At 37.6% G+C, this 144,179-nt stretch overlaps 4 protein-coding genes and 2 long non-coding RNA genes across 7 annotated transcripts; 3 read left to right on the forward strand and 3 right to left on the reverse strand.

Moving 5' to 3' along the window:
• Positions 1 to 6,323: 6,323 nt before the first annotated feature.
• On the reverse strand, positions 6,324 to 13,147 carry LOC149960454 (basic phospholipase A2 PA-12C-like). The gene is made up of 4 exons (XM_090177584.1): positions 13,059 to 13,147; positions 9,869 to 9,995; positions 7,610 to 7,734; positions 6,324 to 6,499 (listed from the first exon to the last, which is right to left on the reverse strand). The coding sequence occupies exons 1-4, from the start codon at positions 13,126 to 13,128 to the stop codon at positions 6,324 to 6,326; spliced, it is 498 nt and encodes a 165-aa protein (XP_090033710.1). The 5' UTR covers positions 13,129 to 13,147.
• Positions 13,148 to 21,541: 8,394 nt separating this feature from the next.
• Positions 21,542 to 26,566, reverse strand: LOC149960455 (fibroblast growth factor 1-like). Its single transcript, XM_090164504.1, has 3 exons — positions 26,290 to 26,566; positions 24,281 to 24,387; positions 21,542 to 23,319 (listed from the first exon to the last, which is right to left on the reverse strand). Exons 1-3 carry the CDS (start codon positions 26,459 to 26,461, stop codon positions 23,140 to 23,142), a joined length of 459 nt encoding a protein of 152 aa, XP_090020630.1. The 5' UTR covers positions 26,462 to 26,566; the 3' UTR covers positions 21,542 to 23,139.
• A 2,577-nt stretch (positions 26,567 to 29,143) lies between these two features.
• On the reverse strand, positions 29,144 to 49,097 carry LOC149960456 (uncharacterized). Of its 2 annotated transcripts, XM_090164513.1 has the most exons (6): positions 49,014 to 49,097; positions 47,756 to 47,788; positions 40,556 to 40,645; positions 39,035 to 39,345; positions 31,933 to 32,122; positions 29,144 to 29,513 (listed from the first exon to the last, which is right to left on the reverse strand). In XM_090164513.1, the coding sequence occupies exons 3-6, from the start codon at positions 40,623 to 40,625 to the stop codon at positions 29,242 to 29,244; spliced, it is 843 nt and encodes a 280-aa protein (XP_090020639.1). In that variant the 5' UTR covers positions 40,626 to 40,645; positions 47,756 to 47,788; positions 49,014 to 49,097; the 3' UTR covers positions 29,144 to 29,241. The 2 variants fall into 2 exon arrangements, with proteins under 2 accessions (XP_090020639.1, XP_090020644.1); XM_090164518.1 differs by lacking the exon at positions 47,756 to 47,788 and having other exon boundaries at positions 49,014 to 49,093.
• A 242-nt stretch (positions 49,098 to 49,339) lies between these two features.
• Positions 49,340 to 54,119, forward strand: LOC149960457 (uncharacterized). The gene is made up of 3 exons (XR_016478099.1): positions 49,340 to 49,445; positions 50,906 to 51,143; positions 51,282 to 54,119. It is a non-coding gene; the product is annotated as an uncharacterized LOC149960457 (long non-coding RNA).
• A 4,120-nt stretch (positions 54,120 to 58,239) lies between these two features.
• Positions 58,240 to 59,155, forward strand: LOC149960458 (uncharacterized). Its single transcript, XR_016478102.1, has 4 exons — positions 58,240 to 58,310; positions 58,383 to 58,525; positions 58,585 to 58,710; positions 58,775 to 59,155. It is a non-coding gene; the product is annotated as an uncharacterized LOC149960458 (long non-coding RNA).
• A 41,814-nt stretch (positions 59,156 to 100,969) lies between these two features.
• LOC149960459 (uncharacterized) lies at positions 100,970 to 113,295 on the forward strand. The gene is made up of 2 exons (XM_090164528.1): positions 100,970 to 101,527; positions 111,873 to 113,295. The coding sequence occupies exons 1-2, from the start codon at positions 101,066 to 101,068 to the stop codon at positions 113,061 to 113,063; spliced, it is 1,653 nt and encodes a 550-aa protein (XP_090020654.1). The 5' UTR covers positions 100,970 to 101,065; the 3' UTR covers positions 113,064 to 113,295.
• The last annotated feature ends 30,884 nt before the right edge of the window (positions 113,296 to 144,179 follow it).

Here is a 144,179-nt window from a genome sequence, read left to right on the forward strand (position 1 = left end):
TGTTGAAAATGTAATTGAGCGTTTTGCGAAGTCGGGAAATCACAAACTAGAATTTGTGTTATAAATTGTCTTTCACCAAATAAATATATTTCAATAACTTCAAAAATTGTTATGTTTTTTCAAGTATTAGCCCCCCCTCCTATGGATCCGCCCCTGGTCTGGCGATACAAATTTTACTCAGATTTTCAAGGTTCTTCGGGATATAAAAATTGTAAATGGCAAAAGGTGGGTCACGCCAAAAGCCATTTCAACTTCGGTTTAGTTTCCATAGAATTAAAACAAGGAAAAATAGTCTAAATTATTATTTTTTTTTAATGGAAAGAAATTACATCCACTTGAAAGTGAAATAGAAAAACCCGGTGATGCTAACTTCTCACCTTTAAATTTTGACCAAGGATCATTTCGTGTAGGTTTAATTATATTATTATAATTTGAGCGAGATCTCCTTGGTTTTAGCCAATTTTGTTAAGTTGTTATCTATTAAAGAAATGTAGTCTAAGAACTAGAACTTGCTGTGTTACGAAATATTGTTGGCATGGACATCCTCCCAGATCTCCACGAACATATGTTTGATGCTGAAGTTGGAATTGAACATCATCGCATCAGTTTGATTCAGAAAGTTATTAATTTATATTGCAAGCGCTGACTCCAGAAATTATCGAAGGATAAAAATCTAGAAATGAAGGGTCAAGCCATCAGACTTAAATTGTCAAAGCTCATTTTATTTCAAGGACAATAGCTACATACCTTTTGTAGAAACATCAATATTCCATTTACTTTTGTTTACAATTTAGAATTTCAGAATATTCCCATAACAAGCCATAAGGTGGGTTTCTATCGTTACAATGGCTTAAAATCGAAGATTATGCACTTGTTCAGTCAGTTCTATCATATGGAATTTTAGGGTGGGGAGGAACATATAGTGCAATATTAGAACCTCTTGAAGTTATTCAAAGAAAAATAATAAGAATTTGTCTAAGAGCTGACCGTTTAGAATATCGTCATATTTCATATAGTCGATTTAAAGTGTTTTCGGTAAGGCAGTTGTATGTTAAACCAATTTTGGTATATACATATATTGTAAAAGATACTGTAATTCCCCCGAACAAATATAATACTAGAAAATTAAATGCAGGTAATGTTGAAGGTGAGCGAATGTTAAAACAAATTGGACAACAACATGCTCAATCTTTAGGTCCTTACATGTATAACAAACTTCATCCAAATGCAAAAAAGTTACAAAGTGGCTTATCGAAACCAACATTCATGAACTGTATACAAAATTAGAACTAAACTAAACAAAAAAATGTAAAGCGTCATCTCGGTTCAAAGTGAAATTCCTGTTATTAAAATGAATTTATTTAAGTATTAATTAACAAAAAACCCAGCCACGCACAAGCAGACCTTGCTTATGTGGCCTTTGGTTTGATGTATTCCGCAAATTTTTATTTTAGTATTAACATAGAGCATCAATTAATTAATAATAATAATAACCATAACACCTGAATAGTACACGAGTTACTTAAGCCTTTGACAAAATATAATTTCGTCAATTAGAATTTTTTTTATGTTAATTAAAAGATCATCTGCTGCTTTTTATTTGGGTTTCGAAAGAATTAATTACAAATTTTAATTAAAATTTATCTTATTTGAAATTATCACAGTTAAAATATTCGCGAATCACGTCAGAGTACCTAAACCATAACAAACACGAACATCTCTGCTTTCCGAAGCTCCCCTTTTCCCCCAACCAGAGATGCGCGAAACTCTGAGGGAATATTGAAAAAGGGAATGAAGTATCTCTTTTTCCCTCTCTCTATTGAGGGCCGTAACCGGAGAGTTAATTTTCCCCTCTTTCGACGCTCTTCGCGATCTCCCTCTTTCAAAAGAGGGACCCTGTGGAAAATCTACATTCCCCTCCTATTGCTATTTCAGCGCATTTAGGAAGGCGGGAAATACGAATTTCAATTGAATTTTTACAGGAGGAAATAAATACCGTGGATTTTATATCTTTACACGAATATCCAAATCGTTCAAGGTTCCATAAAATTGAGTAAAATTAAATAATATAATATATATTCTTCATTTTTCTGAAATTTTAAATCCTCCATGTCAAATCACAAAATTTCTAAAAACATTCCCATGGCACCAATCCCGATTTTATAGGAGCGTAGCTCCCTACTAGCGACTCAAATGGCGTTATGTCTGTAACGCTGTTTCTCAGAAACTACCCCACCTATTGAAATGAAACTTCGCACACATAAAGAACTAACGACGTAAGTAGCCTCCATGTCCTCACGAAACCCGAATTTAGAAGTTTGAAGTGTATCTAGGAAAATGTGAATTCTCACTGCGAATGATTTATGTTGCTCTCTCAAGAGTAAAGAAAATTGAAGAGCTCTTGATTGACCCTCGATTGTTTTTATAATATTTTGTTATAATTAATAATATAAGATAACGCATTTATTTGGTTTTTTTCATACGAACTGTGTAAAAAAAATACTATCAACACTTTCTCGAATTGACACCAGCAAAAAAAAGACTTTGGAAATAGTTGTAACACTCAACTCCGAATAATTAATTATATTTGTATATTGGTTATGTAATATATAAGGAAATCTGCTAAATGATACAATTAGTTTTGAAATACAAAATCAAGGCAATGGAAATAAAAAGTCTTCAAGCGAAGCACCCGCGGGGAACGTGCTTAAAACGGAGGCGGCGTTGCCCTTCTGAACCGCGATGGCGATGCTTTGCATCAGGTATTCCATAAATCGGGGCTCTCTCGACACTTCAAGAATCTTACGGCCAATAGAGTGTAACAGGGCCAGACTCTCACCGCCAACCGAACCTAGCGTCTCAATGGCAACAAGACACGAGACTTTCGTACTTCTTGTTCTTCCAACCCGATTGTGCCAATCCCCAAAATTATTTTAAGGGGAAGGGGACGGTATATTTATGATAATTTCGCATTACACAGTTAAGTTGACTTCTGTATATGGGGAATATTTAAAACGTTCGATAAACCTTAGTCTAATATGTACTTTGAAAACTTTAAAGGGCGAGCTATATGTCATTATAGTATACTACAGTGCATGAATATTTAACTGTATAGTTCAAATATCAAAGCGATAATTTATAAATAATAAATATTAAAATCTTAAAGGTCATTAGATAATTAAAAACGTTAAAAGAAGAAACTCATGGTTGTAATAAGGAAGATTTAAAATTAAAAAAAAAAACATTATTTTACTTAATTTTATGGAACCTTGAACGATTTGGATATTCATGTAAAGATATAAAATACATGGTATTTATTTCGTCCTGTGAAAAATTCAATTGGAATTCAAATTTAGCGTCGAAAGAAGAAAAAATTCACAGTCACGAGCTTTAGAGACGAGAGAGTCCCTGCATACCCATTTTTAAAAGAGCGACACTTAATTCCCTCTTTGAAAGAGGGGGAGGGAAAGAGGGACACTTCATTCCCTCTTTTGAAAGAGGGAGATCACTAAGAGCGCCGAAAGGGGTGGAAATTCACACTCCGGTTACAGCCCTCCTAGAGAGAGGGAGTGGGACCAAAAATCGTAGTTCTTTTTTCAAGCAATTTGCCTCTTGAGGGAGAGTAGGTCAGTAGAGAGGGCTCACAATTATCCCCATCTCTGCCCCCCACTCCTTTGGCTTCCGACGAACAGCAATCTTTTCCCTATAGAGTTGCTTTCCGAAGCTCCCCTTTTCCTTTCCCCCAATGCGCAACGGACAGCCAACTTTCCTGGCAAGTTTCCACAGTGAGAGCTACGCTCGATTATTTGGGTTCATTGTATGGGTTAAGTAATCACTTGAAGTAGAATGGACGCTCAAGAATTTCTATCGCAGTGTCGACTACACCAGTCGAATTTAGATACTGACGCGTCATTTTCACTATTAGGGAGAGCGAAGTGAAATTGTTCAGAGGATTTGACGATAATAAATAAAAGTCATTTTTAAAGTAATGGCACCAAGTCATCGAGTTTAGGGGTAAGCATATAGACCTTTACCACCAAATCTCCAGCCTACGTCAGTTTAATTTCTTTAACGTCAAATATGCCACGTTACAATCTTATAACTTACGCCGCTAGCGCTCCCAGGTCATGATCCTTTTCGAACGTCATTCGTTCGGACCAATTGTAACCTTTGACCATAGATATAGGAAACGTATATAAAGGTCTAGACAAAATATTTTAAAGGGAGTTAATACGGAGGTGACAGCTAGCAGAAACGCGTAATTTCTGCAGGCTATCCTTATAAGGCGCTATCTATCGGTAAGAAAGCTCGTGCTATCGTCGCGAGATCCATTGTCTCCTGCTTAAAAATTATACTAAAAGTCACCAACCGATGGTGTCTAAAGACTACGGCCTGCGGAAAGGTCAAGCGCTTAGTACTAAAATGCTAAGAGAGCTCGTGCTCTTGGTCACGTGCCTTCCTCGGTGTCTGCTTGGTGTCAATTCCGTATTTTATGTTAGGCTTAGACGCCCCGAAATTTATCTAGACCTTTATATTCATTTCTTATATCTATGCCTTTGACAGGGATCCCGCGCTGGGAGCAATCCAATCACCCACCGTGGGATCGTCCACGGTGTCGCGCACCGTGAAAGGGGGACCCATACATAACTCCCAAAATATTTATGAGAGATGGCGCCAGAGCGACGACCATCATAAATTTTGCGAATGTTCAGCAGAAGTGAACAATACCAAAAAATAAAAATTAATAATTGACAGGGCGATACCAAATATATTTTCGCAATGATAAATGGATAGTGGGATTTCCACGAATCATCTCAAAAATGTAAAACATGGCAAAAGGAATGTATTTGCACAATACAGGCGAACCTTAAAGGGAAAATTCGAAGCAATTTTTAACGTTAATAAAAGGGGGTAGGGGGCGTCGATAAGCCTAAAGTCGGTGCCGCGGATCGGCCTGAAATTAAATTGCATAGGAATATGTTCCAATTAATAAATAATTTTACCCATATAATAGTTTTATAAAGTCGCTGTATAATTAATTTAATCCGGCCCTATGTTTTCTATCTAAATGCATTTCGATAAATCAGCGGGAGCCAGCTATGGTATATTTTTCCAGCGATTAACATCAGCAGTATAGGAAGATGAATACTTATCTCGTAAAAGAAATAATATACACTTCTGCTACTACCATTAATTATTTCTACACTTCTGCTACTACCATTAATTATTTCTACACTTCTGCTACGACCATTAATTACTTCTACACTCTACTACCACCATTAATTATTTCTACACTTCTGCTACCTCCATTAATTTCTTCTACACTTCTGCTACCACCATTAATTATTTCTACACTTCTGCTACCACCATTAATTATTTCTACACTTCTGCTACCACCATTAATTATTTCAACAATTCTGCCACCACCATTAATTATTGCTACACTTCTGCTACCACCATTAATTATTTCTACACTTCTGCTACCACCATTAATTATTTCTACACTTCTGCCTCCACCATTAATTATTTCTACACTTCTGCTACCACCATTAATTATTTCAACACTTCTGCCACCACCATTAATTATTTCAACATTTCTGCCACCATAATTAATTATTCCTACACTTCTGCCAGCACCATTAATTATTTCTACACTTATGCCACCACCATTAATTATTTCTAAACTTCTGCTACCACCATTAATTACTTCTACACTCTACTACCACCATTAATTATTTCTACACTTCTGCTACCACCATTAATTTCTTCTACACTTCTGCTACCACCATTAATTATTTCTACACTTCTGCTACCACCATTAATAATTTCTACACTTCTGCCACCACCATTAATTATTTCTACACTTCTGCTACCACCATTAATTATTTCTACACTTCTGCTACCACCATTAATTATTTCTACACTTCTGCTACCACCATTAATTATTTCAACACTTCTGCCTCCACCATTAATTATTTCTACACTTCTGCTACCACCATTAATTATTTCAACACTTCTGCCACCACCATTAATTATTTCAACACTTCTGCCACCATAATTAATTATTTCTACACTTCTGCCAGCACCATTAATTATTTCTACACTTATGCCACCACCATTAATTATTTCTAAACTTCTGCTACCACCATTAATTATTTCTATACTTCTGCTACCACCATTAATTATTTCTACTAAGTGACAATCTTATGGAATACCATTATAGACTTATGAAAGTATAAAAATGAATTGAACTAGCTTTTTATACAATCTATTGCGTTACATTGTGTTAACCATTTTTAAGATTTTTTAATGATATGCAGTCATTAGAAAAATATTGGCTGGGCAATTGGTGTTTTTCTCAAATTCTCTTTATTGTAGTACTGTTCGTTGTCTCTGAGGCACATGACCAAGTCAGCGTCACATTGACATATCAATCTTTTGCAATCGCACAGTATGTACGCAGGGTTGGGGATTTTTTTAATGATGAATGGTGGATCTCCTATAAACAATTAGAAAAAGTGACGTTTTTACAATAAAATTTTTAATAAAATGTTTGATTTAGTAACGGTGTTCTGACTGGGAACTAACTGTAGCTCTGGTTACGATATTCAAGGTGATACTATAAAGAACTTGACATAATACTTGTAGCTTTGCCCACAGATAATATAGATCTGGTACCCTAGATTCGAGAATAGAGATTTCTGATTGATAGTTTTTTGTAAAAGCGATCGATTAACCACTTATGACACGAGACATCCGGAAAACGGGCTCCATTCAGTGGCGTAACTAGGGGGTGGGGTATCGGGTGCCACATATTTTTTGGCCGTTTTGGGGGTGACACCCGACCGTGAAAAAATTAAAAACTTACACAAACTATAGAAATTCGAAAAAACGTTTTTCCGCGTTTTGACTTGTAAGAGCACACCATGATATCCGACCGGGTGCCACCCATGCTAGCTACACCGCTGGCTCCATTGCCATGGTTGCTGTAGGCCGATATCTCTAGTAGGTTACCACGGAAACTATAGAGATAATGTTATTCTGAGTTCCCCTAAGAAGTGGGTAAACGCTATTTACTACGTGCAAGGCAGTGATTTCAAATCTAGGGTACGATTTTTATATTATATTTACCTAAGGGGTTTAAGGGGGCCGAGACCCCTTCCAGTAAATGATAATTATTTATGGCAACAGGCGTGGGTCTTCCGGGGCTCTTTCGCTGTGAAATTTCTTTAATCAGCCTACCAGAAGTGGATTTTAACCATTTAATTTTTGCTTAATTTTTACAATTATTCATAACTATACAATTTTGGCACAAATAACAGTGAAGAAAATATTCATTGCAGATACCGATCAAAATACCATCTGCCTTTCGCTTTTAAAGATAATACTAAAGGGTTATGATAGTTAGTGTTGAATATGAGTGCAATTAATGTAAATGTCGTCCACAGAGGCAAATAAAAATAGCGCTACGTGAAGAGAGTTTTTGTAGTCAAATGTCCAATGGAGCTGGTTAATGATGTAAGGGTGAACTAGTTTTAATTTACTGAATGCATTGGGTTCATTTGCTTTTAATAAACCGTTGGATTTTTTTAACTGCAATTTAACTTACTGCACATTTGGCAAGTAACATTTCCGGAATTTTCCAAATCCCAAGGGTAGAGAATGAGAAGACCGTGCAAAAAGTAGCATTTCTTATCGATCTGGTCGTAGCAAGCATCGTGTCGCTGACAGCACCTGCAATAACAGAACATCACAGTAACAAGAAATAGTGAAAAGGATGAATATCGAACTGCATTAAGTAATCTGCCCTCAGTTGCCAGAATGGGGGATTAGTCGTTATTATGACGTTGGCCACGCGTCATCGCTCGAAAATTGTGTTGATGGGTTAGGTTATGAAACTTTAAACGTTCAGCGCGAAATTAATTAGTAAATTTTAATGAGCCTCTTTCTTATTAAAGTACAGGTATTTTTCTTTGCCAGTAAAAATATATACGCAATCCCTGAAACGTTTTGTGGGTCGTGTCAACGACAAAGACCTCTCCTCTAATTGGCTTAAAGGGCAACGCAAGTGGCCATGCAGGGGGTAAATTATCTTAGAGATAAAAAGACTGCGCAAGCGCTATCTGCCATAGCCATTCCATCTGTAAAAAAAGTAGAACCATATTTTCCAAATTTATTTTGTATAAATGCGCCTCTTGCGGTTCTTATCCATGCTTTCCGAGGAAAGTGAAGTTTCCAAGGTTACTAACAAATCGTATCCTTTATACAAAAAATAATAATAAAATATACATATTCTGTCGGGGTATAATGATTTGGAAATTGAAAAGGGAGACTGGATATAGGCCCATGTGCGTGAGGTTAGCGGCAGAGATATACCGCGTCCAAGGCCTAATGTTTAAACCTAATTGTAAATATTCAATTGGCAAATAATTTAACATTGTTAAATCGAAAATATCAACATCAAACTCTCGGAAACTAACTCAGTTGTTTTCTCCATAATAAATAAATTATGCTAAACCTAAAATCCTCGGTTCGTTGGTGTTGAGCTGACGAAATCGAAAAATTCGCGAATGAGAGCGAAATTGCGCCGCGTGGCTACACCAACGAGAATATGGTTTTAGCGCTGTATAAAATCCTCTTTGTAAAAACAACTTACGACTTGTAGAAGAAAACAAGCGCCCCCCTACATGGCCACTTGCGTTGCCCTTTAAAAGTTATTACGTATAACACAGACAGGCACCAGCTAGATGGTAGAAAGGTTAAAGATACAGTTCGATATATTACATCGAATATTACGTTAGGAATTTTCTCCCAAGTAACTTCTTGACTAAACTCGGAGGAACGTCGGCGTGAAAGACACACGTGTCCCAATTTTGCATAAAGCGGTAAGAGTAGAAACTCATACAGAGGTTTTCCTCCTCAAATGAAATCAACGGTGCTTCTAGAGGAAAACACATGGAATTCGTTGATCCATCATAAAAAGTCCTAATCTATATTCCATTTATTGCTATTCACGCTTAATGGTTACCTAATAAATGGTATCATGAATGTATTGATTTCAAAAATCAATATCGAGCTCTATCACTACCCTTTCGGCCATTTGGGACTTGGATGGAACAAGGCCTACTGCGCTTTACGTCACCCCTTAAAGGGCAACAGTGGCGTAGCCAGAAATTGGTCAAGGGGAGAGGGGTCGAAGTATGTGAATGTTAAGGGGGTCGAGGAGGGGGAGGGAGTTTAGTACAATCCAAGGTAGACCCAAGGGGGTCTGGACCCGGAAACCCCCCTTGTCTACGCCACTGAAGGGCAACGCAAGTGGCCATGTAGGGGGGCGCTTGGTTTCGAACTATGTTATACAAAATAAATTCGACAAATATGGTTCTGCTTTAGCGCATGCGCAGTCGTTCTTTTTATCTATAAGATAATTTAACCCCGTGAATGGTCACTTGCGTTGCCCTTTTAAACCAATCAGGAGACAGGCGATTGTAATTGCATTGAACCACAGAACGTTGCTAGGAATGCATGATATAACCGGTCAAGAAAATTACGTTCATAGAAAAATACCTCTACAACTACCATATCAGTTGAGAAACATAAATAAGGGTATTTACACTTAACCTATTTTCATTCAATAAAAAAGGTGTGTATGCAATAAAAATTCAAATTTTTCAAAAACGTGTCCCATCCAAACAATTTTTGAGCGGTGGCGGGTCACCAACGTCATAATAACGAAGTGCCTCACGTCATACTACCTAGTGCAGTTCGATATTTATGGTTCAAATTAATACATTCATTATTTTATTTAACATATTTTCTAATCAGCTTCTTAGGTAGCTCCTTCTTAGAGAAATAAGCGAGGATAACCTACGCATCGACCTGGTCCATGGGAGTGCCAGCTCCACCCAATCCGCAATAGTTTCCGTAGCGGGCGTACTCGAAAGGACTGTGCTCGGTCACTTTCAACATCATCGAAGTGAGACTCATCGGGTCACTCACTACAATACAGAAAAATACCATTCAATAATCATTTGCCATAATACAAATGGCCGCTGTATGAGTATTAAACCAAGTTCCTAAATTTGAGCCAGTGATTCTAACAAAATAAACCGTTTTCTTACTTTTGGGGCTTATCAGGACTATGTAGGAATTCTGTCAGAACGGTATAGTAGTTAATGAGAGTTTCTCACAAAGTAAAATAGGGAAATGAAGGGGGGTCGGAAAAGACGTCATCAAAATCGAGGTACTCCAGCGCCGCCGAGTGAGGCGTTTAAAACGTATGTCTACGGGCGAGTAAATCGAAGAGAGATATCACGCCAGACTATAAACCAAATATAAAGTTGCAATTACTATTCCAACTAGTAGGTTATGTAGTCTATAGTGTGGCTAGGTCTCACTAGAAATTTTAATAGGCGCGAAGGTACAGCTGACCAACGTTTGGGTCTTATGCTACTTTTGGTAAAACTGATATACAGCTGAATTTGATGTCCATTCCAATTTATTATTTATAAAGTAAAACAATGGTAAAAGAACCGTTAATTGTAATTTAAAAACGCAGTTCTTCGGCAGAATATGCCTTCGAGGCGGTAACAAAAACAAGACTACTAAATTGAAGAATTTAAAAATGTTTGAACACGCTCAAAATGAACGCGCTAAAAGTAACGAGATATAAAAACACAAAATAAATGGTCAAAAAGAGAATAAGCCAGTTCGATCTATCTTAGGGGTGAAAAGGGATAATGAATCGCAAATGCCCAGATAGTAGTACCGGTTCTTACAGCCGGCTTGATAGATTTTTTGTAAGGCTTTTCTTAGGGCAGATGTTAGATTACCAAATTAAATTGTAAATACTGAATTTAAGAAATGGTTTCGTATAGCGTTGTTGGCTGCAAAAGCAGGTTTGGTTGTTCAAATATAAAATTCCATATATATCTAGCCGCTAGAATAAAAATTTGGGGAAAAATTATGAATAGTAAAAATTTTACCCCCACTGTAAATTCGCGAGTGTGTAGCGAACATTTGGTGACAGGGTTTCCAGGCTTGGATTTCAGTGATCCCGATTGGGTTCCTATGTTAAAATTGCCCGAAAGTATCAAGCTTTCAGAACAAAAATTGCAATTTTCACATCGTAGGAAGATAAGGAATGATAAAAGTACCAAAATTGAGGTAAGCATTAACAATTGTATGCCTTCAAAATGCTTAAATTTTGCGACATTCTTATTAATGCATATTTTTAGTTTCAGGAAGAAAAATATAAGCATTTCTTAAATAAGCTGGTATACAAAAAAGACTTTGTTTCTTTGGGTTTTCATGATTATGTTGGTACACGTGTTAGCGCTAAAGAAACTAGTAAAACTGTGGTGATGGAAACGGGTGAAACATCTGTAGAAATTCCTAGAGAAACTTAATCTGAAGAAAGTGAAATCACGAGTGAAAATGAAATCTCAAAGACTACAGTTAAAGTCTTTATTCAAGAGAAAAAGAAACTAAGTAGTCAAGGGTATTATGACGTAGAAATGGAAAATAGAAATTTACGTCAAGAGATAGCCGAGGCATGGGGAGGGAGAGTTGCCAATAAAACCATAACAAGTGAATAAAATTTAATTTTGTTACTCGATGAGCATGATAATGTGGTTGCTTACAAGGGCATTTTGATTGAAGACTTACTTAAAGAAAAAAATGTATATTAAATTACCCACCTTTTTTAAAAGGTAAAGCCCAATTTTCAGAAAACTAAATTATTGAATTATTGGAAGAATGAAGAAATTTCACATTTTTGATGGAATTATGCCCTTAAAGGGAATATAACCTCTGGTATTTCTGTCGCCCACCGAGGGTTCCAATATTGTCCGCTGCCTCCCTTGGCTTGTGGCGCTGATAATCGCTGATTGTCAAGGGAATAAAGGAAATTGATGGGGTCTTCCATAAAGAACGCGTTGGAGGTTCTATTCCCTTTAACAATCACTAAAATGGCTTGTAGTATTTTCGTAGTTTGCAGCTACATAACTAATATTTATTTATGAACCACGTTTCTAAAATACTTAATCAATTTGTTACTTAAAACATCCTTGATTCTATGAGGGCGAGTGTCATTTGAGTGATTTAAGGACGTGGAAGAAGATAGCGTTGATAGTGTGAACATTATTAAAATTGCGAGTAGCCTGATTGTCGCGGTTGCTTCGTATCTCACGTAAACGGTCAGCTAGGCGACGATCAGTTTCCCCAGTGCAGCCTATGGCGTAAATGACGTTGGAAGTTAAACACGTGTAGGAGCCTTTGATAGTGTAAATGCAAAAATTATAAACACTTGTGAAAAGGTAGAAAAGTCCCAAATGTATAAGAGCCAAAAAAGCTAAACCCTAAAATCATTTAAAGTAATCACAAAACTTACGGGTCACTCGGAATGATAGGCCTTCTAGAATAATTAAAGATTCGAAACTTGGACCAAATAGATCTTTGAGAACAAATAAAGACTCGAAACTTGGACCAAATAGATATTCGAGTCAAAAACGAATTAAAAAGTATTGAAAATAGCCGAAATTTCCAACGGTAGACGGCCTTTATTTACTCTTATCGTTGAGAGTTTACGAAAGATAAATATTGTGTTTCGCCCTATTTGGGGCTCATCAGTACCGTGCAGGGAATCTAACATGCTACTAACAAAAAGAAAAGCTAAGCCCATCCTCCTAGCTACGCCTTATCATTAAAAATTTGAAACTCGTTGCGTAGTAAACGAAAGCCGAATGAACTCATAAATGTGTTTGGTTCGAGTTTCAGTTATTTATTCTCGAAGACCTATTGGTCCGAGCAACTTAATTGTTAAGTTAGTGATTTCTTTTTTTTAGGGTTTAGTTTTTTTGGCCCTTTTACATCATGGACTCGTCTATCTTTTCGCATGTTTTTCATTCTTTGAATTGTAGTCCAATGGTAGTTTTTATGAAATTAACAGCATTATTTGATAATGTAAAACTGTTGTTTTATGAACGTCGAAAGATATTCGGGCTCCCGAAGTAAATAAATGGTTTACGCATCATGCATAAAGTAAAGTAATTAATACTTACACACTTTAGGAACATAGTAAACCACTGCGCAAACGATCAAGATAATAATTTGTTTAACCACAGCATTCATTGTCACCCTTTGTGATTGAAAAATACTTGCAAAGACCGGTTTGAAAGCACTATATTAACCATTTATATCGTTTCGTTACGACAAGAAAGGTTGTGAAATAGAAGATTCATAAAATGACATTCCAATTTGTGACAAGTATATTCGTATGCTTCTGCTCAAGTGTCAATCAATTATTTTTGATTGAGCGACATATTCAACGGCGTTTATTTTTTTGTAGAGGCAGTGTAAAGATTGACACACCAAAGTCAGCAACATCATTCGTCTCCTCGATGGGAGGGAAAATAGTCTTCTGTTGCCGATTGTTATTGAGATTATAACCAACACAATCACTACTGTCAAAACAACGCTACGAACAAGACCCTTCTATTTTTATAGTTAATGCATTTGTTAGAGTGGCGTTCTTATAACATCCGCGAAAGTTTCAAAATGCGCCTTACCTTTGTAAATGGATACAACACCTGCGTTATTAATCTCCGCTAGAAAAGAAAACCGGGAATTTATATCCTGCCCGGCTTAATTAAATATATTAGTACTTAGGGTTTTTTAATTCGTTATCAAATTGCTAGTGTCATTCTGACTTCAAAGCCGTGATTACCAGTATTAATTTACCAGAATTTTGTATTTCAACACTGCCTTCGGCCAGTTAATTAGATTTTGGAAAATGGAAAAATTCTTAATTCTTTAAAAGACCCGGCTGGCTAAAATACTGAAAAGTTACATTGAGTCTATAATGCTGCGTATTTAAACATTTACTTTTTGGAAGATTTTTACTTAGTGTTAAATATAAATTTCAGAAGTATATCTCCTACATAGTTTAGGCAGTGTAATATTAACATTTTACAGATACAGAGGAGAAAATAGGGCTTAGGAAGTGTGTTGAAAAAAATGATTTTGACTTTGTTCTTTTATGTAAATATGTTTTTTTAATAATTGTATATATATACTCACCCTCACGTAATCTAATCAGTTCTACCAAACGTTCGGTGTTTCTGTTTTACCTCATGATCATTTGTTAAAATGATAATTAAATAAATAATACTAATTTTAAGTTTGAGTAAATGTTTTTTTTTCATCTTTACCTGTTGGCGCGTTGGCGCTTTGCTGCTAGATTCAACAGGTTATGGATTGCATCACACTTTCATTGCGCCATGATTCGAGATGATCTAAGTATACCTTTGAGTCAACTGTTCCTGAGTGGCTAAGACTGTATCCTGATAAAATTCCAGTACCTTTTTAAAAATGGAGAGTCTACTACGCCATAAGGTTGTAAAGCTGTCTTCTCCAGCCTCCGGAGAACTGGAGGAGCTGCAAAAGACAGATCGTTGACACTCTTACAATGCGAGATGTGTTCGAGATTGTAACCAGCGATTGCATCGAGCCAGCGATGCCTTCATCTACAGCAGACAAATCGGAGACTACCTCAGATGCAGGAGCCATGAAGAAGTATCGGGTAGCGTTCAATACCGCCCGTACTGTCATTTGGTCATCGTTGTCAGTAAAGGTTCAGAACATGATTACTGATAGTGAGATAAATTACTATAAATCTTCGAGAAGAAATCATCGAATGGTCTACGAAGATTACTCGCTCAGTTGATGAGAGTCTCGAAGTCTCAAGACGTTGATATGGCTACACACATTGCTCAACTACGTACTCTAAGGGCTAATATCCTGACAGCTGCAACGATGGAAAATAACGTTTATTTTGGCGATTGAATTATCATCGCCAGCATTTTTGAGTCGCTCCCTCACGACTAATTAAATTTAATAAAATAGCCAGAAATTCCAACGGTAGACCGGTTTCGTCGTATTTGGGACTCGTCGGCACCGTGCGAGAAATCTGGCTTGCGACTATAACACCGAATAGAGAAACTTAGCCTAAACATTAAAAATTTAACAATTCGGCCCAGGCCGTAATATTAGTTCCACATCAGTGTATTCGAGTGGGCAAACCCATACACCCTTAGTAGACCCAGGTAGGCAAACTAGTACAAAAGCAGTTGAGGCTACGTGATATATAAATTGCCATCCTAAGTTAAAGAGGGGATGCCGCCCACCATCAGGAGACCCGGGTGGGAAAACTGATATAAAAGCTGTTGAGCCCATTTGATGTCCTATTGTTTGATATATAATATACCATCATATGTTAAAGAGTGGGCACCGCCCACCGTCAGGATACGCGGGCGGGCAAACCAATACAAAAGCTGTTGAGGCCATGTGATTTCCTATCGTTAGATATATAAAATTCTACCCTAAGTTGAAAGATTAAAACTTGGGCGCCACCCACACTCAGGATACGTGGGTGGGCAAAGAAATACAAAAGCTGTTGAGGCCACGTGATTTCCTATCGTTTGATATAAAATTTACCATCCTATGGTCCAGTGGCGTAGCCAGGGGGCACAGGGGGCACATGCCCCCCCGAAACGTATGGGCATACGTACAAATATTTTTATTTTTTTACTTTTTTTTCAATGGTGTGCCCCCCCCGAAACACAATCCTGGCTACGCCACTACTATGGTCACATACTTTGCAGCTTAAGGGCCTGTTGCAAAAGCCCTAGTCAAAGTGCTAGCCCATTGAATTTAACATGTGCGATTCTAGCAAAGCAGACTTTTGCAACAGGCCCTAAGTTCGACTGCTTTGGATTTTTTGGTCTCACTCTTTCACGAAGACGCGAGCGTAGACGATTCCAATATTTTACTTTTATTGTTCTATCGAATGAGAACAGCTTGTTTTTTTTCGGTCACTCTCCCTTTAAGGGGGTTGGTCGGAGGGGGCGGAAATTAGTGGAACGCGTGAGGGGGCGGAAAAAAGAGTTCTATCGAATGAGACCAACCCGCCCACCCTCAGGAGACCTGGGTTTAATTCAAACTTCCCGCCAATATATCTGCTCGATGAAATATTCAAACAAAAAAACGTGTCGAAACTTTAAGGCAAAAGCGACATCTCTGGACCAAATATACAAACTATAAATGTGTTCAAGAATAAAAGTTCCAAACTTCCCACCAAACTAACCGCCAAACTAATCCTATTACATTTTTAATTATTTTTCAAACTAATTGCTCAATGAAATATTCAAACAAAGAAACGCGCCGAAACTTTCGGGCAAGAGCGACATCTCTGGACCAACTATACAAACTATAAAAGTGTTCAAGACTAAAAGTTCCAAACTTCCCACCAAACTAATCCTTTTACATTTTTCCTATTACATTTTTAATTCTTTTTCAAACTAATTGCTCGATGAAAAACAAATTAACGGCACTGCGCGTTTGATATAAAAAGTACCATCCTAAGTTAATAGAGTTGACTTTAACGTATTGTTATAATTGTAATTGTGCCCCCTGTTTACCTGGCAGACCTGAAACTGGCCATCGGTAAAAGTTGTATAGCCCCACACTGTAATTTAAACTTCCCGCCACACCCGTGTGGTGTCTCCACTGGGGTTGGGGGGGCAGGCAAAGTTTGAGGTTCACTTGACCTTAAACGCCGTAAATATATGTAAAATAACGCATAAAAAGGAACGACAATTGCGACAACTTAACTAGCCAAATACCACCGCCCTCTACCCGTGTCTCTACTGGGGTTGGAGGGGGAGGCGAAGTTTGAGGTTCACTTGACCTTAAACGCCGTAAATATATGTAAAATAACGCATAAAAAGGAACGACAATTGCGACAACTTAACTAGCCAAATACCACCGCCCTCTACCCGTGTCTCTACTGGGGTCGGAGGGGGAGGCGAAGTTTGAGGTTACTTGATCTTAAACGCCGTAAATGCATGTAAAATAACGCGGAAAAAGGAACGACATTTGCGACAACTTAACTAGACAAATCCCCCCGCGTCGCTAAAAACGACTAGAAGTTCCGAGTGAAGTTTGAGCAGAGCAGCGTGGCTCGGTTGGTAAAGGCGTCGGTATTAGAGATAACGTGGCCAGTGGCTATCTGGGTTCGATTCCTGGCGCCGCCAATAAAATGATTTATATAATTTATTTTTCGCAGCTCCATCTACCGTGTCGTCGCTTTTCCACGCCAAACAAACAAACATAAAACTACAACACTTAACGACATTCCGTCCATAGCAATAGTCCCACTTCGATATATATATATATATCGATGTGGAGCTAAAAATGAGTTGCATAGCAACGAAAAGTCGAATAGGGTGGAGATTAGTATATACGCAATGTACGAGCTATTATTAAATTTTTAAATTTCTTCAAATTTGTTTAGGGTTTAGCTTTATTATCCCTTTTCATAATGGACTAATCTACTTATTCGATAATTTTATCATCCTTTACAATGCAGTCCGTAGGTGGTTCCTTTTAACTTAACATGTCGATAAATTGGAGCGCCTTCTCAGAGACGGAGATGTATTCGAGGAGTCGTCTGGGTTGATCACTCAACGAAATGGCAGATGAGGACTGTTATATATTTTGTAAATATTTATGTACGCTCCCTAATCTTTTGAAAGAACCTTCGTTGTGGTATTATCTCTGGGTTTTGCCAGTTCATCAGCTCTCTTTCCCAGAAATTGCTATCTTAAAAAGTGATCGTGTCGCGAGATTTCGGACGCTATGTGCGCGGTGGACAACTGACCGTTGTGGACTTGTGGTGAATTCTGTAACTATATATTTTTATTTCCATGAAAGCCGAACAAGGCGAATCTTGTAGTAGATGTATATATTTATATTTAGTTTATTTTGGCCTTGTTTCCTATATCATTTAAAAAAAAGGTTGTTTGTAATGTAACAATTTCTTTTTAGTCCAATGTAACACTTTGAATACCCTAATACCATATTAATTATAAAAATTCCCCTAGACAACGCGCAATTATTTTTAAAAATGTTGCAGGACCTCACGTCGTCAAGAAACAACCACAGAAAAAGAACGCAAGAAGAATATATTACAGCTGCAACAAGCATGGATCAAAGGATTGTCTAGAAGCAAGGATACGTGTTGGAGTCGGAGGTAACGGAGGAAGAACTGGTCCGAGTCGTAATAGTGGAGAACTCTTTGCGGCAAACGGCTTAGTTACACACTCAACGGCAGAAACTGCTTGGTATTTTAACTCCGGTGCAACACAACATATCACGAATGATGCCACGAAATTCATCAGGTTCCGGTAGTTCAACTCTACGACGAGTGTCCAGGTCGGCAGTAAAGCTCGTATGTCTGCAGAAGGTGGAGGAAACATCCCAGTCCGATTCTACGTTGGGGAGAAGTTGCGAAGAGAGGTCATTCACAAGGTGTTGCCTTGGGTATTAGCTTCGCTGTTTATGATAATGGTTATTTTTAACAATTGTCTACTATAAGTTCCATATCTCGTGCTATTGGCATTTAAATATAGCGTAAGTTTTTAATTTATCATCAATAAATAACGAAATTTTTTAATCTTTGTACAGTCAAAGATTTAATTTTAATATAATCAAATCATAAGATAATTGTCGCTTAAAATTATGCAGTTATTTTCGGCTTACTCATTTGAATAGCGAGTAAAAGTTAAACATTACAGGAATAAAAGTCGGTTTTTCAAGTTCAACGGTCACCTTGCAACGAAGACAAGCGATAGTTTTGGTAGTCCTTACTACCTTAGGCGAAGAACGGGTTTATGATGAAACCCTCAACTTTATTATCGGACCCCAAGATCTACCCAGGTTATCAACTTTATTGTTTCTTAGTCCTTTTGAGGTTGAGGTAAGTATAAAAGGAAGTTTAATTCATGATTCCTCGCTTATAGCTAGAGCATAGCGCCGCCGATCTAACGCCGCCGTCGCCGATATTATCTTTGGCGCCTAACCGACGTCACCATAAATTTTGACGCCGCCGCCGAAAATCTTTGAGTTTTCCTACCTACCTTTATTTTCTTTTCTTTTAAATACATTTTGGAATTTCTTTTTCCTAAATTTTCAAAAGGAGGCGAAATTGTTTCCCCCTTCGTGCACACGCTGCCGAAAAAAATCAACGCCGCCGAAGATTATTGAAAAATCTCCGAGCCAAATCAAATCGGTGCTATGCTCTACTTACAGTATAAAAGAAACTACTGGGATTTTAACGTTAAGCTAATGACTGGCGAAAAAGTAGATTAGTCCATAATAAAAGGGAAAATATAGCTACATCCTAAACAAATTTGAAGAAATTTAAAAACTTACTAATTACTCGTACCAATAGTACTTCGAGCAAACAAAACACGCGAAACTCGGATCAAATAGGTCTTCTTCTTCTTCCGTTGCTATGCAACGCGTTTTGAAATTTTTAATGTTTAGGCTTAGTTTCTCTTTTCGATTTGACAGTCGCCAGCCAGATTTCCGCACGGTACTGATGAGTTCCAAATAGAACGAAACCGGTCTACCGTTGGAATTTCTGGCTATAATTATTTTTAATTATTACTCGAAGATCTATTTGATCCGAGTTTCGCGTTTTTTGTTTGCTCGAAGTACTATTGGTACGAGTAATTAGTAAGTTTTTAAATTTCTTCAAATTTGTTTAGGATTTAGCTATATTTCCCTTTTATTATGGACTAATCTACTTTTTCGCGTATTTTATCATCCTTCTCACAGTCCATAGGTGGTTTCTTCCAACCTAATGACTGGCGAAACTGGCTTAAGAATCCATCTGGTGGTAAAAATCTGAAACTTATGTACAAATCCCCCAATGCGTGCTATGAGGTAGTATATAGGTGGTAGGGGTGAGGGGGAGGATTAGCTCTTTTTTCTCCACCAAGTAGCGTAGATTCGGTTAAAATACAAATTACTTCGAGCTCTAGCTTGAACCCATTTTATGATTCACATTACTAGGAGCTCGAGCTCGAGCCAGAGCCCGTATTAAAAATTTACGTACTAAGAGCTCAACCTGAAACAGATTTTGATAGTTTTCATATCTGAGGTGAGCCCTATCCCGACACCGATTTGAATACTGTTTTCGTATCTGGGGATGAGCTCGATCTCCATCCAATTCGCGATATTGTTTAACTCTAAGCCCTCCTTCAAAAAGCGTTAGAATCTAGCGTGGCCTAGAACCGTCTGGAATTTGGCCTTAGGGCTGCCTGACCACCTCCGACTGTCTTCCAGGTGTTGAAGTGATGCCGGAATGGAGCTCGAAATAAATTGTATGATTAAACATCGAGCTCAAACTTGAGCCTTTAGTAGTTTTAAAACATAGTGAGACCGAGCTCGAGGCCACCATTCTATTTGTAAGTAACTATAGTGAGCCTGAGCCCGAGATCACAAGTCGAATTGTAATTGTTCCGAGCCCTAGACCACGCGTCGATTTGTAAATATAGTGAGAGCGGGCCCGAGACTGCCGGTATATTTATAACTACAGTGAGTCCGAGCCCGAGACGGTTTGTAGGTTTTAAATCTAATGAGCTCGAGACCTCACATCGGCGGGGAAATTTAGATTGCGAGCTCGAGCCCCGAGGCCCGGCCAATAATTGGTGACACCAAGGAGAGCACGAGACCAACCGTAAGCTTCTATTCGAATTCGGTGAGCTGAGCTCGAGCCCAGCTCTTGGCGTTGACCTATGCTCTAGTGCCGTGATTCGCTGGCGCAATACAAGTCATTTTCGGCTCTCATATTTAATATATTTGGTATGGTATGACTAAGGCTTAGCGTCCATTTTTATTTTACAAATAATAATAATATTTTAGACGGAACAAAAATAAGGAAAAATTTTAAAAACGCACCCACCTATATTTTGTTTATCAACATAAAATTCAGTAATTTTTTAATAAGATAAAAATTAAAACATTGGAGAGCAATTAGCCTTCTGATAGGCTGCTGATGATATAATTGGACACAAAGTATCACCAAGAATGAATTTAATTATACTCATGGGGAATGACTAGGTTTTCCCACTGCACAAAGGGGTAAGAGGAAGCAGCTTCTCCCATATAAAACCAATCAACCCGGTATCTCAATGGTTCCCTAAAACTGACGTCTTCCGACGCTAAACTTTCATGTAAGGAAAAATTTCAATAGGCTTCCGTTTATGCCATGGCATTAGAAATTGTTTTTGAAAACTCAGATTGAAATTTCCTTTACGGGATTTAACATGGGAAAATCACAGTTGTTAGGGTCGCCCCCCCTGTAATTAATTTTTAAATTTAAAAATTAGGATTTTACAGTAAATAACTCAAATGAACCAAATGATTAATAATTTTTTCGAATTTGGGTCATTTTGGGTAAATGGAAGTAGTTTTGGATAAATGTGACTAACATTGAGTAAAAACGAATATACTAAGGAAAATTTGGCTAAATGTGATTAAGGCTAATAAATTAAACAATGTAGGTAAAATTGGATAACTGACCAACAATATGCCTGTATTAAAAGGTGGGTAAAAATGCCAAACCCACCCAGCAAAATTTGAATTTATTTGAAAGACCAATAAGAAACTACATTTTTTGTTACCAGTCGTCTGAAACGCAGATTTTAAACCCAAAACACGGAACAACGCAAGACATGAAATTCGTTTCTATATAAATTAAAATTTCTTAGGGACGTCATTTGGGTGAATTTTTATGAGCTAAAAAGGTTCACGAATTTTTTTAAATACTAACTCAGAATCGGATGATATACAAGTTAGGAACAACCACACACAAGCAGAACGCAATTCGTCAAAAGTCGTCCATTTTTTGTGTAAATTTTTCCTTGGATAGACCTAGGAGTAGCAAAGCACATGAGTGTCAGCTTACAATATTTCTTTTAGGGGAGAGAGGGCAGACCTCTGTTATTGGTCAAATTCCAATGGCACTCTTTCTCTATTCACATTGGTGGTTTTGTTCTTCAGTTTATCTTAATTACCACTCAAAATTATTTTGTAAGTTCTTACTCCGTACAGTAAAAAACGGGTCAGCCCCCGGCGTTTCGAGAAAATTATGTTTTTTCTTCAGCCAAAAACGCTGATGATCTCGGTTTTTTGTTTGTCTCTCCAAAATTTTATATGGCATATTTGCTAGTGATTTTCACGATAATTGAGCAGTGTTTAGCAAATAACAATTGTAATTTAGTATTGACTTAAATTACTTTCCTAATTTGTATAATTGTTTTGGGAAAATTATAGAACAAAACCCGATTAATTAAATTATTGGAAGAGCAATTTTGGCGGTACAAATACTTTGATTGTACCCCCGCTGGAAATCTAGGAGGGTAAATTGTACCCCTGTACCTTCCTATAACGCCGCTACTGCTTTACAGGAATGAGGGGAATTGGGAGCAACGTTAAAATCATATCAACATAGTAAGTTTTCCGACAGTAGAAAAAAAAGTACGTTCTTGGTACTACCCGAAATTTTAATCTGAACCTCTGTATTTTAGAAGAATGATCGAGTTATTGAAACTACCATAAGCAACGTAATAACAATACGTATGACACTTCCTATTGCTTTAATGCTAATTTTCTAACCGAACCTTTTCGGCACGCTCTCAAGCTGTGACTTGGTCTCGCGACTTACCGTTTTGGATGACTATTTTTTGATAACAATTTAAGCCTTATATCGGAGAGCACGTTCTGGATTCGCTAGGGACTTCGGCTTTGTTTCGAAGCGCGCGTGCGAAACACGCGTGATAAGAAACATGAGCTCCTGGAGCTGAGAAAATCTTTTTAATTTTTATCACTTTAGCCTAATATTCCGCCTATCTATCGGAAAACTGATATTTCGGCTTAGCGGAAGTCTCGCATATTTTAATCACTAGAGGGCTCTGTGATGAGAAAACATCTTGAATACGCAATAGCTATGAAAATCAGTTTGGTTGTAAATCTTGTTAATTGTCATACTTATTGTTATTATGTTACTTATGAAACTACCAAATTAAATTTCTTAATTTAATATTTTATTGTTGGACCTTAAGCGAAGAAATCGGACTGAATAAAACAGTAGTGTTTATGTTTCCCAAACTATGATAACCTTCGCTTTTTGTTAATTTTACAAATAAATAACAATAATCATTTGGAGATAAATATTAATGTTTGGCGTGTAGGACCTTTCCGCTTTGTTGTTCTTGTTAGTGAAACCAATGTTAATCATTTGGCCGGTCGAGGAATGAACTGGATAGACTTCATTCCAATTTCCGTGTCATTTCCATTTTTCATTTTCCCGTTTTTCTTGATCGCCAGGTACCCTGAGTTCATTTTCGATTGGTAATGATTCCAGCCATTACTCATGGATTCCAAGAAAACCGTCGCGTCTGATGTGGGAGCGTCCTAGCCAATGGAAATTATTAAATGTTATACTTGTACATTTAGCAGGGTGACCACAGTTTCTATTTTTTCCTATTAACGTCTTTCCTTTTTCTCCTATAATTTCATAAAATTTCCTATAATTCCCTATATTTTTAATCAAACGTCTGAAGAAATGAAAGTAGTTGATATTTTACCTTTAGAAGTCTTCATATTGACCTTGTTTTTAAAGATGCTTATTTCCAACACTGTTTGTCGTTAGTTTTCGACTATTTTTATTGGTTATCAACTTTATTTTGAATGTTATTCCCCCTTTAAATAATTTTGACAACCGTTTTCTCTTATTGTATAATTAATTTTCTTGTATTTCTTCCTTTTTGCACCCAATTTTCTTCCTATATTTTCCTTTTTCCACCCAATTTTCTTCTTAATTTTCCTTTTTCCACTCAATTTTCTTCCTATATTTTCCTTTTTCCACCCAATTTTTTTCATATATTTTCCTTTCCCACCAAATTTTCTCCTATTTCTTCCTTTCTTTACCCAATTTTCTTCCTATATTTTCCTTTTTCCACCCAATTTTCTCCTATTTCCCCCTTTTTTACCCCATTTTCTTCTTAATTTTCCTTTTTCCACCCAATTTTCTTCCTATTTCTTCCTTTCTTTACCCAATTTTCTTCCTATTTCTTCCTTTCTTTACCCAATTTTCTTCCTATTTCTTCCTTTCTTTACCCAATTTTCTTCCTATATTTTCTTTTTCCACCCAATTTTCTTCCTATATATTTTCCTATATTTCACTGATAAATTTCCTATAATTCCTTTAAAGGAATTAAAAATTTTCAGTGGTCACCCTGATTTAGGTGTAAAATCAAAAACAATACAATTCAAACGTATTTATACTGTACATATAATTTATATAATATTTATACATCACCATTACATTTATCTTATGAAATTAAATATAAACAATATCAATGAAGCTAAATACCTCTACGTACACCTTTCCGTGAGCATCCATGGCGATGAACATTTTCGTTTTGATTCCCATAATCCTGACTTCTCCTCCTTTCTCCGAAGAAAGTTCGAACACATCATCTGAAAACGAAGTTGCAACGGCTTATGCTTGTTATTTAAAAGGTCTTTGAGTAGTGTTGTAAGTCTGAAAAGTTTCCGGAAAACGACCGAGGCCTTTTTTCCGGAAAATATAACGTATTTTTCCGAAAAAAAAGTTTTCATTCCATGATTAGTCTAATATTATTTGCCAATTTAAATAAAGCGGCATTTCGCCTCATTTTTTTTCGAATCTAAAAGTAAAACTAAACCCTTAGACTAGCTTTAAACTGATTATTAACAATGTAACGCTATTAATGTTTTGTAGTATGTTTACTGTTATTAGAAATTTTATATCGATAAAAAGTTTAAAAAATTAAAAACCCAAAAAAAGTTATTTATGCTTAAATTTTTTCTTTTTCCGCAAAACTTTCTGGAAATTTTTCGGCATTTTATTTTTCCGTAAATTTAACAACACTATGTTTGAATAACCTTTTGTAAAATAAAATATGGGTTCATGGATTTTGGGTTTAGTGGCTTTAGAACAACATGTTTGCAACTCCTTCTACCCTTAGAGACATCAATAACAACTCGTAGAAAATTACAGTTTTCAGAAAATAAAATTTTATTTCAAAACCACACTTGAAAAGACCACAATTTTGTGGTTTCTTAATTTAAAACATAATAATCAGCTAGACTAATACCCAAGGCACCACCTTAGGCCCAAGTCATCTAGCGACATTTGTTGCCATTATTTCAGGTGGCCAGTTTATACTGCATAGGAGGTTGGTGGAAAGCCCTTCATGCCCAACGAACCAAGAGTTCCCTACACTAACTATTACCTTTAAACTCAACATTTTTTCATGTAAATGGAAAACCCCTTTACCCAGTAGGGAGAGGAACTGCAAAGTCAACGCGGAAGGAGTAGCTCAGAGTGCCCACCCAGCTGGGATCGAACACGAGTTTAGTTCCATTCTCAAAATTGGATCTTTATGACATTTTCGTCAAGTGTTTTCAGTTAAATCAAAAGAGCCCAAAGGTTCATAATCAAAGTAATTATCCAAAAATGGACCGAGGTCTCTTCCCCATCAATTCGGCCTAAGCCCTCCCAGCATGCACTGCGTTTTTGGTAGGGGCCTACGTTTTACCTTACTCTAGCGACGAAAAAGAGAGTTATTTCCAAGGGTGTTGTGAATATTTGATCTTGATTTTATAGAACCAACTTACCAAAGCCGAACAAACCGTTAAAAGTTTGAACTTAGAGGTTTGAATGGCAAAATTTGTAACAATCAAAATCATGTTTTAAAGACGGTATTATATAGTTTAGCCATTGACAGAGTTAGAATTGTTCATAATGAAAAAGTACTGCTGTTATAAAAATTACAAATGTGATTCAATTAATAATTTTAATTTATAAAAGAGAAAAAAACTTGTTAGGCCTTGGTTTTTAGTACAATATTATATAATAGAACAAAATTTCCCTTATTTTTTTTTACTAATTTTGGAAAATTTGATATGTGTGATCATGTTGGTATCCAAAAATATTTAAACTAAAACAATCCATTATAAAAAGAACTAATACAATCCATTATAAAAATAACTAATACAATCGGAAATACAAAATTCATTCTAAACTACTCCAAGCTTCAAAACTAAAGCATGGCGAATATTTACAATTTTATTTCAATAAAAACCCGAATGAGGGCGACACTAAGGCGCCCCTACCGCGGAGCAAAGGATTCTGGGTAACGTTGAGCTTACAGACTTCCCACCCTCTTTTCCCTTCCAGTCAACTTCTCTACTCCAAGTAATAACCAGCTATAGGCTATTACCCAAGGCACCATCTTAGGCCTAAGTCATCGATCGAATTTTAAAGCCATTAGGTCAGGTGGCCGGGTTACAATGCTGTCGTAGATTTATCCTAGTGTATTTAGTAAAGATTCTTACCACAATCGGCACAGTTCTCTAAGGCACCGTAGACTTGAAACAAATGGCTCTGGTCCATCGAAATTGCCAGATTGTACCCCTGGCAGTGCAGCTTCTTGATGGATCCCAGGTGCTCCGGAAACTCGGGGTCGTTGCCGCCGGGAAACACAAAATGTGAATACATAGCCGACATATATATTCTTTATAAATGCGGGTTACATTTTCAACTGTAATTCGATAATTTTTAGCGTTTTACCTGATTACCCAAAATCGGTAAAATACCTAAACATTTATTGTATTTTCAACGCATTTAGCTCGATTTTGAAACCGCGCCTTATACATTGCACAACAGCATTTTCGAAAGTAAGATTAGATAACCAAAGTATACTGTACATAAAAGCAAAACGACGGATGTTATAATCTTATCGTGCTGAAACGTGTAGGAGGGTTGTTGCTCTTACGATTAGCTAAACGATCAGAAGTAACTAATTCATACCTCACGAGAGAAGTATCCATCGAAACTATAAATGAAAAAAAATTCACTTTCGTCGGTTCAACAAACGTGACATTTCAGGCCCCCCCTGGGCTAATAATATCAAGCACCCTTTTTAATATGGCCCAGTCTTCATTGAATACTTAACAATAAGCCTTTCTATAAAGTCATTACGCTTGCCGAACTTAATTTAAAGGTATCGCCTTCGTCGCGAGATACGTAGGAGTTCAGTTCGGTTTTGAAGGTTAGATCTTTAAAACAAGGGCGACTCGGTCTTTTTAAATTCATGTCTTGTTCAACTTTGTTAAAATGTTCCACGCGCTTTTTAATATTTTAGCGTAAAAGGCTCGCGCATTTTTTTTTATTTCAGGGAACACGCGCGAAATCGTTCGAGCCCGTTTACGCTAAAATATTAAAGAGCGCGTGGAACATTTTATCAAGTTGAATAAGACATAAATAGAGTTTATGCTAACGTATATTGGCTATCATAGTGAAACGTCACTTCTACGTCACGAGTGACGCGCCAATGTTTCTTTATAGAAAGGCCTATTAAATTATAAAAAAATATATAAAGGGCCAGACAACACCCCTCCAGAGCGCAGCGCCCTAGGGCCTAGCCCTGCGTAGCCCAATGAGAGAGACAGGCCTTTGTCTTAGGAACTTATTCTTCGAGCGTGATGCGGATTGGGAGCAGCAACGCTATAAAATTCAATCTCTCGAAGTTAAAAAATTTCCTTCTGGGTGATATTTACTTATTTTTAAAACGTATTTTCTAATGTGAAACCTTAGGTATTACGTATTTGTACTGCCCAATATTTTCATCTGTATTTTGAGAAATCAGCGAAAGCGAAAGATATTAGAAGTTTATGAAGATAAATATTTCACTCTGCGAGATAGATAAAAATAATTCCAAATGTAAATAATCTAACTTGTATTGAAAATAAATTACAAATTTAAGGCCCCAGAACAGTTTGTGCCTAATTTCAGGTGGCTCCACATCTCCCATCACGTGACTGCTTCCGATTATAATAATAATAATAATAGTCAGCTAGGCTAATACCCAAGGCACCACCTTAGGCCCAAGTCATCTAGCGACTTACTATGCCTTTAAACAGGTGGCAGGGTTACAATGCGTAGAAGCATGGACACTGTATCTCTAACCGGACGGGAAAGACTGTAGCTTCCACCATACAAAATCACCTGCCGCCGCCGCCACCGTCTCTCTGTAAGGGCGGAGGTTCAAGAATTTTGAAAGTTTCGGGCTGTCAAGGCCATATAATTCGTCAAGTGGTCGACAAAACGTTCCGTTTGAAATGGGGGCTTACATTCTTTCGAATGACCTTGACGGCCCTGCGAATCGAGTACGGCTGACTATTTCAGCTAATTCGAAGTAGGAAGCAAACGGAGAGTGAGGGGGTACCTCTTTTGGGCTGCTTTTCCCTTCCGGTTAGAGATACAGTGTCCATGGTAGAAGGGTGGTGGCAAGCCCTTCATGCCACGCGAGCCAACACTGCTCCCTACACTAACTATTACCGTTAACCTTAACAAGTTCTTATGGAAGGGAAAACTCAACACAGAAGGAGTGAGTAGTTACGAGTTTTCACCCAATGCAACAAGCTGGGATCGAACCCGGCTCCTCTTGTTGCGAGGCGAAAGTGCCAACCACTCTTCCACCCCACCTCATGTATAGTGCCAACCTCAAAAATGAAAAGAGTTCCTGGTCTTTTAGTGTTTCGTATATTCTCACCAGGTTCACACTATCGCTTGAAAAAAGGTTTCATGACGAGTTCCTCCAAATTCCATTTATAAAAACTGGCATTCAAACCGACTTTAACTGGTTTTTAAAGTCTGGTGTGACCGTGGCTTCACAGTCTGGGAGCCTTACCCAGCTTATCTCTTTAAATGTTTCCAAATTAAAATGCCCTTAAAACAGAATTACCTCATAACGTGAAGAATATTTACTTTAATTGAAAAGCCTTTTACAATTTAAAATTCTGTTACAATTGCAAAACATTATCCGTCGCCCGACTCTTTTCCGATTTTTTTTAAATATTGATTTAAATGTTTCATAGCGTTAAAAACATATTTTCGAGTCTGAACTTTTCGGCACTGGTTTCAGATTCTATCATGGAATTTATACAACACTTTATAGTAAAAACCACTTGGTTTTGGCTTTTAGGTGACGCATTAAAATATAACATTAAAAAAATGAAAATATTAAAAAATTAAAATTAAAAGTTTTAATTTAAAAAATGAAATATTTGTATATTTTAATTTTACTAAGTACTGAATTCGACAGAAAATTAATTAATCTTCGTTAAATTTATTTATTAATAAACATATTTAATGGAGTTGAATCGTAATAGGATATCTAATTTACCAAATTAAATCAAATTTCTTAAAATCAAATAACCCTTCTTAAAACTTAATTTAGAAACTTCTGCAATTATTTCAACTTAGCTTTAAAATCAGATTTTACACTAGAGAGCACTGTATAAATACATATCGAAATTAAATTTACCGCAGCATTTCAACTTTTCTCCTTTGTATTTACGAATCTTGAATTTCCGACCGCAATTTTCGCAATTGCTTTCTTCCATTCCATAATCGTACAAATCGGAAGTTTTGTGGACTACGTAGCCAACTCCCAAAGAACCAATGATTCCTCCGCCAACAGAGCCAGCAAGGCTTCCGACAATTGTGCCAATGCCGGGTATTATGGCCGATCCAATGGTAGCTCCTAGAGCGCCACCTACATTTCCAGGAGAAAAGCAAAACTGTTTTAAAAAAATGTAGTACACAGGGAGCCGAGTTTCAAATTTAAATTGACACAGTTTGCTCAGATTAAATTTCCCTAACTTTTCCAGGTTTTCCCTGAAAAACTCTTAAGATTTTATCTGAATTATTTGCGTCAAAATGTTTTATTTTTTTACCTATATTTTAGTAAAATAAATTCTATTTTCTACCGAAATTAAATTCCCTCGCCATTTCCCTGATTTTTTTGACATTTTTAGAATTCCCTGACTTTTCCAGGGTAGCAACCCTGTTATAGAAACTATAGGTTTTTTTTAATATAAGACAATAATAATATAAAAAGGTATGAGCCTAAAAAAGCGCGGATTTTACCCGATATCAACGAGCGCCCGATGTTTAAGCTGACGACGTAAATATAAAATATTTAGAATTTAAGGGCGGAATATAAGTTAAAAATAAGAGTCCCGCGATCGGATAAAATGAGTAAATGATTAATAACGATAGAAAGACCCTAGGTGGCACTGCGACGCTTTTCTCCAAACGTGAAATTAGAAAAGATAGATAATTTTTGTGGTGAATCATGCTGTTTCGGAAAAATATTGCAAAATTATAGTACTTTATAGGAGATTTTATGGAAATACATACAAATCTATACACTTACAAGGAGACGATCTGAGGTGTAACGGACCGATTTAGTTCCAACTCGGGGGTTTGGTAGACCTTTATGTAACTTGAAAAACCCTAAAGGGAAATGTCTCCATAGGTAACCGATTTGCCATGGCAACCAAAAGTGTTTTTTCAACAAAAAACGGAAATGTTTCCATTCAATATAACATGGGAATCTGACCAATCTAAAAATTTTAAGCGATTTCGATTTTTTTCGTTATTTTTTATTTATATTTTCTGTATTTAACATTTTCAAAAATTAATTTTTTTTTAAAAAAATTGGTCAGATTCCCATGTTATTTTCTTATTTTCAATGGGACAATTTCCATTTTGTGTTGTCAAAAACATTTTTGGCTGCCATGCAAAACGGTTGCCCATTGAATAAATTCCCTTTAGAGTTTTTCAAGTAACATGAAGGTCTACGAAACCCCCTAGTTTGAACAAAATTGGTGTGTTACACCTCGGGTGGTCTCCTTGTTAGTTTTGCCTCTACGGCAGCCGCATCGTCAAAAGGTGTTGTCGATGGATTAATTCATGGTTCCACCAAACTATTATGATAAATATCTCAAATATCAATACAAGTTTCCAGAAACCAATTGTTAGAAATATATAAAGTTTATTCCGTACTCAGTTCTAATTCAAGAGCTGTCTTGTGTATAGCATCCTACTTCTTATTCGTTACATCAAAAGTGACATAATTACCCACAAGTGTGACAATTCCAGTACTTTCGTATGCTAAATTTTTAATGAAGGTTCTACTCGTGATCGAACACATAAAAGACTAGTTATTTTTGCCTTTCTGGATCTTTTTTTTAGTCTATAGTATTTTATCGTAGGTAGATGGCGATAGCATCTCCACAGATCGACGAAAATTCAAAAAATACACTTACTTTGACCCATGCTACTTACCCGAGGTGATAATCACCGATTTTGTTGAAACTAACAATTGTAAGTGGGTGTGTAGAACTTATGGTAATACCAAATTTCACTAAGGTAAAAGTTGAAATGGGCATTAGTTTTGCTACGGCAACCGGAAATGTTTTTGACTACACAGTATGTATATTTTTCCATGGAAAATAACATGGGAATCTGCGTACTTCTAAGGGCCCCCTGTAAAAAAATAATGATAGAAATTATAATTAAAATTGTTAATTTTGATCAAATTCAAACAACTTAATTCCATTTTATTAATTTCGATAAAATTCATTTATTATCGTCGATTCGGCGATTAGTTGGCAAATACAACTTTTTTATCTCCATTTTTGCCGATTCTGATCAATTTTTACATATTTTGATCAAATTGACCAAAATGCATCAAAATATCATAAAATTAATTTAATTTGTCAATTTTGATCTATTTTTTTGTTTTCAAATTTTTCAAAGTGCTCAGATTCTCATGTTTTTTTCAATGGGAAAATATACATACTTTGTTGTCAAAATCATTTTCGGTTGCCATGGCGAAACTAATGTCTATTGCAACTTTTACCTTGGTGAAATTTCATGTTAACATAAGGTCTACATACCCACCTAGTTTCAACCAAATCGGTGATTATCACCTCGTATAATTTGGTTTTAGCTTCCTTCCCTCCCCAAGGCATACTTTCCCTTCTCCCCGCCCAACTTGTATTTGGCTCGTAACATTCATTAAGAAATAGGTCCGATTGACACACTTTTGGTTACATGGATTGGGCATCGTTATAGGTAGCATCTAACAATTGTGATGACTGAAATACAAAGAATGTCCATAGTACCTCCCATAGCGCCAGTCCACCCTCCGGCAGATTGGGCAACTGCCTCGACGGAATTACGAGTGGTTCCTTGTTGGACATCGTCGTTAACAGATTTCCCAATAAAAACGCATTCGACGGCCAAAACCACGGGTAAGGCCACTTGGTTTATTTGATTAATCACTTGTGCCGTCTTGGCCGTACCTTGGACCACCTACACAATAATAAAAACACTTTTACGAATCGGTAATTAGGAGGGCGCAGGTATAGAAAGGATTTTTACTATTGTAGTTCAGAGGTGTACTGTGTTTAGTTGTGTACAATATCATTTTAAAGGTCACTACTGTTTTCTTTCAGTATATTTATGTGTAAAACATTTCGAAGGTTGAGATAGGGAATTTCAAGGTTGGGACAGGCATTTATTAAAGATCGAACACTTGAGCACCAGCCACTGCTGGATTTTCTTCCACTAAGCGTGACGATTTGCATTTATTATAGTAAACCATCTACTTAGCAGACGGAATTGTAGCAGTTTATGAGCTCCTCAAGTTGGATGTCCCGTGGCTCTTTGTAAATTGAAAATGATAATTTAAATTTGAAAACTTACAGCTCAGGTGCTTAATAGATCTTAAAAGAAATTGATTTGAAAAAATTCAACGGTTATATTGTATAAATTATCGCGTGCTTGCTCGGAAGGGATAATCTTATTGGCTAAGACAAATGCGGATAAATATTGCTAAGCCCACGTGATTCTATTTTATTATCAGAATAAATAATTACACGTGCGACGAAAAATGGGCGATATCATCGAGATTCACGCGTTTTTAATTTAAAAACCCTTCCTTTTGACGGTTTTTATTTTGGAGTGAATAATTTCTTTTAGCGTCTATTGTTCGAAGCCAAAGTCAGGAAAGGAAACTTGAAACATTTTGGAAATATAATATTTGTGTCAAGTGAGTTGTGAGACCAATATGTCCGGTTTGAATGAGCTCCCCAGTAGCAATTGTCGCCTGCCCGACGGGGCCGATTTTCGGTTGGGCCGACTGTCTGACGGCGACTATTTCTTGGCCAACATACAGTCGGGAAACTACTCTTTTGACTGGTAGTATGTCCGCCGGAATTACAGTCGGAGAAACTATTCTTACCGCAAAGAAATTCCTTTCCGACTAACAATGGGTAGGTATTACGACTCAATATTGCAATGATGATTTGAAAAGTCGGTAAATTGTATTTTTACCGTCTACAAAGAGACCTTTAATGCAACGGTCGGCCGACTGTCGGTAAACAGGCCCGAAACAAGTATATCACCGACAGTTATTTGAACAATCGGTAAGTTGTAATTTTTACCGTCCACAAACTTTGGACTCTTAACCAACTGTATTTCGGCGCCTATGTGCTACTGGGGCTGCTTCTGAGTTCAAATTGCGTTTTCAAAAAATGCCCATTTGGGCACCAATTTTGAAACTTTAAGGCCCTTCCTTAGCCACAAAGTACCGATTTCTGCCACTAGATGGGGACACAGTCGATTATACAGACTAAAGAATCGTACTAAAGAATAGTACGGGACAGATAAATAATGGGCGGATACCCGCCATATGATTGATTGGCATGTTAAGCCGATTACATCCCCCTTGCCAATTGATATATCCCTAGATGACAAAGGACGATAGCGAAAATACATGTAGGATGGATTTTAGTAAAGATTAGAAACAGCGTCCTTTGACACTGAAAGAACAAGTAGGAACACTCTAGAAAAGGCTCGAAGGGGAGTCCTCTCCGGCGATAATACAATATAGAAGGTCATACGGAATTTCCAAGAAGAGAGCATTTTGAGGTTTGTTTAGAGAGTGAAGAAGGGATTAAAATACAAATAAAATATACAAAAATACATTCTTTACTGTTTACAATATTTAGGTTACAAATTTTAGATTTTTTTTAAGTTTACATATAATTTAATTTTAGATTGACATTTAATTTTAGACTTACATTTAATTTTAGACTTACATTTAATTTTAGACTTACATTTAATTTTAGACTTACATTTAATTTTAGACTTACATTTAATTTTAGACTTACATTTAATTTTAGACTTACATTTAATTTTAGACATACATTTAATTTTAGACATACATTTAATTTTAGACTTACATTTAATTTTAGACTTACATTTAATTTTAGACTTACATTTAATTTTAGACTTACATTTAATTTTAGACTTACATTTAATTTTAGACTTACATTTAATTTTAGACTTACATTTAATTTTAGATTTACATTTAATTTTAAATTTACATTTAATTTTAGATTTACATTTAACTTTAGATTTACATTTAATTTTAGACTTATATTTAATTTTAGACTTATATTTAATTTTAGACTTACATTTAATTTTAGACTTACATTTAATTTTAGACATACATTTAATTTTAGACTTACATTTAATTTTAGACTTACATTTAATTTTAGACTTACATTTAATTTTAGATTTACATTTAATTTTAAATTTACATTTAATTTTAGATTTACATTTAACTTTAGATTTACATTTAATTTTAGATTTACATTAAATTTTACATTGGTTTGAAACGAGCAGGAAATTATTCATAACATATCTTGGTCATCTTAATTCACAATGAGCTACTCAATAGCGAGAAAATATCAGTACCAGATATACGAGATACACACTCGACCTAAAATAAACAATTTTATTTCACTTTTTTCTTCTTCCTTTTCTCGATTTTAATTTCCCCTGTTCTTGGGCGATTTTAATGTATGGAGGATCTCGACACTTTTTATGTAAAGGCACTTGAGGATCCATTATTTCCGGTAACATGCAATCCATATAAAATGCCCTCAGTTTTGGCAACATAGTTTGGGTCCAAAATCGTTCGTCTTTCTCTATTTCTTCGACGAATAACTCAGTGTCTTCGTCAACATACAAAACAAAGAAGCATTTGTTTTTCCCAGTAATATTCAATTGACCTTGAGCCTGGAAGTAGTACAGGTGGTTTATTTTCAACTTTAATTTCTCGTTAACCAATTCCAAGCAAAAGCTCCTGTTTTTTTGGGCATGATCTTCGAGTTTTCGCCCTTTGGTGGCATTTCTAGCTGAAGGCGCTGTTTTTATTTCTACAATCGCATCGTTGTTCGTGAAAACCGCGTCGGGGCTAGCACCCAAGAACCCGTTTTGTAAATCCACATATAGGCCGCTCATTCGAGTTAGTACTTCGTTTTCATTCATTTTGAATTCCTTTTTATATTTTTCCTCGAACTTCAGAAGTGATAACGATTCATTTTTTCCCCCATACTCGGTATTAGGGTTGCTAAACCCTTGAGGGTAAAGCAATTGCTTTACCAAAGTATGGCAAGAGGTTTTTGGCAATCGTTTTATTACCTTTCCAAAATTAGACGCTGTAAGTCTATTTTTCTTGTTGTTGTCGTAAACCTGGTTCCCATGCTGACCACGGGACATTATTTCAATGTTGTCCCTCTGCTCCTCGGACACTTGCAAGCTTTGTAAAAGACTGCTTCCTGAATCTCTAAGGTGACCAAGCTCTTCTTCGGTCAAAGGGGGCTGTTCCGCTAGAGGCCCGTAGTCCGTGTCTATTGGTAATGGTTCGGTTCGTTTTCTGGAATATTTTTGACCCGATTTCGAAAACAATCGCTTTGAGGCTAGAAATCTTTGTCTTTCTCCATGTGCCGCTTGAAATACAGCCCGGGACTTCTCCCCGCGAATTTTTTGTATGGAGATCTATGGAAACTTTCGTCCCCTTTTTGGTACGAAAGTCCTGAAATCAGGCATCGCCTGTTGTAACCACCATTCTGTGAATAATTTATTCTTTTTCCAGCGGTGTACTTCGCGACTTTACTCATGAACATTTCAGCACGGTTACTCGTTTCGTTCATGTACAGGCGGTCGGCTTTCAACTTTATCCTGTCAAGTAACACCATTACTTGAGCGTAAAGTCCCGATTGCTTCAGTTTATTAACTAAATTTTGGCCTTTAGCTTTGGTTTCTTCCGTAAGAGGCTTTTCTCCAGTCCGAAATTTGCAAAAGTAAACTCTGCAATTATCGTGAACTCCAAAGACGTGCAAAGGTCCATTAGCTAAGTCTCTTCGTAGATCGTCAGCTGTTCCTTTGTTTTTTGACACGTACGTAATAGCGCTTCTGGCCGCCATGGTCAGTCGGGGAATTAGAGGTCTAAGAGTTTTTCGAGCGTCGCAAGGGTATTTGGTATCAGTCGCAATTTTGTGCAGGTGACCCGTGTAGTTTTTCACGCAGTGGTTGGCGCATTCCAATTTGGTGACCTTTGCTCCGTACGTGACTTCTTTCTTGATTTTGCTATACACGCTCGAGTCGCCATCGGCTATGGAACGGGTGTAACGCAATCCGTGCATTTCTGCACTGCGATTGAAGCATTTGACAATAATATCAGCCTCCATCGCCGACGTTGAAGCAGTCCAATTTTTTAAGCAGACATGATCCTTATCTGGTTCCGCACCCAGTGCGCATTTGTAACAGTATTTGTTACGAGTGTCTTGGTCTAATATCTTCTTAGTTCTATGACCAATAACCACCAACGTCCCAGATTTTGCATTGTAGTTATGGCCGTAAGAACGTTTGCTGTAGCCACCGTCGCAAATGACAGTTACGCACTTCATTATTTTCAATCGCCAAGCGTCTCTCTTACTCTCCAGCTCGTTTCATTTCTAAAATCAACTGGTCTCTCCAAATACCCTCTAGCGATTTCTCGATCTTATTATATTTATTCCAATTTATGGTTGGGATGTTCATCGTGGATAGAATACCAGAAAGTAAGGTATGTCCTGCTCCAGCTGTAACGGTGCCCCAGACTGCATTTGCATTTACTCCGGGCTTCGAATTTCCAGAATACCGTTTTACAGAACGTCCACACGACGATCATTTGAAAATGAAACTACTCCGAAGACCTTCTTTTAGCTCGTCCACCCATTCCAATATACCCATTGTGCAAACACCACTCAATAACAAACTTAATCTCTACGATCCGATAGCCTTCCAGTGTTGACTTTTCAATAATTACTTGGCCATCTTTTGGTTTATCAGTAAAAGCAGACCTACAACCACCACAAATAGAAAAATAGTGGTTATAATAATTATTTGGGCTTAGGAGAGGTTTTTAAAGTCCAGTACATGTATGTGAGAAATATGATTATGGTAAAATAAAATAAAACTTCGTTAAATTTGAACATTTAATATTTTTATAAAAATAAAAAGATGATATTTACAATTAAAGCCTAACCGGTTTCGTGGTTCTTATTTCCTGGTAATATGGAGCTAAGCATCTAGACGTTTATTATAAATATCATCTTTTGATATTTATAGAAAAAATTAAATTTGCAAATTTAACGAAGTTTTATTTTCTTATAATCATATAATTATTATTATAACGTACCAACTAGATACCCCCCCCCCCCGCCAAAAAAATGTATTAAAATAAATAACTTCTACCAACCAGATTTACTTTAGGTATTGATAATAGACAGTTTCAGTAAACCAATTTCTTGGCGGTTACGAGAACGTCTACCAATCTCCAGAACGTTGCAGACGTTCGCGTAAACGCCTATAGAAATGGTACTAGTCTGTAACTTTTGCCTAAATTATACGTGAATGCGTGGTTTTAGATTCCATTAATAATAACGGCGAAAATTTAACATAATTGGTACATAACAGCAAATAAAAATATTATATATTACACAATAAAACGTAAGAAACAATAGTGTTACCTGAATTCCAATTGTCCTAAATCAAACTGGGTTCGTTTGGGAGTCAAATCCAAATTTGGCGCCGAAGTGGACGGCACACACAGATCGTATTCGGGATTCTCCAAATTTGACGCAATGGTCTGCTCCGCGTTGTTCAAAACGGAATAAGAGTGAACTACCGGCGAAAACACGGGCTTCTCAGAGTTATTATAAAGAGCGATAGTAGATTCATCTTCTGCAGATTGAGGGTCAACCTCTGTGTCATCAGATCGATTCGGTACGCAATGAGATTCAACTACTGTATTCTCAACATATTTTTTCTTTAGATCTCTAAGTCTACACGCTTTCGCACGTGTCGTTCTACACCGGATACGAGAACGAGCAATTCTCCTATTACCCATAGATCTAAATACTTGAGAAATTAAAAATTTCAAAAAAATTACAAATAATTTTTGAAATACGCTTTTGTACCGAAAGAGAAAACTAGCCAAATATGTTTCTATGCAGAAAACACCGGACAGAGTGAGGTTGATATTGTCCCCCCTATAATTGAATACTGACGTTCTTGTCGATTTCCCGCTGAGAAGATTATGCCTATTGTTAGTCCCCCCGAGCTGTCAAATTCCTTAGGGGGTCAAATAGCTTGCCCTTCTGCGTGAAAAACTCCGCTCTTCGACGTTTTTGGAACCCTATGTCCCTCTAGCGGTACTAGCTCGAAGCTCTTTGCAATGTTTATTCAATGGAGACCTCGCTTGTCTTGACTCGGAACAGTTAGACGCGAAAACTAATTAACCAAAAATTTTGCGCGATACTTGTAAAAATAGCGCACTTTGCACCGCATATGCTAACGTATTTCTTTTAAGGATGAATTCAAAATAAATGACAGTTTCAAGCGTTTTAGAATAGGGTAAGATCGACCAAAAATTTAACTTTTGACTTTTAACTTAAATATCTTTAAAACTAATTATAATAACGGAAAACGAAATATGTTAGCATCTGGTCAATATTGTTCTTAGTCAGCCAAGACCTTTTACCACCGTTTCAGATGGACGCTTTTCTCTTGTAGTTGTTCCGAGTGTTAGCAAGTCGAGGGAAAAATTAATCAACTTTAAATTAAAATAACAAGTAAACCTTAAGCCCCAGAGAAACAAATGTAGCATATACCTATAGAGTGAACATTTGTTTCTAATATATTTGAAAACTATTTCGCTAAACTATATGAACAAAACGTTATAACGATTTTGGAAAAGCGTGAAATCAGGTTTTTGCTAAGGAAGGGCCTTAAGAAAAAGTCGTGAAGGGAAACTTAAAACACTTGAAATATAATATTTATCTCAAATGGATTGGATAAAATGAACAATATTGTTATCCAATTGCTTACTTGAGTAGAACCATTCGGCATCCATACGTGCGGATCCTTTCGGAGACCCGCGATTTTTGGGTTAATGTTGATATGTTCGTACGGAACCTTCACTCCGTGCGGTTTATCGAAACGAACAATCCAATGTTTGGTTCCCTTATCAAGCACTCTGACCACACTGGATCCTGTCTCCGATGCGCTGTACTTAATAACATATTTGCATCCTTCTACAACATTGAAGATTTTGACTCCTTTAATTAATCCATTCACTGCTTTAAATGTTCTACCGCTAGTCCACGAAGAGTTATCCGGAGAAGCTAACTTCGAGTTAGCTGAAATTGGAGTAAAAGGTCACACCGTTATTGGAATCATAATTCATCATTACTATAACACTATCTGGTCAAGAACCTCAAAGGTCACACCGTTATTGAAATCATAATTTATCATTCATATAACAATATCTGGTCAAGAACCTCAAAGGTCACCCCAATATTGGAATCATAATTCATCTTTCATATAACACTATCTGGTCAAGAACCTCAAAGGTCACACCGTTATTGGAATCATAATTCATCTTTCATATAACACTATCTGGTCAAGAACCTCAAAGGTCACACCGTTATTGGAATCATAATTCATCTTTCATATAACACTATCTGGTCAAGAACCTCAAAGGTCACACCGTTATTGGAATCATAATTCATCTTTCATATAACACTATCTGGTCAAGAACCTCAGAGGTCACACCGTTATTGGAATCATAATTCATCTTTCATATAACACTATCTGGTTCAGAACTTCAAAGGTCACACCGTTAGGGGAATTATAATTCATTCATATAACACTGCCATGTCAAGAAACTCAAAGGTGAAACCGTTATTGGAATCATAATTCATCATTCATATAACACTTTCTGGTCAAGAACCTCAAAGGTCACACCAATATTGGAATCCTTATTGAGTATTCATATAACACCATGTTTTCAAGAACCCCAATCAAAATTTAGCATTTATACAAGGTGTTTTTTTGGTCGCACCAGTGATTTTTATGAAACTACTTAAGGTAGAAATTAAAAAAAATTATGACTAAGTAAATACACCGACATTGATTGGTGAAATCTCATCGTTTTCGGAAAATATTTTCACGCTTTTAGAAAAATTAGTTTTTCACCACTAACATTGTGCTAGATCAATTTGGTCACTTGAGAATTGGTAAAGCATCATCTGAAACTACGAAAACCTTTGGTTCGACGGAAAATGACCTACTTTTCACTTGAAAAATTGACTAGTTGGGCAATTTAATTACCCATCAATATTTAAAATTTCTACTTTATGTAGTTTTTGTAAAAAAATACTTGTCAGAACCAAATAAAACACCCTGTATAATACTATATTTTCAATAATCTCTGGGAATGGGGATTACCAAAATGAATGATAAAACATATTTCGTGGAGTCACACGATAGATGTTGCCAATCAGGACGATAACACCTACCTAAAAAGAGGGTATGTTTACGGAGTACGGACAACATTTATTTACTAACCTTCACCCGTCTGTAAATCTGGGAAAGCGATTTTCTTCAAATGACCGTATAACTGTTGAAAAACGTCCATGGTAAACGTGGCAGAGAAATCTGAAGATAAATATATTTCAAATGCAAAATGGAAAATTATGAGACCACTATTGAGGCAAACGAGTATGGGTCCGCGTTGGGACAAATCCTGGTTTTAATTTAAATTCATTTTTCCAAAATAGTTTTATGCAACTATAGAAAGAGGGCGGGTAATTGTAATGGTCAACAAGTGAGAAATGACTGAAACTTGACCTTCGTTGCTAGGGTTCTACTCCATTTACGTCTACATGTTTAGTCTGCCTTAATTAAACCCTAAATTTGAGTACGAAATTACTAAAATTCTGAGCGTGGAATCAACATAATTCTTTTTGAAAATATTCATTTTCAATTATATTTTAAAAGCAGTCTTTGGTTTACGCCATTTATTAAAGCATGGTTTAAACCATGGCCAGCTTTGATCTCTCGCGCTATAGAGGCCAACCCATCCGTTGAAGTTTCTATGTTAACCTACGAGCAAAAATATCAGTATGGTTTGAGTACCCTAGCGGAATATTATTTTTTTAGAGTAGTTTTGGCATTGAAGTATGAGTGCAGCGCCACGCTCGTTATAGGCTTGTTCACGGAATTTCGGCGAATGGGTTGGCCGCTATAGCGCGAGATCACAGTTGGCCGTGTTTAAACCAACCAACCTTATTATTTGTCTAGACCAAAAACACATTTCAAGTGGAAAAGACCAAATGTACTCTTTGATGTTAGTAGTTTATACGAGCCTTAAAGCACCACCTGTATTATGAAAAGGACCCTATTATTAGAGATGGCCATTAATCTATCCGATTCTTCGAAAAACTCGACTTTACTGGTGCCATCTATTTATGGTAAGAATGCATTCATTCGACCTTAATTTGTTTCCATGTAATCATTTTGTGAATCAAGTTATTGGTGTAGTTAAAGGGCCTTAGAATGAAGAGAAATACGTTACAATTTCACAGTTTTAACAAATAAAACGATAAATAGATAACTGAATACTAAATGAAACTAAATTCTCAATTTTGTATTTTTTCTACCATCAGAACGTATTTGATCATTTAATGAAACAGAAAAATTCGGATTAATCGACGAATAATTACGGAACTTATTTTAACGTAAGACATTTTAACATCCGCCATTTTGCAAAAGTAGGAAATTTCAAATTCATCGGCGAATAATTTCGGCGGTTATAGCATGGACTCTTAAATTTAGAGTCCATGGTTATATAGCATTATGAGATATTGATATCCGCCTTTTATTCGGTCAGATACAGGGTTGCCACAAAATGTTCAGATTCAAATTCCCTGACTATTCCCTGTTTTTCCTGAGCATTTTAAGAGATTTTACCTGACTTATTAAGGCCAAAATTTTTCCTTTATATTTTACTTTTTTCAGAAGTTAATAAATTTAGATGGACTTATATTTCAGTAAAAAGGTTATTGCAATGTTGAAAAAATTAGCCAAACAATCAAGGAAATAAATGATAATCGTGGAATTTGTCATAGATCTAGAGTTAAATTACCTTCAAAAAGTGCCAAGATAAAATTGAATTCCCTGACTTTTCCCTGAATTTTTACCAATTCTTAAAATTCCCAGACATTTCCCTGTTTTCCCTGACGTGTGGCAACCCTGGATAATGTAATGTAGAAAATTTAACATAAATCGGCGAATCATTTCGGAAGTTATCGCATCGTAAGATATATTTAATTTCATATTCCGCCCTATTTCAAAACGGCGTCGGATTTCTATGAGTATCTATAGTACTAATTCATTCCGGCAGATTATGTAACGTAGAAAATCTCAGATTAATGGCATACCAAATACCGAACTTATCGCACCATGATTTATATATTTATACCCGCCATTTTATAAAACGTCGCCGTATTTTTATCGAAATCTAAAAGGCGGTTTATATCGTTCAGATAAGGTAATGTAGAAATTTTCAGATTTATCGGCGAAAATATATGGCAGTTATCACAGCATAAGTTTTACAATGAAATATTTTGTATTATACTTAAAATCACGCCGTATTTATTCAATTTAGCTCGTGTTCACCCAAAATAGTTTTTATTCACTCTAATTAGTGCAAAGTAATCCAAAAATGTAAAAATTACTTTTTTCATTAAAAAACTAAATATTTTTTTATGTTTTGCATAGAATTAGAATTAGCAAAAGTAAATAGGGGGAGAAAGTCTGGCACTTGGGTCCAACCGCACGACGTCTTATTTGAGGGGTAAAACTTTTGGGCTTCGGAAATGACTTCCCCCTCGCCTCTTTACAGGGACAAAAAGGTATCGGTTGTACTCCGCCACGATGAAAAATAGTTATCTATAAAATACGTGAATATTAAACTTTTGCTTTCGATAATTTGGTTAATTTAGTTCCTAAATAAAGTAGATATATGATAGAAACTAAAATGCGACATTTTAATAATAATAACATGACCTTTGAAAAGAAATAAATCGTAACTAGAATAACGCTCACTTAAATCGTGGAGAGCGTGACGCCATCTAAGAGCAGAGATCGGGACTAATTGGTATATCTACGATGTTAAGGCCTAACAATTTGCAAGTTTAACTGAAATAATAGCTATAGCTACGAGCTTTTTTTGTTTATTTTACAATTGATATAGTAATTATTGATTAAAATCAACCATTATCGAAGGAAATAATGGTCAGCATTGGACAGAGAGACTATTGGAAATCGCGAGGCGGTAACATGGTTGCCAGGGAATAAAATTCCAAATTTTCATCTTGTGTGCGGACCGGAATACCACAAATGCACTACTTCGCGCGTAATGTGCTATCCTTATTGGTTAGAAATATAACGTGATCACTAGTTCTTTAAAAAGGGTGTCAAGCATGGTGGAAGGTAAAATCTGAAGGCAGTCATAGTCTTTCTCCCTCTATTTACTTTTGGAATTAGTCATTTTCCCATGTTATTTTACGTAGAATTTTTTCATATTAAGTTGTCAGAAACATTTTTAGTTGCCATGGCAAAACGGAAGCCTAGCGTAAGTTTTCGTTTTAGCTTTTTACATGCTAAATCTATGTCTAACAATCCCCCAAGTTTGAACAAAATTGGTGAGAACCACCTTGGGTCGTCTCATCGTTAGGCCGTAGACGTAAGGAGAGAGTAGGCTTGTGCATGCCCTAAAAAGTGCTTTGTCATAGGCATAGAAATAGAAATGAGACTAGAACCAATGCGCTATCCGGTGATCTCAAGGAAAACGGGCAAGCTAGAAGGCTGCCATGAGAGTGGAATCGCTACTAATACACGCAGGAGTGCGCCATATATTAAAACCAATTGAAGCTTTAAATTTTTTTTAATAGATGGCGTGCTCAAAAAATACTGGCGATTCCACTCTCATGGCCTTATAACTCGTACATCTCAGTACAATCTATTCGTGCTAAGGCTGTGCGAATAGTCGGTTTTGGGAACCATCGGTCGGATCGAATTTCGAAAATGACCGAATAATTGGACCAAATTTCGTGACGTTCAAAAATTCAGACCAAATTAATTTTTTATCATATTATTCTATCAAATACCAAATTTTAGTTTGAAAAAAGTTTTTAGTGTATTAAAGTATTTAAAGGGAGCAGTATTACCGTTGCGTATGATTTAGTAGGTTTTACCAAGCTTAGAAAATACGTCGCTTCTGCCTTTCGCTAATATCGCTAATGAGTAAAACGATTAAAATACAGCTTCAGAAAATAAGACACTTCTCGATTTTTTTCCCACAAACAACCTCACGTCAGTAGCAGCTTACCTAATACTCTAGTATCTACCCACTACCTAGTAGTAGCTGCCGTTTGACCTTTCTTTAGTTAAATTATCTTAAGAGTTCCAACTAGTCTAGATCACCAATCCCAAAATGGTTTCTTCCACTCTATAGTGTATAAATCTACTTCATAGTTATCTTGTGCCCATATAATTCATTCCTGTATACAAAAGTCAAGATAACTTGCAAATTTAAATATTGTTTGCTTCGTCACTCGTGACCTTCGGTTGCATGGCTCTAGGTTTTTTGTTTACTAACTTAGTGCCCTCTGGTGGTAAAACTTTTATGCAAATACCAAATCTATAACTATAAGCATGCGTAACGGTATATTCCCATTCGATCGAAATCCCATTCGACCGAATTCAATATGTTTCCGAAATATAGCCCAAAAGGCGGATTCGGTTCATTGGGACCTTTTGTTTTGTTTTTTACTTCTGCCCCGAAATATAGCAGGGTACGCAAAAAACGTTATACCTAAACAAAATTGCTACAGGTGTACTAACGGTAAGGTTAGGTTAGGTTAGGTTAGGTTAGGTTAGTCTCTCACTTCCCTAGGGTGGCGCGCTTTTATAAATATATTTATGATTTGAACTTTTTATTTATATCAAGAATACAATAATAACTAGATTTATTTACCGTTTTGTTTAAGCGAAACAAATAATCATTCTTAATGTACAAAAAACCCCCTTTGTGAGCTATTTTCTCCATTTTAGCTAACTGGCTCCAATAAGACTATCAACACTTATTTATATAAGAAGTAAACCTTTTTAAAAAACGTCTCATAAAAACGAAATTTGATGTAGGCCTACTATAAAAAATAATATAAACGTGCAAAATTGGGCTGTAAACCGCACAATTGGGGTATTTTCGATCGATTGGGACTCAATGTTAAATCGTTTTCGAACGAATGGGATTTCGGTCGAATGGGATCAAAGCATATGTAACATAATTACTTATGAGTATGCCACTGTACCTTTATTCCATTCGAAAAAATCATCACTAACGGTTTGTTTCACCACGAACCAGTAAAAAAGTGGACTACCTTAGATTTTAACCTTTTTATTCATCCTAGTAATTTTGGGAGTTACACTATTGGCTACTAACATATGTAGCTAATGGGAAACCTCTAAATTGCGAAGGGATTTTAGTCAGCTCAATGTCTCTTTATTGAAATTTATAAACTTACTCGGTTTGTGCAGACTGAAGTTAAAAAATGAAAAGTTTAGTAAAATAAAAGGTTGGGGAAAATGACCAATACGGTTCGGTTCGAAAATGGAACAAGTCGTCGAAGTGGGATATTCCACCAGCGTTATAAAAACCCATACCAAGCCTAGAAAAGTTAGGTCTAGGCTTAAAAGAATCTGAAAAGAATCCAAACTTGTAGATGCCCCAGAAAAGCTCAACCTGAATTTAAGCTATTTTTGCCAATAAACCAGCTTTTTAATTAGACAATGCAAATTTATTTTGGAATCTGAGTCTCCGAAAACTTCATTAATTTGCATAATAATTGCATTAACAGCACCTGACAGTATATTGTAGTTCATTTTAGCTCCTAAGCCTTGGTTGTTCTCACCGGTTTGTTTACTAAAATAATGGCCGTCGGTTTATCAGACCAAAGATAATCTAGACTACATGTACGTACCCTAGATTGGAAATGCGGCGAGTTTCCTACGGGCTCCCGTCTAACCACGCGGTTCCCTAGTTGCGGGGGGGCAAAGTAATAGCGAGGGGGTAAAAAGTCTGAAAAATTCAGTTCGGTTCAGTTTTAAATCTCGTAAAAATCGGGACTGGAGGACGAGGCCCGAGGTTTGGACCAAGTTTGATTTGAAGCGTAAATTTTCTTTATTTTACTAATTGGAATTTTATTTTACCAAGGTGTCAACTAAATACGGGAAAATCTTGTCAATTCAAGAGTTGTAATAACTATCACAAATCATCTTTAATTATAAGTTGGGTTAAATTGAAATTGTAGCGAAGTTTATTAATAACGTTGGTGCCTTCAATTGTAAATATGGACAACTAAGCCTAATGTAATGCTTCATTTGTCATCATTTTTTATTGGATTTGCCTTAATTAGAGATCGGCGTTTGAATAAGAAATTATCCAATTATTTATTTTTATTCATAACCGCAAATTATCCAAAAAATATACGAAAAAATCGATTATTTTTGTATGTTAAATCGTTGTTTATTTCTATAAAATGTTCATAAAAAACAGTTAACCAAACGTTTTATGGTTCATCGAAATTTTGCCGGTTAATTTATTCGTTCCGCCGACCTCTAGCCTTAATTTTTTTTAAGCAAAGCTGTTTAAAAAGAATAAAAATATAGAAAAACATTTGAAATTATGCATTTAAAACTTATTTATACAAAAGGTAAATTAGGAGATTCAATCTCTTCATTGGGCAAATATATTAATTTTGAAGCATTTTTTAAAGTTTACCCCTGAGATTATATTTAAAACAAACAATTTATGACTACATCGATGATAATTAAAATTGTAGTACTACCCATTCGGCTTTTTAGATTTGGGTAGTTTATTTTGACAATAAGCGTGATCCCTTTTTAGCCCGAGGCCCGAACGAGGACCATATATTGAAGCAGACGAACCCGCTGAAACTTTTCAGACTAAACTTCCACCCCCACCTCTCCCACTAGGGAATCGCATGAGACAACGCATTTCGCGTACGTTTCTACCCCCTGATCAGACGTAGAGCTAATTGTGCGACGGCATAATCAGCATTTGAGATTCGATGACATCAAATATGACGTCAAATATTACGTAGGGTACGGATGACGCAATATCTGTGAAACAAACCGTTAGTGAAGAAATAGAACTAGTGGCATACTTATGAGTAATTATGTTACATAAGCTAGAAGTCTTAAAGTTTGTCCTTTTATTTATTTGTATGTCATGTTCCTAAAAACTCGAGAACGGTTTAACTCAATGTTCAGGGCCTGATTTACAACTAAACCCGCCTAATACCAAATACCTGACATGGTTATTAATCTAATTCAATTTTATTTTTATTTTACTCGACTTGGACTTTTGACTCTTTGCTTCCCTTATCTATTTATCCGGCTGGTCTCGGCTTTTAAATTTTTTTTCGACTTATACCCCTTTGCTTCCCTTATCAAATTTCCGGATGGTTCCGAACTTCCGACTTGCACCTCTTTACTTCCCTTATCTATTTTTCGGATCTATTTTTTTAATTGTCGCGTGGTAATGGGGCACATACGTTTTTACTTAGTCGACTGTCCGATTGGCTGTTACACGAAAGAACGCCGTATATTTACAGAAAGTCAATACGAATTTACCAAGAACTATAACAATTATTATATTTTGCACTTTCAATCACTCACATATTTCGTGTATCCGACTTTACTTCAAGTTGACTGAAATATAAAGTTATACATCTTTACAAAATCTGGATAAATTTACGACATTGTCCGTCCATGCGTAAATTTGCATTTTTATTTAGAGATTTTCTCTGGAAATACGACATATTTCGAGATTTTGGTACGTTTTGGATGAGGTAGGACTAATGACGAATTAGATTTAACGGCAAGATATTACTAAATTTTTAAAAACTGTGCATACCGAAAATGTGTTTTTTTATGGCGAATTCAATTCGCTAGATACTAGGTAGGATTTCACTAGATACGATGTCCGTAGGTGGTTTTAATATATGCACGGTATGCACCCAGGAGGCGGGGAAACTCCTGAGTGTGGGATCGATTAATCTTTCAGTCGCTCTCCCTTGTTTAATTCGCACCACAAGCGACTATACTAGGTACTGTCGTCTAGGTAGCGTTATAGATGGCACAGCTAAATGGTACCTTTTCCAAAATGTTACTATTTACATTTAGTTCCTTGTTTTTATTTTGATGTTCAGTAAATGCATTTATTATACTTTAGTATATATAGTACAGTTTAACCATTTGGTGTAGCCATTTAGTTCCCACCACCAGTCCTGCGGTATCCATTATATTTACGGAGGTGAATCGACGATGTCAGTAGACGGCCGTGGTCGGAGTTAAGGGAAATACATACAGTCTTGAAATTTTTAATCAAATTTAAAAAATACTTGCGGCGGGTTTTTTGAATATTTTTTTAACTCCCCATGGTCTAATTAGACAGAATGAAGTTCCCCCCGTTGGCGTGGCCGTTACACATATCTCGCCCTGATTAATCAGTTATTGTGTTTGTGCTGGTGTCTAAGGCCTCGGGTCGACACCGATGTGTGTGTATCGCAAAAAAAAAAGACAGAATGAAGTATTTTTTTTTGGGGGGGGGGGGTTAGGTTTTTATTTTTGCCTTCGGTTTGTCCAAATTTCACTGGGGTTTGTGTTGTTGTGCGTTCTACTGGTTCTCTTCAACTCAATTTTTCTTATATTAAATTTAGTAATATCTTGCCGTTAAATCTATTCCGCCATCAGTCCTACCTCATCCAACACCTACAAAGATCTTGAAATATGTCGGTATTTTCCGTGGTAAAAATTGCTGGCAAGTAACAATTTTACATTTATCCTATCTTTCTAAATAATAAACTGCCGTTAAAACTTTTTGCATTACTGTAATCCTAGACCAATAACAAACCAAAAAAAAAAACAAAAGTACCTGTTGTTAAAAAATCCCAAGTAAACTAATAGGTGTTTAATAACTACTCAACTTTTACGAAATGTGTCGCCAATCCGTTCCTCGAAACTCAAGAAAAGCAACTTACCAGAGTCCATTCGGCAAAATCTCAAATTGTCGGAAAAATAAAATATAGAGTACAGTAGGATACTCGATGCAGCTAAAAATAATTTTAGACCAAACTAAATCCAAATTAGTTTAAATTTGTCTTTACACAATAGAAACGAAATAGAAAAATCACGTTTTCAATGAGAAAAACCTTAATATAATTTAAAATATCCAAAAAAACTACTTTTAGACCGAAAAAGGGCGAAAAACCAATAATTTGCAAGAAACATAAATAGAAGGCAGTGCAGTTCCAGTCGGATTAAGAAAGGCGCGAACAATATCAATTGAATTTTTTCGAATCTTGGAGTGAGTATATCAAATCTATTTGTAAATTACGAAAATAATACTACAATTAACGATCTATCTAAAGATACCTTCTATAGAAATAAGCCTTATAACGGCGGAGACACTACCAAAGAATAAAGGAGTTAAATCTGTTTCGCGTTTTTCGCCTTTAATTTTCTCAAATATGATATAAATTTACGTAGTTTATAGAAGACTTCACGATCTATCGAAATATATCACGTATAGACGTGTACCTCTTTTACGGGATAAATTTTGAATTAATTAATATTACCAAAGTATAATGGCGTTTACTATGTTTGGCATTAATTTTCTTAAATATGACACGGTCAAACTAATTTAAATTTACGTAGTTTATAGAAGACTTCACGATCTATTGAAATAGACCACGTATAGACGTGTACCTCTTTTAGGGGATAAATTATTAATTAATTAATATTACCAAAGAATAATGGCGTTTACTATGTTTCGCCTTTAATTTTCTTAAATATGACACGGTCAAACTAATTTAAATTTACGTAGTTTATAGAAGACTTCACGATCTATCGAAATAGACCACGTATAGACGTGTACCTCTTTTAGGGGATAAATTATGAATTAATTAATATTACCAAAGAATAATGGCGTTTACTATGTTTCGCGTATTTCGCCTTTAATTTTCTCAAATAGGATATGGTCAAACTAATTTAAATTTACGTAGTTTATAGAACACGACAAGGGGACATATCCTTCTGTTTCCGGCAATTTTTATCCCTCGTTTCCGCCCCCCCCCCCCCCTCTGGGAGTCTAGTAGGCTCGGGCACTTGGGCATGGGGGTTAAAAGGGGAAACAAACATGATATGTTTTTTTGGTATATATACCCCTTCCCAAAATGTATCTTTGTCACTTTTGATTGATTAATTTCGTTGAGTTTCTCTTTTGCGTTACTTCAGATTTATTTGAGCAATTTTTGGCAATTTTGTTTTCAGCTTTTTTTAGTTTGAAGTTTTAGATTTCGGTTTGTTTAGGTGTTAGTTTTAGAGTGATTGGGACCAAAATTGGAAGAATGTAAGTTATTCATTTTTGAACTACATGTATGGTATGGGTATAGTTTTGAAAAAAAAAACGCTTATTAATTTACATGCTTACTGCATCCGTGTTTATTCCTCAATATTTTAAAAGTAGTATAAATATACAATTGTTATGAAAAATCACAACTATTCGAGTAGTTTTCTAGTTTAAGTTGTGTTTTGAAATTATAGTTTACTCAGTAAACTATAATTTCTATTACAGATTTAGCTACTGCATATATATGTTCATTCATGCTGTAAACCTTACTGCATGAATGAACATTAATATGCTAAATCTATAATAATTAATGATAATAATCAATAATAATAATGATCAACAATAATGACGGGCAATATGATTATTGTTAATAATTATTAATAAATAAAAAATATATATTCTTCGCATTTTTTAAGGGATGTTAACTTTAAAATCGGGTCCGTATGGACTAGAGCTCGAGTGGTTGACGACATCATGGGTAACGAAACCACACTGGCACTATGGAGCGCTACTCGAGATAAGAAATTGTCCCCAAAGCTTTGTACCACTAATCCTCAGCACATTGGATGGGCGGAATTCGTAGTAACTACGTAAATGTTGAAAACAGCGAGGGTGCCTTTTTCTGTTACCAAAGAATTTACCAAAATTTTATAAGTACGTATTAATTTCAATGAAAGTAGTGAAATTCGTGAATACGTTTAAAATACTAAATACTTAATTTTAAGGCATTTTAATGACATTTTTTCAAACCTCTTTAATTTTAATGAAATTTATTTTAAATCTATCTCTCAGGCAAGGCTTGCTACAACATACTTTTCCCGAATTGCTCGGATGAGATAGCGAGGAAAAGGGCAATTGTCCATCAGCACGATGGATCAGTTTCAAAAAGAGCCAAACCAACGGGAATTTTGCCATTATTGAATAACAAAAAAGGAGACCTGTTGCTCGTTAAACCAAGATTGATTCAAGACGAAAATTTATGTCTATATTACTACAAGCTATTGGATAAAGAAATTGCTGATGGCGTTTTCTTTTCCTGGAAAAAGAAGTCACTTATTTCGCAGGCAGAATGGCACAAGTAAAAAGATCGGGACAGTGACAAAACATTCCGCGAAAACAAGTCGCTTATGGCAACGATGGTCTCACTTATAGTTTTTCGGGCAACACTTTTCCCGCTAAGCCGTGGCTCCCGGTCCTTGAAGACCTATGCGGAATAGTGTCGCGGATAGCGAAATGGAATTTTAACTTCGTGCTCGTCAATCGATACAAAGACGGACAAGGTTTCATTGGCGAGCACCAAGACGACGAACCCGATTTGTAACCAACGGCACCAATCGCGTCGATTTCTCTTGGGGGGAAAAAATAAAATTTGTTTTACGCCACCGAGACCTAAGAAATAAGAGACTGACGAAGTTAAAACCAAAAAGCTTAGATTTAGAACATGGTTCACTATTGTTGATGAACAATCCAACAAATACCTTAATACCAAAATCAAATGTTCCTGGAGCAAGAATTAATCTTACATTTAGAAACATTATCAAAACAAAAAAGAGCAAATGATTTTTTAAAACTACTAAAATTTACCGACCGATCAAAGACTTTGTAGCGGGCTAGGTTTAACTTCGAAGAATCTATAACTATAATGCTTAAAGTTTGTCCTTTTATTCGTTTATTTATTTATTTATTTATTTATTTATTTATTTGTATGTCATGTTCCTAAAAACTCGAGAACGGTTAGCTCTAGAGCTTTGAAATTTTAACTCAATGTTCAGGGCCTGATTTCCAACTAAACGCGCTTAATTCCAAATACCTGACATGGTTATTAATCTAATTCAATTTTCAGTTTTATTTTACTCGGCTTTGGACTTTCACCTCTCAGCTGGAGTTTTTGACGGAAAGGGCTTCTCTTAGTCACCCATAGGGGAGCGTCCATAATTTACGTGAGGGGTTTAGGGTAGGGAGGGGGTCGAGCTGAATCTCACCCAATCTCACGTGGAGGAGAAGGGGGGTTTCGGCAAGAAACAGTGTAAAATTGTGATAAAACTGGGTAAAATTGTGATAAAACTGGGTAAAATTAAGTAAAACATGATTATCCACTGAAATATGCCTAATCCTACACATTAACACCTTTGCGCCTAAATAAATTCAACGCAATCAAACGCAGATTAAAGGCGGATTCACATATAGCCTTCGCGCGCGAGATTTCGCTGGCAAATCACGTCGCGTGACTTGAATAGAATGGAAGTCATGGCGCATGGGCGCGTGCGCGAAAATTCGCTTGCGAACCGTATGTGTGTTTGGGACTTAACGTATTTACACTAAAAATACGAATTTTGAAAAATCTCACGTGATATTAGGGGGGGCTGTTTAAAAATGTCGCGCATTTAGTGAAAATTTTACTACTTTGTTGTTTATAGTCTTTCTTTAGTACCATTGATTCGGAAATATAACGCTGTCAAAATTATATTGTCAAAAAGTAAAAATATGTATAATTTAAACGCATGTATATGTATATGAATATTATTTGCTCATAATTTAGAATTAGTAAAAGGAATTCAAATGATTTTTCAGTCGGTCATTGGAATTTAAAGTCGGAATAGCTCTCCCAATTAACGTAGTGTCTAATACAATTCCGACATCTACTATCCCAGTTGAAGACTCTACAGGGGAGGGAGGAGGACGAGTCAAATCTCAGGACATCTCACTAAGGGGGGAGGGGTCGAAAAATCGCCAAAATCGCCTCACGTAATTAATGGACACTCCCTAGGCTCTACATTGACTGACAGGTAGATGGGGTCGAATTTGGGGGCTCTTCAACGGACTCAACACAAGTCATTTGGAAATTAAAACTCGAGAATTGTTAGCTCTCCCAAAACTACTTAGGAAGAATCATCAGAAGGAAATAAAAATACGAAGTTTTCTGAAGACGGTTTTGTTATGGTACCGTACTTTTATTACGTACAAATCAAAAATACCCCGGGCGAAGCCGGGTAATAAAGCTAGTAATATATAATTGTGACATGACCAAGCAATCCCACGCTACAACCTAATATAGATCCGGGTTCACGTCTGGCTTTCACTATTGGGGCCAACGTTAAACTAAATATTAAAACTAAAACTTTGTCTAGGGGTATGATTTGGATTAAATACTAGAAGGGATTAAAATGTTGCCAACTAAAACCTTTAATATTAACACGCTTATAAAATATAACACAACACTAACTAAAACTACGGTGCACCTAGATAATTGTACACTTCAACGACAATCCGGGAGTGAAAACCAAAACGACTTTTTCAAATAACCGTCGTTCCAGACCGACTTTAAAACGATATTTATATTTTATTTAAAAACACGAGATGCTTCAAATTCTCCGCGTGTTTTATCGAATGAGCGAATAGATTTAAATTAACAAATTGGCTAACGAATTTTGTTGGCACGTGCCCAATAGAATATAGTCCGAAACTTTTATAATGCTGGCAACGTTTTATTTACAATGATTTGAAGTTTCGAAAGGGGGCTAAAAGGAGTAACGGGAAACGTGAACGCCAGAATTTAATGGAATTATACCACAGTCGAGCGGGGATCGGAACTCGCTGCGCAGACAAGCACCAAATACCCCAACCACAACCTCTGAGCGACCAGCGCCCAGAAATATAGATTTCAACGACCACGGAATTCCGGATGGCAGATATTATTAAATAAAAAACTAAAATAATTAGGAACATTTTGAAATAAACCAGAATTTCACGTTACAACTTAAAGAATTAAATTTATTTCACTGAATAAACCAATATTTTTTAAGAGAAAATCAAATTAAACTATATTACTATAGGGAGCGGAAATGATATTACACTTTACAATCATAAGCCTTTAGACTGAATCCTACAAATAAGTCTATACAAATAAAATTCTTTGTTTGTTGTTCTTTATGCACGTTCAAGATAATTGTCCGATTCACACGAAATTTAGCCTACGACCGCAAGACCGAAACGGCTGAGTTTCGCGGTGAAATTAGGAATTATAAATTTGATTTACCTGTATAACTGATAACTCAAAAAAGTAAAACTGTTCAATTCATTGTATTGAAAATCCATGTGAAGAAAAACCTTTTGTAAAGTATCGTTTAATTGATTTGCAATAATTTATCATTTTATTGTGAATTGTTTGTGTAAAAAGATTTGGTAGCTAATATTAGGAAAATATTAGGGGGAGTTTTACCTTTTAAATCTTTTTACAGAACCTATATTTGGATTATTTACATTAGGTACTAAAATTAAAATTACAAACTTAAACTAAAATTTATAATAAACCATAACCCTATAAAAATTTAAATATAACCTAAAATCCCCCCCCCCCTTTATAAGCGTAGGCCCCCATGTATTTGATGGCAACAGCTCCGTACCTGTTTTTTAAATATCTCTTCATCAATTCTTGTAGCAATCATTTAACAATACTGTTTAAAAAAAAATAAATTCAGCACTTAATGGTACGTAAGACGGGTACATTGTGTGTGGTACGGAGAGCAATGTTTAGACATTTTGAAAAAAGCACCAATTATGTCCCGCAAATATTTAGTTATAACTCGGAAACTATTTATCCTACGGACTTGGTTTCATTCGATTCGGTACTTAACAATACGTATGTATGGTCGGTCATGGCCAAAATTTTGATATAACCTTTCAATATTTAGTCATAGCTCCGAAACTATTAGTCCAAGCGACCCGCGGTGGATCACATTCGACTCAGCGTTAAACCATACTACAGAAACGATACTTAACTCGACCCGTGTCTAAATTTAATTTTTTTTATTTTTTAGCATAATAGAGAAAAAACCACGAAATTTATTAAAAATTCAGTCATACCTCAGAAACGGTTCATCCGACGTCCCTGTGTATAGCGAGCCTTGGAGGTTGTGAACTGTCGCTGAAGATTTTGCAATCCGGGGAGATCAGGATCAGAGTAAGATGCACGCAGAAATTTGATGGGACTAACGATGCTACCGTAGGCCGACATAATATCACGAAGCTCAGAGTTCTCAAAGTAGGAGGGCATCAACTACGCTTATACCGGATTCAGACTATCATGAAACTAGGCTCTCTCTCTCTCGTGCAAGTTCACGAATCTCTGAGCGCCGTGGCAGTAGCGCTGCCAGGATTTTTTTCCGGGTCGGCACCATTTAATTTTAACTCCCCCTATATGTTTTTAATTTAAGTTACATGATTTTTTAAGCGTTTGCAAGTTTTTAAGACCAACCGTTTAAAATAATTATTCTTTAAATAAGCCTTTCAAATAATTCGATATATCACAATTAATCGACAATGTGGCCAGACTAGAAACTTAGAAAGTGATCACACTATGTCTTAGCTTTTTGTTGGGGATAATTTTTCGTTTTCTTGAAGCTAAACGTTCGATGTTTCGATCCGGTACAAGGATAACAACCGCCAACTTTGAAGCTTCTTCCCAAATTGCGTCGAATCGTTCGGAGTTCCTAATTTCGTCTAAAGTAGTTGCAGTAGCTGAGCAAATGGCAACGGCTTTCATATACACAGCTTTCGAACTTTGTAAGTATCCCAACAGCGAATTTGTAACACCTGAAACTTCATCCAACGCAACAATCAAAATTAAGTTGTTAAAATTCTGTAATTGAGAAATATTTCCTCGACATTCAGCTGGTTCCTCAGGTTTACCTTTCTCAATCGAATTTTTTAATGCTAGAACAACAGAATTGAACTTATTTCTGCCGTTTCTATTCTAACTCTAACACTTGATACTCGTCCGCTCATTACACTAGCCCAATCGTTCGTTTGTGCAACGCAATTTCCAATTAATAAATCGCTTTGCGTTAGAAAGGTTTATAATATCTAAGCTGATGTTTTGCGAACAAACCTTATGTGTACCCTAAAAATCTCTCTAAGACGCCTATTTCTTCTCTAGTATACCGAACGCAAACACTTAATTGCTCTCCACCCGCATTTTCACTAGTTTCAAAGTCAAATTGTTTTTTCTAGTTAAACTAGCATATTAATAGAACTTTGCATATATTTGGCATTGTTGGGCATACTCTCGTACTTGGTCTTTAAATCAGGACATTTCCTTTTCAATAGTTCTAAAATTTCAACGAAATTCCCTCTATTTTCATTTTTGTCGTCTGACCTATGTCCCCGAAGCGCGAGATCTTGTTGGGCGCGTAATAAAACAATTTCCACGTGAGTAGCTAACACCACTCTATTTCGAATAACGTCCAGTTTATGGTGGTCATCAACCCGAGCCGCTATTGTGCCGCGGGATTTCGATTCCAAATAGTCTAGGTGCTTTTTGTAGAATTGTTGGTGCAACGATTTAGGCGAAGTAAAATGTTCTTCAAAATGTTTGGCCATATTTATCCAATCAATAAAAGCTGTATTTCTACCACTGATAAAATGCCGGCAACAAAAACAATAATCTTTATATTTCGCTACAAAGTACTCAAGCATTGGGTAGTTGGCTTACCACAAGGAATTAAAGCCTCGATTTTTACCACCAATCAAAGTTTTGGGAAAGGAAGTGAGCGTAGGTTGAGCAGGCAAACAATCTTTATCGAAACTAGTGTTGTAAGTCGGAAAAGGTTCCGAAAAATGACCGAGGCATTTCTCCCGGAAAATTTTCAGTATTTTACCGCAATAAATAAAACAGTTTTCATTTCATGGTTAGTCTAATATATTGTTTGCACATTGAAATAAAGCGGCATTTTCGCCTCATTTTTTCGAATCTAAAAGTAAAATTAACCTCTAGACTAGTTTAAACTGATTAACAATGTAACACTATTAATATTTTGTAGTATGTTTACTGATATTAGATATTTTATATCGATAAAAAGTTAAAAACATTAAAAACCCTTTATTTTTTCGATTTGCAGAAAATTTTCCTCATTTTACTTTTCGATAAAAAGCCAAATTAATTTTTAAAATCAGCTAATAGACGCTAAAAGAAATTATTCACTCCAAAATAAAAACCGTCAAAAGGAAGGGTTTTTAAATTAAAAACGCGTGAATCTCGATGATATCGCCCATTTTTTCGTCGCACGTGTAATTATTTATTCTGATAATAAAATAGAATCACGTGGGCTTAGCAATATTTATCCGCATTTGTCTTAGCCAATAAGATTATCCCTTCCGAGCAAGCACGCGCCAATTTACACAATATAACCGTTGAATTTTTCAAATCAATTTCTTTTAAGATCTATAGCTTTGAGTTTGAAAAAGTATGATCTACTAATAGCCTTGTAAAAGCCTTTTTGAAAAGAGTAAATACTAATAGCCTTTAAAAAGGCTGTTTAAAATATTATCTAATAATAGCCTTGAAACAGGATTTTTGAAAAGAGTAAATACTAAAAGCCTTTTAAAAGGTTGTTTAAAAAATTATCTACTAATAGCCTTGAAAAAGTAGTAGCGTTAAAAAGGCTTTCGGAGACTTGAAATAGAGAACTGTTTACTTCTCGTGAAAAAATCTAAATGAAGACTTAACAAAAATGACGATAGAGGTCCGATGATTCAAGGAAGTCAGCCTCGCAAGCTCCATGTTGCAATATAAAACCAGTATGTAGAAGTACAACCCGTGCCCCCCTCCCCGAACAGTTATTAAATTCACTTTTGTTCTCTATGACCATGACAGGGGTATCTTTCCAGGGAAAAAATTAAATAAAATAGCCAGAAATTCCAACGGTAGACCGGTTTCGTTCTATTTGGAACTCATCAGTACCGTGCGGGAAATCTGGCTGGCGACTGTCAAATCTAAAGGAGAAACTAAGCCTAAACATTAAACCTATTGGGTACGAGTTAGTAGTAAGTTTTTTAATTTCTTCAAATTTGTTTAGGATTTAGCTATATTATTCCTTTTAATTAATTTCGAGAAAGAGGCTTATGCTCAAGTTCTTTCACTTTCTCAAATTTTGCGGACAGTTTTGGTAATATTTGTGATAATTGGAGGTACGACCTTTCTACTTGTAAATTAAATCAGCAATTTCATTCGGGTGATTATTATTCAAATCACATTGGATGTAAGGGCATAGAGCAATTTTTGGCCACAAGTGGATTTCAATGATTTTTAAAATTGCAGGAGAATCCCGGAGATAGGGTACAGCTCTCTCTATGAATGTTGTTACTATAGCCATTAACATGATAAAGCTTTGCTGGGGATACCTCAGGTTTCCTCTGTCAGATAATTTTATCAATCCAACTAATGGTGAGTCAGAATTAGGCTGTGATACGTTTTTAAGGCACAATTTGCAAAAATGTTTTTCTTCTAGGATTTGTACTACACAACCAGCCAAGTATGCGATACTTGCTAGCCGTAAGGTGCATCTCTGTGTATCTGGGTACTCATCCAAAGCATTTAGTATGTCAGTAACTTCAGATGGTAACGTAACTTCATTGCCGTTAAAAATAGTTGAAAATTCATCGAGTCGAGTATCAATCATGATCTGTGAAGTTGTCTTGGGGAACGTTAGATGTTTTAGGTTTTGTTAATGATATATAGTGCCTCTCTTAAGGATGGATTCCAAACTGAATATAGTGGCTCTTGCATCCAGCATGTCATTCCCTCCCGCCATTTGCCTGAGAATGCTGAAAAACATTTCAATAGCATCGCTCGTTAAATTTCTTGTTAAGACAAATTGGAAACCAGATTTAAGGAGGTATGACACGCAAGATATTGTAAACAATGAAGTTATTCTAATAGATTCATATGTTTCCTTTGTCAATATTTTCTTCTCGCAGTCGGTTTGAACTTTTTCTAGATATTGAGGAAAATCATTTTCTAGCCGAGCCAGTCTCTCGTCATTAACAGAGAAGAATGGACACTTGTTCTGATTTCTGGACCTGGATCCAAGACTCATAGTGGCTACATTGTGAATGTCATACCACTTTTGAATAACTTTCATATAAGTGATAGTTGGACCCGCTGTTTTAAACTTTTGCGCTTGTGGATGACTTCCTTGGTAGTTCATTAGGTATTCCAAAGGAGTTGAAAATATATCTATAGCTCGCCTTACACCAATGAACTGGTTTGATGTTTTCGTCTTTTTGAAGCTCGTAAGTCCATTTAACGTACTTAACCGAAACATCTTCAGAGCCTTCTTCACTATCAGTTTCTAGGAATCGGGTTTTGACATTCTTCATTACGTGGCTAGCATCAAAACTAAGATTAAAGACTCTGCTTTTGTCCACAGGGTGTGGAACTGTTGGTATTAGGGTGGAGCGAGGACCATTACCAAGCAATCGCATCATGGCGCAATTTGTTTTGTGTTTGTCTGTCATTAATCTAATGACAAAGAAACCACAAGCTTCTATTTCTTGGATAACTAAAATGGTTAACTTGTGGAGCTCTACACCTGTATGTTGCTTTGAAAAATAATAAGCAGCTGGTATGCTAAATGGCATTGACATCCCACTCATCAGGAAACATAACAACTGATTTGCAATTACTAGGACTGTTGGTTTTTTAGGCTGTGGTTCATCACTTGCGCTAGCAACAACAACAGTGATGTTCCGTGCAGTGTATTTCAAGCCAAAGATCCGGTCTAACTTTTTATCATAAATCGCTTGGGGCTTGATGGACATTTCATCAATAATTACTGACACGAATCTATCTTTAGGATCAAGTCTCCCAGCTTCAAGTCTCCCAGCTTCAAGTCTGAGTCGTTCTTTGATGACTGTTGTCACACCTGTTTCTCCATTGATACCACCTACAAATCTCTTCAGTGTTCTCTTGGAAGGTAAGGAAAGGATTCCATTTTTCCTGGGGTAGTTATACCCTTTAGGAGAAGAAAAATTCCACAGAGCACACTGTCTCACTGCAGCTTCATTCCATGTAGGACGCTTTTTTTATAGTTGCAAACTATGTTCAGCAAGAAAATAGCCTCGTCATTTTCGTCATCAGCATCAGCCATCAGTTGTTGAACCTACTTTACTGGAGGGTTATTAAATGCATGAAGTTGGGTCCGAAGTGAGTCAATTATTTCTTGCAGATCTGGAATTTTTGGTTTTGGCGCCAGACTTTGCTCCTAAAGGTGTTAATGATTCTTTTTATCTGTAGATAACGTTCAGCAGTTGGCTGATTTCGTAAAATGGCATATGTCGGAACTGTTTTTTTCAGTTTCAACTTCATTATTTCCGAAGGGCTCAGATAGTGAAAGTTCATTTGAACTAGAAATATTGGGAATAAGTCTTGCATCTTGTAGAGTTGAAGTTGATGCTCCCTTTAAGATCTTTGATGGTGGAGCCTTATAGATTTCTTTCTGTAACATTCCTGGTAACTTCCTCGTCTTGTTGCATGTATTTTGGATAATCAGGAAATAAGTTGGAAATGCACCTTTCTTTAATTTGCGGATCTTTAGATCTTCATAGTAATCAATTTCCTAAAAATGTACACTATAAACAAATCTTTTGCGTGATGCGTAAGCTTCATTGACCCCAAAATCTTTTCTAGATATGTTCTTAGTCCATAATTTGCATAAATTTTCATCAACTGGAAACTGATGAAATGATATATTGATATTCTTCTTAGATTCACAGAATGGAACGCAACAAATTTTTGTGGTGGGCATTTTTGCATATTAAAAATAAGCAATATTTTAAAACTAAAGTTTGAGAAATGTGAACTTAATTTAAAGAATAATAAAGCTATTTATAATAATAATATGAATAATATTGTGGTTATTTATTTAAAATTCTGATAAAATAAATGTGAATACTGGTTTGAAAACTGAAAACCTTGAAACCAATATAAGCATATTACTTTAATTAAATAAATGTTTTAAATGAAAACTTATTGGATAAAGATCAAATCATAAGTTCTATATAACAAACTTTCCAGAAGTTTTTGAAAAACAATGCAAAAAGGATTAACTAGTTGAATTTACCGCCATAGAAAACTATTAAATATCCCGCTGATTTTTTACATTTAAGGGAGGGGGCTCGGACAGCGCTCCTAGTGTTAAAACAAGTCGGCCCAGGCCGTAATATTAGTTCCACATCAGTGTATTCGAGTGGGCAACCCATACACCCTTAGTAGACACAGGTAGGCAAACTAATACAAAAACTGTGCCACTACTATGCTGATGATCTAGTCTGCTGTATCCCGGTTTCAGTTACCATCACCGTAATACGTATCCTGTCAACAGTTCCCGTTAGTAACCATGGATAGTCTTTTTCGTCAAGACGTCGAAAAACTATCAGGTCCAGAGAATTGGAGGAGTTGGAAAAGACAAATCGTCGACATTCTAACCGTACGAGACGTATACGAGATCCTTACTGGCGAATGGATTGAACCTACGGAACCGGTACCTGGAGCAACAGCAGCAGAGAAGTCCGAATACACTTCAAACAAGAAGAAATACAGAGTGGCATTCAGTACAGTCCGTGGCATCATCTGGTCAACCTTATCCAAAAAGGTCCAAAACATGATCACAAATTGCGAGACACCAAAGGAGATGTGGGACAAACTACTTGAAATTTTCGAGCAGAAGTCGTCCAACCGTCTGCGTAAGCTTCTGGCGCAAATTATGCGAACTACGAAGTCACCAGACGTCGACATGGCCACCCACATTGCCCAGATGTGTTCTCTCTGGACAACGGCACAGACAGAGAAGAACGTAACATTCGACGACTGCATACTGATTGCCTGCATCTTCGAGTCTCTACCTCAGGATGAGTATCGAGAATTCGGTATGCTCTGGGACACGCTGGCAACCGAAAAACAGACGGTCGCAGAGTTAGAACGTTTATTGATTGGCCGTGCAACTCGAGAAGGTGACTCTTTCAGAGATTCCTCTGGTCTGATGGCGAAACGCAATGCCGGAGGTCATCGCAGTCACTCATCAAACGAGACGAAAGGCATGGGACGTAAGCCAAAATGCACCAATTGCCGAAAGTTTGGTCACATAGCAGAAGACTGCCGAGGACAAAGGAAAACTCCTAGAAGGACGAGCGTTGACGAAAGTAATCGCAGCAGCATTGGGGGTCTGGTCGCAGCAAACGGTCTCGTTGCTTGCTCATCGTCTGAAGCAGCATGGTACTTTGACTCTGGTGCTACACAGCATATTACGAACGACGCCACAAAGTTCCTAAACTTCCGCAAGTTCGCTACTCCAGCGACTCTTCAGATTGGAAACAAGACGCAGATGACAGTGGATGGTGAAGGAGACATAAGGATTCAGTTCCGGATCGGAAAGAAACTCTATCAAGAGGTAGTCCACAATGTCTGGCACATCCATGACTTTGCCTGCAATGTTTTCTCGCTAAAAAGCGCAATGAAGAGAAACAAGAATCTAGAGTTCAAGGTCACAGCAAATTCTTGCGGTCTCTATGAAGTTGTCGGAGGCAAAAGGAACCTTTGTGTACCTGGCAAGGTCGAGAGTCTGTATCGTCTGGATATTAAAGTCATGCAGCCATCATGCTCCGCTCACATCGCAGCATATCCGAGAAATGACCGGAAAGCAGATCTCCAAGTCTGGCATGAACGCATGGGTCATCAGGATAAACGGCATGTAGCAGCGACGTTACGGAGACTCGGATACGAAGTTTTAAATCAGACGTCTGACAAGCTCTGTGAAGGGTGCATCTACGGCAAGATGACTAGGCACAGTTTCGGCACTCGTTTGGAGAAGGCTACGAAACCAGGTGAAAGGATCCATTCAGATCTCTGGGGACCATCACCAACACCGTCCATGAAAGGGAAGAAATACTACCTCCTATTCAAAGACGAGTATTCCAGTGTTCGAGCCGTATATTTCCTAACGAAGAAATCCGAAGTTGTCAACTGTTTCAAAGAATTCCTTGCCTTTTGCCGAACCCGCAATCACAAAGTACAAGAGCTGGTCACGGACAATGGGACTGAATATGTCAATGAAGAGTTCCGTCAATGGACGTCTCAAGAAGGGTTACATCACCGCAAGTCCATGCCATACACGCCCGAACAGAACGGGGTCGCTGAACGAGAAAATCGTACGATTATGGAGTCTGTAAGGGCCATGTTGCATTCCAGATCGGACTTACCACCGAAACTCTGGGCTGAAGCGGTGAACACGGCCGTCTATATCCTGAACCGAACAGCACCTACATGCATTGCTGGGAAGACACCGTTCGAATTGTGGACAGGGAAGACAAACCCATCGATCCAGCATCTGCGTGTCTTTGGCACTGAGTGCTTTGTCCACATACCAAAAGAGAAGCGAAAGAAGCTGTCTCGGAAGGCGTATAAAGGTTTCCTGGTTGGCTATGAAGACAATGCAGACGGATATCGAGTTTATGTTCCAGAGCTGGACGACATACTAAGATCTCGAGATGTCAAATTCAATCCCGAGACGTGCGTTCCTGATTCCTGGATTCCTGTCTCTGGGGAGTCCTCCAGCCAGGGCGAGCAATCGACCGACGATTTCGTTTGCGTAAACCAGCCTACCAGAGCCACCAACTCATCAAAAGACGGACCAGCCAGAGCCACTAATGCACCATCGGGCATGCCAACCAGAGCTGCCGACTACTCAAACGACGAGACAACCAAATCCGTCGAAGCGTCGGAAGACGTGGCTACCGGACATAATGAGGCAACAGTGTCTCTTCCTGACAATATCCGGGACAATCAACCTGAGAAGAGCGGTCCAGTCCTTAGAGATCGTTCAACACTAAGGAAAGTCCAACCATGTCAGAGCTGCCAGCTAGCAAATAAAGCATTCCTCATCTGCGACGTGTTACCGCAAACGGCACGAGAAGCACGTTCAAGCAACGAATCCGCCGAGTGGGAGAAAGCGATGGTAGATGAACTTTCGGCAATGAAAAGACACGACGTCTACGAAATGGTTGATCCTCCACCTGGTCGCAAGATAATCGGAAATCGTTGGGTCTTTCGTACAAAGAATGATGAAGATGGGACGATCGTCAAGCACAAAGCCCGACTCGTAGCTAAAGGCTTTACGCAACGAGAGGGTGTCGATTACGACGAGACTTTCGCTCCGGTCGCTCGATTCGAGACTCTACGAATATTCTTCAGCCTAGTCGCCCAGAAAAAACTTCATCTACGGCAATTCGACGTGAAGACGGCTTTTCTGCATGGCAAGCTATCTGAAGAAATATACCTACGTCAACCCGAAGGTTTCAACGATGGCAGCGGACAAGTCTGGAAGTTACGGAAAAGTCTTTATGGTCTCAAGCAATCCCCACGGTGTTGGAATGAACGAGTCGACAAGTCCTTACGTGACCATGGTTTCAAAAACGCTGATGGAGACCGATGCCTGTACATGCTGTCCACCAACGCCATTTTCTTGGTTCTCGTCCTCTACGTCGATGATGGTCTTATTGCTGGAAATACTACCGAAGCTGTAGACGACTTCCTTTCCAACTTCAGTGATGAATTTGAAAGCGTCAACCTATCTTGGGCTGAAAATTGATACGTTGAAAGACGGGTCTATATTTCTACACCAGAGCGCCTATGTCGAAAAAATCCTGGAGAGGTTTAACATGCAGAACTGCAAACCAGTAAAAACTCCCACCAGCAGTCCAGACACTACCGATCAGAGCAGAGAGTTTTTCGAGTCAACGACCGTATATGCCTCAGCCATCGGAAGTCTCAGATACGCAGCCACAGGAACACGACCTGATATAGAGTACGCTGTCAATCGAGCGTCACAAGCTATGGCCAACCCCACAGTCGTCGACTGGAACTGGGTGAAAAGGATCTTTCGATATCTTAGAGGGACCTCTACACTTGGTCTCCTATTCAAGGCAGGCGATTCTATGACAACAAATCCTTACAGCGACTCTGACTACGCCGGCTGTGAAAAAACGAGACGTTCAACATCTGGAATCGTATGCTTAATTGGTTCAACTCCAGTTACATGGGCGAGTAGAAAGCAACAATCCGTTGCCCTATCAACCACAGAGGCTGAACTAGTAGCTGCCACTGAAGCGGTGAAAGATGTCGTTTGGATTGAACGAATCAAGTCTTTCCTGGGTCTCAACGTAGACGATGATGTACCCGTGCTCCGAGTCGACAATGCAGGGGCCATTAAACTCATCAGAAATCCTGAGTTCCATCGCCGAACGAAACATATCAGTATTCGTCAGTACTACATTCGTGAACTGGTCGAAGAGGGCGTCATCGACGTTATGTACGTCCCGAGTGAAGAACAGCTGGCCGACATTTTCACTAAGCCACTACCTAAAGAAGTCTTCAACAGCCACCGTCAGAATCTCAGTTTACGGCAGTACGAGAAAGTCGTCAACGAGGGCGAGTGTTGAAGATAAAAAGCGTTATCGGCTTTTCCCGTTTAGTTTTTTTAATAGGTTAAAAAATGTTTATTGTAAATAAGATATATTTTTAATCACTAATCTTATCTTACTATTTTTTAACCTTAAGTGTATATATATTCGCTTACAGCGTTTATTATTGCCGTCACTCCTAATATGTCGTTCATCTTGTAAAGTACTCATTCTTAATAAACGTTTGTTTTTTTAAATCACTATGTTATGATTTCTTACTAGTTTCATTAGTTAGTTAGTGTAGGGTAGCTCTGCTGATTAACATTGGATTTAAAACTCCAATACTACGTGATTTCTTATCGTTTGATATATAAATTGCCATTCTAAGTTAAAGAGTGGGTGCCGCCCACCCTCAGGATACCCGGGTGGGCAAATCAATACAAAAGCTGTTGAGGACATGTGAGTTCCTATCATTTGATATATAATTTACCATCCTATGTTAAAGAGTGGCCACCGCCCACCCTCAGGATACCCGGGTGGGCAAACTAATACAAAAGCTGTTCAGGCCATGTGATTTTATATTATCTCGGTGATTAAATGTTTTAAATAATTAAACCTGATTTTTGCGGTTATTGCTACCCTTGTCAGGTGTTTTTTATAATTTTGATGTTTACGATGAATAAAATATAGTTTTTCATTTGTTAAGTTTATCGTTTTCCTTCAATACACATATAACATTGGCGACGTCGTGAGCTACAAACTGAAAGAACTTTAATGTTTATTTATTTATTTATTTAAATAAGAAAATAAGTATCTCGGTGTGGGGCTTTTAGAGCATTTATAAGTACATATGGGGAAGAGGGCATTTAAAATTTTCGAGCTCGTTTATTCGCGTACTCACTTTCGAGAGAGGTATCTTAAGCGAGTGTGCCCACCTACCACTGCTCACCACCCGAACATTTAAAATTTTCGAGCTCGTTTTTTCGAGTACTCACTTTCGAGCGAGGCATCTTAAGCGAGTGTGCCCACCTACCACAGCCCACCACCCGAACATTTAAAATTTACGAGCTCGTTTATTCGAGTACTCACTTTCGAGCGAGGCATCTTAAGCGAGTGTGCCCACCACCCACCACCCACCACCCGACGCGAAGTTTGAGGTTCACTTGACCTTAAATTCCGAAAATATACGTAAAATAAGGCGCAAAAACGGACGAGAATTTCGACAACTTAACTAGCCAACTCCCCTCGCGCCGCTAAAACTGACGAGAATACAGTAGAAGTTCCGAACAAATTTTGGGAAGCTTCCAGTGGCCGAGAGCGTAAAGGCGTCATTCATCGGAGTTTTTGACTGCGAGTTCGGATCCCGGTTTCGCCAAAGCTGCAAATTATTTTCGCAGCGCCATCTGCCGTGTCGTTGCTTTCCACACCAAACAAACAAACACACAAACACACAGACACACACACACAAACACACACACAAACACACACACAAACACACACACAACACTTAAAGACAATCCGTCCATAGCAATAGTCCCACTTCGATATATATATATCTCGATGTGGAACTAAAAAGGTATTCGCGGAAATACATAGGAGAGGAAATCTTTGCCTGGGCCGCGATGAGCGCGAAGCAGATCTCGAGACGGCCGTGGCTGGGTTGAGTGGCTTGCGTCAAAGGTGGGACAATTAAAAATATCAGAATTTCAGAAAACAAATATTATAAAATTATATTTTCTTACAAAATCGGAGGAGTAATATGTTAGTATCTAGGCACATAAATATTTGGCACCCCTTGGCATTGTCCAACCGGTTGGTCAGCTTTGTAGGGGCAAGCCAAGTACTTGGACCGTGGGGCTTTATCAGAGTTTTGGCGCCTACTCTACTTAATGGTTAATACGCCGCTGCATAAGAATCATAAGTTTTATAATTATTAGTTTTTTTAGAACTCGTTACAATGAATGTTTTCCGTTGTAGTGATTGTAAATCTTACGCCGCGATACTTAATGGACAGGATGATTGAGATAATTATCCATATTTGACTTCAATACTCGACGTAGTTAACATGTCGTTCAGATTGTACTTATTAAGACCACTAGGGCGTCTCTCTCTCTTCCCTCTCCTCTCCTCCCCTCTCCTCCCCTCTCCTCTCCGCTCCGCTCGCGTGTATGGGCGCTGGGCAAAAAGGACCATTACTCGCAAATAGACGTTATAACAAGTCGGCCCAGGCCGTAATATTAGTTCCAGATCGGTGTATTCGGGTGGGCAAACCCATACACCCTTAGTAGACACAGGTAGGCAAACTAATACAAAATCTGTGATTTCTTATCATTTGATATATAAATTGCCATCCTAAGTTAAAGAGTGGATGCCGCCCACCATCTGGGTCACAAAGAGGAAACACTTTTATTAGCCCCATACTGGCGACGGATTTGTTATAGGAAATAGGAAATCAGTTAAAGAAGCGTCAGTGCGATGATTTCATCGCAATTTTTAGGGCGTTTAACAATTTTCGTGGGGTACGATATTGTACTATTCGGTGACTCTCTCTTTAAGGGGGCTGGTTGGAGGCATAGCTGAACGGGCTCGTGAGCCCCGCGAGCCCGCATGTTAATTGTTTATAGGAAGGGCTCGGCTCGGGCTCGCGTTACGTCTATGGATGTGTGAGACGAGTCCGTTCATCTATGGTTGGAGGGGGCGGATATTAAGGGCACTGCGTGCGCGTCAAAGAGTTCTATCGAATGAAACCTACTTGTTTTTTTCGGTCACTCCCTTTAAGGGGGTCGGTCGGAGGGGGCGGAAATTAACGACACTGCGTGCGCGTCAAAGAGTTCTATAAAATGAAACCAACTGTTTTTTTTCGGTTACTCACCCTTTAAGGGGGTTGGTCGGAGGGGGCGGAAATTAACGACACTGCGTGCGCGTCAAAGAGTTCAATCGAATGAGACCAACTTTTTTTCCAGTCACTCTCCCTTTAAGGGGGTTGGTCGCAGGGGCCGAAAATGAACGGCACGCGTGAGGGGGTGGAAAAAAGAGTTCTATCGAATAAGACCAGCCCACCCGGGTTTAATTCAAACTTCCCGACAAACTAAATGCTGGATGACATATGCAAACAAAAAACGCGCGGAAACTTTTGGACAAGAGCGACATCTCTGGACCAACTATTATTATTATTTGTTTATTGTGCAAAGAAGAAAAATGGTTACAAAAATTATTACAAAAATTTAAACTGAGCACAACACGTCTCCCCTTACCTAACAACTAACTATTTGGGATGCAACGGATAATCGGAACCGGAACCGGAACCGAGAAGAACCGAGTAAATTCTAGGAACCAGAACCGAAACCGGAACCGATAATATAAAAATTTTATAACCGTATCCGGAACCGGAACCGATATTTGTAAAAAAATGATAACCGAAACCGGAACCGGAACCGAGTTTTTCATTGTTTTAAACGGTTTTTAAACGGTTCTATAACTTTATTTACCAACATTAAGCGCAAGTTGAAATTTAGTAATTAAACTTCCTAATTTACTATTAGTTTTCCATATAAGCTCATCTTTATCCTATCTCAGATAACTTTATGCGGGTTTCTACGTTACTGTCAACTGACACAACCTTACGTATTCTCAATTGAAAATGGGCTTGTCCTCCAAATGTTTGGTAAAAAACTGGCATAATCCGGAGATCCGCCATAGTTTTAGTTTTATTTTCTTAAGTCGGAAAACTCGACACAATTTCACAAATGTAGCCATCGCCACAAAAAATATTTGTCGTCTACTGCTACTAGTGTGCCTTCCGAGCAATTATTTAGTGGGGCAATGGGCATGCATAATTTTCGATCCCCCTCGCAACCGACTCAGTGGAGAAGAAGCGGAAAAGCCAGTGGCGTAAATAACGCCCCGGCAGACTCCGCAATGGGGGGGGGGGGGGGGGGCTCCCATCGAGGGGCTCCCATCGAGGGGCCCCCAAATTGCCTATGGGACTGTGTACAGTCGAACCGCGCGAGGCCTCGTCTAGTTTTTACTTGCTTCAAATATTTCTTTATGTTTCAACAGGCGCGCCCAAAACTTTATAAATACAACCACAATAACCGTCGCATAAATAACCAAGCAACGTACATAATGAAAGTAACGTGCTGAAGTTTGAAAAGTATCGAGACACGTGTTTTATAGCAGATCGTTAAACCTTGTAAATTAATAACTAAGTTGTGTTTCTGAATTTAAAGTTTTTAAGGTAAGGCTAATTCGTTTGCATAATATAATCGCCGGCCTGGGTAGTTTTTGTCTAGAAAATCTAAAATTTCAACTTACGCATTTGCTTCCATTTCACAAATGACAATGCTTATTGAACGAAATAATATGGACTCCATTTAGAACGATATACTCAATTGAAATCAAAACGAGTCATAGAAATCCCGTCTTTATATTTTTCAATGAAATGAGGCATGGGCGTAGGAACCAGGGGGGCAATGCCCCTCCCTAGAATTTTGCTGGGAGGGGCAACTAATGTTATTGCCCCTTCAACTTTTTGTCAGTTGAAATCTTCAAATGCTCAAATTCTCAATTTAAAAGCATATAAAGCTTAAAGAAGCTCAACTGTGTCTTTTCCCGCCAATTTACATAGTAGTCAAACAGTAACACATAAATTCGGTGAAGCTACACTCCTTTAAAAATTCAAAACCATTCTCATTTTATTATTGTGGATTTGTGTATCTTAAATTAATAAACGACTCTAAAGACTAAAATACACTTCGTATGATAACTGTTGTTACTGTTAATGCCTTTATGACATTCGCGACCGATTACTCACTCTACATCCGGGGCTAAGCTCTTAGACCCCCGTTTCGTTTCTCTTTGCCTGAAATGAGGAGCGGAAGGGAAGGCAATGTCTCCCCAAACCTTGAAAGTACATCATTTCCCCCCCCCTCCATCATGAATCGATGAAGCCGTGGGAATTTTCAAACAGAAGATTTCATTTTTACCCTACTTTATTGAATAAACAAATACCGCGCTAACATGAGTTCCCTACGAGAGAACAGTAGCAATAATTTTTTTAAATTATTTTACATTAAGTCATCTAGATCGTGATTCTGGTCGGACTTGGGAGTCTGAACTCCAGACTTGCAAGATCTACCAGAACCTTTCTTTTTAATGCTCCAGACGCTGATTGCCGTGATTCATCTTAATCGTTTCACTTAGGGCTTAAAGCCATTTTTAAGCGTTTTATATATTTAACACTCAAGTACGTGTTAAATCTAATTGTAGAAGGCGATACATGTTAGCCCTCACTCTAGATGGCGACAATCGCGACTCGGCCTTAATGATTATAAGGGACCCCAAAAACAGTTTCACGGGAGGACCCCGAACCCATAGCTACGTCACTGAGAAAGCTACTATTTTTAAAATATAATTTATCAAAAACAAATTTTATATTCTAAATAAATAAATGTGTTGGATTTTATTTCTCTTGAACTTCATTTGAATTGCTTGTGTATTTAACTTTAATAAATACTAAACACACTGGAACCGTATAGGAACCGGAACCGATCGGTTCTAAATTTTGAGAACCGGAACCGAAACCGGATCCGATAAATTAAAATTTTGAGAACCGGAACCGGAACCGGAACCGATAAAGCAAAAATTTAAGAACCGGAACCGGATCCGGAACCGAGATAGTCCAAAAAAGTGGAACCGTTGCATCCCTACTAACTATAAAAGTGTTCAAGGCTAAGAGTTCAAGCATGAAATTCGAGGAGAACGGCGTGGCTCACTTGAAAAATGCGTCGGCTTTGGAAACCGCGCGGTTAGAAATCTCGGTTCGAATCCCGGTGTCGCCAATTTTAGAAATTATTTTTCGAAGCTCCAATAACCGTGTAGTCGCTGACGCTTACGCGAAACAAACAAACAACACTTAACGACATTCCGTCCATAGCAATAGTGTCACTTTGATATATATATATATATATATATATATATATATATATATATATATATATATATATATATATATATATATATATATATATATATATATATATATATATCGATGTGGAACTAAAAAGGAGGGGAATTTTTAACCCTCGCTTCTTCTTCAAAATCTAAGACTAGCTAGGAAGGGAACTCCGGATTGGTTAATAGTTTCGCATGCGCAAAGACTGTTTTTCGTTTAACGACGAAATATATTCTGCAGTATTTTTCGAAATTTGAACGACTGTATTCAATTTTTGTACGTGCTCACCAAGGAAATATTTTATTTGTTTGTAGCTATTTTTGACTGTACTTTCAATAAAAAAATATTGAAAGTTAATACGTTAAATTCTAAAATAATATAAATGTCGAGATTTAAAGTTGGTGAGTATTGTTGAAAAACGCGTTTGAATTTAAATTAGAATAAAATTATTAATAGTTTAGACTTAAATTTTAGTATTACTAGTGCAATTGAAATGATTGAAATTAATTGTTGTATGTTTATGTGTTTAAAAATAAATGTTAAAAAGCAGGAATTGATACCTCTACTTGAAATCGCGGCAGATTTTCGTCTCGAAGTGGCTGATGGTTTTTTGACGTAACTATGTTAACTTAACAAGCAACTATGTGAGAGGTTTATGACCACTAGCGCAGTTCCCATTTGCGCGGTTTCCGAAAAGCGCAGTGTCCAAAAAGCGCGGTTCCCATTTGCGCAGTTCCCAATAGCGCGGTTTCCTGTTTGCGCACTTTCCCGAAAGCGTGGGGCCACAAGTGGTTTTCCAGCGCCACAGTTTCCAATTAAAATATGATTTTCGTAAGCCCTATCTCAACAAATGGGTTGAAAACACCTAACCTAACTTACAGTGCCTACGCGCCTGCGGCGCGCCCGGCTAACCTAACCTAACCTAAAGGTTGGAATTTCCTTTAAATTTCCTTTGGTTTATTTTCATTAATTTGTATATACATATACTTAATAATCGAGACCGCGCTATTGGGAACTGCGCTTTTGGAGTTAGAGTGTTTTTCCCATACGCGAAACGGCAGGATAAGCATTCCAAGTAGAGCGATGGATTCCCGGAAAAAGAAGTAATTCATTATGCATTGCTATAAATAATAAATTTTAATGTATTTGTGAAAAGCCCAATATCCGTTCTTTTGTATCGCATTTCGAAATCATTGTAACCAGCTAGAGATGAAAATTGGCGACGTAGAATCCGGTGGTTACAGTATGGAAAGTTTCTGGGAATAACCCGAAAATACCCCATCGGACTCTGCGTGCACTTATAATCCTGCCAAAGAAAATATTCTTTGATCCTGCCCAGCTTGAGATCCCGACCCTTCCCCCCTTTCGTGGGGACTCATTAAATAGGGTCCACTGTCCGAAGGCGGACCAGATAAACTAAAACTTCAACGGGTAAAGACCCAAATAGTCCAGTCAACGAATGCTCAAAAAATGGTATAGAGGGAGATTTTGGGAACACAATTTTTGACTTGGTAACTTTGTTTGGACTATTTAGGAGGTGAACATATCAAAAGTCCCCGCCCGTAGCCCTTGAGCCGGGGGGGGAGGAGGGGGTTTGAAGGTCCCATTTTTCGGTGTTTCGCGTATATCTCGGAAACTATGCGTCCTAGCGACATGGTCACTCTATACACAATGGAAGCTGATTAAATTTGCTACAGGTTTTAATGGGTCACGTTGTTTGATATCTTGTATAGTTTTCGAGATATCCGCTCTTAAAGTCTGTAATTTCGAAAAAAAAAACATTTTTGCCTGACATTTTTTGCTCTTTTTGACCGGATAACCCTTCAACGATGCAACCAAAAAATATTCCGGTCATAGGGTTGTAGAGCATTAAATTCACTTCAATAATATATATTAATTTACTATTTTATCTATTTTAATTAGCATTTTTGTTAGACATCCAGTTTTCAAATCGTTATCGCCCAAAAATGTTGGTAGGACTGGAAAATCACCATCTTTCGACGCCATATAATCTATAACTATAGTCTTAAAGTTTGCCGGGCTTTCACCTAGTTCAGTAAATTGGGGTTTAGAAAACGGAAACAACATGCACTTTACTTTAAATATGCAAATTAAATTCTTTTTAAATAGTAAATAGTAATTTTTTTAAATTGCAAACGTTTAATAGTGCAAAATATCACATATTTGTTTTCTTTGATTTTTATAAGATGTAATTATGATAAAGCGTTTTTGTACACAATATTTGTAGTTTCTCCGTACGGAGTAAGTATGTACAGGTTATTTTCAGCTCTAACTCTTGAGCACGCCACATAAAGCTGACCATGGGAAAAGCATGGGTTTTCTAAATTAATTCCCGCACCTTGAGCTTTATTAATTGTTATTGCGAAGCTAAGATTGATTGGAAATTGCAGGCGTTTAAAATCAAATGGCAATCGGTTGGTATTATGGGTATGCGTGGAATGAATACGGCCGGGACAAAGGTGCCTGCTTGACAGAGATAGAGAGGGAGGGGGGAGAGGGCTGTGAAAAGAGAATGAACGCCAGCGAAAAGGGTCGAAGCATGGACACTGTCCATCGTCGAAGGTCGTGCCATGTAGCAGCTAAGTGAGGCAATAGGCGTAAATTTGGTCTTAACCAACTTGTTAAAATGGGAACACAAAATCTCGTGACTACCATATCACAGCCAACCTCGATTCGGTAACTCGTGTTCATAGTTGCCCGTGCGACGATAAATAAAAAAAATATTCCTTCCAGATACTGCAGACAGCTAATTAACTTACAACCTTCTATTACAAAATAATTTAAATAATAATAATAACTATATAATTTAGATGAATCGATCCAAATTTAAACTATTATTAGCAAAATAAAATTAATAATAGTTCGTATTTCTTAGGATAGATGACGCTGCAGTTCTCCACAAAATCACGTGACTACCATCTTTTCAGCCCGCCTGGACTTTATAGTTTCGCCTAAACTCCCGTGTCTCTTGACAGCGCGAGGTCAGGGCATTCTGTCTTGCGGTTCCGTGGTCAAAAACTACGAAGGTTAGCCATCTCAAGACGCCCCTAAAAATGACGACAGGGGCCACAATTCCACAGGCCAAATTTCGTGCGAATAGGACAATTATCTTGGGCGTGCATAGAAGGTAACAAACCAATATATATATATATATATATATATATATATATATATATATATATATATATTTATTTGTATGTCATGTTCCTAAAAACTCGAGAACGGTTAGCTCTACAGCTTTGAAATTTTAACTCAATGGATTGTTCAGGGCCTGATTTCCAACTAAACGCGACTAATTCCAAATAACTCACATGGTTATTAATCTAATTCAATTTTACTCATAATTCAATTTTATTTTACTCGACTTTGGACGACCCCTTTGCTTCCCTTATATCCTCTCTTTAGTTCCTTGCGCCCGTCCCGACCTTTAACGGGTTAGTGTTAAATTCGTAGAAGGGGAGTTAGTTTGAAAGAAAGGGACTTCGTAGAAAGGGAGGTTTAGTTGGGATTTTCAAGTACAGGACGTGTTGCGTTTTTGCTACAGCGTTTAACTTTCTTACGTACAAATCAGATCTAATTCATTAAAAGCTAGTAAATAATAAAATAATACATCATTGGAAGGTAAATAATCTAATTTTTAATTAATTTAAATTGTTTTTAGCTGTTTTATTGAAGATTTATTGTATCTAACATAAATAATAGACGGCGATCGCTACGATAATGCGTCTCATAGTTTTAAAGGGCAACGCGAGTGAGCTAGCATTTGTGTGAATATGTATGCAAAGTGCAAAATTTACGGTAAACTCTGCGTGGTCTCGCCAGTACCGAGTGGGGGTGTAGGGGGTTAAAAAGCACGTTGCTTTTTCTTTTTTTGGCCACAGAGCTTGCGTTGCCCTTTAATAGACAAGGAGCGTTTCGGCTAGCATTTTGTGACATGGTTAGGTTATTTTTACACAAAAAATAAATTGTTTTTGTGCTTTACTGCTAGTTATAACCTAATTGGGCACTCATTTGTTTGTTTTTGTCATAGTTGGTTTTGTTTGTTTCAGTGGGACGTTTTGGTATCACATTTAACGATGTCGTGAGTGTTGTGTCGTCAGAATGACGGAAAAATCAGCCAACTAGCCAATGTGACTTCACTTCTCGACACTATCCCAATGCCTTATAGACACTCATATATGCACAAACATGGTCATAGCGACATATTTTCCCGTTTAAATAGGTCTAGATCTTCTTTAATTAAGTGTGAGGAACCTGGTCAGCGGGCCCACAAGTATATATTCTAAAATGAGTATCTGTGCTATTTAGACGTCCAGTACTCACTATGTGTACATAATGGTGCATATTTCAGCCAATACGTTGACTGGGAATGGTGAGAAATTGAAAGATTCATTAGTCGACAGTTGTCGCAAAACTTAAGATTTCACGCTCAACACTGATATTGCTTTAACATTGGAAGGAAAATAGATAAAATAGTAAAATAATATAAATTATTGAAGTGAATTTAATGCTTTACAACCCTATGGCCGGCATGTATTTTTTTGGGTGCATCGTTGAAGGGTTATCCGGTCAAAAAGAGCAAAAAATGTGAGGCAAAATGTTTTTTTCCAAAATTACAGACTTTAAGAGCGGATATCTCGAACACTATACAAGATATCAAAACACGTGACTGAGTAAGACCTGTAGCAAATTTAATCAGCTTTCATTGTGTATAGAGTGACCATGTCGCTAGGACGCATAGTTTCCGAGATATAAGCGAAACACCGAAAAATGGGACCCCCGGCTCAAGGGCTACGGGCGGGGACTTTTGATATGTTCACCTCCTAAATAGTCCAAACAAAGTTACCAAATCAAAAATTGTGTTCCCAAAATCTCCCTCTATACCATTTTTTGAGCATTCGTTGACTGGACTATTTGGGTCTGGATATATCACTTGAAATAAAACCTAACCAGCAAATGGCTTTTGCGACAGCAGCGCCCCTTCGACGAAGTTAGCGGATAATTTCCAAAACTCCCGTAACACGTATCTTTCTACAAGGCCGAACCCGTAACAAACCCTTAGCAAATGCACGCGGGACTATATAGTTATACAGGGTCTTTTTTTTGCTCGGAAAAGTGTTTTTTTTCAAAAACTATTTATAGTACCGATTTAAAATTTGGAAGGTCAATTCTCTATACCGGCGGACATCAGTTTGAGAAATTTGAGCGTTTTCGGTAATGTTTTTCACCAATTTTGAAAAATTATTTTTCGACCACTAGGTGCGAGATAAAAAATTTCTATTATAAAGTTGTAGGCCGTCATCGAAAACCCTTAAAAATTGTTCACTCGACGAAAAACAACTTATTTATCAGTGAAAATTCGAGCTTGAAAAATTTACAAGTTGGTGAAGCCAAATTACGATTGTTTGAAACGATAATTGAAAAGGGAACAAGTTTAATACAAACGTAGTAGAGTTTTCACACTTGAAAAAATGTACACGTTTGGTTTTTAAATGCAGATATTTTATTCACATAAATTTTTACAAAACATTTTCAATAATATCACCATTGGCTGCAACACAGGTTTGTGCGCGGACAATTAAGTTCTCAAACGCTTTCTCTGCCATTTCTGGTGTGACGTCTCGGCAAACACTGATTATTCGTCTAATGAGTTCCTCCCTAGTTTCAATGGGCGTGGCGTATACCTTTGCTTTAACGAATCCCCAGAGAAAATAATCCAGCGGTGTTAGGTCAGGTGACCTTGCTGGCCAATGCACTGGACCATTTCTCCCTATCCACCTTTCAGGAAACTCGTTGTTGAGGTGCTCAGTTACTTGCCGGGAAAAATGCGGAGGGGCGCCATCTTGCTGAAACCACAACTGACGTCTTTCAGCCAATGGAAGGTCGTCGATTGCGTCACTCAGTTCGTTCTGTAGAAAATGTAAATACCTTTGGCCGTTGAGGTTCGTCGGCAGGAAAAAGGGACCAATCAAACGGTTTCCAACAAGTCCAACCCAAACATTGACCCGTTCAAATTGAACCTGGTGATGATATTCAAAACCCCAATGTGGGTTGATGTCAGACCAAAGATGGCTGTTTTGATGATTAAAGGGCCCATCTCTAGAAAATGACGCTTCGTCGGAGAACAAAACATGGCGCAAAAATTGTCTATCTTCTTGGACAGCATTTAGTAACCAGTTGCTAAATTCATAACGTCTTTGATGGTCTCCGTCAATTAGTCCTTGGTGGAGCGTAGCTCTGTATGGGTGATAGCGATTCTTACGAAGAATTTTCCACACACGATTTGCAGAACAACCCAAATCAGCAGCGGCGTTAGCGCAACTGTGACGAGGATATGCCACAAAGTACGCGAGTACATTGTTCTCGAAGTCTAAATACGGTTGACCCAATCCGCGAAACCTAGGTTGCAAGTTACCAAATTGATTGAAATCGTGAATTGCTCGTCTTACTGTATTTACAGATGGTGCTCCATTTGGATGTCTTTCTGCGAAGATTTCAGTCACTCTTCTAAGGTTTTGCGCTGCTTCTCCATAGTAAATGGCAACTATCTCGGTACGCTCAGCTACTGCATAACGAGGCATTGTTCGAAATATTATCAAACACTGATAATAATCTCCCAAAGTTTTCCTTTAAATACCCAATGCATGTTTAGGATTGACCTATAGCCTCGTGTTTTTTAAATCCGGTCGTTTTTTTAACCAAAGTTTCAACTGGATTAGGTAATTCGGTTTCAATTATCGTTTCAAACAATCGTAATTTGGCTTCACTAACTTGTAAATTTTTCAAGCTCGAATTTTCACTGAAAAATAAATTGTTTTTCGTCGAGTGAACAATTTTTAAGGGTTTTCGATGACGGCCTACAACTTTATAATAGAAATTTTTTATCTCGCACCTAGTGGTCGAAAAATAATTTTTCAAAATTGGTGAAAAACATTACCGAAAACGCTCAAATTTCTCAAACTGATGTCCCCCGGTATAGAGAATTGACCTTCCAAATTTGAAATCGGTACTATAAATAGTTTTTGAAAAAAAAAACACTTTTCCCAGCAAAAAAAAAGACCCTGTATATCCAGGTAGGAACTTCTATTATTTATCCAAGGCGTTATCTCTAGGTGTATCAGTTTTTTGTTGCGGAGATTCTGAAGAAGATTTATTTAAAAAAAACTAAAATATTAGTAAACTTGCCAAAACCCAAAATATGTTTCACAGAACATCGCAATTTCATCGTGTCATCGTTCACGTACCACGAAATAGGATTTTCAAAACTATAGAGGTAGACGGCAGTTGTCCATGTACGGGGTAAATGCCAGTTTGGGTGATCTGTACAGATGCGCTTCGAAATAATTCGGCGAAAGTATTTACGCGGTTACCGACTTTGCCGATGTGTTTTTGCTTTTAGTTTTCTATCGGGAAAATTATTACGCTGAAGAAATGAGGAAACTAATTGTTTACTTTATTTTATTATATATTTCGGCGATAACGTTTACTTCGTATATGTTCATTTCAATGAAAGGTAAATCATGTTTGGCATTTTTTTGGAGATCCATGTTGTTAATTCTTTTATTTAGCAAGCTTTATTTCACATAAATAACAAGTTGGCAAGCCAAAATATACCTCTCCTCGGAAGTTTTGTCCCTAGGGGTATTAATTTCTCTAGACGATCCTTAAAGATATTTCCGCATTTCAAAGTTATTTACTAAAAACTTAATCCCGGTTCAATCCCGCCCGGTATAAAATTTTATTTCATTTAAAATAATTGAGACGAAACGACCAATTTTAATTTATTCAGAATATCATAAGTTAAGTAGTTACAACAATACACAATTGGATTAAACCCTTTTTACAGAACAAGTTTATCAGTTAAATATAATACGAAGCAAATTTTAATGAAAGAAATATCTACAGAGGGTATTATAACGACCGTTCGCTTTTTGGTTTATAATTTTAACGGAATCGGGCCGATTTTAATTAAACGATAGTTTATCGAAATTTTGTTAACAGAATATTCCCTAAGGCCGCGCGGTAAATTTACGAGAATAATTTCCCGTCGCCGTTATATCGAAAATTTATTTGATTCGGGATTGCCAGAACTGTAATGTTGTGGGCGAGTGATTAGAAAATAAAATGGAAACCAGAATTATGCAAAATTATAAATGTTTATTTTTATTCAGAACAGTCTATGGAACGTTCTAGATTTAACTTTCATCAATAACCCAACAATATATATCCCTTCTACGGAATTGTACAGAACTGGTACTCAAGTGTCTAAGACTAGATTTGTCTTAGTTCATCGTGATTGAAAAATAAACCAAAACACACTTACACTTAAGTAAATATCATAAATTATACTGAGTAATTTTAACTAAATTCAAACTACCTAATTATAAACTCTGTCTTAATTAACAGCTGAGAGCTGAGAGCTACTAATTACTTCCAATCTACTTAATTACCCTCACAAGTTGAATTGATAATTTCAAGGGTATAATAAGGTTATTCCAATTCAAAAAATAATAACAATCAATTTTATCTTACAGCTGACTTGAGTAAGTTCACAATTACTTTAACACTTTCAGTCTTAAACACGCACTGTTCATACACTGAAGTCCATTCACTCACGTTCCAAACGCGAAACACAATTTAATTTTTTTCTTGACCGAAGACTGAACATACTAATTAAAACCGCAAAGTTACCTCGTAACTTTTGACCGACACCAGGACCCCGTCCTGTAGTAGTTCGTGTGACAGCCAAGAACTAAGAAAGACTAAATCTTCTATATTGACGGCAACGGCCTTATATACTGTTATTTTGAGTTTTTTTTACCCGTCGAGATTTGACTAAAATTCGAAAAATTTAAGATATTATATTTTTTACCCGGTTTGATTGATAGCTCTCCACACGGTGGTGCTATATTATTACTTTGATATAGTTTCCGTGGGAGTTTTGAATAATTATCCTTTTTCTAAGCGATATTAAAAGGTAACAATGAACTGCTTTTTGTGTTTTATCGAAATTTTGTTAAGAATTTAACAAAAATTTAAAACAAAACAAAAAACCGTACCAAAGAATAAGCAAACAAAGTTCAATAAACAATATATACAGATATTGTATTAATCCGTTTAGTAAAAAAAACCCGCCTTATCATAATTGTTCCTTTACTTGAATATTTTCCCTAAGGAAGTCAATGGCTCGGCGGTGAACTATCCGCATTGTTTCAATGCGACCCGAGTTCAAATCCTGATCACGATAAATTTTTACATTAAAATACTAAAATATTTAATTAAATATAAGATTAATATAATCTATAAATATTTCATTAAATATAAGATTAATATAATCTATAAATATTTCATTAAATATAAGATTAATATAATCTATAAATATTTCATTAAATATAAGATTAATATAATCTATACATATTTCATTAAATATAAGATTAATATAATCTATAAATATTTCATTAAATATAAGATTAATATAATCTATAAATATTTCATTAAATATAAGATTAATATAATCTATAAATATTTCATTAAATATAAGATTAATATAATCTATACATATTTCATTAAATATAAGATTAATATAATCTATAAATATTTCATTAAATATAAGATTAATATAATCTATAAATATTTCATTAAATATAAGATTAATATAATCTATAAATATTTCATTAAATATAAGATTAATATAATCTATAAATATTTCATTAAATATAAGATTAATATAATCTATAAATATTTCATTAAATATAAGATTAATATAATTTATAAATATTTAATTAAATATAAGATTAATATAATTTATAAATATTTAATTAAATATAAGATTAATATAATTTATAAATATTTAATTAAATATAAGATTAATATAATTTATAAATATTTAATTAAATATAAGATTAATATAATTTATAAATATTTAATTAAATATAAGATTAATTTAGTTTATAACAAGTTGGCAAGCCAAAATATACCTCTCCTCGGAAGTATGGTCCCTAGTGGTATTAATTTCTCGATACGACCCCCAAAGATATCTCCGCAATTCAGAGTTATTTACGAAAAACGTATTCTCGGTTCAAACCCTGCCCGGTATAAAATTTCAATTTTAATTTAAATAATTGAGACGAAACAATCGAGTTTAATTTATTCAGAATATTATAAATTAAGTAGTTACAACAGCGAGTTAGATTCACTAAAACAATGCACAATTGAATTTAACCCTTTTTACAGTACATGTTTATCAGTAGAATATAATACTAAGCAAATTTTAATGAAAGAAACATCTACAGATGGTATTTGTATTTTTCTCGCTTACGAAATACTTGCCGCATCTTTAACGCTCATTTTATTTCAACTTCCAGTTGACTTTGTGACACATACCGCATGAAAAAGACCAATGCCGTCCAATTTCTAATATCATATAATGACTCGCACACCCAAGAAATCATTGACTGCGTTAGAAATCGTAGATATCCAAATATCCACACCAAATATATTTACAAGAAGCAAAAACCTTACCATCAACAAAGCACAGAGAGCCACTTGACTAACCGCCAGCCCTTAAAGCAATTAACGTTAAATTATCTTCTTTGAATTACCACAACTATATATAGGTCGTTAAGAATACCCGTAAATAAATAACAAAAAAAAACTAACAAAGTGGACCACCCACAGGGTCTACCCTTTAACCCTCTAATCTCGGCTGACTGCGCTAAAACAAGATTTAACCTTTAAAAAAAACCAGATTAGGCCTTCATAAATTCATTAATAAAAAAAGACTTTATTACCTATTATGCTTACGATGACTGTCTTAATTTCAGTGAACCTAAGCAGCCATCGGTGGTTCTGTGGTAGAGCGCTCGACTGCCAAGCCGAATGGTCTGGGTTCGAAACCTGGGTGGCGCATTTGTTTTTAATCAATAGAGAAACGCTAAATTAGACTTTCTTCGATGCAATAATTTCAATTTCAATTCTATTTCAATTAAACCAAAATTTCGTTCTCTATTAAATACGCTTCCGATAAAGCTGAAGGTGTAATTTTCAATAAGGCGTAACAAGTGTCGGTGGTTCTGTGGTTGAACGTCCGCCTGTCAATCAGGAGGTCTCGGGTTCAAATCCCGCCCGATGCGATCGCAAATTGATACTAAGACGAATACCGTGTACAACTGGTGGAAACCCTGCCATTGGACGTTGAGAGGTAGCATTACACTCAGCACTCGGTCCGTCCCAAAGAAGAAGTTGGAGAGAAAACGCCCATATAAACACAACAGACTCAACATGCACAACCATCAGAACACAAACACAACAAATTCAACACTCACAACCTACGCATAAACATTACAAAAACGTAATACACCAAACCGTCACGACGGTGAGCGAAAAAACACCATCCAAACCAAACCGCAAATGCATCCGTTAACGCTCACCGTCACACGGTGGTTTTGCCAACCCTTTGAGAAACTGCGTGCGCAATGATTACACTTTGCACCGAAAATGCGAACGCGTTCGCAGGCCTGACAGACCCACAGACCCACACGGTCGTTTTATAACCCCTCCTAGGGGACTTTGTACCCTCGGAGAGGTAAAAATTTAAAATGATGTAGAATAAATTATAGTACCTAACGTTATAACTTTGTAAAGGACATTCGCCAAAGCTGTTTTTTAGAAAAAGACCGTAAATTAACAAGCGTTGGTGGCTGAGTGGTTAGAGTACATCTCTTGCACGAGGCAAACCCGGGTTCGATTCCCGGCCGGCGCCAAAAAATCGCAAATTGGTACTAAGACGAATACCGTGTACAACTGGTGAAAACCCTGCCATTGGACGTTGAGAGGTTGCATAACACTCAGCACTCGTTCCGTCCCAAAGGCGTCAAGAAGAAGTTTTAGAGAAAACGCCCATACAAACACAACAGACCCAACATCCACAACCTTCATAACTCAACAAACTCAACACCCACAACCATCACAACACGAACTCAACATTCACAACCTACACATAAACATTACAATAACGAAATATCCAATCAAACTGAATTAAAACTGTCGCGACGGTGAGCGTTGACGAAAAAAAACCAACCAAACCCAACCCAACCGCAAAGCAATCCGTTAACTTTGTCCCCTCGGAGAGGTAAAATGGTAATCGAAGACTAAACAAGGAAACAAAAATATTTTTTTTGGTAATATAAACCGTGTACCCGTGTGTAGTAGGTGCTGGTTTTCTCAGATTGTTTATTGTTATTAGTTCGTGTAATTTAATAATTTTAACAATATTTTTGGAAAGACTACTGAAATTAAATACTATTATAAATAATTATCAGTGAAAAATACAGCAATTTCAAATTTCTCAGTTATTTTTTTTGTAACAAGAAGGGAGCTTAAAATGAATTAAAATGACAAGATAATGAATTCGAGGAATTTAGTAATTAGTTTACCACAACCTTCAGCACTCGGTCCGTCCCAAATGTCAACAAATAGAGGTTTAATTAAACTAATTGCAAATTTTTATTTACTCATTTGTTTTTGGTTTTTTATCTCAATTCCCACGTTTTCGCAAATTCATCGTACCCCGGAAATCGCATTTCGATGCTGCTTGGTTTTGCGCTTGTTGCAGCCCACTTACAGAGGCTAGTAGGCCACACTTTGAAGCTCTCTGGCGCTCTTTTAACTCATCGTAGGAAAATGAATAAAAAAAAAACAGGCATACTTCTCAACTCACCCCCTACAATTGTTTAAAATATTTGCATAACCTTTTGAAGAATTATTTTAATCAAGGTATAGAATCCAAACTTTTTGATTGTGATGCATATAATAAAGATAAACTAATTATTGTATATAAATGAAAAGTTGACAGAGAAACGCACTCTCCTCCTGCAAATAATGATGCAGCTGTTATAAAAGTACTGGTGATTACAACCTTTCGGAGTGGTTCGACTTTTTTCGGTGAAATACTTCAGAGCCACCCCGATTCTTTCTACTTCTTTGAGCCTCTCGCCCACCTGAAATATGATGGACGCAAAATAGCCACCAGTGATGAGTTTCCTGTCAGCGTCGTGGTACGCTTCCTCAAAGACATCCTAGAATGCAACTTGCTTCCTTGGGCGGGTCAATTCCAAAATCTACTGACATGGAAAAGAATTATCAACGCTTATCCTGTTTCGGCTGAATATCTCTGCTCGCTCAATTCCACCGAACCACAAAGCGGCTGCTTCGATTTGAAAAAGGCAGTCGAAATTTGTTCTCGCTCTAAACTCCGCATCGCCAAAGTGACGAGAACAACCTTAACAGATTGCGCGTTGCCATTGCTGCGGGAAGAAGCGGATCTGAAACTGATTTATTTGATCCGCGATCCCAGAGGAGTATTTAATTCCAGGTCACACGCTGAAATCCGTAGATGGTGCACACAGATCGAAATCTGCAATTCCCAACAGTTGCATTGCGACCTCATCGCTAAAGACCTTCGCATGAGCCAATTTTTGCAAAACTATTACAAAGACCGTTTCGCGTTGGTAAAGTACGAAGAACTGTCGTGTCGGCCAGAATTTACCACCCTCCTCATTTTCCGCTTTCTGGGTTACTCCGGTATGTCGGAATCGACAAGAAAATTCATCGTGCGCAGTACAAACTCAAATACCATTTCCGAGAGAGAAAAGCAAAGCAATTTGCTCTACGGTTACACCACAAGTCGGGTTTCGACGCGAGTTGCGTTCGCGTGGAAAACTAATTTAAGCGCGAAGAACATTTCCGATATTGAGGGAAACTGCGATTATGTGTTTAAAGGGATGTACGCCAAGATAAGTGAGATTCAGAGCGACAACTGCGACTGTTCGGGTATTTTAGAAGATAGTCCCTTTTGCTATAAAATTGACAAAGGAACCCCTCAAACCATTCTGCAACTTTTAAATACATAGAAATATTAATTTAGGCAATTTCAATATTTTATCGATACGTTTCGATATTCCATCTTTGTGCCATTTTATAACTAATAAATGCGATTTTCAAAATCACGATATTATACCATTTTCATGTGATTTGCGAATACATACATTTTCTCGTAAGATTGTTACATTTATAGTTTTTCATAATTTCCAAACGCACCAGTAAGGAAGGGCATTGTCAAACTCAGGATAGTTTACCTTTTCAAAAGTCTGGTTTTTCAAACAATTTTCAAAATTATTACACTTTAAATCATAACAAAATTCCATCATATTTTATCGGTGAAACCATTTTTCCAAAAAACTATTTAATCTAGAAAATTTAAATTTGTAGGGTATGTTAATTTATTAAATTTAATTTAATAATCGTCTGAAATTTCACGGTTTGGAAAAATTTATTTTTTCGCCGGTAGGCGGAAGGCAAATATTTTCAAATGGAAAGTTCTTCAGCATACGCTAAAACCAACAAATAAAGTTAGTTCGTTCGAAATTGACCTATTTTTCAATTCAATAAGATTTGGGGTCATGAAACAAAAACCAGTCGGTACTACCTAGAAGTATTGTTTTCGGAGAGATGCACAAAAATATTTTAAATGTATATCTGTTCTTGGTATTTCCCAATAAATATTAGTTTACTGCAACCACAACTAAGGTTCAAACGTTTTATTAATTCATTTAGAAAATAAACTTTTACAAGTACTGTAAAATAATTTATCCCAGGGGCGGATTAACCGTTTTGGTGCCTCTAGGCACAGAAAAATTGGCGTCCCTTGGCACTGTCTAACGGGTTGGTCAGCTAAGTAGGGGCAAGCCAAGTACTTCAACCGTGGGGCTTCCTCAGAGTTTTGGCGCACCTAGAAAAATGCCGCCCTAGGCGCGTACCTACTCTGCTTAAAGTTAGTGGTCCACCTGAGGTTACGAAACCGTATGTAGAAAGTAAAATAACCGAAAGAGGGCGTCCATTACTGTTGTTGAAAATCAGCGTCTACGTATTAGCATCACAGATAAAGGACGCGGCCTTTTTGAAACGTAAAAAAAACGTAGATAAAATGTCATGCGACGTGGAAGTGACGTAATGCTTGTGATACGGTTACGTAACCTCTGGTGGACCACTAGCTTTATGTTCAATACGCCTCTGATTCCTCCTCCAGCTGCAATGCAGGTTTAAGTAGGGTTAAGCATATTAAGGAACGACCTCTGGATCATGTCGGGAGTTATAAGACGACAAGTATCAATGATTCTTTGGCGCAAATCTTCGAGGTACTCTACAAAGGGGAGAGGTTGACCTTATTAATTACATGGGTCTGTGTGTAATTTGAAACCGTGTCTTGTGATGCTACTGATGACGTGGTCTGATCCATTAAAATTAGCTCGTGATTGGCTCTACGTGGTTGCGGGGGCTAAGAGAGTGTCGGGGTTACTTTTAATTTAGTTTCCTAGCGGAAACGTCCAGGGCACCCTTGACCTTTCAGGATGCAGGAGAGGAAATTCACGCTTTTGTAAGAGTCTCGTTACCTGGCCAGGTGGTAGACCTGCGGCCCACAAACATTAAAATGGCCTCATGGGATCGGTGTGAGCTGATGAATGTTTCTGGTCTTGTCTTTTGTCCATCGCATACGTCGTGAATTCGTGAGGAAAGTATGGGAAAATCTGGGCTTGGGAAATGGGGGTTTGGGTAGTGACCCACGGTCAAATGATACAGGGAAAAACACTTTAATTCGCACTATAATGCGAGCCAGCTTCAGCCGTGCTGAAGGCAGGCATTTCACGTATACTTTATTTTAGGATAACTATTTAAAATAATTTACCTAATTTTATATTGTAACGAGAAGGTAGGCCAATTTCTATGATCCGCATAAACTATTCAATTCTTATGTGGCAATCAAAAGTAATTGAAGTCTTAAGTAAGCGTTAACTTTAATTATATTTAATATTTATCGGATAGTGACTATGGACTAGATATTCGAAATCTAAGACTTTTGATAAATTGAACTTTAGGAATATTTAAGAAGAACTATTAATAAATGACCGAAACAATACGCATGATGATCAATACCAGCAAATTCTACAAGACTTATGAATTATTGGTCAAGAGTGCGGGGAAAGAGACAATAACAAAAGTTAATAAAGTGAACCTATAAAGGGTCACATAATGCACAGGTTTCAATGTTTTCACCGACATTTCAGCTTGTTGAGTCAAAAAAAAAAGCTTGCATTTTCTTGAAAAGTTCGTAAATGGCAGTTGCTTGGGTTTAACCGATCCCAGAACAAAGTTTAACGACTGTCAGCAATGGTAAATACCTTTTACAAACACCCAGACCGAAAGCCGATTGACTTTTTGCTTTTCTGCACTTGCCTCTTTTTGCTTTTCTGCACTTGCCTCTTTTGGCTTTTCTGCACTTGCCTCTTTTTGCTTTTCTGCACTTGCCTCTTTTGGCTTTTCTGCACTTGCCTCTTTTGGCTTTTCTGCACTTGCCTCTTTTTGCTTTTCTGCACTTGCCTCTTTTGGCTTTTCTGCACTTGCCTCTTTTTGCTTTTCTGCACTTGCCTCTTTTGGCTTTTCTGCACTTGCCTCTTTTTGCTTTTCTGCACTTGCCTCTTTTGGCTTTTCTGCACTTGCCTCTTTTTGCTTTTCTGCACTTGCCTCTTTTGGCTTTTCTGCACTTGCCTCTTTTGACTTTTCTGCACTTGCCTCTTATTTTGTCTTCTCTGAAATTTCCTTTTTTGGCTTTTCTGCATTTGCCTCTTTTTGCTTTTCTGCACTTGCCTCTTCACACTCTAAGAAATTACCGTAAAATAAAACGTGCAATTTATCTTTCATATTCATGGTTATATTAAAACAAAATTAACGACATGGATATATTAAAAATGACTGAATTACTACTAAACATTTTACGGTTAGTCAAATATTTATTTTATGGTAAAATTACATTACATTTTACAGTGATCATACCGTTAGTTTATAACGCTCTCTTACAAAAATAAATTCAGTCAACTCGTAACATGAAATTGCTAAAGCAGTTATATTTCTTTTAATCCTTGAATATCATAATAGGAAATTACTAAACTCTCGTCAAAAATTACAATTTCAATTAGATTAAGTAAATACACACTTTTGGATGGAGAGGGATGTCCGCTCTCCCGTGTGAATTCTAGAACTGGTTTTTTCTTCGAGAACAAAGGGGCGTTGTTGAGTGGCTCCCCTCGTTTCTCGAAAGGAGTAAATTTCAATTGGCATGGCTACTGCCACTACGGTCAGTTTATGAGAGACTCCCCACCATGAACTCTTTATAATATTTCACTGTCAAATAGAATGTTTTTTTAAGTTTTTTTACTGGATTTCAAACTTGCACACTTAATAATAATAATAATAATAATAATCAGCTAGGCTAATACCCAAGGCACCACCTTAGGCCGAAGTCATCAAGTGACTTTTGATTGACTTGATTGACTGATCTTCATACGATTCCACCGGTGCCTAGTTTGAGTTCACACGACCTAACAATTCCGTCGCGACCCACACTAATGTTCATATCACGCGTGAGTTTCAACATTTGTCTTGGCAGGCGTTCGTCGTCTAACAGCACGACATCTCCAGCCGCGATTGGATTTTTGGTATTGAGCGATTTTAATTTATGAATGGACTAAAGTTGAAGAATGTTCTTCTTTTCCCACCGATTCCAGTAGTGGTTCATTAGAGTTTGCGCGTAACGCAATCTGCGCCTAAGGTCTTCTGGCTTGGGAACGGTAGTGACGTCAACTGGTACACCCTGAGGTAGGTTGGTGATTCGTCCACCTATCAGAAACTAATTCAAGGTGAATAGCTCGTGTTAATGCGCAAGTGATTAGTAAGGCGTATGTCGTCCGTGTCTCCTTGCCTTCTCTTACTAGTATAGGTCCGCAAACGTCTATACCAATGACTTCAAAAGCCTCGGATTCCGTCACTCTATTGCTGGGTAATGGCGCTGTCTTCGGAACGCAGGGTTTAACTTTCCACCTCCTACAAACCCAACATCGAGAAACGCAGTTTTTGGCCAACTACCGCCCTTTAACTATCCAGTACTTATCTCTCAGCTGAATCAAGGTTTCTGACGCGCCGTTGTGTAGAACTTTCTCATGGGCATCTTCGGTTTGTAGTTCGGAGTATATGTGTCGATATGGTTGGAGAATAGGATGTTTGATGTCAACAGAAAATGGTGATTTCTGAAGTCTTCCTCTAATTCTCAAGACTCGCTTTGAGTCGAGGAAAGGGTCTAGTTCAGCGACTGAGGCCGTTTTGATAGGTTCTTTCCATTTTTATTGGCTAATTTCTTCTTGAAATACCTCCGTTTGAACCGTTTTCGTCCAATATTCTTCCGCTGAATCTATCTCTCCCGCGGTTAAAGGTTCTACTACTTTTTCCTTCGGATTCTTGCAATTGTGCCGAAATCTCCTAAGCAAAGCCGTAACTCTCAGAACTCTTCCAAGTTCGCTGTAATTTTCCTAGAGGTCGGGGATGGTTAACTTTTATTCAATAGATAAAGCTCTCAAAATTATTCGTATAACGTTTTGATCAAGTAATTTATATTTCTGTATTATCTGATTAATTGTTTGATAAATTTGTAAAATTAATCGGAAAAACGACGTTTTTTTCGATAAAAAGCTCAAATTTTACGAATAATACATGTTTTTTAACCATTTTCCGAAATATTAACCGGTAAATTTCTTTGTTGACATTTTTTTCCCGAAAAAAATCAATTAAATCATGGATAATGATTAACCGTCCCCGACCTCTAAATTTTCATATTTAACGATAGTGCTGGGGGGCTTCTCGGCATTACACACGTTTACGGTGATAACCTTCGCTTTCGATTTTATTCCTGTTCCTATGGCTTCCTCACAGTCTTTTCTCTTTGGGTTTGTTCTCGGCCATTTCTCTTGAGGTAGTCGCAGCCAGGAAGGGCCTTCCCACCACTCTCGCTTTTCTTTTAATTGGAGTACGCTTAGTCTCCTGATGAGGAAATCGGCTGGGTTTTAAGACCCTCTGCAATGATTCCAGGCTTGTGGCTCCGTTAGGTGTTGGATTTCGACAACTCGGTTTGCTTCAAACGTTATCAAGTCTCGAGGATGTTTTTTGATCGAAGAATATGTGACGGTTGAATCGGTCCAGAGGAATATGTTACCCGTCTCTATCTTCAATACGTGGCGCAGTCGATCGCTTAGTCTCGCGCCTGTTAAAGCCCCTAAGAGCTCTAGGGAGGCATATCGGTTTCGTAGGAGTGACCCTTGACTTCGACGACAAGAAGGACGTGCCAATTGTTCCATCTCCAAGAATGTATCTTACGTAGGCGACGCTTCCAAATGCGGATTCGCTAGAGTCGCAAAATACGTGGAGTTGCCTTTCTTCTATGTTATTTTCTTCTGCCAAGTTGAAATAGTGTCTCGGTACTTGAATTTCCGGTAAATTGACTAGTTGGGAGCTCCAGTTTCTTCATAATTGAGATATGTTTTCCGGAATTTCGGAATCCCAATCTACTCCTTCCTTCCATAGATCTTGGAAAATAATTTTACCCTTTTGGTATATGGAGTAATAAATCCTATAGGATCATAGATACGGGCTGCTGCACTCAAGAGGCTGCGTTTGGTATTGTCAAACTTCGATAATAATTCCAGTAAGCCATCTACTTCAAAAAAAAATTTGTCCGTTTTAGGTGACCAAGATAGATCTCGAACCTTGTTACTGTCATGATTCGATAATACGGATTTCTCTTCCAGAGTAAAATCGCTGTTCCATTCACTTCTTAAGACTTTGGAGTTTGTTTGGAACTTTCTCAAGTTCATTCCGGCGCTCTTAAGGATTTCTTTGCCTTCTAGGATGGTACTTCTGGCTTCATCGTCGTTTCCCGCTCCAGAGGTTAAGTCATCGACGTACATTTCGTCTGATATCTACCGGCATGTCTCGGGGAATTGGCCGGCGTGTTACTTTGCGTGAAGACGGATTGTTGCAGCGAGAAGGAATGGACTGCGAGTGATCCCAAAAAGGACTCTCGTGAATCGCCATACTTTGAATTTCGAACCTTGATTCGGGTCTTTCAAATCTTCAATCCAGATAAAACGAAAGTAGTCTCTCTCTTCCGGTGCAATTTCTATCTTGAGAAAGGCTTGTAGGATGTCCGCCGTAATCGCTACCTTGTACGTCCTAAAGTTGATAAGAATTTCGTACAGGGTTCGAACTAGATTTGGTCCTGCTTCGGAGGAAGTCGTTCAATGATGGATGTCGTTTACTTCTAGACGAGCCCTCAAAAACTATTCTGATCTTTGATGTCAGATGATCCAATTTTATAACAGGATGATGCGGCACGTAGAAAACCTTTCCAGCCCTTTCTATTTCGGACGTCGGTATACTTCTTATGTTATCCCCTTTTCCGCGTATTCCATTAGAATCTTGTGGTACTCTTCTAGCAATGGAAAATTTGAGGTAAGACGTTTCAGAAGACCGATTAGACGGCCTTTCACCATTTGGTAATTGTTGGAAAGATCCACTGTGATTTCCTTGCAAGGAAATTTTACCACGTACCGACCATTCTTCCTGACAGTTTCTTTCTCGAATTTCTCCACAAGCTCTTCCCAGGCTCTGTTTTTAGTTTCCGTTTCCTATATACCCATGGATTCGACCTCCCAGAATCTGCTCAGTTATGTCCCAACGATCTCTATATCTTTAGTAATTACTTTGTTTGACGGCGACGGACGTAAGTTGAGAGGTCATTTTCATGAATGAGGTTCCTTCTAATCCATGAAGTATCCAACCAAACTTGCTCTCGAGTACTACTAACGAGTCTGTTATACGTTGTGACTTCAATGTGAACGCTCTGCTGTGGAATTCGCTTCCTATCAGTATTTCTATATCTTGTCCTTCCTGGATATCTGGCGGCGGCTGGTCCGCTAAGTTGAGTCCCATCTCGGATATGTGCATTCTTATTTCCTTTACAATTATTTGTGGGGTCCCCAGAGCTTGACGTTTCCTGGACTGGTCGTCGAATAAACTACACAGTTTCAGTTTCACTCTTCGGCATTGCAAAAGTTGCGGGAGACCTCCTCCAAATCCATGTACGTTCATCGGCTCTTTCTTCAAATTTCAGTCCTATCTCTTCTGATAATCATTGACGATTAAATGTTCTTTGAACGCCGCCGTTGAATAAACAGCGAACTGTTTTACTTCCGAAGGGCCCTATAACCTTGACGTTTGCCGTTTGTAGTAAGATGTTTTCTGATGAGAATTTGGGGTTGGTGACCGTGGCCGATGCAGTCTCTTTAATTACTCTTTTCTCAGGATGAAATTCTCCTTTCTCCTTCTTCTCATCACGTTGTCGCTCCGCGTCTTCGCATAATACTGAATAATGTCGACCTTCGCAGAATTCGCAGATGACCTTGGACATACAGTCTCTCGCTTGGTGGGTTGCGGAAGTGCAGTTGAAACCGCGACGTTGTTTTCTAAGAATTTCTCTTCTCTTTTGAGCGTCATACCCCTTGCATTTGTCGAAGGTGTGATATTGTCGCCTGCAGAAAATACAGCGGGAATTGGATTGCGAAAATGTCGACAGGTTGGTGACTGACGATTTTGGTTGCACAATCTTCCAATTACTGTGACTTCGGTAGTTTGACGACGTTTGCTCAGATTGGCTAGAAGGCTTACTGGCGGTTGTTCCACGATTAGCGTTTTTCATATACAAATTTGCCCTTTCTCTGGCCTCCGCTTACTTTCGAAATACTAAGAGTAATTCCTTTACGTTCCAGTCGGCGTCCGTTTCTCTCTTGCAGCTATATTTAAGCGTTACATCCACAGGTACAAGGCCACAATCAGAGGGCATAATACAGGTCCAAATTCTTTAAAGTTAGATTTTAATATTTCTAACGCTGAAACTTCAACTTCGCACAGATCGTATAAATTTCGCCGGGCCGTTATGTCCGATACGTCCTTGACTAGTTTTAAGAGCTTTAATTTCTTTACGTGAAGTCCGATTAAATCGTCGTTTCTCCCGAACCTTTGCTTCATAATGTGAATGGCTACCGCGTAATTAGCGTCGGTAAGTTCAATACTATAGCTATAGCGTTTGACGGCGGACCTTCTAAATAGGATCTCAAATAAAGTAATTTAAGTTTATTTTCCATGGGCTGGTCGTCCACCGTTACTTCAAATCAGACCAGAAATATGCCCACTGGGTATTGTCACCCAAAAATTTCTTGATTTTATATTCCGGTAATTTAATGCTCGGGAAACTTGGTAATTGCGGCTGCGAATTTAATTGTTACCTAAAGTCAAATTTCAGCATTCGCCCTTTTAGGGGCTCAACAGTACTGTGTAGGAACTCTGGCTTTTCTTGAAAATCTTCCGATATTGGTAAACAAACTAATATACACCCTGGATGTATACAGGATGCCCGGAATTGCTCTGAGTGGTCATTTATAAATTACAGGTATAGTATTTTTAGAGTTAGCTGGAAGTTGACAGAGTGTTAAACCATTTCATATCCGACCACTATACCGGCAGTAATTTTTGAGTCGGCTGGGTGTCAACAAAGTGCCAAAGCCGTTTCATATCTGACCACTATACAGGTAGTAATTTATGAGTTGGTTGGGAGTCTACAAAGCGTCAAAGCCTTTAATATCTAACCACTATACCGATAGTTATTTTTAAGTCGGTTGGGAGTCAACAGAGCTCTTTAACCGTTTCGCAGCCATTTACTGAGTAGTATTTTATGAGTTGGCTTGAAGTCGGTCAATCGTCGAACCGTATCTCAGTCGAAAACTATCCGGGTAGTTATTTTAGGGTCGGCTAACGGTTGAATTTCGACTGCTTGCCTTTCTACAGACTTTCGCCGACTCATTGCCAACTTTGACTCCTACCCGACTGAGTCGACTGCTAGTCGACTGTAAAATGGGGTATTTATTAGACTTGGATGACGAAGGAGAAGACCCATACCAAGCTGCGTAGTCAACTAAATTAGAAAAACATTTCCATCTGACGAATATTGTGGCTTTCGCCCACCCCCTGTTTAAATTTTGTTGTAGCTTTTATCTGTTTCAATAAAATATTTTTAAAAATAAACAAATTTCGGAGACACTATTTCAAAACCATTTATTTTAATTGAAACGTCGGTGGCTTTCATAAGCAGCAACTGCTTCATCTTTATTTGGACGTAAATAAAGACTAGATAAGGGGGTGGGGATTGTGGTAATGATAAATTAGATTAGCTGTTATCCGCACTTTCTATCAGTTTCTCCAATAACTGTTCAATGTATCCTATAAAAAAATGTTTTTTACTAACTCACACAAAAAAAATTGTAATATATTTCCATTAGTACCATAAGTTGAGGCTTGCATAATTGGCTTTACTGAAAAGTCACCCTCCTTAGCTTTTGGGAAATAAACCACCCAACGAAATTATCCATCCTTCCATCCTTCTAGCTCGCAATATTCCAGAGTTTTCATTAAAATGCAAAGCTGAAAGGAGCAGTCAAAATGGTAAAATAAAACATAATATTTAAATGCAATTTACACTTAGTAATCAGCGAACTAACCGTGCTTGCATCCCCAAATATGAGTATTGAGTGTTCTTGGGTGCAAAATGTACGATTACAGCGTGGAATGCTTCTACTGATGAAATTGGGTCACCCGATGAAATTTGGAAAACATCTTTCTTGAAGCCTTCAACAATTTTCTTCAAGAATAATTGCAAATGCTGGAGTATCTAAAGACACATTACACGGTGTTCCAAAAGCCCGATTTTTTGGCCAAAATTCTAGATAGTACCTATCATAAATAGTTTTACATATTTCGTTTATTCAGAATACCTGGATTTGTCAAATGTACCGAGTTAGCTTCCTATTGCGTTTTTGACAATTTTGACCTTTACATTGGATAGATTAAGCTATTCATATCATGTAGTATTTTTGGATAGCGATTTCTCGTATATAAATTAAGATACGAAACGAAAACCATCTCAAAATGCACAAAATCAGTCATCTTTGACTGGCTCTAACTCCAAACGATGCTAGCCAATTTCGTAGATCTTTTCACTATGGGTAGACAAGAAGTCATATACTGTAATTATCAAAGCGACACTTTTCCTTTCGCAAAGATATTTTAAGTATTTCAAAGTCATCAGTTGAACAATTACCTTTTAAGTTGTCTCCTAGCAAATAAAGTGTTATCTGGGCGCACAGGTTGATATCTTTTTCGGATTTAAATATATCGACTAAATCGGACTTCTTAATGGAGATAATCGGTTCCAGCTGAACCTGTTTATTTTCAATAGTGCATTCAGTCATATTAGTAAGTTTCCGTGTCTGAGTTGACCTAGTGGACCATCAACTACAATTTAATCCTAACTGAAAACAATCGTATCGCCTGCTTTTGGATGCCTACTTCAACGGTTGTGTAAAACCAAGCAAAGCAAAAGTGAAAACAGAATAAAAATTTCAATAATATAGACTAAAAATATTATTCCAAAATAATGACGTTTATAACGTTTGCGTACAAAGTTCAAGGTTGTCTCTTACATAGGTTGCTTTTCTTAAAAAACAAAACAAAACCATTTTGTGAACAAATTTAATTTTCGGATTTTTTTTTAAAACATTTAGTTTTTCCAGCCCAAAAACCGCCCAAATCTTGGCTAGCTTTGAACTATATTTAAGAAATTGTTTTAACTTAGATAAACGTCAATGGTTGCCGAACGTACAGAGATCGCAACGAATTTTCACCGTAATTACATTATATGACTTCTTGTCTACCCATAGTGAAAAGATCTACGAAATTGGCTAGCATCGTTTGGAGTTAGAGCCAGTCAAAGATGACTGATTTTGTGCATTTCGAGATGGTTTTCGTTTCGTATCTTTATTTATATACGAGACATCGCTATCCAAAAATACTACATGATATGAATAGCTTAATCTATCCAATGTAAAGGTCAAAATTGTCAAAAACGCAATAGGAAGCTAACTTGGCTGCTAGGGGTCGCATGAAAAAAAATTGTTTGTTTGACAAATCCAGGTATTCTAAATAAACGAAATATGTAAAACTATTTATGATAGGTACTCTCTAGAACTTTGGCCAAAAAATCGGGCTTTTGGAACACTGTACTGGCATCAGCACTTCTTTTGGGGGGGGAAATGTTTTCGTTATCGGTGTCGGGGAATTTTGCTGTCGATACCGGTGAATTTTTTCGTGCAGTCGTACACTAGGAGGAAGCACTGCTACAAAATACACGAGACTGTTTGTTTTGGTTTCTAGTATTACAATTTTTATCTTTTCGTATTGTAGATATTAAGTTTTAATTTGATTTTCTAGACGTATAACTGTTATATAATTTAGTTAAACATTCTTATGTGATAAAGCTACGTAGTTAGAATTTACTAAACTAAGAAAAAATACTAAATTATTTGCTATGGAAATACGAATATTACGTCGAATCGGTCACATCCCTACCGTATTCTAATAAAATGGACATTATATAATTTTCTGCCATGGTTTACTGACCGAATACGGATAAAAAATAAACCCTTTCGAAAGAAAGAAATATCCCAACACGCCGGTGTTTCAAAAGTTGTGCAATATTTTCTCGCTCCCAATTGGTTAAAGAGATCAGGAATGCCGTGTCATCAGAGCGGTTCTCCGAGAGAAGCGAGAAAAAGTTGAGGGTAGTTGAACTATTTACGGGTGACGGATTTCGTCCGAGCGCGTGATCGCCGCTATCAGCCTCATATTTTACTCGCATAGTGTGCGATTTACATCGCCGATATGAGGAATGAGCGCCGGTTTTGCTACCAGCACCTGTTGCCGGTACGGGAAACTACATAGTGTGCGACAGCCAGACGACTGGAAAATAATTTTCATTACATTATAAATTCTTCATCCATTATGCACTTATATATAAGTATTCGGTTAAGAAAATGGGTAAGATAAAAAAGGTTTTAAAAATTTGTGTTCCTGCCATCAATAATTCGGTGGTGGATTATCTACCACCCAGTTCCCATTATCAGAGGCCACTAGGAATGCAACGGATAACCGGAACCGAGAAGAACCGAGTAAATTCTAGGAACCGGAACCGATAATATAAAAATTTGATAACCGAAACCGGAACCGGAACCGAGTTTTTCATTGTTTTAAACGGTTTTTAAACGGTTCTATAACTTTATTTACCAACATTAAGCGCATGTTGAAATTTAGTAATTGAACTTCCTAATTTACTATTAGTTTTTCAGACAACTCTATGTGGGTTTCTACGTAACTGTCAACTGACACACCCTTCCGTATTCTCAATTGAAAATGGGCTCGTCCTCCAAATGTTTGCTTTCAAAACTGGCATAATCCAGAAATCCGCGATAGTTTAATAGCGTTTTCCATTTGATTGCTCGAGATTCGCTCCAAATCTGTCTCTGACGTCATAGATCTCGTCCCAATCGACTAGAGTAAAACCGCAAATGAAACATAACATAAACATAATTATTCCCAGTGCTTTGCTGCTTTTCATCTGCTAGTAATATTAATTTTCGCGTCTTGGTCTGCCATTTTGCCAACAAAACTAAAAGGAACACGCAAAAATTGGCTTCGATCTCGATCTCGATCCGTTGATCTGTCAAAATCGGTAGATCAGCTTTGGGCGATCTTGGAACATAAAATGTTGATCAGATCGATCTAGAGCGCTCGAGAGCAGTCAAATGGAAAACGCTATAAGTTTTATTTTCTTCAGTCGGAAAACTCCACCCAATTTCATAAATGTAGCAAAGGCCAAAAAAAATATTTGTCGTCTACTGATATTAGTGTGCCTTCCGAGCAATTATTTAATGGGCAAATGGGCAAGCATAATTTTTTATCCCCTTCGCAACCGACTTAGAGGAGAAACAGCAGAAAAGCCAGTGATGTAAATAACGCCCCGGCAGACTCAGCAATGCAGGGGCGGGGGCTTCCATCGAGGGGCCCCCAAATTGCCTATGGGACTGTGTACAGTCCAACCACGCGAGGCCTCGTCTAGTCTTTCTCTTGTGCTCAAGTTAATGTTTTACTTGCTTCAAATATTTCTTTATGTTTCAACAGGCGCGCCCAAAACTTTATAAATACAACCACAATAACCGTCGCATAAATAACCAAACAACGTACATAATGAAAGTGACACACTGAAGTTTGAAAAGTATCGAGACACGTGTTTTATAGGAGATCGTTAAACCTTGTAATTTAATAATTAAGTTGTGTTTCTGAATTTAAAGTTTTTAAGGTAAGGCCAATTCGTTTGCATAATATAATCGCTGCCCTGGGTAGTTTTTGTCTAGAAAATCTAAAATTTCAACTTATGCATTTGCTTACATTTCACAAATGACAATGCTTAATAATAATAATATGGACTCCATTAAGAACGATATACTCAACTGAAATCAAAACGAGTCATAGAAATCCCGCCTTTATATTTTTCAATGAAATAAGGCAGGGGCGTAGGAACCCGAGGGGCAATGCCCCTCCCTAGAATTTTGCTGGGAGGGGCAACTAATGTTATTGCCCCTTCAACGTTTTGGTCAGTTGAAATAACCCCAATGTTGTTGAAAACCTTGAAACGCAAAATTCGGGTTAAACAAAATTAGGTTGTTTTTAAGATAATATAATAGCAACCCAAAATTGGGTAATACTATCAAATTTAAAGTTTCCACGCGCCAAAGACGATATGAGCATCGAAAATGTGTCCCTCGAACTTGTAGTCTTTGGAAGACTGGAAATTTTGCGCCATTCTTGCATCGTTTCCATGAGTGCTTGAAAGGATTCTTAATTTTTGATTCTAAAGGTATAGAATATTTTTAATTTAATTTACTATTTTAAATTAAAATTTATCCAATATTTTAAATTTATTTTTTTATGTTGTGTTGATATATCAGCGGAAGAACGTAATGAGCTCCCTTGTTTAAATTTATTGCAAATTGCGAAGGCCCTACGATATTTTTTCCAGTGTCATCAAATTATAAACCAAATTAATTGTTAATTTATAACCCAAATTTGACTCATATATTAACCATATTTTGGGCTAATGTTCGACCTATATTTGGGTAACTTATAAATTTAACCCAAAATAGCGTTAGGAAAATAACCCTTTCTGGAGAAAACTAAAACCACCCATTATTTTGTTTGGTTAAATACTGACCTAACAATGGGTAAAAAAACAACCCAATTTGGGTCAAAAACAACTCAATATTTTTAAGAGTGTAAGTCTGCTCCGTTATCACTTCACACTCAAGTACGTTCCTAGCAAAAACTTACAAATTGCTAATATTCTTTATCGTGCAACTCTTAAACAGACAGCTCTCAACACTACCGAAATGGAAGGACATCATGCAACTCATTATTCAATAACATTCAAGCGGTATTTGGTTTTGAATAGGGAGCTAACAGTTCTACGTCTCACGACGTCACCCATGCTTTTTCTTATTGAAAAACAAATTCTACCCAACATGGCGGCCACAGCCAAAGCTACGGAGTGTTAGTTCCCTATTGATTCAAAACAAAATACCGGCCGCTTGACGAGGGGTCTCGAACCCGAAAGCTCCGGTAACATGTAAAATTTTAACTGTTTTAAATAAAAACAAATAACATGAAGTATCAGTCATGCTTTAACCAATTATTAAATTAATATTTTAAACCATGGTAATTAAACGTTTAAACTTATACGATTAAATAAATACAGATGGCGCCACACTCAATAAAAATAAAATAACGACAAAAATCAATAGATATTAATAAACACAGATGGTGCCACAAATAACAAAAAAGTTTAAAAAAAACAAAACAAAAACAAACGACCAGGATAACCCCTGAACAAAGGTCGAGTCTCTATTGTATAAAGCGTCTTGTTATTCCCCAGGATGGTTTGGTCTTTGATGATGAAGTGCTGAGCACTTTGATATTTACAATTCTAGTCTGACCCGTTTAATTGTGTTTTTAAAATAAGCAAATCTAAAGAAGTCATTTCTTTTTATCATACTTTTAAATAAAGAAAATTTAATTTAATATGTAATAATAATTTCTTTGAAAGTACTAAATCAAAGTTAGAATAATTGGCAAAGGATAAAGATAAATTTTAAATATCTATGACAACAAATCCCTTCTCAGGCTGATGAATGTCGACCACTTTTTTGAAACACTAAAACCTGACTTTTAGGACAGTGAATAAAAACTAATACATTCTCCAGACGATTTCTGAGACTTTTCTTATCTCTTATAAGATAGCATTTAGAAAGTAAAGAATCTTCGCCTTACCTTTGCTGCTATAAGATTTACTGTTTCAGTATTTATATCGGCGTAGTCGAGGCCACTGCAAGAAATATTTGATAAAGCATTTTCATACTGCTTTCTTTAACGTTTTATAGGTTTTAGTTCAAAGTATTTTATTCGTTTTGGTTTAAGAACCAAAACCAAAATAATGAATGAATGTTATTTGAAACCGTTTGAATTAAAGAACAACGAATGTATCGAATCCGTTCACTTAGATCCGACCAAAGACCAGCTGACCGTGGGTAGCAGCTCCAAATCAGATCTGCTTTTGGATTCTCCGGAAATAGACGATTTGCACGCCTTGCTGAAGGAAACTCAGCGAGAATGGAAACTAAAAGACGTATCGGATCATACTGAAAAGTCCAACTGTGGAGTTTTCGTCAACAGCAAGAAATTGCCCAAGTGTCAAAACTACGCCCTGAAAGACGGTGATATTATTTCTTTCGGATACTTGCTGGGAAACCACCGCTGGGTGTTCCTAAATAAGAGAAAAGAAAGTGTTCTTGATGATGCAAATGAGATTAAAGGGCCAGACGACAAGAAAAGCACCAAACCGGACAAAGTGATGTCTGAGAAAATTTCCGATACTGTATCCAATGGAGATATAGAGGTAATAATTCATGCTATAGTAATTAAAATTGGTTTATAATAGCAATAATAACACAAAGGATACTTAGTATTTTTAATCATTTAAGTGGTGTCTTCTCTCCCGGCTAATTACAATATAATGATCATAAATTTAATGGACATTCAGTTTTTTCCACGAAGTATCCGTTACGTTCTTCTAATTATTATTATTTTAAATAAATGTAATCACTAGTTATTTATACCGTGCTCTTCGGTTTTCCCTTCCATAAAAATTTGTAGAGGTTCAAGGTAATAGTTATTGTAGGGCTTGCGTGGTATAAAGGGCTTGCCACCACCGTCCTACTCATTGTAACCCGGCCACCTGAATAATTAGCATTAAACGTTTTGATGACTTGGGCCTTAAGTATTAGCCTAGCTGATTATTACTATTAACTTTGATTTTTAAATATTACGAATTCGTACTTTATTGTATCATTATTTTGAAACCTTGTTAGTTAGAAGAAAAATAATTTACACATATCGCGGTTGCCTAAATGTCTCAATTGTCATTTTATACTCTTCACGCAGTTCAGGTGTTTGCTTATAAAAGTACTCTGCCACATAGATAAGGCAAACAAGTATGTTACACAAATGATAACCGATCAAATTCGAAGTTAAAGCCCTTCTAAGGGTGCCGTTGGCCTTTGAGAAATATTAAAGGCTAACAAATATTTTGGGAAATATCTAGTCAGGCTAGTCAGTTTCCCAGCGCTCGAACTAGTGTTGTTAATTTTCCGCAAAAATAAAATGCGGAAACTTTTCCGCAAATTGGAAAAATTAAAAATTAAAAAATCAATGACATTTTAAGGGTTTTTAATTTTTTTTTAACTTTTTATCGAAATAAAATGTCTAATAACCGTAAAAATACTACAAAACATGAATAGTGTTACATTGTTAATCAGTTTAAACAAGTCTAGAGGTTTAGTTTTACTTTTAGATTCGAAAAAATGAGGCGAAAATGCCGCTTTATTTAAATTTGCAAACAATATTCGACTAATCATGGAATGAAAAACATTTTTTTCGGAAAAATAAGGAAACTTTTCGGATTAAAACACTTAGCTAGAACCGTTTCTACGCATCACTTAAATATGTTAAAAGTAGGTCATTTTAATTTTGTGATGAACATCTCATAAGTTTTGTAATTAACAATCAAGCTCATCACTGTTAATAGCTAGTCCGGGTTAAAGGGAGAGCTAAGTTTAACGCTAGGTATTTAACGCAGACTGAAATACGTAAATACTGAACTTTGGTACGTGTAGCGAGTTGGAAAATAATTAGGACGATTAAAATAAGAGAATAACATTATTTATTAACTAATAAACCAATTACAATTACAAAGACCAGCGCACGTCTAAGCGCTTCGCGTAAAATGATTTCGCCAACTCAATCTAGTTATCTCTGCTTGAGAAAAAACAAAGCAGTCACATATCTCGTGACCCCAAAGGAATGTGGTACCAAGAGCAAATAGGGGAGAGTGAAGCTATTAAAACAAAAATGACCTTTCCCTTCGCTTGCTACCTTGTTTGAGGCGCGTAAGTCATGGGACCCCAACGTCATTCATCTCGTTAAACTACAGGCAGGCAGACTACTACAAAGCTTAGCAGACACGTGACGAAATATCCCTTTGATCTAAATTTCTTAATTAAAAATATAAATTTACTTTCAACACGCCTTTTGTTTATAAATATAATAGAACATAAGCATGTCATATAAAACAATCATTAGCTCGGTTTTATATTAAAATTAAAAACTAACTATTTTTTAAGCACAGCTATTTTTTAGGATCTTTTTGCCCCTCAAACAAGGCGACACGCGGGTTAGGCGAAGAGCTACACTCTCCCCTATTTTCTCTTGGTGTTACTCATCGATAGTTCTCAAAAACATGACCATATAAGGAGCGATATCAGAGACTGATAGCAGTCCAGTAGAAGTCGCTTATAGGGGGTCATACATAAAATTTCGCTACATTTAGCGACAAATTTTGAATTACGCTTTCTCTTCCAAGGCAACGCCGCCTCAAATCTTCCTTCTTTAAAAAGGATTGTTTTATCAAATTGTTCGTAACTGTCTTCTTCCGCGTCGTTATCGTATATACCGATGGTTTCGAGTTTCCAAAAAGCGGTTAATTGCTTATTAATTTCTACTTCCTCGACGCTAACTCTCATACAAATAAGTAAGCGTAAGCTATAGATTGTATGTAAAAGCGACTGATAGGCAAAATGCTCTGTGAAAATTCTGAAGCGATTAAAAAAATTCCCCGGGAGGGGGAGGGGGAGGGGGGATCGTCACTACACCACTGCATGTTCCCTTAGAAATACATAAAAACAATCGGAAAATGTCCAAATTCTAATTTCCCGACACCGGTTTTTGTAATGAATGTTACTCGCGAAGTAAAAATTGGGAAGTAAAAGAAGAGGGAGGGTATTCTTTGGAGAGGGAATGAAGTTCAAATGTAAAAAATGGATTTCAGGGTCGCCTGGTGAAAGCAACGAGAACTAAAGCAGCACTGGAAAAGGCTAGCAGGCCTTCGACTAGGATTGTTTCCCCGATGTAATCGCTAATCAAACCACGTAAGAACAAACCAGAACGTGGGTGCATCCTAGTCTGGCTTTCTACGCACTCTATCTTGAAAGCAGAATTCAGTATAACTTTAGCATTTGTAAAGTATAGGGCAGGCACACTTTTGAAAAAATTATGGAACTTTTCCCTACAGATATATTTTTATTTACGTTAAAAACTTTCCATATAACGAGCTTAGCAGTAGTATACATTTCAGAATGGGACTTGATAAGCCCAGTCACTAGAAAAACGTTACCTTATAAGGAGGCAAACTTCAATATCCATTTTGTAGTAGGACTTCTTGAGTAAATCATTACTTTATAAGGAGCCTAGCTTCGATATGTATTTTAGGGTAGGGCATGTAGATAAAACTAGTCACAAGTTTATCATTCTTCATTAAGAGGGAATTACGAAATCCACGTAACTAACTATTCTATCTCACTTGAAAACAGAAGGGAACTGATTAGAATAAAAAACCACCTTTTCCTAACCAAAGAATGCGCGTTTACTGAACGGAAAATCCGTCTTCGAATATTATCTACATTACTTATCTAGAAGGATTGCATTTGTTTACAATCTTGTAAATTAGATACAAACCTATTAGCTCTATGTATGCCCTCAAATTATTTACAAGTTCAAAGTGATTTAATTTAAGGCTTTTTCCAAGTGCCAACATTTTAGACAAACGGCGTTGGTCATCACGGTTAGTAATGTGATTTGCTCAGTGTTAATGTATAAAAGACATTTCCAAAATGTGTTGGCAACGCGAATGCTTTTGATGGGATACTTCTGTAGAACTGCTGTTTTTTCTGACCGAGGATTAATATTTAATTCAATTAAATCTCACTCATCCTTAATGTGCAAAACTGTAATGAATTCCAGACACTTCTTTTTGATTGAACAGAACTTTAATACATTTCATAAACATAATTTTGCTTAAACAGAACTCTAATAAATTTCATCGGCATCTTTTCGACTAAACAAAACTACTTATATTTCAAACATTTGTCTTATTGAACAACACTCATACATATTTCATACACATCATTTTGATTTAACAGAACTCTAGTAAATTTCATACACATAATGTTTATTTAACAGGACCTAATTAACTTCATACACATCTTTTTGATTGAACACAACTGTCAGAAATTTCATAAATATCCCTTTTTCTTAATAAAACTGTCATATATTTCATACACATCCTTTGGATTGAACAGCACTCTTATATATTTCACACACATAATTTTTATTTAACAGGACCTAGTGAACTTCATACACATCCTTTGGATTGAACAACACTCTTATATATTTCATACCCATCATTTTGATTTAACAAAAATAAGTAAATTTTATAAGCATCATTTTTATCGATTTTTATTAAACAGGATCTAGTAAACTTCACACATCCTTTTGATTGAACACCACTGTCTTTAATTTAATAAATATCCCTTTGACTAAACAAAACTGTCATATATTTCATACACATCCTTTGGATTGAACAGAACTCTTATATATTTCATACATATCATTTTGATTTAACGAAGCTTGTAAATTTCATACACATCATTTTGATTAAACAGGATCTAGTAAACTTCAAACGCATCCGTTTGATTAAACACGACTGTCAGAAATTTCATACACAATTTTTTGATTGAGAAAAGCTCATAAAATTCATACACACCCTATTGAGTGACAAAAACTATCATAAATTTAATGCACACCCTTTTGATTGACAAAAACTATCAGAAATTGAATGCAAATCCTTTTGATTAAAAAAAACTTTTTTATTCCCGTGTCAAATTCGCTACGCTGGTGACGCCACGATATCACTAACATATTGAACACGATTATATAAATGACGTTTGATCTGTCTTGCTCCTATAAGTAACTTGCCTTAGTGGCTTTTATGGAGATCAACGGTGTTAAGTTAATGAATATCTATAAAACAATTCCATCTTTTTAATAATCAAAGAACGATGTACCCCCTGTCATCATCTCGCCGCCACTGCATTGTCAAACTGTAGTCTCAACATATTCATTCTCCCTGAGAATAAATAAATACATTTTTGGACCAAATCATGTTATTTAAAAACCTCCTTTTAGGGGACTCACCCAATAATTTTCGTCAGTTGGCAAAATGAGGTTTGGTTGAAAAATCTAAATTTTATTTGTGTTTTTAGAAAACCTGTTTAAATGGTTTCACCAAGTGGATTATAATAATCTTTTTAAGGGGTAACACTTAAAAAATTACGCTTTTTGATATTTTGTATATCTATTTTAAATAAGATACAAGTTGGCCAGCCAAAATATACCTCTCCTCGGAAGAATAGTCCCTAGTGGTATTAATTTCTCGAGATAGCTCTTGAAGATATATCTCCCCAATTTAAAGTTATTTGTTAAAAATGTTATCCCAGTTCTATCCCGCCCGGTATAAAATTTTAATTATAATTAAAATGAGACAAAACGACCAATTTTAATTTATTCAGAATATCATAAGTTAGTTGTTACAACAGTGAGTTAGACGTACTATAACACAGCACAATTGAATTTAACCCTTTTTTACAGTACATGTTTATAAGTTGAATACATGTATAATACGAAGCAAATTTTAATGAAAGAAATATCTACAGAGGGTATTATAACGACCGTTCGCTTTTTGATTTATAATTTTAACGGAATTGGGCTGATTTTAATTGAACGATAGTTATCGAAATTTTATTAAAAGAATATTCCCTAAGGCCGCGCGATAAATTTACGAGAATAATTTCCCGTCTAAGACTAGATTTGTCTTAGTTCATCGTGATTGAAACATAAACCCAAACACACTTACACTTAAGTTAATATTATAAATTATACTGAGTAATTTTAACTCAAATCAAACTACCTAACTATAAACTCCGTCTTAATTAATAGCTGAGAGCTGTTCGCTACTAATTACTTCCAATATCTAATTAATTAGCCTCACAGGTTGAGTTGACAATTTCAAGGGTATAATTAGGTTATTCCAATTCAAAAAAAATAACAATCAATTTTATCTTACAGCTGACTTGAGTTAGTTCACAATTACTTTAACACTTTCAGTCTTAAGCACGCACTGTTCATACACTTAAGTCCATTCACTCACGTTCCAAACGCGAAACACAAATTAATTCTTTTCTTGACCGAAGACTGAACATACTAATTAAAACCGCAAAGTTACCTCATAACTTTTGACCGACACCAGGACCCCGTCCTCGTGGAATAACGAGAGAGGGAACGGCGGTAAGAATAGGAAAGCCTGTACTAAAAACGTTCGAGGTAAAAATGTCTTCCCCCATTCTCCCCCTTTCGGGTAGGAACCTCTGTAGCTTCCTGCGCATATTTTGCGCGCATTACATCATATCGCTATGCTGAGTGGTTATTGGACGTACCATTAGCGGTGTAGATTGAAAATACTTCTCTACTCTCGGCAAAGGCTTAGTTTGTTCACATCAATGTTGTTTTGGGTTTTGGAAAAGGTAGAAAAAATATCCCATCCATATAATCGTTATTGCTAAACCTCGAAATCGTTTTTACAGTTTTTATAGCAACAGTTTTTAATAACCATTTTAATTTAAAAAGATTGAAGTTAACTTGTTCCGCCTTAAGTCACGTTAAAAATCGTCTGCAACAACTGCCAACAAAATATCAAACAAACAAGCTGTACCTTACTGGATAGCTTTCAAATACGGACATCTAAACCGATCGCACTAGAGTGAATGCGCGATAAGTGTGCGCAAATGAACATGCAAGTACCTACTATATTATGGGGGAATGAACCGAAAAGGGGATCCTGAAGTTTTTAACGACCAGTTTTACAACACAAGGCCGCCGTTCCCTCGCGTTATTCGATGCCGTCCTGTAGTGTTTTGTCTGACAGCCAAGAACTAAGAAAGACTAAATTGACGGCAACGGCCTTATATACCCTTATTTTGTGGTTTTTTTTGACCCCTCGAGATTTGAGTTAAGTTCGAAAAATTGAAGAGATTATATTTTTTACCCGGTTTGATTGATAGTTCTCCACACGGTGGCGCTATATTATTACTTTTATATAGTTTCCGCGGGAGTTTTGAATAATTACCCTTTTTCTAAGCGTTATTAAAAGGTAAAAAACCCGCCTTATCATAATGGTGTCTTTACTTGTTACTCTCCTAATGGAAGTGAATGGCTCGGCGGTAAACTATCTGCATTGTAACGATGCGACCCGAGTTCAATTCGTGAACACGATCAAATAAATTAAAGTACTCAGATATTTAGTTAAATATAATATTAATATAATTTATAAATATTTAATTAAGTATAAGATTAATATAATTTATTAATTTTTAATTAAATATAAGATTAATATAATTTATAAATATTTAATTAAATATAAGATTAATTTAATTTATAAATATTTAAAATGATGTAGGATAAATTATAGTACCTAACGTTATAACTTTGTAAAGGACATTCGCCAAAGCTGTTTTTTAAAAAAAACACCGTATCTTAACAAGCGTTGGTGGCTGAGTGGTCAGAGTACATCTCGTACACGAGGCAGATCCGGGTTCGATTCCCGGCCGGCGCCAAAAATTCGCAAATTGATACTAAGCCGAATACCGTGTACAGCTGGTGGAAACCCTGCCATTGGACGTTGAGAGGTAGCATTACACTCAGCACTCGGTCCGTCCCAAAGTAATAAAGAAGAAGTTGGAGAGAAAACGCCCATACAAACTCAACACTCACAACCGTCATAACACAAACTTAACACCCACAACACGAACTCAACATTCACGACCTACAACATAACAATAACGAAATATCCGGTGAGCGTTGACGAAAAAAGACCAAGCAAACCAAACCGCAAATCAATCCGTTAACGCTCACCGTCACGCGGTGGTTTTGCCAACCCTTCAAGAAACGGCGTACGCAGTGATTACCCTTTGCCCCGAAAATGCGAACGCGTTCGCAGGACTGACAGACAGACCCACAGGCCTGCGAACGCGTTCGCATTTTCGGGGCAAAGGGTAATCACTGCGAACGCAGTTTCTTAGAATCAGGGAAAAGGTTTTTCAAAAGCGCCCCCTTTTTGTCATTGGGTGTAGTATAATTTTTTAAACGGCCGGGATTCGAACCCGAGCCCTCTTGAACGACAGGTGAGCGTTCTACCGCAGAGCCACGGATATAGTTACGCTTCATTGAAAATTAAAAACTCTTCCGAGGAGAGGTATATTTTGGCTTGCCAACTTGTTTTAACTAAATTTTTAACAACGTAGATATGCATTATTTAGAAGTTGAAGATTAAGAAGTGTACATGTTTATATTCGCGAACAGTCAGACAAAATTATATTCAACACTAGTAGTGTCAGACGCAACTACTAAATATTCCCTGAGTTTGGTCTCCTACACCCTTAAAAAAGGTTTATTTTGTCCCATATTTAACACCTTAACAAATTTTAAATTGTTCTACACCGTAAATAGCGTTTTTCCTTTTACGGTACTCAAATACTTTCTTAAGGAAGCTACACCCTACCCGGTTTTAAATCTCTCTATTTACTGTGTTTTATAACAAATATACCATTTGAAAACATTTTATTGATACTACTTAACTGGCAACTACGTGTGATACAGGTGTTCTCTGTACTTTCAGAAATTTGGAAGTCATTGTAGTTTATTGAACGAAAACGACTTATGGACCGAGACAACTTTGAAGATAGAAACTGCTCAGGATATTGAGATAAAAGAACTGAAGAAGAAACTTTTAAATTTCGAAATAGAATATAACAATATGTTCATTAATTTTACGAAGTTGACAGACTTTTCCACTGATCAAACTAACGAAATAGTATCCTTGAAATCTGAGATTCAACGTTTAACGAGTCAGTTGGGACCTTTGAATGCTGACGTTGGGCGGAAGGATGAGGAAATGAAATGTTTACAGGAGCACCTTGAACAAACAAAACTCTCGTAAAAGAGTTGAGAAGTGAATTAAGTGAGACAAATCGTGCTAAATCACAAATGTCGAAGAGACAGAAGGAGATGGAATCGGATCTCTTGGAATTTGAGACTCAATTAGAACAAAAGAACGAAGTAATTAAAAAACTAGACGAAAGTGGTTTGAATCTTTTAAGGCAGCTCTCTGAAAAGGAAGAATCCTTGCTGAAAACAAGACGACTCTTCAATGAAACCGAGGCTACGATGAACTTTCACGAAACAGAAGCGATGCACTTGTGTAAGGATAATCGACGATTACAAGAAGAAATAGATGAACAAGACCTGAAATATTTGAGTGTTAAAGAACAGCTATATTATTTACAAAAGGAATTGCAACATAAAAATGATTCCAACGACGAGCTAGAGCGCGCTTTGGAAGAGAATGGAGAGCGAATTCAGAGATTGCGAGATAAAATTGAGGCGGATGAAAAACACATCGAGAATCTTGAGAAATGCATTAACGACTCGAAAGATATAGTAGAGCAGATTGTCGAGGATTTTAGCTGTAGCATCTGTACCGAAATGTTCCAAACACCAGTTGCCTTGAGCTGTTCACACGTGTTTTGTCTCAATTGCATCAACGATTGGGGAAATAACGACTGCCCCAATTGCAGATCAGAAATTGAGTTCAAAGTCGACGTTTTACCGATACAACAAGTTATAGAAAAAATTCAGATGTTTCCCATTGAAACTACAATCGACTTAGCCTTTCAAACGCCTGCTAATGACGCATCCGATTCAATCTTGTCTTGTGACAATGACTCGCAACAACCGTCAATCTCTGAAGAACATTTAGAATGCAATGTGGCGCCAGAGTCTAATTAAATAGTTTACAAACTTTGAAAGACTGTGCTAAGACAGCATCGATTTAGTTTTATAAATAGCCTTGAATGTACCACAATTAAATGTATTATTAGGTTATTTCAAAAGTTATCAATCTGAAATTTTTTATAATTTAAAAAAATATATGTATGGCAATTAAATCAGGTTGAAAAGTGTTAGCAAATATCAAAATCATCTGTTTATAAAAATACTGATTTGGTTGACCCTTTTAGGGTCATCTATAAAACATATAACTTTCTAGCAAGAAAAGGGGCTAGTGCAGGTTTTAAATATTATATAATAATTTCGTATATATGTACCAAAGATGGTTTATAGAATAAACATGTTTTCTTTATATAGAAACATTTAAAAGAATAATATTAAAAGTTTTGAAGTACATTTTAAATAATGTTAATTTTCTGCATAAATAAACATTTTCATATGTGAAAAGAAAACTATACATTTGAAAAATGGGACAAGCGCCGCTCAATGCGTAAAACGTGGGGTTCTAATTGTAGAGGAAAAGTTGGAAACTGGCCAGTTAAGTTTATCAAAAGCTAAGTTCATTTTTTAAAAATATTTCTTGAAAAAAGTTGTTTATGTTGTATATGGCTATTGACTATTATTAACACTTGCTTCGTTATTGAAAACCGTTTCCTGGTTCGGAATTTCCGATTACGCAATCATTAACATAAATCTTTCAGTGCCATACTTGTCTTAATTATATTTTAAGAATTCACGTAATTTGACTGTGTAATTGGAGCAAAGACTTTCGGTTCGCCTATCATTGAGTCACAATATCCCAAATTTTCCTAAATACTTTAAATAGTTATGAAATTTTAAAGCTTTTTAGATTTTTACTCTTACGCATCTTGATAGTTAGTTAAAGCACATGTTAACTTAATGAACTACAATTAATACCCAATAAATAATCCTTCTTTTTTGCTTTTCAGTTTAAAGTGAAAGAGTATTGCGAGAAACAGATGCAGGATCTTCATCAACAACTTAAAAGTGAACAAGAAAACCGATTGAAACAGGCATGCGACTCATCGAAGGCTCATTCGGTTTTGGTTAAAAAAATCCAAACTCTAGAGCACGAGCTTAAGGCCAGAGAAAACCAAGACCAACTGCAATCAGGTCATCACTCTACTAGACCAAAGGTTTTAGACACAGATCAACAATCTACAAAACCAAAAGTTGTCCACGAAACGACTGCTCAGAAGTTAAGAACGGAGAATTCGCAATTACGCCAAGAGAAAGAGAAGATGGAAACGGTGGTCACGAAGTTTAAATCAGAATACGCCCTTAGGGTCCAAGATATTGAACAGCTGCAAAAAGAGTTGAACGACGCTAGATCACACGCTACGAATTTTCAGCAACAATTTAATCGAAGCAAGGAGCTCATTGAACGGAAAGATCACGACTCTAAAAAAGTAACCGAGACGAACTTGGAAATACAAAATAAATTTAAAACTATTGAAGAAGAAAATGCTTGTTTAAAGTCCCGCATTAAAAGCTTGGAGACAAACTTGGAGGAACTTCATGTCGCTCGAAACGAACAGCGAAACAAGATTGTAAGTCTAGAAGGCGAGCTCGTGGAAAAACAGACTCGGTACGATCAAATGGTCGACTGCTGGAAAAGGGAAGAGGATGGCACCGTGGGCCTTTTGAATCAGATATCCAGTAAAGACGAAGAGATTGATCAACTTAAACGAGACCTTCCGAATAATATGGTCCTAAATCTAAATCTCGAAGTCCAATTGAACGAGATCAAACAGGATCGAGAGGACCAGCTAATCACTATCCAACGCTTGCTAACGGAGCTTTTACAAGAGCAAACTCGATGCGAAAATGTCGTTGATGACTTGAAAAAAGAAGAGCAAGTCACGTTGGGCCTCTTGGAGCAATTATCGAAGAAGGACGAGGAAATGGAACGTTTGAAGCGACAACTGACCGACTGCGACGCCAACAGGAAGTACTACGAAGAGGAAATTCAAAAGCAAAAAGACAGAGTTCTTCAAATAGTTGAATCGAAAGATTCTCTGCAGGTGGAGTTAATGCAGCTGCAAGAGCGTTTCGATGCCCAACAAGGAAGTCACATCAATGCCAAAAATGCCTACGAGGAACTATTGCAAAACATATAATCTAGGTCTGCAGTAACGAACTGAGTTTAAGGTCATTTAGAATATATATACAATCCTTCCTACCCTTTTTAGAAAATGATTAAATGAGCCTAGATATATCCACTACAAAGCCCTAAAAAGGTTAATTTTTTACCCATTGTATGGTATATGGGTTCAATATGTAATATCTCAAATATGCAGGGCTGGCAAAATCCTTGTTTTTTTTCAAACAAAAACAATGTTTTTTATTGTTTTAAACCAGATTCATTTTTTTAACTGTTTTTAAATCAAACAATAAAAAACACATAATAAACAATAAAAAACTATGTTTAAAACGTTTTAAACTAATCATTATACTTATGAGTCAGACTCACGAGTAAACTCATTTAAAGAAATATTACGTATCATTAAATGTATTATCATTAGTGGCATAATTACCCTAAGTGTGTCAATAAGATGAATTTTTCAATGATACCTTGTTTAATGAAAGTGACGTAATGTGTTTGCCAAGCGGCGTCTGCGGTGCGAGCATTAAAAATACCATATAGGGTACTTGAACGGAATTAGCGAGTCCTACTTTTCTTTGGTCTGTTTAGAACAAGCTCAAATTGAAGATTCTCTGTGGGAAAGGCTCCTATAGGCACACTTAGGGTAATTATGCCACTTATGGTATTATAAATAAACTCACAGGGAGAAGAACCAAAGAGTACACGCTTATTTAAACGAGCCAAGAATTTCGCTAAGCGTTGTTGACCAACCATTGACGGCCTTAGGGTTTTCGATACCCCATGCAAATACTACATAACCTGTAGGAGGGTTTTTAATATAGCTATCATCCTGGAATTTTCGGTCGCATAGTACTAAGAAAAGGGCAAATAGCTAGTTATCCACACACTGGTTTTTACTTTTGGTTTATTGAAATGTGCACGTCTGCAGTCATAAATCATCACAAATAAACAATGTTACAAAAAATAAGAACTTAGATACCTCTATAATCTTAAAACTTCCATCACGTCATAACCCGATCTGTCCAGACCGGCCGTGTTTCTTGTTACTTAAAACCCGGCACAACCCGACTAAACAGCAACCCTACTTTTATCTCGTGCAAAGGTAGTGTCCCAAATAGATCTATATTGGAAGCTATATACATTATATTTAAACAAAAGGACAAAATTCAATGCGTTCGTAGCATTTTTTCACTGGGAGGAAATTTATGAAATCATATCGAGCCCTTTCAGTCGCTCTTTTCAGAGAATCTTAAAATCTAACTACCCGTTATCAATACATTTTACCTTTCTTAGAGCCTCGGAATGGTTTGAATAACGAAAATCTTACAAAAAACAATGAAAATTTACCTTATAAAAAACGTTTAAAACAAATTGATGTTTGTTTAAAATATTTGTTTTAAACGTGTTTTAAACACTTGTTTTAAACATTTTGTTTAAAACTTGCCAACCCTGCAAATATGAGGTTTATTTCGTATTCCCTAAATATATGTTCCTTTATTAACCGACCGGATTACTTGAAAACGGGAAACCCTGTTCGTGTATATGGAAATAAATTACTATACTCCAAATAAATAGTAACTTTTAGCACTAAAAAGTCTACTATATAAAATGATACATTTTAGTAATATTGAACAAGAATTAGATACAATATATTATATTGAACTAATCACTTACCTTAGTTCCAAAATGAAATAAAACAACTTACGTGTATTTTATATTGATTTTTTGAATTCGAGACATCCCCTTGCTCGACTGAAAGGAAAAGGAAAATTTTTGGTGTTTTAAACTTCATTGAAATTTTGTTCCTTTTTTTTGTAAACCGCAAAGATGTAGCCCAAGAAAGTCTAATTATTCCAAAACAAATTCGTCTCGCAATTCTACCAACCATCCTCCCAAATTTGGTTCCATTCTCAAGTGCTGTTAATAACACACATAACCTTTTCTCGGAGAAGCTGAACATTTTCTTACCTACACAGAACAAAACTTTCACAACATATTTTGGTTTTTTAGGTACAATATTTACCTTAACATGTTGTGAAAACAATTTTGTTTAAGAAAAAATCATTATCTGAGTAAAAAACTAAATAAATACTATTGCCCCATTTTTTCCCTTTATCGTATTTTAAAACGTTAGTTTCTTTCCCCCTCGCCGCATTTTATTGTGTAAATATTTTTTTTACCTCTCCGAGGGACAAAGTCCCCTAGGAGGGGTTATACAACGACCGTGTCTGTCTGTGGGTCTGTGGGTGGGTCTGTGGGTGTGTCTGTCTGTCAGGACTGCGAACGCGTTCGCATTTTCGGTGCAAAGTGTAATCACTGCGTACGCAGTTTCTCAAAGGGTTGGCAAAACCACCGTGTGACGGTGAGCGTTAACGGATGCATTTGCGGTTTGGTTTGGATGGTGTTTTTTCGCTCACCGTCGTGACGGTTTGGTGTATTACGGTTTTTGTAATGTTTATGCGTAGGTTGTGAGTGTTGAATTTGTTGTGTTTGTGTTCTGATGGATGTGCATGTTGAGTCTGTTGTGTTTATATGGGCGTTTTCTCTCCAACTTCTTCTTAATGACTTTGGGACGGACCGAGTGCTGAGTGTAATGCTACCTCTCAACGTCCAATGGCAGGGTTTCCACCAGTTGTACACGGTATTCGTCTTAGTATCAATTTGCGATCGCATCGGGCGGGATTTGAACCCGAGACCTCCTGATTGACAGGCGGACGTTCTACCACAGAACCACCGACACTTGTTACGCCTTATTGAAAATTAGACCTTCAGCTTTATCGGAAGCGTATTTAATAGAGTACGAAATTTTGGTTTAATTGAAATAGAATTGAAATTGAAATTATTGCATCGAAGAAATTCTAATTTAGCGTTTCTCTATTGATTAAAAACAAATGCGCCACCCAAGTTTCGAACCCAGACCATTCGGCTTGGCAGTCGAGCGCTCTACCACAGAACCACCGATAGCTGCTTAGATTCACTGAAATTAAGACAGGCATCGTAAGCATAATAGGTAATAAAGTCTTTTTTTATTAATGAATTTATGAAGGCCTAATCTGGTATTTTTTAAAGGTTAAATCTTGTTTTAGCGCAGTCAGCCGAGATTTGAGGGTTAAAGCAAAGAGTATAAAAACTACGTAACCTAGAGATATAATGACGGTCGAAAGCAGTAAAGGAAGCTGTAGCAACCGGGGGGGAAGGCACTCAGTGAATTTGCACTTCAAATTTCGGTACCGCAGCGCCACTACGGCAGTTTTTAGTACAATAAATAATAATACCGGAGAAAAATGGCAGTTACGGTGTTGCGGAGGTGCTAAATTTGGCATTTTGGATATTTAATTGTCTAATATCTGTCAATTCAAAAAAGTGACAGTAATTGGTTACTGTTTCGTGATTTTTTTAGTTAGAATTTGTGGATTCGTTGTTTCGGTGTTCAGATGGGAACAGATAATTATATCTACGAAGAAATTAATTACAAGGTCTATATGTGAGAATGGACCCTCTTGTACATAATATACTATGAAAGGTCGTTAAAAAAACTGCCTAGGTCTAAATTTAACCACTTCCTAGTAGGTTGTATTATGAAAAAAGTGTATTTTAACATTCGAAGTGGTAATGCAAACCTTGACAACCTTTTTTCGGATCTATTTTTTAAATATTAATCCTGACATTATAGCTTTATCTGAAACATGGCTTAGAAACGACCTTACTATATTCCAAACTATACTTTTTATGGAACCGAGAGAGAGAGAGAGAGAGAGAGAGAGAGAGAGAGAGAGAGAGAGAGAGAGAGAGAGAGAGAGAGAGAGAGAGAGAGAGAGAGAGAGAGAGAGAGAGAGAGAGAGAGAGAGAGAGAGAGAGAGAGAGAGAGAGAGAGGGGGGCCCTGTGGTTATTAAAGGCGGGCGATTAGCGGTTGCGGGAATGGATAATCTTGTAGATCCACCATTTAATGAAGCGTCAGCTTGACCCGAAGTAGCACTAGCGTACGTGGGAGAAGAGACGTTTACAGCGTTGTGGTGTCCAGTTTGAGGAGAGGCAGCGTTGTGCGTGCCAGGAGCGGATAAAGCAGCGTTGTGCGTGCCAGGAGCGGAGAAAGCAGCGTTGTGCGTGCCAGGAGCGGAGAAAGCAGCGTTGTGCGTGCTTGTTGGAATTGCAGAGGCATTTTGGTTGGATAACGTACTCGGAAGCAACGGAAAGTCATCTTCGGTAGTTTCGTCTGAAATGTTTGTTGACATTTCGGACCGTCGGGAGTTCGGCTGTACCGAAACTGACCCAAAAAGTTAAAAACACGGGCCAAGGCCCGAGACCCGCGTTGGCGACAACGGGAAAGTCGTGTAAAAACGTAAAATTAAACTAAAAACTTGAAACTAATGACTGAGATATATAGAGTACGTACTTAGACCGAAGAATAAACAAAAATCCGGATTGAAAAGTAGCGAAAAACCGTTGAACGGAAAACAAAAAGCGGAGCTATATTTGCACCATGCAACAGAGTAGACTCTCAGAGAGAGAGAGAGAGAGAGAGAGAGAGAGAGAGAGAGAGAGAGAGAGAGAGAGAGAGAGAGAGAGAGAGAGAGAGAGAGAGAGAGAGAGAGAGAGAGAGAGAGAGAGAGAGAGAGAGAGAGAGAGAGAGAGAGAGAGAGAGAGAGAGAGAGAGAGAGAGAGAGAGAGAGAGAGAGAGAGAGAGAGAGAGAGAGAGAGAGAGAGAGAGAGAGAGAGAGAGAGAGAGAGAGAGAGAGAGAGAGAGAGAGAGAGAGAGAGAGAGAGAGAGAGAGAGAGAGAGAGAGAGAGAGAGAGAGAGAGAGAGAGAGAGAGAGAGAGAGAGAGAGAGAGAGAGAGAGAGAGAGAGAGAGAGAGAGAGAGAGAGAGAGAGAGAGAGAGAGAGAGAGAGAGAGAGAGAGAGAGAGAGAGAGAGAGAGAGAGAGAGAGAGAGAGAGAGAGAGAGAGAGAGAGAGAGAGAGAGAGAGAGAGAGAGAGAGAGAGAGAGAGAGAGAGAGAGAGAGAGAGAGAGAGAGAGAGAGAGAGAGAGAGAGAGAGAGAGAGAGAGAGAGAGAGAGAGAGAGAGAGAGAGAGAGAGAGAGAGAGAGAGAGAGAGAGAGAGAGAGAGAGAGAGAGAGAGAGAGAGAGAGAGAGAGAGAGAGAGAGAGAGAGAGAGAGAGAGAGAGAGAGAGAGAGAGAGAGAGAGAGAGAGAGAGAGAGAGAGAGAGAGAGAGAGAGAGAGAGAGAGAGAGAGAGAGAGAGAGAGAGAGAGAGAGAGAGAGAGAGAGAGAGAGAGAGAGAGAGAGAGAGAGAGAGAGAGAGAGAGAGAGAGAGAGAGAGAGAGAGAGAGAGAGAGAGAGAGAGAGAGAGAGAGAGAGAGAGAGAGAGAGAGAGAGAGAGAGAGAGAGAGAGAGAGAGAGAGAGAGAGAGAGAGAGAGAGAGAGAGAGAGAGAGAGAGAGAGAGAGAGAGAGAGAGAGAGAGAGAGAGAGAGAGAGAGAGAGAGAGAGAGAGAGAGAGAGAGAGAGAGAGAGAGAGAGAGAGAGAGAGAGAGAGAGAGAGAGAGAGAGAGAGAGAGAGAGAGAGAGAGAGAGAGAGAGAGAGAGAGAGAGAGAGAGAGAGAGAGAGAGAGAGAGAGAGAGAGAGAGAGAGAGAGAGAGAGAGAGAGAGAGAGAGAGAGAGAGAGAGAGAGAGAGAGAGAGAGAGAGAGAGAGAGAGAGAGAGAGAGAGAGAGAGAGAGAGAGAGAGAGAGAGAGAGAGAGAGAGAGAGAGAGAGAGAGAGAGAGAGAGAGAGAGAGAGAGAGAGAGAGAGAGAGAGAGAGAGAGAGAGAGAGAGAGAGAGAGAGAGAGAGAGAGAGAGAGAGAGAGAGAGAGAGAGAGAGAGAGAGAGAGAGAGAGAGAGAGAGAGAGAGAGAGAGAGAGAGAGAGAGAGAGAGAGAGAGAGAGAGAGAGAGAGAGAGAGAGAGAGAGAGAGAGAGAGAGAGAGAGAGAGAGAGAGAGAGAGAGAGAGAGAGAGAGAGAGAGAGAGAGAGAGAGAGAGAGAGAGAGAGAGAGAGAGAGAGAGAGAGAGAGAGAGAGAGAGAGAGAGAGAGAGAGAGAGAGAGAGAGAGAGAGAGAGAGAGAGAGAGAGAGAGAGAGAGAGAGAGAGAGAGAGAGAGAGAGAGAGAGAGAGAGAGAGAGAGAGAGAGAGAGAGAGAGAGAGAGAGAGAGAGAGAGAGAGAGAGAGAGAGAGAGAGAGAGAGAGAGAGAGAGAGAGAGAGAGAGAGAGAGAGAGAGAGAGAGAGAGAGAGAGAGAGAGAGAGAGAGAGAGAGAGAGAGAGAGAGAGAGAGAGAGAGAGAGAGAGAGAGAGAGAGAGAGAGAGAGAGAGAGAGAGAGAGAGAGAGAGAGAGAGAGAGAGAGAGAGAGAGAGAGAGAGAGAGAGAGAGAGAGAGAGAGAGAGAGAGAGAGAGAGAGAGAGAGAGAGAGAGAGAGAGAGAGAGAGAGAGAGAGAGAGAGAGAGAGAGAGAGAGAGAGAGAGAGAGAGAGAGAGAGAGAGAGAGAGAGAGAGAGAGAGAGAGAGAGAGAGAGAGAGAGAGAGAGAGAGAGAGAGAGAGAGAGAGAGAGAGAGAGAGAGAGAGAGAGAGAGAGAGAGAGAGAGAGAGAGAGAGAGAGAGAGAGAGAGAGAGAGAGAGAGAGAGAGAGAGAGAGAGAGAGAGAGAGAGAGAGAGAGAGAGAGAGAGAGAGAGAGAGAGAGAGAGAGAGAGAGAGAGAGAGAGAGAGAGAGAGAGAGAGAGAGAGAGAGAGAGAGAGAGAGAGAGAGAGAGAGAGAGAGAGAGAGAGAGAGAGAGAGAGAGAGAGAGAGAGAGAGAGAGAGAGAGAGAGAGAGAGAGAGAGAGAGAGAGAGAGAGAGAGAGAGAGAGAGAGAGAGAGAGAGAGAGAGAGAGAGAGAGAGAGAGAGAGAGAGAGAGAGAGAGAGAGAGAGAGAGAGAGAGAGAGAGAGAGAGAGAGAGAGAGAGAGAGAGAGAGAGAGAGAGAGAGAGAGAGAGAGAGAGAGAGAGAGAGAGAGAGAGAGAGAGAGAGAGAGAGAGAGAGAGAGAGAGAGAGAGAGAGAGAGAGAGAGAGAGAGAGAGAGAGAGAGAGAGAGAGAGAGAGAGAGAGAGAGAGAGAGAGAGAGAGAGAGAGAGAGAGAGAGAGAGAGAGAGAGAGAGAGAGAGAGAGAGAGAGAGAGAGAGAGAGAGAGAGAGAGAGAGAGAGAGAGAGAGAGAGAGAGAGAGAGAGAGAGAGAGAGAGAGAGAGAGAGAGAGAGAGAGAGAGAGAGAGAGAGAGAGAGAGAGAGAGAGAGAGAGAGAGAGAGAGAGAGAGAGAGAGAGAGAGAGAGAGAGAGAGAGAGAGAGAGAGAGAGAGAGAGAGAGAGAGAGAGAGAGAGAGAGAGAGAGAGAGAGAGAGAGAGAGAGAGAGAGAGAGAGAGAGAGAGAGAGAGAGAGAGAGAGAGAGAGAGAGAGAGAGAGAGAGAGAGAGAGAGAGAGAGAGAGAGAGAGAGAGAGAGAGAGAGAGAGAGAGAGAGAGAGAGAGAGAGAGAGAGAGAGAGAGAGAGAGAGAGAGAGAGAGAGAGAGAGAGAGAGAGAGAGAGAGAGAGAGAGAGAGAGAGAGAGAGAGAGAGAGAGAGAGAGAGAGAGAGAGAGAGAGAGAGAGAGAGAGAGAGAGAGAGAGAGAGAGAGAGAGAGAGAGAGAGAGAGAGAGAGAGAGAGAGAGAGAGAGAGAGAGAGAGAGAGAGAGAGAGAGAGAGAGAGAGAGAGAGAGAGAGAGAGAGAGAGAGAGAGAGAGAGAGAGAGAGAGAGAGAGAGAGAGAGAGAGAGAGAGAGAGAGAGAGAGAGAGAGAGAGTAAAAAGGCTTTATTATTCTAGCCAAAACATAGTTAGTTTTACAAATTAATTAAATAAAATTACAAATACAGATTTTCAAACTAAGCCAAAATCTGAAATTAAACCAATACGTTAACAGTTTAAGAGGATAATCAAAAGGTGGTAACTAAGGATTATTAATGTTTAGAAATAATTTACATGTGTAACAGATGTAAATTTTGAATATTGCATTAAAAATTATCATAGGAAGTATACGCAAATTAAACGGTAAGCAATTTGAGGTTATAAATATTTTTCCAATTCAGTTACGTTAACACGCCATGTATTGTTAAATAAATCAATTTGATCATGTTTTCGAGCCCATGTCAGGGCTAATTTAATACGAGAAATGAACTTTCCACGGAACCGATTGAATAGAAGTTTCGAAATTATTTTAGGAGGTTGATTTTCAAAATTGGCATGACCGTCTCGCAATGCAGCTCTGTATAGGGTGTCTTTAAGTAGTACGTAGGCCAGGTTGCAAGCGCGATGGGGGCGGAAATCGGGAACTAAAAACCAGTAATGATATGGGCCGTGAGAGTGTCCTAACAATTTAGATAGAAAATTTTGAACGTCAATCAGAATGGTCGTGACTATCGGGCAAGTATAAAACATGTGAAGAACGTCACCAACCGCTGGACAGAAGGGACAGTCCTGAGTCTGGTGAGTGTCCGGGTCAAAGTGATGTAAGCGGGTGGGAACTGGAAGAGCTTCGTGAAGTAGACGCCATTGGGTGGCATTTTCGTGGCGGCTAGAAAGCGGACTGACGGTGTTGATGCTCCAAAATTTGTAAGATTTTGGAGCAGTGAGGTCAGGTGGGACGAGAGGCCGAGGGAACTCGGACGTAAGGCGAATGATGTGAGAATAAGAGATCCGGGATAAGCCAATACCCGAAAGATGGAGTGTCGTATTCATTGAGCCGGACAGGTTAAGGACAATCGTTGGGGAAAGAGAGTCACCAAAAACATGGTCATCTCGAACACCACGAATGTCAAAAACGTCGGGAAAGGCGTCAAGGACACCCTTTTGTAAAGCACGGAACGATTTCACTGTCAAGCGAGAAACGGATTCCGGTGAAGAGGCGAGATCGGGAGCGTGACGCCACCAAAGGGAGACCGGATCAAGGAGATCTATGATGGAGGAAATTCCGTCACGAGTGAAACGATTAAAAAGAGTTCCTAAGAATGGAGTTTTGTCTGAGTCAGTGATACCTGGGTTATCAAACAACGGAATGTTGGCCAGGGCCTCCACGTCAATGTTATCAAGAGAAAGGTTAAACTTTAGAGCAGCTAGGTTTTCAGAAAGCGAATTATAAAATGGAGAATGACAAGGCCGAGGTTTGTTAGTAAGGAAATGATGAGAAAGCGAATAGGAAAAACCGTGGATGAAAGCGGAAGCGGTAATATGGTTAGGTTGAGTAGGATCAGTTTGTAAAAGAGTAGCGACACTGGCGACGCGAAAACTTCGAATTTTGTTCACGATCGAAACGAGTCCTAAGCCTCCAACTGGTTTGGGAAGAAAACAATGTTCTCTTCTCACCCAACGAACCTTATCCCAAACAAAAGCCTCAAGAGCAGATTGACAACTATTGATAAAATCATCCGGAGGATTCAATACTTTGAGCTTGTGCCACAAGACACTGGCCGCTAACTGATTGGCGATATTAACACGGCCGTAAAGGGAACAATGGGGCTTAATGGGCCTCCATCGAGCGAGAACACGGTGAAAGGCCTCTTCAAGTTCCGTCCAATTTCGGGAAATAACCGACGGGCTGTGACCGAGATGGACGCCGAGGAATTTGCAGCCTTCAGAAGACCAAACAAAACCCAGCGGAGAATCCATACGACCACGCCAACTACCACACCAGAGACCGACAGTCTTCAAGTTATTAACATTCGCTCCAGAATGAACGCAGAAAGTATCCAGGCAAGTTCTCAATACCTGGAATTCAGTGTCTTCTCGAATAAAACAGGTAAGATCATCAGCGTACGTACCATTAGTCAATCGGCGGTGAGGAATTAATTCGTTGGGACGAGAGAGCTCAAAGTCGAGAAGACGAAGGAGTGGCTCGATCGCAATGGAAAATAAAGCGCCAGACAGAGGACAACCTTGGCGAATTCGCGAGGGGCTCATCATTAACGTCAGCGAGATCAATAAGATCTCGAAGAACATTTAAATTGTCAAAAATTGTGCGAAATGGGACCGAATAGGATTGCGAAGGCGAAATTATATCACAAAGAACAGAATTAAGTCGAAGGGCAAGTACTTTGGCAAAAATTTTGTAATCGACATTTGTCAAAGAGAGAGGACGCCAATTGCGAAGATCGCGAGGGTCTCCCTTCTTAGGCAAAAGACACATCACCGACTTCGAGAAAGCCTTTGAGTATGGAGCATTTTTAAGATCTTTCAGCAGTTCACGATATACTTGAAACAGGGCATGGCCTAGCACGTCCCAAAAGGTAACGTAAAATTCCGTAGGGAGCCCGTCCAAGCCAGGGGAACGACCCCGAGACATGGATTTAAGGGCACGAGAATATTCGTCAAAAGAGAAAGAATTTTTAAGTGAATCAGCAGACGATGGAGAAAGCTGAGGCAAATTTTGAAGAAAAGGCGGTAAAGCCGAAGGTAGGACTGCGTTAGAATTGGAATTAGAGTAAAGATCAGAATAAAAATTAATCACCGTTTCACGTACATCTCGAGGATCGGAGACCAATTCTCCATTTAAGTCAAAAACATTCTCCATTGGTTTAACGGCAGAAACGCGAGAAGTCCATCGGAAAAATTCAGCTGAGGGCTGATCGACGTTCGCAACGTGGGCCATTCGACTCTTCAAAAGAGCGTCCTTCGCGCGATTGTTCAAAATATCATTCAATTGAGAACGAAGTTCTCTCGCTTGGGCACTTTCGGGGTCATCAAAATTGTGTACTTCACGCTGCAATTCACATAAGCGAGAGCGTTCTAAGTTGGATAAGTGGTTACAGAATTCCCGACAAACTGCTCGGGCATTTGGTTTGAAATCGTCGAACCACCACTGTGACCAAGAACGGCCAGTGGAGTTCGAGCACTGATCATTCACAGATTTACGAATGAAATTTTTAACATCACTTACAAAATCAGGATCTTCAAGCGCCTTAATGTCCAACTTCCAATAGGCCGGTTTAGACCGAACTTTCGAAAGCGGATCTGCGATACGTAAGATAACTGGGCAGTGGTCAGAGAAGGGGCACACTTCGTGAACACACGCTCTGATGGGGGTGGCGCTGTCGACGTAAAAACGGTCTAAGCGTGCCCGAAAGACACGACCACGCTGAGGGACGGAAGACCAAGTATAAGAACGCGTATAAGGTTGGAAAATTCTAAAAGCATCTTGCAAATCCTGGCCGTTTACGAGGGAACGGAGGGCTTGCGAGACGTTCGTACGCCGATCGATACAGTCACGACGGTCTAGGGATTCGTTAAGAGTGCAATTAAAATCGCCATTTAAAATGACGGATTCACCTGCAGGTAAATTTTCAATCAGAATTTTTAAATGATTTAGAACGTCTAACGCAACTTGATCGTCGTTAGACGGAATATAAACGGAGAATACATGTGTGAAATTTTGAGGGGTGAGTTCAAAACGAATATAAACCAAATAACTTAAGTGAATTTTGACTTCACGAATGAAAGAGAGGAATTGGGGCTTCATACCGATGGAAACACCGGAACCCAATTTAGAAGCAAAAGCGTGTTCGAAAGAATACGACCAGTGTTTCCAGAGGTATGACGCCCCAAAATCCGTTTTAACATTAGTTTCTTGGAGACAAACACTATCAGGATTAGAATTTTGAATAAATAAACGAGCGCGGGTATTGGTCTCGGGGGTACCAATACCTCTAACATTTAAGGAATAAATTGAAAACATTAAAATAAAAATAAAAATAAAGTTCATAACTGGTGGAGAAGAGAATTTACTTGGCCGAGTCGGATTGTAGTTCCTTGAGAATTTTGCGTTCCCATTGGTAGATCGCCTGCTTAGACATTCGCGAAAGCGGGCTTTTCCTGTGGGAGGCGTCGTTTTTTCGGATTCCTTCCAGTTGTTTCAGAAGGGCAGCCGCCGAATCAGTGTGCTGACGGACGTGTTCAAGAATGGGAATCTTTGACCTGTACATCGCGTCGAAAAGGCTGACGAGAGACGAGTCGCTGAGCGGAGCAGATGAAGGAGAACTGGCATCAAATTCTGAGTCAATGAAGTCCGACAGGTCGTTGTTAGAAGTAACGCTTGAATAGGATGAGGCTGATGATTGAGATTTAGCTTTGGGCATAGTCTCAACCAGAGACAATTTCATCGGAGGTTCAGACTTGTGCACGGTAGAAGGCTGCCTCTTATTTTTGTTTAACACGGTAAACCCCGGAGGGTGTTGACGAATGGGAGAAGAAACGGGTGTCTTAAAGACGTCCATACTGACATCCGGAAATTCCACACTAGGTACAATTGGTGACATGTCCAAAACGGGAAGATCATCGTCTTTTTGAGATGCCATGGTGACATCCATTTCAATTTCAGCGGCGTTTTCAACCGCTTTCGGTGTGGTAGAACTGTTTTCACCGGCTGGGACCCTTTCAGCGTGAGATTTGGGGCAATGATCACGGGTGTGGCCAGTCTCGTGACAATTGTGGCACTTGATATCCGTGGAAATGAAGAAAGTATACGGAACGTCGTCCAAGTCGACAAAAATTCTCTCGGGGAGCATTTCACGAACTTTAGAGGTGGGAAACTTCATCATCACTTGTCGACGGAAACTCTGCAAAGCCGGAAGTTCTGCATCAACGTACAAGGCTTTGAGAGTCTTAATCGGGCCAACGACGGAGCCGTAGGCCGACATCAGATCACGCAAATCCGCGTTTTCAAAGTGCGGCGGCACGTCAGACACCACCACGCGTGTTGGAGGGGTGCCGATAGCGTGGCATTGGACGAGCGTATTGTCAGGCATCGGAAGACCGTTGGTCTTCAAATCCGTTGCCCAGGTCGAATTGATAAAAAATAGTTGGAAAGTACCTTGTACTCTAGCGAAAGCGTAGATTTGAGTCGGGTTAGTGGCAGCCTTTATTGCATCAATGAATTCTTTATTCGAATAGGGATAAATTGAAGAGTCTATCAATATACCGTGCGAGGCGGTGATCTTCTTGTTGGTGGTGTTCGTTGGATTTGGCTTGGAACGGAATGAGTGCCTTTTTTGTTGAGCTCGGTTCGGTCGGTTCATATTTGGTTTTCGCCCATTCTTGGCTACCGTATCAGAGAAAGAAAATCGATTCGGATTTGATGTTTTCGGGTTGACGGTGGATTGATTAGGATTGGCGGAGTCCGCATAGATTGAAACGGTTGGCGCGAGACCTTTTGAAGCCATGGCGCGAGATTTGAAAGTCTAATTTCGCGCGCGCGCGAAATTAAAAACTTTCAAAAGCTACGAAGCCTAAAAAGCCGAAAATCGACTTTTTGGCGGAAAAACCGAAAACCGAAAAACGGTTGAAAAACCGAAAATATCGGTTCTTTTGGGAAACTTTTTTCACCAAAAGCAAGCAGGAACGTTCTCGAACCGGAAAAATACAAAAATAAAGCCTGTACGGCACTTTGAACAATAAAAATACTCTAAAAATCTTACATAAAATAATTCCCCTAGCCAATGAACCATATTTATAACACCTAAAATAATAGGGGGTGACTTTAATAATAACTTAACGCTCTGACTGACCTATTATCAAGCTGTAATCTAGAATCCTCTATCACTGACTATACCAGGGTAGTAGGAAATTCGTCGACTTGTATTGAGAATATTTTTCTTAATTATAATGTAGAGTGCACAGTTATAAATAACGTTAAGGTTTCTGATCCCTATCCGATTCAACTATTCAAAAGTCACAGCCCACCTTGGCTAGAAACCTAAGCATTAGAAATCTAAATAACTTTGTTTTACACCTCTCTAAATTATCCTGCTCTGATTTATATAAACACGAAAACGTAAACACGGCATATGACTGTTTTGAAAAAATATTCTGAATTCCTACGATAAATCGTTCCAATTAAAAATAAATTACCAGTGTCCGAAATCTGGCTCACCCCCGAACTAAAAAAGCTAATTAATAATAAAATCAAATTATTAAAAAAACTCTAAACAAACCTATCGGCTGATAATATTCAGATTTTCCGGTGATATAGGAACTATTGTAATAATATGTTAAGAAATGCTCGAAACGCGTGTCATATGAACTTACTTCGCAATACCAGTAATCCTAAAACGAAATGGAGAACCGTGAACAATTTTCTAGGTCGAAACTCAACCAAATCCAAAGACATTCCAATCAACCCGAGTAAACTAAATGAATACTTCACCACGGATGCAAGTATTATACAGCCCAGTGAAGATTTCTCCTCTATACAGAGTGTACCAAACTCCATGGCTCTTTATCCGGTAGATGAATTCGAACTTAAAACTATTATTCACGAACTCCCTTCTTCTGCCCCTGGTTACGATGACATCCATCCTAAAGCAATTAAACACGCTGCTAAATACTTACTTTACCTCTAATGTTTTTAATAAACCTATCGTTTACTACTGGTATCTATCCCGAAAAATTAAAAACTACAACAATTATCCCTATTTACAAGAAAGATGATCCTCGCGATCCCAATAACTATCAACCTATTTCCATGTTATCATTTATTGCTGAAATTTTCGACAAATCTTTTCAGAAAAGACTTTTAAACTTCTCAGATAAATAAAACTTACTTTCAAATGCTCAGTTCGGATTTAGAAAATCCAAAAATTCTCTTAACGCGCTAACGACAGTTTACAATAAAAGATTGGCGGCACTGGATAACAGCGAAACTTGTATCGGGCTGTTTCTCGATTTACATAAAGCATTCGATACCGTATCACATAAAAGACTAATCAATAAACTCTATCGTTTGGGCATTAAAGGTGCTGCCAGTAATTTGCTTTCAAATTACTTGAGGAGTAAAAACGCGAACAAGTAAAGAAACCAAGAAGTGGGGGAGAAAACTAAGCTTTATTGGGGAAAAATATGCGGTACTTCGGCCGATAGGCCTTCAAGGCGAAAAACTTTATTAGGACTAACCGACAATTTGAAAATGTTTAAAAATATTAAAGACGCGAGGCGCGAGACGAAAACACGCGACAACAAAAGGAGAATACAAACACGCGACAAAAAAGGGGGGGCTACAAAAGCTAAAAAGGACTGTCATAAAAGGGGAATGTTCGCAATAAGTTTGATGAACAATTAAAGGGGAAAAAACAACGAAAGAAAAACGAGAGGCGAGGGAACCAAATATCAAATGCTGGCGAACAAACCCCTACCCGACAACCAAAAAACCGTCCTCGTTCGAAAAAGACGACAACCGAGGAATGTCGAACGCGGGCGGGAAAAACACGAAGTCGGGATGACCGCCAAAAAACACAACAATACCCCCTAAGAAACGAACCACCCTAGCTAAAAACAAATTTAATATTTAACCCCGACGGAAACTCTGTGGCTAAATTAAAAATGGGGCGGTTTTCTTCATTGCGGCGGTCTTTCGTGGGAAGATTAGTAGTTTTCATGACGCGGATGGAAACGTCATTGATGTTGTGAACGTTATTAAAATGTTGGGTGACGTGGTTCTTTGCTGGCGTCTTTCTAATGTCGTTGAGATGCTCGATGAACCGGTCGACGAGCCGCCTTTCAGTCTCACCGATGTAGAGCATCGAGCCGACTTTACAGCTAAGAGCGTAAACGAGATTGGACGTCGTGCGGGTGAAAGACCCTTTGATCCGGAAATCTCGCTTCGGACCACTCACCAGTAGATCACCAGACACAAAAGCGCAAGTGTTACACCGCGGGCGATTGCACTTTTGGGTACCCTCGTAAGTCGCGCTGGCGTCATGTCCCGGCAAGGAGCTAGAAACAAGGATAGATCGCACGTTATTATCACGGCGGTAACAAAATCTAGGCGGATCACTGAAAATATGGCTTGTGTCTGGGTCCATCTGTAAAAGGTGATAGTTTTTCCGATTAACAGTTTCGATTAGATGAATTTGCGGATGATAAGTCAAGACGACAGAAGGCCTCTCAGTGGCGGGCTTCTTGGGGTGGACGGCAAGAGCATCATCGCGTGTAACAGCAGAGGCCTTGGTAAGAGCAAGCTGTAGAACCTTGGTAGAGTAACCTCTTGCCGAAAAACAATCGCGCATTTCGATGGCCTTGTTTTTGAAGTCATTATCTGAAGAGCAAATTCTGCGTAAGCGAAGAAACTGGAAAAATGGAATTGAATTAGTGGTGTGCCGAACATGGGAAGATGCCGGCAAAAGGTATGAACGAGAGTCAGTTGGCTTGCGATATAACGTAGTGGACACGCCATCACCGGAAACCGAAATACACAAATCCAAAAAGTTGATAATTGTCTCGGAGATTTCGACTGTGAACTCCAGGGCAGGATGCATGGCGCAAAAGGTTGCGAGGGAGGTTTCTAGGTCAAGACGACTGCATGAGGCGAACTGGGCAACGTCATCGATGAAACGACCATGTAAATCCGGATAAAGCTTAGTTTTCTCCCACACTTCTTGATCTCTTTACTTGTTCGCGTTTTTACTTCTCACTCTCTAGACCATTGATGGTTCTCGTGTTTTTGCTCTCGCTTTCAAATTACTTGTCTAATAGACTCTGCTTGACTAGGGCAAATAACAACATCTCCCCCATGAGAGTACTCAGGGCGGGGGTCCAGCCGGGATCTATTATTTTCCCCCTTAAGTCTTAAAGATTTAATATATAGTATCCCCAAAGGCCTATTATACCTATTTGCGGATGACGCATTACTTAAAGCAGCCGACCAAAATTACGATTTGTAAACCAGCGAAATTAACTCGCATTTATCCAAACTCTACGACTGGCTAATCAAACATTAGTAAAAGCGAATTTATAATATTCGCCAACCGTGGAAGAAAAGTAGTTTTCGAAATATACAATTAAAATTAACATTCTGGTTCTTAACCGTGTCGACTTCTACAATTATCTCGATGTCACCTTAATTTTAACGAACATGTCGACCGGGTCTGTAATTCACTGTCTAGAGTGTATGGAATGTTATATTATAATTGCACGGCCATCCCCCGCCACATTCTCATGCAAATTTTTCACGCGCTCTTCAACTATTTACTTTCTTACGGAATTGGCCTTTGGTGAATACCATTAAACAAAATCTGGAACGAATCTATCGGCTCCAAAAGAGAGCGATACGTTCTATTTATAACTTAAGTTATCGGTAGCATACGTCCAAAACAATTATCTCGACCTTGTACTCCGGTGTAAGACTCTTCAATCGCTAAGTTCTGATATTCAACACGCAAAAACTTTACAAATCACGACTTATAAAATATTGTATTAAATTTATCTAATGTGCTAAAAGCTAATTTTAAATTTTTTATATATTTTTTTATTGTTGTTTTTCCTTTATATTGTAATTATTTAAATAAATTGTGAACACCTAATATCCGCGCTGAGGCACAAGTCGCAAGCTGACTTAGCCTCTCTAATACAGCCACATTTGAACACTTATTCTTTTTAATAAAAATTAAAGAGTTCAGATTGGTATTGTACACTCAAGCAGAGTTTTTCTTTCTTTGATAATTTCAAATGAGTTTTAGAAGTTTCTTTCGATCGTTGAAATATGAGAAAAGACAATGTTTGGGTCATTTCCAAGCACAATATTATTCCAGAGATCACCATTCCAAAAAGAAACAACAAGATCGGCGCTTTGATGTCGGTAAACGAGATATTCGACAATATATTGTTCGGCTTTTTCCACTTTGTGATGCGAGTCATGTGCGCCAATTCCTCCTGAAGTTTGTACAGGAAACACGTCTCCGCTTCCCACAGAGTTCTGAAATTGAAGCAAAATAGTTATTGTACACGAAACACGCCTCCGCTTCCCACAGAGTTCTGAAATTGAAGCAAAATAGTTATTGTACACGAAACACGTCTCCGCTTCCCACAGAGTTCTGAAATGAAATGCAGACGCCATAGTTAAACAACAAATAAATAATAATCAGCACCACCTTATGCCCAAGTAGAGATCGGCGTAACAGATAAATTAACTGGCAAAATTTCAATTAATCATAAAAATTGTGGTTAACCGTTTATCCATGGATATTAAAACCACACACCAAAAAGTTACCAAGATGTTAACCCCAATCAAAGCCAAAGAACTTCAAAATTCGCGAAAAAGGATAATAAGGCCCACCACCTTTAGTGGAACGCCAAACTTTATGAAAAACTGTACGTATAGACCTAATAAATTTTAGCCTTCTCCAAAAATCGTTATTTGGTTTAAGTCGAAAAAATTGCAAAATTTTCTCATTATATAGAAGAATTACATTTGTTTCTTTAAATGGTAACAAACATTTTTATTTCAAAAGCGTAAAAATCAGTAGCTTTCAAGAATTTGAAATTTAATTAGTTTTTATAATTGAAAGAAATTGTTGCATTGTTGGTTAAATGTTTTCAAAATTTGCGTTTCGAATCTCACTTTAACCATCTTTTTGAAATCTTCCGGATATTTATCTGAAATCACTTCGCAAATTGAACAGTACAACTTTGCCTCAATGTTTTGTCTTTTTAAGTGTAAATTACGATCATAGAACTCGTACATTAGATTCGGAATCACTGTCAAAAACCCTTACCCACTTAATTCCGGAACTTCGGAAAAAAAGCTTCATAGTTACCATGGTAACCAACTATAGAAAGCGTCCAACATTAACCGATGGAGGCAGATTTTTCGGAGATCACATGCCGGAAGTGGGTAATCGCTTCGTTACAAATCCTTTAATCTGAAAGCTTTCTGAATTCAAATCTAGGGAACGGAGTACAATTTTTAGTTCTTTATGAAAGTTCAGTTTAACATAACGACTTGATCGAGTAGCTAAAGGCGTTTGCAGTTTTTTGGATATAACGTTCAGAGTATCGGTAGTTTGCGTGTCGACTTCATGAAACGTAGCTGTTCGCACGTCTGACCAGAAAGTAATGGTACCTTCTGGGTATCCTTGACTTGAAATTTGAGTGATTTCTTTATTGTAGTATTTGTAACGTATTGTAGCCGTTCGAAACGTTTTCATGACTTACTTATTGAAACAATTCAGTTACAACAATTTCAGTTCCCCGTTATTTCTTTCTTCAATGAATTCAGTGTATCCAAAATGGATTTACTGATTATGTTCCACTTTTCAAAGTAGTTGTAGAAACGTAGTCAATTTAGTAGCATGAGTCGTCCGAGTCCTGCGGAGGTGCCGTTTGATCTAAAACCATTAAAAGGGTTATGCACCTTTACTAAACTCTTCTTTATACAGGAGAGAGGTATGTTAGAGTTTCCATCCATAAGAACCTAATACAATCATAGCTCTCACGTGGGGCCTAACTCAGGATTTACCACAGCAAGGGAAATGCTGTATAAAGCTTGTTCCGAAGATCATCAGCGAAATGTTTCTATCATTTTGGATGAAATGATAATAAAAGAAGACATTATTTATCGTGCATGTACAGGAGAGCTAGTTGGCTTTAGCAATTTAGACGCTACTGGGAATTAAATTTAAAAAATAAAATGCAAGATGATAATAATGATTTACCAGAAGTTGCGACACACGTCTTACAAATCACGAAGTATTACTGTTAATTTCAAGTTCCCACTAGTGTACTTCCCTTGCAAAGACATAGTATCGTTTCTGAAGCAATATCAAAACTTGCATTTTTGGGAATTAAAGTACTAACAAGGAGACGACCCGAGGTGATAATCACCGATTTGGTTCAAACTCGGGTATAGTGCACACCTCCATGTAACTTGAAAATCTGCAAGGGAAAAGTTGCGACCGGCTTTCGTTTTGCCATGGCAACCGAAAACGTTTTTGACAACATGATTTGGGATTTTCCTATTGAAAATAACATGGGAATCTGAAGGATTTTAAGGGTCCGCCCTGTGAAACCTTTTAAAAAATGAAAAATTTTGAAAGTTTAAAAACCGTTAAAAATACATTTAAATTGATTTTACAAATTAAATTTAATCGAGTTTAAATGCAATTTGGTCAGTTGGGGGACCCTTAAAATCCTTCAGATTACCATGTTATTTTCAATGGAAATAATTCCAAATCATGTTGTCAAAAACGTTTTCGGTTGTCATGGCAAAACGAAAGCCCGTCGCAACTTTTCCCTTGCAGGTTTTTCAAGTTACATGGAGGTGTACATTATACCCGACTTTGAACAAAATCGGTGATTATCACCTCGGGTCGTCTCCTTGTAAGTGTTATTGCTGATCGTGCAAGTATGAACCGAAAATGGTTTTACCGTTTTGTTCAATATGGTTTTTCCTGCGATTAAGATCGTAATGTCTATTTCATATGTGATCCTAATCATCTTTTGAAGACAAATAGCCCGAAGTACCGCATATTTTTCCCCAATAAAGCTTAGTTTTCTCCCCTACTTATTGGTCTCTTTACTTGTTCGCGTTTTTACTCCTCACTCTCTAGACCATTGGTGGTTCTCGTGTTTTTGCTCATGACTTCAGTAATAGCAACTATCACCCAAAAAGCAAAAACTTAATCAACAATGGGCAACAAATTCAGTGGAAACATGGTTGATTTGTACGATTTGGAATATCAGCGAGCTCTAAAACTTCTACCAAAACTAACCATGGACCACGTATAAACTCTCACTTTATAATGAGGGTAGGCCAGGCATCTCAAATATTTAGCGAGGCAGTGGAAACTTTAATATTAATCCGAATCATGAAAAATATTTTGACTACATGAACACAAGAAATTTTAAAGAAGGGATTTTTAAGCGAAATCCAAACTTTATTTTAGTGAAAACGATGCTAGATTTAAGGTACTTTTACCTTTTGTTTGTATATTTTTGGTATATGTTACTAATACTAAATAAATTTATATTTTTGTGACAAACTGAAGTTGACAGATTAACAAAAGGAGTTACAGCTGCTGAAAAAAAAGAAGACTCTTGGCCGAGAGACTGTTGAGGGTATGCAGATGTAAGTCAAATCAATTCCCGCTATTATCTGTTCTTTTTCTCGACAAAATGCCAAGTTGGTCTTAACAAGCCATCTAAATCCGAATTGCTTAGAATCACAATTTGCCAAACAAAAGGGATCATGTGGTTGCAAGCGTAATCTAGATGTTCTCCACTTTGCCCAAAATGTCTCCCGCCTTAAAAATGTAGATGGGATTGTGAAAGCTCCAAAAACTGGAAATATGTCTAACGAACGACTGAAGAAGGGCCTCGGCTCGAAACGTCTAGTTTAAATTAAAGTTTCCTCTTCTAATACCATGCTGTTTTCTCGGAATTAAACATAATTGCTACTGGAAATATATCAATTGAAAATTAAAGAAAATATTGACCATAGAGTTTTTGTTAAAGATTGCAATTATTTACTTTTGCATACGGAATACACAGTTGAGCCAGCAATGAAGTATTGAATTAGAAGTTTTCTTAAAGCTTCTTTGGTATCAATACAACTTTATAAGAAATAAACACAGTAGAAGGAACGTATATCTTATCAAGCTTTATCGTACGTAATAAGATAAAATGATGTAAAAATTGATAACCTAGGCGGCGCGCGCGCGGATTACCCGGGGGACGCGGTTAATTTGAATTTAAGAGTGTTTTGACGTCATGGAATATTCGTTGTTAAAGTAGAATGGAAAAATTTTTTAACTTCATTTTAATATCATTGTAGTACGCTTGGCACTTGAACCTATCTCACGAGTATTTCACTGGGTGAGAGATAACGCGCGCGTGCGTGGATTACCCGGGAGGCCCGGAGCACGCGTGCGCGGTTAATTTGAATTTAAAACACGCATTTGAGTGTTTTGACGTCATGGAATATTCGTTGTTAAAATGACGTAGAATGGAAATATTTTTAAACTTCATTTTAATATTATTAGCACGTAAATTTTAAATTTGATTATCATATTTTTATACCTATATTTACATATTGAAATTGTTACGCATACATGGTTCCCATTTAATATTGGGATATTTATAGTAATAAATACATAGAAAAATACTATAAAAGTTCAAAACGTATAAAGAGTCCTTCAAAGTACTTTAAAAGGATTTTATTTACGAACTAAATCCATATTTTTTTTCAAACTTAGAAGTTAGTTTGTATGAAATACTTTCTAATACCTGAAAAATGGACTTTAGAGTGGATAATTAAGTATTTTTTGAATCCTTATACCTATATTTACATATTGTAATTGTTACAAAAGGTTCTTTTAAACGTAACTTAGTACATTAATTTATTTTCGAAGTTCAAAACGTATTAAGAGCCCTTCAGAGTACTATAAAAGGATTTCATTTACAAACTAAATTAATATTTTCTTCAAACTTTCAATTCGTTATAATTTGAATTTAAATGAAAACATCATGGATTATAGGTGCGTAATCTACTATTAGACCGAACGGATTAAAAAATACTTAAAGTAAGTGGTTTTACTGATAAACTCTAAAGGAATTTAACTTTAAAGGGTATCTTAGATTATTGTTTTTAATTTTATTCAAATTCAAAACGTATAAAGAGTCCTTCAAAGTACTTTAAAAGGATTTTATTACGAACTAAATCCATATTTTAGAAGTTAGTTTGTATGAAATACTTACTAATACCTGAAAAATGGACTTAAGAGTTGATAATATTTGTAAATATCATTTGAAACTAATAATTTTCACGCTTTATTTAAGTCAAGCAATTACATTTTTAAAAATGAAAGAAGTTAAACAATATAAAAATTTGTAAATATTGTAAATATTTTTAGGTAATAAAGAAATTAAGAAATGTTTTAATTAAAATATCTTTCATTTTCTACTACATTTTTAAAAATGAAAGAAGTTTAACAATATAATTATTCTAATATAATTTCAAATTCGGGTATTATTTAAAGTACAAATGCATAATTTAGTGAAGCAATTCTTATTTAAATACTTTTATTTAATTAATTTGTGTATCTGAAATGTATTTATTGAAAAATAAGTGGGTTTTACTATTTATCACGGTTATTTTTATATATATATATTGGAATTGTTACAAAAGGTTCTTTTAAACGTAACTTAGTACAATAATTTATTTTAGAAGTTCAAAACTTTCAAAACGTATAAAGAGTCCTTCAAAGTACTTTAAAAGGATTTTTTATTAACTATATAATCCATTTATCCCGTGCCCCAGCGTACGCGCCTTCGCCCTGATGGTGCCCCGAGCCCCCGTCGACGTCTGAAATGTGAAATGGGGCACCGACGGGGCTGGCGCGGACGCTGGGGCACGGGCGCCACCCGCGTCTCAACGTCTGACTATCATCTGGCAGTTCCATACTGGGCTATTTGACCATCAAAATGACCAAATACACGTATATTTGAACATTTCCTTGACTACATGACTGAAAATTTGTTTAAATGTCCATCTATTTAGTTACAAAATTTGTTAAATACTTGGCTTTAAGGCCATCTAAATTAAAGTTAGAAGAAGCTAGACAAAGAGAAATTGTTCTGAAAAATAAAATTAATGATATAAAAACTAACTAATAGTATTTCGAATACCAAATAATTCGACGTATTTGTTTTTGAAATAACTAAATAGTTTGCATATTTGTCAAAAAAAAACTAAAAAAGTAATTGAAATTACTGTTACTTTTACTTGCAATAGTAAAATACTAAACCAAACGTATAATTTATATTTTATTTTATTTAATAAATTTAAACTATAATACTAAACTTTTTCAAAAAAAACTTTTACAAACAAAATTTAAAATACACATTTTTAAAATTTAACTACACCAGCTCCAAGTCAGCTAGCGACTTTTCATTTTTTTAAGTAATTACTAACTACAATTAAAATCAAAGGATCCGCTATATTTTTCATGCTTTGAAAACAATTCATTAAAATCTCGAGTTTTTAAATATATGTAAAACACGAAGGAGCAGATCTTTTATTACAAATTTTCAAAAATTATATTTAATTTAGTTTATAATAATATAGTGAACTCAAAAATTAAAAAACCAAAAATTAAAAAAGTTACTTCACCCTTTCTCCCAGTTATTAGTTTCGTTTTAAACTTGGCTTACGTTTTAGTTTTACTTTGCTATTCTAGAAAATTCCAAAATTCCTTTAGTTTATCAGTAAAACCACTTACTTCTTTTTTTTAATCCGTACGGTCTTATAGTAGATTACGCACCTATAATCCATGATGTTTTCATTTAAATTCAAATTATAACGAATTGAAAGTTTGAAGAAAATATTAATTTAGTTTGTAAATGAAATCCTTTTATAGTACTCTGAAGGGCTCTTAATACGTTTTGAACTTCCAAAATAAATTAATGTACTAAGTTACGTTTAAAAGAACCTTTTGTAACAATTCCAATATGTAAATATAGGTGTAAGGATTGAAAAAATACTTAATTATCCACTCTCAAGTCCATTTTCCAGGTATTAGAAAGTATTTCATACAAACTAACTTCTAAGTTTGAAAAAAAAATATGGATTTAGTTCGTAAATAAAATCCTTTTAAAGTACTTTGAAGGACTCTTTATACGTTTTGAACTTTTATAGTATTTTTCTATGTATTTATTACTATAAATATCCCAATATTAAATGGGAACCATGTATGCGTAACAATTTCAATATGTAAATATAGGTATAAAAATATGATAATCAAATTTAAAATTTACGTGCTAATAATATTAAAATGAAGTTTAAAAATATTTCCATTCTACGTCATTTTAACAGCGAATATTCCATGACGTCAAAACACTCAAATGCGTGTTTTAAATTCAAATTAACCGCGCACGCGTGCTCCGGGCCTCCCGGGTAATCCACGCACGCGCGCGTTATCTCTCACCCAGTGAAATACTCGTGAGATAGGTTCAAGTGCCAAGCGTACTACAATGATATTAAAATGAAGTTAAAAAAATTTTCCATTCTACTTTAACAACGAATATTCCATGACGTCAAAACACTCTCAAATTCAAATTAACCGCGTCCCCCGGGTAATCCGCGCGCGCACCGCCTAGGTTATCAATTTTTACATCATTTTATCTTATTACGTACGATAAAGCTTGATAAGATCTACGTTCAAGTGTCTTTCGAGATAAGCGGAGATAAATAAACAAGTTGGGCCTGAACACAACATGTTGATATACGAAAAAACGAATCGTCGCGAGAAATACCCTAAATACATTGACTTTTCGACGATTTTACCCCCATTTCACCCCTTAAATCCCGGACCCCGATCCCGAACCCGACCCCGACCCCGGGACTGATGGGTCGACCTTACTTTCCTTCTACTAAACGCACTCACCTGTTTTCGGTGTTTTATAGGTTACTTTAGCTCTAACTATTTTCTTCGGTGGAGATTTGGAATTATTTTCCTTAAGAAGAACATAGGATGTAGGGTTTCAAGTTAATTACACACTTATTTACCTTCAGGACATTATTTTCAGGTTTATCAATAGTTAAATTTAATATCAAATCAATATTGGGGTCGATTTTATGACCGGGAGTAAGCATAGCAGATTTTAATATATATCTTACGAGAGAAGTATACATCTGGGCCTTTAAAGTGGAACGTGCACCTTGGCAAGTACGAATTGGCGCGAAATCCCCACTGACAAAATCTACCGCTTTTGTTTACTTCAACTGCCGATGTAAAATGGCCTTAAATGGGTTAGAGTGTACAATAACTGGTGGCTTTACCGGGGAGTCGGGGTCCGGCTCTTGTAACCCATAAGGGCGGTGGCGCACTGGGAGATGTTAGCTCTGATCAAATGGTCCTATCTCCACCTCCGACTTCGGTCAGGTTTGGGCTGGATACTGAACTTCGGTTCAGGCTAACGGAGAGGGTTCAGGCAAACTGGCCGCCTCGGCGGATTGGGTAGCCTGCTGTGGCGCGGCGAGCCTCCATATGCGGGCACGGCGGTCCTGTTTCCCGGCCTTTTGGAGCCCACCGGGATCTCCGGTGCCAGCTGTGCCGGGTTACTTGGGCTGCTGTGTGCTCGTCGTTCCCCTTTAGGAGCTCTTTCCAAAGGGTTTGGCTCCTTACCTTCATAGGTAGGGTGTCGGCTGGAGCTGCTATATCATCCATTCTAAATCCCACTGCTGTGTGCGAAGTGGGGATTGGTCCACCCATTGCTGCACCTTCTGCTGGGTTGAGTGGCTTGCTTCAAAGGTGCGACCATCAGTAGTAGGGTTCTGCTACCCATGCTGGATTTGTCACCTGTCCGGGCTAGGGGGACGCTGGCGTAGGGCACTATGATGATAGGCCTCCGGTGGTATGGTCTCTGTTACTAGGTCCACCGGGCTATAAATTCTGACACACTGCCGATGTAAAATGCAAAAAATATACTTATTTCAAACCATCCCAGCAAACACAAACACGTCCTATGGACATCCGATAGACGTCACGTACTTGGATCTTGCCTTCGTCCGTAGGACATCCCAAAATCCGGGGTTGACGTCGGTTGGACGTTAAAGGACGTCCAAATGTCCGGTTTGTCTATAGCCGTAGTACGTCCCGGGGACGAGTTTTCGGACGTCCAACGGTGATTACGGCGGTCGTCCCCTGGATGTCTTTCTATAAAACCTAGAGATGTCTTTAGGCCTTTAATTTGGTTAAATCATGGCTCAATAGGGATGAAACTAGGACGTTCATTGGATATCGTATTCTGAACAAATAATTTAAAAAGTCAAACTTGATATTAAAATTTTATTCAAAACATTAAAATACAAGATAATGGAAAAAATTCAGCAACAAGTGTACAATTTGATTGTAATAACACGAACTCTGCAAGTATTAGTGGTTAACATATAAATTACAAAACTTATATAGTTATTTAATTTTTATATAACAAAATAAATTTTGAACTAAACTATTAAAAAATTAAATAACCTTCCTTATACAAATGTAAAAAAAAACAAAATTAATTTTTACATCAGAAGCAAAATAAAACTAAGCCATTTAATACTATTCCTTAAAAAAATTAAGACTATCGGATGAAAAATGTACTCTAGAAATTACTGTTTCTCGAAGCTTAATTTTAATAACTATCCAAATATTACTTTTGGAATTACAATTTAACTATATAAAATATCACAGTACAAAATAAAGCTTTTGGCGAACCGTTCAGTGAGAGTAATGAATAATAAACTTGAAAAACAGCGAACCTTCCCTAACATTCGGAGAATTCAGCGCAAATCTTACTTTTGGAATTACAATTTAACTATTATAACCTGTTCTTCTCGTTTTCGTTATTGTTTAACCAATTAACGATCTCAACGAAACTTTCTCCAAGGCTAAGGGAAGATGATGGTAATTGCAAGTCGTGGCCTTTGGTGGGGGAAAGATATCGGAGCGAGAGAATGATTATAAAATAAGGGAAGGGGGGAAAAAGGGGGAGGTTCGGATTTCAGTCTGGTAACACTTTGCCTGCGATTAAATTATAAAAATCTCTATTTACGTATTAAAATATATATATACATACAATGAACAAATATCAGACTGTAAGGATATTATAGCGCGGGAATTAAAATGCAATACAGTAAATTAGGGCGTGGGTTAATATTATACACTCTACGGAACACAATAATAAATGAAAGGGAAATGGAAATCTAATTCTGATTTCCTGTCATTAGCGCGGGACATTCAAATGCTCTGACCACAATTTTTAACATTAAATATTAAGATTACTCACAGTTATTTATGGGATCAGTCCCAATTTCTCGGGCGAAAGCCATCGGTTGTTTAGGCGAGGGAAATGCAAATACTAAATACACTATTCTTAAATAAAACTACAATTAAAAATGCTACAATTAACTTCACTACAATTAAGACGTATATAACAAAAAGAAATACACCACACTGCGAAAAAGATTTATATATATATATATGGGACAGAAAACAATTCGGAACGACCGTGAAAATAGTGGGACCTCCTAAGGGATAATCTACGGATAAAATGAGCTCTCAAACTCGGGCCTGATTTTATCCTCTTCGGACCATGGCGAGGGAAAAACCCTTTTTGCTTCTTTGTATTTTGGGAATTCTTCCAGTCTTACTGGCTACTATAGATTCTGACCCTAGGTATCTACGGGGGGAGGGAAGGAACGGAAAATTGTACTCATCACTGGTTATTTTCGGCTCGTCAGTTTGCTTTTCTCTGGGACGTTGTAGCACTTCGTTACGGTACGATTGGGGTCCGGATTGCGCAATATGCTCACACACGTGGTTTTGGTTTCGCGGGCGTTTGATTTGACAGTTCGATTCGATTACGGCACGTGTTCGGTTGTACACATCGTAATTTTGTATAGTACATGTACCTATATTCGTTTTCAAATGTTTATATAGCGCACGCGCGCGTGAAAGTGAGTTTTTGGTTGCTGTTAAAAAAGGTGTTATCTTGCGCGTGTAAAAATAAATTAACGGCCAGTTCTGTTTTGAAATAAGAGGAAAAAGGTTTACCGGTTTTTATGTCGGAAAAGTTCGCGTCTTTTATTTCGCTGTTCACGACATTTTTTGGTCCGTCGAGCCGGATACATTCGTCAACTTGATTATGTTCCTCAACTAATCATCGAATCGGCTATCTTTCCGTGAGAGACAGTGAAAATTAGCGTGGATTCTCCGTTGGAAACCGTTTAAACCATCGATCATATCCCGATCGTAAACGAATCAACATAAGTCATCATGGATGTTCTGGTGAGAAGAAGAGCAGCTATCAAGGGACAGATCACCAGGATTGAAAATGCGGTGGGTCAAACAGCAACGAATCTATCTGACGTCGCCTTGAAGCTGTATGTAGACAAGGTGGAAAAACTATCGAAAGACTTGAATGAGGTTCACGATGCCGTAGTTGCAAATATCGATCCCGACGACGACGATTTCGCGGATCACGAAGATGAATACAACCCCCTAATCGCTCGACTCGAAGATCTGACAATCCTACTCGTCACTGAATCGAATGAAAGAGCAGCAAACATTCCAGTGAGACAAGTCAGACCAGCTAGTGATGTACGTTTACCGAAGCTGGAACTGCCATCATTCAGCGGTGGTTACGTCGATTGGCTTCCATTTCACGATCTCTTCACGGGCACCGTACACAACAACGAATCGCTCACCGGAGCTCAGAAGTTTCAGTATTTGAAGTCATCATTACGAAACGAAGCAGCGCTCCTCGTTCAATCTATTCCGGTAACTGACGCTAACTATCTGGAGGCTTGGGATATCTTAAACAATCGGTTCAACAATACCCGGGAAATCATCGATGCACACGTAAAACGTCTCTTCAGTCAAACTAACGTCATCCAAGAATCTTCATCCGCTTTACGAACGCTCATCGATACCACCGCCGAATGCATAAGGGCGCTCAAGGTTCTCAAAGAACCAGTACAACATTGGGACTCCATACTACTTCATCTTGTAAAGGAAAAACTGGATTCAGAATCTCGCCGACAATGGGAACTTTCCCTGAGGGGGACCGAAAGACCAACTTTCGAGGATCTCGTTACATTTCTTGAACAACGGGCCAGAGCCTTAGCAGCAGCTCCGCCTACAACTACTGCAATCAAGTCGAAGCCTCCATTACATCAGAGACCGAGTACAAAGGCTCATCATGGTGCTCTGAGCGAGACGTGTCACTTTTGCAACGAAACACACTCTGTATACAAATGTACCAATTTTCTGAATGCATCTTCGGACGAGCGTTGGAACATGGTCAAGAGGAGTGCCATGTGTTTCAATTGCTTACGAACCGGTCATCAAAGCAATGACTGCAAATCTGGTCATTGTAGGAAATGCAACGCACGACATAACACACTTCTACATCAAGAGAAGGAATTAACGAAGACGAAGGCAACCTCCGGTGTAGTTTCATGCCCATCTCGTGAAATAATTGGATCAACCCAAGTTATCTTGGCAACCGCAATGGTCCGAGTCAAGGGACTTGACGAGCAACTTTATCCAGCCCGAGCGCTTCTGCACTCGGGTTCTCAAGCCAGTTTCATCACGGAACAATTCACGAGGAAACTAAGATTGAAGCGAACACGTTTCAACGTCTCAGTTGACGGAATTGGAGCAACCGGAATGAACACCTCTCAAGGCAGTGTCATGGTGAATATTCAGTCAAATATCATTAACACGTCGGAGGTCATCGTCGAGGCAATCGTCCTGAAAAAGGTCACGGATTATTTACCTAACAGTCCGTTCGATCCTGGAAATTGTCTACACTTGAAAGGCTTAACACTTGCTGATCCAACTTTTCATAGCCCTGGACAAGTGGATATTTTACTAGGTGCTGACGTGTATCTAGAGCTCTTACAAGATGGCATTTGCAAGGGGAAAGAAGGTCTTCCAGGTGCCTTTAATACTCTTTTCGGATGGGCAGTTTCCGGTCCATTGCTGATGGCCGGAAGAAGTTCGAAAATAAAGGTCCACCATTGTACATTGGAAGCAGATTTGAAACATCTTTGGGAGCTAGAAGACATCCAGCCTCGAAGAATACTATCTCCAACAGAAATTCAATGTGAAAAGAACTTTGAAGAATCACATACACGTGACTCTACAGGAAGATTCACTGTACGATTACCAAAGATAAACGATGCACCAAAACTTGGAGATTCTAAACAAATGGCAATCCGTCGATTCTCTCACTTAGAACGACGTCTACGTGTTAACCCGAATCTCTATGAGGAGTACCGCAAGTTCATGGGGGAATACATTGCCCTTGGACATATGGAACTCATTCCCTCGAATGAAATAAAAATCGAAACCAATCCATCTTACTACGTGCCTCATCATGCGGTATTCAAAGAAGACATCAGATTGTTGTATTTATATACCCCGTGCACCGCCAAAGCATTACAGGGGTTACTCATCATCTGTCCCGGCCGAGCCGTCGACCTGTATACAAAGATAGGAAATGCTTCCTAAATCACATACACACAACGGTATACACCCGTATACCTGCATCTCCTACTCACGACTCACTCGTGAGTTCGTCAAAATTCACAACGATATAACGCATTACGCGTTCAAGATCGTTGATCGTTTCGTTATCCAGATTGTGGAGACCATTCTCGCGGATTGGTCTCCTTAACAAATGGTTCGTTCTAGGACAATTACGAACATAGTGCTCTGAGTCTGCTTCCAGAGCACCGCATATGCATTTGGGCGATGCAATATGACCCAAGTTGAACAGGTAGAGTG

The sequence above is a fragment of the Leiobunum rupestre genome, chromosome 1 (assembly GCF_980474605.1).
Source record: "Leiobunum rupestre chromosome 1, qqLeiRupe1.1.hap1, whole genome shotgun sequence".
Lineage (NCBI taxonomy): Eukaryota > Metazoa > Arthropoda > Arachnida > Opiliones > Sclerosomatidae > Leiobunum > Leiobunum rupestre.

What these genes read in the sequence shown, in the direction of transcription:
- LOC149960454 (XM_090177584.1), bottom strand. Translation starts at nt 13,128, where the DNA reads ATGAATGCTGTGGTTAAACAAATTATTATCTTGATCGTTTGCGCAGTG. An exon ending in CCCATGGACCAGGTCGATGC is followed by an intron (nt 7,735 to 9,868) that starts GTAGGTTATCCT and finishes CTGTTATTGCAG; the next exon opens with GTGCTGTCAGCGACACGATG. An exon ending in TGTTACTTGCCAAATGTGCA is followed by an intron (nt 6,500 to 7,609) that starts GTAAGTTAAATT and finishes AATTGTTTATAG; the next exon opens with GAGATCCACCATTCATCATT.
- LOC149960455 (XM_090164504.1), bottom strand. Translation starts at nt 26,461, where the DNA reads ATGTCGGCTATGTATTCACATTTTGTGTTTCCCGGCGGCAACGACCCC. An exon ending in AGAGAACTGTGCCGATTGTG is followed by an intron (nt 24,388 to 26,289) that starts GTAAGAATCTTT and finishes CTTCGTTTTCAG; the next exon opens with ATGATGTGTTCGAACTTTCT. An exon ending in ACGGAAAGGTGTACGTAGAG is followed by an intron (nt 23,320 to 24,280) that starts GTATTTAGCTTC and finishes TCCATTGGCTAG; the next exon opens with GACGCTCCCACATCAGACGC.
- LOC149960459 (XM_090164528.1), top strand. Translation starts at nt 101,066, where the DNA reads ATGAATGAATGTTATTTGAAACCGTTTGAATTAAAGAACAACGAATGT. An exon ending in TATCCAATGGAGATATAGAG is followed by an intron (nt 101,528 to 111,872) that starts GTAATAATTCAT and finishes TTTGCTTTTCAG; the next exon opens with TTTAAAGTGAAAGAGTATTG.
- LOC149960456 (XM_090164513.1), bottom strand. Translation starts at nt 40,625, where the DNA reads ATGGACGTTTTTCAACAGTTATACGGTCATTTGAAGAAAATCGCTTTC. An exon ending in AGATTTACAGACGGGTGAAG is followed by an intron (nt 39,346 to 40,555) that starts GTTAGTAAATAA and finishes CTCCAATTTCAG; the next exon opens with CTAACTCGAAGTTAGCTTCT. An exon ending in GTGGACTGGCGCTATGGGAG is followed by an intron (nt 29,514 to 31,932) that starts GTACTATGGACA and finishes CTGGAAATGTAG; the next exon opens with GTGGCGCTCTAGGAGCTACC.